The sequence below is a fragment of the Henckelia pumila genome, chromosome 3, assembly GCF_033568475.1.
Source record: "Henckelia pumila isolate YLH828 chromosome 3, ASM3356847v2, whole genome shotgun sequence".
Lineage (NCBI taxonomy): Eukaryota > Viridiplantae > Streptophyta > Magnoliopsida > Lamiales > Gesneriaceae > Henckelia > Henckelia pumila.
The window spans coordinates 177,681,592-177,825,770 of record NC_133122.1 but is presented as its reverse complement, the minus strand read 5'-3'; the positions used below and the strand labels follow the sequence as shown (position 1 = coordinate 177,825,770).

General features: G+C 35.5%; 6 protein-coding genes, 1 long non-coding RNA gene, 1 other non-coding gene and 2 pseudogenes across 8 annotated transcripts in view; 6 read left to right on the top strand and 4 right to left on the bottom strand.

Moving 5' to 3' along the window:
* The first annotated feature begins 10,863 nt into the window (after positions 1-10,863).
* LOC140891455 (monoterpene synthase TPS4, chloroplastic-like) lies at positions 10,864-13,654 on the top strand. Its single transcript, XM_073299948.1, has 7 exons — positions 10,864-11,027; positions 11,141-11,435; positions 11,746-12,127; positions 12,303-12,521; positions 12,625-12,763; positions 12,866-13,117; positions 13,201-13,654. Exons 1-7 carry the CDS (start codon positions 10,929-10,931, stop codon positions 13,489-13,491), a joined length of 1,677 nt encoding a protein of 558 aa, XP_073156049.1. The 5' UTR covers positions 10,864-10,928; the 3' UTR covers positions 13,492-13,654.
* A 12,893-nt stretch (positions 13,655-26,547) lies between these two features.
* LOC140890044 (monoterpene synthase TPS4, chloroplastic-like) lies at positions 26,548-30,754 on the top strand. Its single transcript, XM_073297792.1, has 7 exons — positions 26,548-26,649; positions 26,738-27,038; positions 27,492-27,876; positions 28,052-28,270; positions 28,370-28,508; positions 30,129-30,380; positions 30,464-30,754. Exons 1-7 carry the CDS (start codon positions 26,548-26,550, stop codon positions 30,752-30,754), a joined length of 1,689 nt encoding a protein of 562 aa, XP_073153893.1.
* Positions 30,755-35,506: 4,752 nt separating this feature from the next.
* On the bottom strand, positions 35,507-37,658 carry LOC140890043 (uncharacterized). Its single transcript, XM_073297791.1, has 3 exons — positions 36,981-37,658; positions 36,221-36,767; positions 35,507-35,709 (listed from the first exon to the last, which is right to left on the bottom strand). The coding sequence occupies exons 1-3, from the start codon at positions 37,656-37,658 to the stop codon at positions 35,507-35,509; spliced, it is 1,428 nt and encodes a 475-aa protein (XP_073153892.1).
* A 13,744-nt stretch (positions 37,659-51,402) lies between these two features.
* On the top strand, positions 51,403-51,513 carry LOC140894075 (small nucleolar RNA R71). Its single transcript, XR_012153628.1, has one exon. It is a non-coding gene; the product is annotated as a small nucleolar RNA R71 (small nucleolar RNA).
* A 20,334-nt stretch (positions 51,514-71,847) lies between these two features.
* On the bottom strand, positions 71,848-73,077 carry LOC140890042 (protein ANTAGONIST OF LIKE HETEROCHROMATIN PROTEIN 1-like; annotated as a pseudogene).
* Positions 73,078-73,897: 820 nt separating this feature from the next.
* On the bottom strand, positions 73,898-74,832 carry LOC140890041 (uncharacterized). The gene is made up of 2 exons (XM_073297788.1): positions 74,513-74,832; positions 73,898-74,462 (listed from the first exon to the last, which is right to left on the bottom strand). The coding sequence occupies exons 1-2, from the start codon at positions 74,830-74,832 to the stop codon at positions 73,898-73,900; spliced, it is 885 nt and encodes a 294-aa protein (XP_073153889.1).
* A 12-nt stretch (positions 74,833-74,844) lies between these two features.
* Positions 74,845-116,406, top strand: LOC140890040 (monoterpene synthase TPS4, chloroplastic-like; annotated as a pseudogene).
* LOC140890866 (uncharacterized) lies at positions 82,561-85,826 on the top strand. The gene is made up of 5 exons (XR_012152347.1): positions 82,561-82,779; positions 83,910-84,503; positions 84,865-85,058; positions 85,167-85,261; positions 85,562-85,826. It is a non-coding gene; the product is annotated as an uncharacterized lncRNA (long non-coding RNA).
* A 22,875-nt stretch (positions 116,407-139,281) lies between the features above and the next one.
* Positions 139,282-143,154, top strand: LOC140890701 (monoterpene synthase TPS4, chloroplastic-like). The gene is made up of 7 exons (XM_073298689.1): positions 139,282-139,391; positions 139,752-140,040; positions 140,927-141,311; positions 141,841-142,062; positions 142,222-142,360; positions 142,449-142,703; positions 142,861-143,154. The coding sequence occupies exons 1-7, from the start codon at positions 139,296-139,298 to the stop codon at positions 143,149-143,151; spliced, it is 1,677 nt and encodes a 558-aa protein (XP_073154790.1). The 5' UTR covers positions 139,282-139,295; the 3' UTR covers positions 143,152-143,154.
* A 55-nt stretch (positions 143,155-143,209) lies between these two features.
* Positions 143,210-144,179, bottom strand: part of LOC140890700 (pentatricopeptide repeat-containing protein At3g12770) — a 2,473-nt gene continuing 1,503 nt past the window's right edge. Inside the window, exon 1 of the mRNA XM_073298688.1 lies at positions 143,210-144,179. This exon is cut by the window's right edge and continues 1,503 nt beyond it. Within this exon, the coding sequence (XP_073154789.1) occupies positions 143,495-144,179 (685 nt within the window). The 3' untranslated portion in view covers positions 143,210-143,494.

The window sequence follows — 144,179 nt, the reverse complement described above, 5'->3', positions numbered from 1 at the left end:
CAAAGTCGTATTTATATTTTGGAAAGCATCCACTCATCCAAACATCAATTATTAAGCACTAAAACTCGACAAATTCATCCACAATTTAATAATTCTGAAAAAGTGAAATAATGCTCAAAAAATTTCCGAAAAATCACCAAAATTCCTCAAACTCTTATTTAAATTTTCTAAAGCATCTACACATCCAATCATCAATTGGTAAGCACTATAAAAATCGACAAACCACAATAATAATATTGGAAATTCGAAATAATGCTTAAATAATTTTCGAAAAATAATCAATACCTCTAATCGGCTAGAATATTGTACCTATAATCAACAATATAACATATATCTATTATTGGAATTCAAAAGACCCAAAATCCCCAAATTTTAAACCTTAGAATCGAAATTATAATACATAAACTACGAAATAAAACTCCAAGAAACCGAAATCACCTTTCTCCCACAACAGGCGGCGTTCGGCGACGATGGCGGAAAAAAAATTGTTCGACGGAATCAATCTAAAAAATTCAAAAAATGGGTATCACAAGAAAGCCTACGTCGTGGGGTTTCTGAAAGGAATATTTTATTCTTTAAAATCATCCTTTTTTGAAAAAGATTTTATTTATTATCTTTTGTCTTTCTTGGACATGAAGTTATTTATTTCTTAGATTAACTTGATTTGAAATATGATTAAGTTTATCAAATTATGGTATTATCGTATATCTATTGATTTAATTCCTTATTGTGTAGATTTATCTTGATCAAGATCTAGAGTCCTACGCCTACAAGGAAACATTTTAAAGAAGGATTCTTGGTCTTTTTATTGAAGATATGCGTGCACAAGAAAAAGGGAGATACACAGAAAGAGACCGTGAGATTTACCAAAAGAACTTGAAGTACACGAGATAATTCAGAAGATCTTTGGAAAAGCTTGTATCGGTCGTGTGTTGCCTTAAAGCATTGAAAAACACTTGAAGATCAATAATCGAAAAGTGTGATGAACACGAGTTTTGGCAACAAAGATTTTCTTCTCCTTATTTCGTTTTCTTTATTCTATTCCACATAGAATTTTTAGGAGAACTTTTACTCTTTATTTCTCAATTGTTTTGAGAAATTGAATTTTTACAATAATCACTAGTTTTAGGGTTGTAAAACTCTTTGAAAAATTTTCTAGTGAAGTTTTGCCCTGAGGCGCTGCAAGAGTATTTTATACTCTTGCTTAATTTATTTGAGTCTATTTATTTGGTTGCTTATTTTTTATACACGCTTAAAATTATTTTCCGCTGCAAATTACTTAAGGTGTTATAGTAGGTGTTGTCAACACCTCAAACTATTTATGTGCAACCATTATTTCCTTTCAAGTGGCATCAGAGCCATCTTCTTGATACACTAAGAACTAATCTTGGTTTGCTTATTTTATTAAAAGGAAAAGATGGACTCATCGTCTGTTGCGAACTCGTTCTTGAAACCTCCAGTTCTTGATGGCACGAATTATGCACTATGGAAGAATAAGATACGATATACTATTAAGGCTATGGATGTTCATGCTTGGCAAAGTATTCTGACTGGTTGGACTCCTCCAACGACGCAAGATGAAGATGGAGAATATATCATCAAGAAAGAAGAAACTTCGACTACCGAGGAAACACAAAGTTCAAGCTACAATGCTAAAACACTCAATGCAATTTTTGCAACTGTAGATATGAGGATGTATGGGATCATATCTAACTGCACTATTGCTAAAGATGCATGGGATGCTCTTCAAGAACACTGTGAAGGAACTGATAGCGTGAGAAGAACAAGATTGAGACTGTTAAACATAAGATTTAAAAATATCAGGATGGATGAGAATGAGACTATTGCTGATTATGATAAAAAACTTAGGGAGATAGCTACAGAGGAGCATGCTCTTGGAGGACCTATTGCTAGTGAAACCATGGTGAACAAGGTTCTTCGTTCCTTGCCTAAAAGATTCAATGGGAAGATTTGGGCGCTTGAAGAAGTAAAAGACACTTCAAAGATAAAGATGACTGAACTGATAAGCATTCTTCAAGTTTTTGAGATGAACAATAAAGAGCAAGAGAAGGATAAAGGAAAGTCAATAGCTCTTCAAGCTTCAAAGCCTTCATATGAGGAATATATTCAATTCCATCAAGAAGTTCATCAATCTGATTTAGAAGATGATTCGATCTCTCTCATGACTAGAAAATTCAATGATTATTTGAAGAGGATGAAAGAGTCAAGAAAAACGGATCAAAAACTCAAGGCTTCAATGTTCTCCAACAAGCCCCTAATGATTACTGGACCAGAACAGTCACCAAGGAAGCCTACTAATACTCCTAAGCCTCGAATTATGTCGAAAGGGAAAAAGAAGGTTATTCCAAAGAAGTTGGACACTGTTCAATGTCATGCATGTCAAGGATTTGGACACTATGCAAACGAGTGTGCCAACACGCTTAGGAAATGGATGAACACATCTTTAAGTGATGAAGAGTCAGAAGAAGAAGAACATGAAGATGAAGAGAGTCACACTGCCTTATCTGTCTTATTGGATAAAAAGAAGAAATTTCAAGTAAATCCTTTAGGTGTTGCCACAGGTGTTGCCACACCTGGCCGCAACATCTCCCAAAGGCCAGTTTGTTTGAATTCCTCCATTACTGATAATATGTGTGATAATGATACAGGTGAAGAGACAATGTCCATAGAAGAAGCTCGGATGATGTTTGAAGAATTACATACTGATTGGATCGAAAGGAATAAAGTGAATACTATCTTTTCAAAGGAAAATTCTGATTTAAAGGCTGATGTGTCAAGGCTGGAAGTCATGCTGAGTAAGAAAGACATCGAGTTAAGCCAAATAAAGGAAGAACTCGGAAAGGCAAAAGCTACATTGGCTAAGTTCAACTCAAGCACCTCCAAGCTTGATTCTCTACTCATGATGGGAAGAGATGGTATGGATGGTTTAGGTTTTGAAAACAGCATATTTGAGATTGGAGAAAGTTCGAAAGGGCCTGTGTTTGTCAAGGAAAGTAGCAGTACAGAAATCTCAAGCAAAAAGGCCTTACCAGTTGATCCTACAAAATCAAAGCCACAGCCTACTGACCCTTCAAAGTCTAGAAGGAAACGTAAGTACATTTGTCACTACTGTCATAGACCTGGTCACATTAAACCATACTATTTTAAGCTGCAGGAAGACTATAGGTATAGATCTGTATCTAAGGTGTTGCCAACACCTCCCCACAACATCCCTAGAAACAGATCTTATGTAAGAAAGATTTGGGTACCAAAAGCTGATATTCAATGTCATATGATTTATACTGCTTTGAGAACTAATGTTTCAGGTGCATGGTACTTTGATAGCGGTAGCTCTCGTCACATGACAGGTTCCAAGAAGTTTCTCTCTGATTATGTTGAACAGAAAAGTGGAAAAGTAACCTATGGAGGAGGTTCAAAGGGAAACATTGTCGGAAAAGGGACTCTGAATATTGCTGGTCTATCCAAGCTTCGCAATGTGCTTCATGTTGAAGGATTAACCGCGAATCTAATAAGCATAAGCCAATTTTGTGATGATAATTTGCATGTGCAATTTGATAAGAAATTATGCAAAGTTTTTGATGAATCAAATCTCTGTGTCATGACAGGTACTAGGTCATCCGAAAACTGCTATCAACTCGGAGAAGAGATGTCTTGTAAACACACCAAAGTTAATGAGTTTGATTTATGTCATCAAAAATTGGGTCATGCAAATTTCAAGACATTAAAGAACTTGAGTAAGTTAGATGCTGTGAGAGGTATGCCTAACTTAAAATCTGGTATTCCATTTGTGTGTGAAGCATGTCAGAAAGGGAAGCAGACTAGGGTGTCACACGAGGTGTTGCCTACATCTGTGACAACACGCTGCCTTGAACTTTTACATATGAACTTGATGGGTCCAATGGATGTTGAAAGTTTCGGTGGTAAGAAATACTCTTTTGTTTATGTGGATGATTTTTCACGATATACTTGGGTAAACTTTCTGAGAGAAAAATAGGACACATATGATGCATTCAAGAAGCTGCTCACTAAGATTTTGAACCTATACAATCTGAAGGTAATCAGAATTCGTACTGATCATGGTAAGGAGTTCGAAAACTCTTCTTTTGCTAGCTTGTGTGATAAGAAAGGTATTTCTCATGAATTTTCTGCCCCTAAAACTCCACAACAAAATGGAATTGCCGAAAGAAAAAATAGGACTTTGCAAGAAATGGCAAGAGTGATGCTAAGTTCTAAAAATATTTCAAAACGTTTTTGGGCTGAAGCCTTGAATACTGCATGTCATATTTCAAATAGAGTCTATTTGAGGAATGGTACTACTATGACCTCCTATGAATTTCTCATGGGAAAGAGGCCAAACCTTAAATATTTTCATGTTTTTGGATGTGTATGTCACGTTTTGAATGATAGAGATCATCTTGCTAAATTTGATGCAAAGAGTGATAAGTGCATGTTCTTAGGATATTCATCAAATAGCCGAGCTTATAGGATGTATAACTTGAGAACAAGGACTATTTTTGAGTCAATTAATGTTGTTTTTGATGATTCTGCAGATCTAAAGAAGAAAACAACTGAGGATGATGTTGATGATCTGCTGGAAAATTCTGGAAATATAGATGTTGTCAAAGGAGTGTTGCCAACACCTCTGACAACACCTCCTACAGAAAATCCAGAATCAATAGTTGAAAAGACTACTGATGAGAATATTGATGAAAACAGTGAGGTAAATGAAACTGGAAAGAATGTTTCAAGCAGAATTCAGAAGAATCACCCAACCTCACAGGTTATTGGAGATGTGCATGGAGACTTGCAAACTCGAAGGAAAGAGAAAGTGGATTATCGAAATATGGCAGGTTTGTTATGCATGAGTTCTATGTATTCTCAGGTACGTTTTTCCTATTTCGTGTCAAACATTGAACCCAAAAAGGTTGAATAAGCATTAAAAGATGAATTTTGGGTCAATGCTATGCACGAAGAGTTAGAACAATTTGTGAGGAATGATGTTTGGTACCTGGTACCGTGTCCTGCTCATGGAAATGTCATAGGAACTAAATGGATTTTCAAAAATAAAACTGATGAGTCGGGAAACATCATTAGAAATAAAGCTAGGTTGGTAGCTCAAGGGTATACACAGGTTGAAGGGGTGGATTTTGATGAAACCTTTGCTCCTGTAGCCCACATTGAGTCTGTCCGAATTTTTCTTGCTGTTTCATGTTACATGGGAATGAAACTTTTTCAAATGGATGTAAAAAGTGTCTTTTTAAATGGGATCCTAAATGAAGAAGTCTATGTGAAACAACCTAAGGGTTTTGAGGATCCAAATCATCTTGACTATGTATATAAGTTGAAAAAGGCATTGTATGGATTGAAGCAAGCACCACGTGCATGGTATGGGAGACTTACTGAGTACTTGCTCAATATTGGTTTCAAAAGATGTGAAGTTGATAAGACTTTGTTTGTGCAAAAGTCTCAAGGTAATATCTTAATTTTCCAAATTTATGTGGATGATATAATATTTTGTACTTCAAATGATAAACTAGTTGATGATTTTATGAAGTGCATGTCTTCTACATTTGAGATGAGCATGGTTGGAGAGTTAACTTACTTCTTGGGCTTGCAAGTAAAACAAATACATAATGATATATTTCTGTGTCAAAGCAAGTATGCTAAAAATCTCGTGAAGAAGTTTCTAAATGATAACACTAAGCACATGCGCACACCTATGGGGTCTAATGAAAAGCTGTCTAGGGAGGATGTTGCCGAAGGTGTTGACAACACCCTCTATAGAAGCATGATTGGTAGTCTTTTGTATTTGAGTGTTACTAGACCAGATATCATGTATAGTGTTTGTTTGTGTGCTAGATACCAGTCTAACCCAAAAATCACTCACCTAAAGGCCGTAAAACGTATACTGAAGTATGTGGCTGGAACTTTGAATTTGGGTTTGTGGTACACTAAAGAAACCAATTCGAATTTGGTAGGGTTTAGTGATGCTGATTGGGCTGGGGATTTAGATAAGAGGAAGAGTACTTCAGGAGGATATTTTTATTTGGGGAATAACTTAGTGTCATGGTACAGTAAGAAACAAAACTGTGTTTCACTCTCTACTGCCGAGTCTGAGTATGTTGCTGTTGGTAGTTGTTGCTCTCAACTCCTATGGATGAATCAAATGTTGAATGATTATGAAATTAAGAGTGATATTTCTATTGTGTACTGTGATAATTCTAGTGTCATTGATATATCCAAAAATCCAGTACAACACTCTCGAACCAAACACATTGACATTAGACATCACTTCATTCGAAATTTGGTCAAGAAAAGCATAATCTTAATTGAGTTTGTTGGAACTAATAACCAATTAGCTGATATATTCACAAAAGCTTTGGATTTCGAGAGATTTTCCAGTCTAAGGAAGTCTCTCAGTATGTGTGCATTATAGACAGAACTTAGATGTTGTCAGGAGTATTTCCAACACCCTGTGACAATACCTTTTCATGCATGAGCACTCTTAGGATCTTAGGCATTTTTGCATACATGCATTCATTCTGTTTAGTGATGTGTTGGATACTTTGTAACCATTGACTGGTTTTCACTCAGGATTCTGTGCAAAATATTTTACAGCTTAATATGGATTAATTGAAGAAAAGTTCTGACTAAGTCACATAGTAGTGGAGGGACGTTCATGTATTCCATGATCATGTCCCAAATGAAAAGTGACTTTGCATATCAAAATAACAAAAAAACGAAATGATTAAGCTTGAATTAAATCAATCATCAAATTTTTTTGATAATCAGAAGCAAATGGAAAAAGTTACCTAGAGGGGTCCATTTGAAGATCGTTCCTTTAGTGTGCAGGCTACCACTTCTGTAAAATAATGAAAGAGGAAGTTAAGTTTTTTGAATCCTGAAGTGTTACTGGAAGATGTTGCCAACATCGTGGATAACACCTCGCTTGTCAACATATTATTTGTGCACATAATTGCATTTTAAGTTTATTTCGCATTCTGTTTTAGACATAATTAGGACATGCATATTTTGATTTGTGAATATTTTTGGCCAAAAGGTTATGAATTCCGATCGAACAAAATTTGTGATTTTTGCCCTATTCTCTGAATTTTTGAATTTGAATGTGATTGAATTTTGTTTCAGTGGTGTTAAATTCTGATGAAGAGTTAAATTTGGAAATATTTGGTGAAATATTTGGGCCAAAATTATCGGAGGAAACCAAAGGGATTTATTGCCTAATTAAATCGGATTTGTTACCGTTAGGAACTTTGTTACCGTTGGGGCCTACTCAGATTCCGAGTAAGAATATGAAAGATTTGGTGCCTTTTATATTTATGTTCTTATCTGTTTTTGGAAATAAGTTATCTCCTTGTTTCGTCTTGCACCTCAATATTCTGACTCTCTGATTCTTGTGCCCTAATTGTCATTCTTTGCCTTTCGTTCTCACGTATTCAAATGACAGAAAAAAGTTTTGATTCACACGATATCCGTTCTGAGATGGGCTACACTGAAGATGCTGCGAAAGGTGTCACTACACCTACATCACCACACCCCGTGGTTGAACAAGCAATTGTCCCTGTTACCGAAGAACCAGTGCTTTTGGACTCCATCGCTCCAGGAGATCCAGACAATGAAATCGATGTAGAAAATTTTCCTGATATGTCTGTGCTGAATAAGGTATTTCCTACGAAACCCTTAACCCGTAGATCAAAGAGACAAGCAGGCTACAATCTTGATTACACGACATCGAAGCATTTTCGTGGGAAGGGTCAACCATCAAGACCTTCTTTGGTTGACACCGAATTTTCATCTGGTGATGCGAGCTCCGATGAAGATTTTAAGTTGGTACATCGAAAGAGGGGAAAAGCAAGTGCAATAAAACCCTCTGTTTCAACCATTCCCGTTCCATTTGAATCTGAAGAAAAGTCAAAGGGGAGTTCATCATTTGATAGTGACTCTTCAGAGTCAGAATTCCCTGTTGCTGCTGATGAAAAAGATGCATCCGCATCTGCTGCTAATTTTGAGAAGACATATACTGCTCATCCTGCTCCGTCCGATGATGAAGAAATGTCTATAGCCCAGTTTATGGCTAAAATGAAGAAGTCAAAAGGCAAGAAGCCTATATCCACTGCTACTGCTCCTGTTCCAGAATCCGAGGATGAACCTGATGAAGAGATGCTTCAGGAATATGCTGACAATCGCCCTCAACCTTCTGATAGTTCCAGCTCTGATTCGAGTGAAGATTCAGATGCTGAGAATGAGTTGGAAGAAGAGTCAGATTCTGATGACTCTGAAGAAGAAGAGGAAGGTGCTAAGGAAGGTGTTGCCGACACCCTGGACAACACCTTAGGAGAAGAGTATCGGGTAAATTCGTCATATTCATCTGCTTTTTATTTCAAAGAAATTGCTAATCGCTGGGAGAATTATGCTGATAGAGAGTTTTTGGAAGAGCATAACATTGATATGGAGAGCTATGGAGCTCAAAATATGGTGAAATTTTTTGAGGTAAGGAACCTTCTGTCTATTGTTACTACTGCTAGTTCGTATTGCAGAGAGATTGTGCGTGAGTTTTACTGCAATCTCACTGAAGCTGTGAAGGATCCAAGATACATGAAGTATGGTAAAGTTTATGTGCGAGGGCAGATCTTCTCTTTCAGCCCTGCCATTATAAATGGATTCCTTCAGACTCCTGCCTCTGATGATGCTGCTCTACCAACCATGGATGAAATGATATCTGTCATCACGGGGGGGCATGCCACTGCGTACCCAGCACATCCTAAGAAATTGTCAGCAGCCAAGCTTACGTCCTTTTACTCTGTTCTTCATAAAACTGCCATGAAGACCTGGACTCCATCTGGAAATTCCAGTGTGGTTACCAAGCATCAAGCCCCTGTTTTTTATGCTATTGGTACTGGAATTGCTTTCAATTATGGCCGACTCGTGTTTGACATAGTCATGGCATTTGCAGACGGCGCTCAACCTACTTTGAAGTTGCCTTATCCATCACTCATTTACTCTATGTTGCTGTCTCAAGAGATTGAGAAGGATGATGATGAAGTACTTATTGAGCCTGGGGAGTTTCTAAAGATTGCACCGGTATTGCTCAAAGGAAATAGGAAGATAGACCTTCCTTGGTCTGAGACTGCTGATTATGCAGGTGTCATGGCAGGTGCTGCCAACACCTCCTATGATGCTGCTGTTTTTGTACCCCCTTCTGCTGCTTATGCTGTTGATTCGACGTTCATTCAAGCTCAATTGGTGCATGCTGAGCAGAAGATTGCACAAGCAAAGGCTGATCTTGCCTACTACGAAGGGTTAAAAGCTCACTATGAGTCTCTTTTAAGTGGAGCTGGCCCGTCTGAACAAAAAGGGGGAGAAGAAAGTGAAGAAGTTGACTCAAAGAGCAATCAATTTTAATCGTAGTTTTTGGTTTTACTAGTTTATTTGTTTTTATTTTAGGTTAAAAATTTTGTTGCTTTTGCTCTGATTTGCTCTGGCCCTAATCAAAACTGTTTTGGTGTTTGCTCTGTTGTTTCGTATGATTATTTCTCCTTGCACTTATGTTTTCTGATTTGAGGTGTCATAGCTAGATGTTGCCAACATCTTATGACAACACCTATGCTTATACTTAGGGGAAGAATCTATTCAGGGGGAGTTTTGATTAAGGGGGAATTTCGTTGTGTTTTGTCCAGAAAGGCAAAAATGGGGAGATTGAAAGGAATATTTTATTCCTTAAAATCATCTTATTTTGAAAAAGATTTTATTTATTATCTTTTGTCTTTCTTTGACATGAAGTTATTTATTTATTTGATTAACTTGATTTGAAATATGATTAAGTTTATCAGATTATGGTATTATCGTATATCTATTGATTTAATTCTTTATTGTGTAGATTTATCTTGATCAAGATCTAGAGTCCTACGCCTACAAGGAAACATTCTAAAGAAGGATTCTTGGTCTTTTTATTGAAGATATGCGTGCACAAGGAAAAGGAAGATACACAGAGAGAGACCGTGAGATTTACCAAAAGAACTTGAAGTACACGAGAGAATTCTGAAGATCTTTGGAAAAGCTTGTATCGGTCGTATGTTGCCTTGAAGCATTGAAGAACACTTGAAGATCAATAATCGAAAAGTGTGATGAACACGAGTTTTGGCAACAAAGATTTTCTTCTCCTTATTTCGTTTTCTTTATTCTATTCCACATAGAATTTTTAGGAGAACTTTTACTCTTTATTTCTCAATTGTTTTGAGAAATTGAATTTTTACAATAATCACTAGTTTTAGGGTTGTAAAACTCTTTGAAAAATTTTCTAGTGAAATTTTGCCCTGAGGCGCTGCAAGAGTATTTTATACTCTTGCTTAATTTATTTGAGTCTATTTATTTGGTTGCTTATTTTTTATACACGCTTAAAATTATTTTTTGCTGCAAATTACTCAAGGTGTTATAGTAGGTGTTGTCAACACTTTGTGACAACACCTCAAACTGTTTATGTGCAACCATTATTTCCTTTCAGTTTCCGAATCTATGATTATTTTCGAAATCTAGCCAAAAAACGAAGGAGTAATGGCCAGTTGAATGATCGAAAATGGAGAGAAAGCAATTTGCGACGGGTTTTAAAAAATCGTTGCGACGGTTTTTTAAAAAGCGTTGCAAAATTTAGTTTAATTTTGCAACGGTTGCACTTGCAATGATTTTTAAAAACCGTCGCAATTATTTGAAACAGTTGCATATTGTTGTTACGGTTTTTAATATCTCTGTTTTTTTGGTAATGGAAATCCGTAGTCTTTTGTAAAACTTGAAACAAGATTGGGACCTATTTCACGTATAAAATGCATCCTTTTATGTCAAGGATGCATACTTTTGAAGACATCATCACAAACAATTAATCACACGAAACTAGAATGTCGTCGATACAATGCCATTGCATTTCTTTCAATTTTACTTTGCTTAAAAATCCTCGCCTTCTCAAGTTCAAGTGCCTAGCAATCGCATCAACTCCTGTGAGTACTACTAATTAATTAATCACCGCATCATGCTTTCAAAATCTATGTGTTACTAATTATATATATGCATGATTAACAAGTCATATATGTTTTTTCCTTTTTTCCCGCAGGAAAACGAGAGAGTACTGGGTCTGAAACAGAGTACCGTAGTCATTGAAGAATTGAAAGAAAACACAAGAAAGGAACTAAAAAGATCACTGCAATATTATTTAGAGCCGCCGGTCGAAGCGATGAAGGTGATAGACAACCTTCAATGGCTGGGAATTGGATACCACTTCGAAGATGAAATCAATTTGTGGTTAGAAAAGCTAAGCGAATGGGATAATTCATACGAAGAAGATGACCTTCATGCAACTGCTCTTCGTTTCCGGCTGCTCAGGCAACAACTGAGACCAGTTAGCTGTGGTAATATTCAAGTGCCACCAAATTCTTAAATTTCTGATTTTTCAATGTTACAACCTAGATGTTATTTTTCTTTCCGATCCCTGTTATGTCATATAGTTCGACTTAACTTTTGGACCATCAACACATAACGTAAACTTCAACTAAATACTCATACATCCTTATATTTTCAAATTTTGAGCATTGACCCCCTGTGAATACGAGTTTTCAGGGGTATTTTTGGTTCAAAATTTGAAAAACAGTGAGTTAAAGTAATGTATGCAATTAGCCAAAACATATTGACAAATGTCCGCCATAATAATTTTACACGCAGATGTTTTTGAAAAATTTATGGAAGAGCACAAGGGAAAATGGAAGAAATCCTTGAACCGAGACGAGGGACTCCTGAATTTGTTCGAAGCATCGTATTTAGGAGCGATTGGTGAGGATGTACTGTTGGAGGCCATGAAATTCACAGAAACTCAATTAGCTTCATCAGTTAAAAACACGTGGGCGGCGGACGGCGATCTTTCCCGGCGGATCAGCCGTGCTCTGGAGCTTCCCAGGCACCATAGAATGGTGAGGTTGGAGTCGAGACGATGCATCGAAGATTGCAGCACACAAATCCACGGCAGCCCACATCTTCTTGAACTTGCAAGGTTAGATTACAACGATGTCCAGTTATTGCACAAGACGGAGCTCGCGGAGTTCAGAAGGTATACTTACAATTATTGTTTGTTGTACTACATGAATCTAACCATGATTTTGGAACCGACACACATATGATATGTACAACTCTAAGATAATGTTTGCAACCTCTAAAACCACTGGTTTTATGGATATGAACATGTTTCACGTGTATACATATAGTTTATGTATTTTTTTAATTAGGTGGTGGAAACAATTAGGCCTCGTCGGTAAATTGAGTTTCGCAAGGGATCCGGAGGGAGAATGCTTTTTCTGGGCCGTTGGAATTTTCCCAGATCCCAGATACTCGGGTGTTCGAATGGAGATTGCGAAAACCATAGCCCTTTTAATCACTATCGATGATGTTTTCGACAAATTTGGCACCATAGATGACCTTTCACGCTTCACCCTCGCAATTCAAAAGTAATTATATATTTATTTCTTATTATAATTAATTAAAACTCACATTGCATGCATTTATATGAAATCATGAGGTTATATATATATTTTAATTAATCTGTTGCAGATGGGATGTGGACGCAATAGAGAATCTACCCGATTACATGAAAATATGCTACATGGCATTATACAACACAACTACAGAGATAGCCCAAAACATTCTCAAACAACATGGGATAAACGTTCTCCATTTCCTTGCAAGAGTGGTAATTAATTATATATAAACAAACTTTTTTTTGTTGCTTTTTATATATAAATTCACTGGTCATTTTTGTTAAAGCAACAATTAACTTATGTAACGATGACAGTGGATCGATACCATTGAAGCTTATATGGTTGAGGCCAAGTGGTTCCAAAATGGACAAATACCAAGTGTGGAAGATTACATAGAGAACGCAGTTACAACAGGAGGGTCATACATGGCTTTAGTACACTCATTCTTCTTGATGGGAGAAGGAATCACCAATCACAATATACAATTCATGCGCAAACCATACCCTCGATTATTTTCAACTTCTGGGAGGATTCTTCGACTTTGGGACGATCTTGGCACTTCAAAGGTAAGTCTTTTAGCATGCAGTAATGTTTTGTAATCCAAGAGATCCACAATATCTATTTAATTTATATATTTCCTTGTTCATAGGAAGAACAAGATTTCGGAGATAACGCTTCGCTGATACCGGTGTTGATGAAGGAAAAGAATCTGTCAAGTGAAGATGAAGCAAGAGAATGCATCAAACAATCCATCAGACAGGCATGGATGGAGATGAATACCAATCTGTTGGACTCCAACATATGGCCTTTATCTCTTATCAATGTGTGCCTCAATATGTGCAGAACTTCTGGGGCCATTTATCATCATCAAGAATATAGCTACTTGTCTAGCTTTAAAAGAACCGCCCAAATTAAACTTCTCGAACCTATAACCAATTAAATTACATAGTACTGTTTCATAAACTTATTTAAAATATAATAGATAATAAACTTATGCGTTTTATATAAAGATGTTTTATAAGCTTATAAGTTGTTTGATATTATTTTAAAAATTAGTTGTTAAATGTACGTATCTAAAATATATTTAAATACATAACAGTGTATAATCAAGTCATGCAAACTCAAAATCATACCATATATTTTATTACAAAATAGTACTACATGACAATCTAATATACCCTTGCTTAACTTTCCTTCGAGTGTGGCTGTATCTGTAATTTACAGTAAATAGAAGAAAACCGAGGTTAAGTCATTGAGAATATAGTGGGGTAATAATCTGGGCTTACATTTATATACAAAATCAAATAATATTATATATGCGAAGATATAATTGTCAACATGATGTTATGATGTACTGCTGTGAAACAAGGCAATAAGCAAATATCAAGAATGTGCAGTGATTATTCCATATTCCAGAGTGAATATCAGGGGCTAAAGAGGTGGCTAACCACCAATATTTTGTGTAACACTCTTTTCCACGTACTCAACTGAAACCAGTACATTCGATCATTTACAAGCCAAGCTGGTGAACTCACGATACCAGACCGAAGTCATGTTGTTCAGACGAACCATTTACCCGGATTTGAAATTGTTTATTGGAATCACTTTTCGGACTGAATCCGCGTTGTTCAGTCATAAATCCGATTCAACGACTGGTGTCCAGGCTCCATTCAGTCATTCGTTTACAATCTTGAGTTAACTAATAAGGATCAAATACTTAGAGAGACACCACAAAGAAAGATAGAGATAAGAAATTAATCTTAGTCATAAATTGTGGCAAGTTGTTCAGTTGCGCTAAGCTTCAGTTGTCGATCATTGAATGTGTTCCACAAGATTAATGTCTTGTGCCGTGTGTGTGAGTGATGCGCTTGTGCGTGATGTCTTGGTCTGTGATATGCATGATGCATATTGTATCGTGTGTGCTTTAGAAGTGTATTTCATGGAGTTCTACAATTTTTTCACCGAAAATATTTTGGGATTCTCCGTCTATTTTGCCCAAATTTCATATTTTCACGGTGTTTTTCAAGTGATTTGATCACCAGAAATGCTACTTCCGGTAACTTTTCTGATCATTGGTCAGACCCTAGGTATACTAGACATTAAAGGGAACAATTTTTCTTTTCTACTCAAGTCCAAAAACAATGTGCATGATTGAAAACAGAGGCCTCAATCTCGCTCCTAACCAACTTCAAAATCATGTGTAAGTGGTTTTGGTTTTTCATTAAAAATTCATAAAAATTCGTATACTAGTCCAAAAATTGTGAAATTTTAAATCCAAGTCTAAAATTTGTGTAGAAACCTTCGAAAATGTTCAAAATATGAAAATAACACAACACATGTGTTACACGTACTGCTTCACTAGAACGTGATCGTGCTCCGACCGCCACTCTAGGCCGGAATTCTCCAGCCGATATGTCTCAACGAAAACATTTGTATTCAAAGGTAATTTAAAAACACAGTCGGTTATGCCCAGAATTTTTATTTTCAAAACAGTGGGCATGCCACTAATTTGTCGCGGGAAAAGTATTATTCCGGTGAGTTCTAGGACAATTGGTTTCCATGAATGGACTCTATGTAGCACAAACAACAACTTTCATGTTATAACCGAAGACTAAAACATATAGTAAGAAAGAGTTCTAAGTTTATGAACATGCAACTTGGAATGAGCACTTTTTGATTTTTCTGCTTGAACTCCATTTGATCTTTTGTTGCACCGCCCGAACTAAGCTGTTTTTGGGTGAAATATGATACTATAGTGTAATGACTCTACCCAGATCACCTACTAGGTAGATTAATTACTTAGGCATGCAATTAACTTAAACATATAATCATAATTAGAGAAACTAAATCATAGATACTGCGAAAAACTAAAAACCAACTATTAACTTGACAGAAAACTCAATATACAATCCTATCAAATGAATAAGTACCGAATAAAGTCTTAATATAGAAAACTCTGGTGACTCCTGCTGAAACGACATTTCCTTGATAATTTTTTTTATGTTGCACATATGCCCATACATATATGGAACTATACTTAAAATATATTTTCATAAAATTTAATACATAATAAAAATCGATTGCATGTCAAAAATTTAAATACTCGAACTGATTAAAAATCCATGCAAATGACTAGAAATGGTAAACATGCGTGGAAAATAACTCATTGCATAAAATATCCCAACATAAATTAAATAAACTAAAACATGAGCTGGCGAAGGTCACGGGTGTGCTAGCTTGCCACGGATGCTCAGAGATCCTCGTCGTCAGTCGAGACCACAACCTCCTGACTAACATCATACTCACATGCAAACCATTTAGATCTAATGAGCCTAGAGGCTCAACATGCTCTACCTTTTAATAACAAATACTATATAATAAAATCGCATGCAATCACGTATCATATAAAAATATCCTGAGGTATCTAATGCATGCATGATCGTAAAAACGTTTGCATAATACTGAGTTATAAACATAAACATCATCATAATTTTGATCATAAACATAATACGTAACATAAATACATAACATAATCATGACATGTCATAATCATAAAATCTTTTTCCTTATGAGTCATATCAGTGAAGTGTGACCATAAACATAAGCGATTGATCAATCTATAAACCAACGTACGCGGCGACGAGGTTCACCCAGCCTTAACACGTGGATTCCCTACGCCTCTTATGCCACTTCACCCAACCTTAACACGGGGATCCATATGCTCCTGAACATAAGTGGAGAGGTCATCGGACCCGGTATCCCAACTTCCAATCCCATGAGTGCCACAAATCACATCAACTTTCCAAAAATATTTTCTTTACATGCCCATAATCTTAGCGTAAAATACATGCATGAATCATGAACTTATAAAAATATCATTTTTCTTTAAAATTCTGCCCGTAAATATATATTTAATTCATTTTCTATAAAAAATCATACTTATATCAAAATATACATATACATCTATTAAATATATATTTACGGACTATTTTGTTTGTCACTAGCTAGTTCGAGTTTCTGCCCCTTAACTAAAGCCCATAAACTTAGACTGGCTCATTAACACTTATCCTGACCCAAAAATACTTAGAATAGCCCAATCATACTTAAATTGACACAATTAGACTTAGATTGGCACAATAGTACTTAGCCCAACTTTGAACTTAGTCCAACCAAATAAATTAAACAACTTAGACCCATTAACAAATTTAGCCTAATTAATAAATTAAGCCCCAATAAATATCTTAAACTTAATAAGCTTGGCCCAACAACTTGGCCCAACTAACAAACTTGACCCAATAAATGAACTTGACCCAAATAAATAAACTAAACACTTGGATTTCTAAATAAATTTCCCGGCTCAAAATAAAATAACCCGGATCCAAACCCATAACATATGACCCTATACACTTGACCCGACCCAGACAACGCACTTGCCCCGAGCCTTGCCCGAGCTGCCCGCTAGGTAGACCAACCTTACAACCATCCAGCTCTTCACGTAGCCAACACTAGCTCAAGCCATCTTAATCCAAGACCCAAAAGGGTCTAACCCAGCCACCAAACCAGTGAGCAACAACTAAGACACAACCATGGCAGAAAAATCATCCAAAACTAAGCCACAATGCATAAAAACGTGAATGATGCGTGAAACTTAAAATTTGAGCTACCATATCCACATACAAATTCAACAACACGATTTAATCATAAAAAAAGTGAATATACTGATCTAAATGGGTGAGCAAGGAAGAATATAACATGTCTTTGCGTTTAAAACGCACGAAAAACTTATTCGGTTACTTAGATTGGGACTCGAGAATCTCATAACTTTTCAATTCTGGAAAGCTCAATTCCTAAACTGCTGATTTCTGCCTCTAACTTTCCTCAACTGGCTTTCGATCTACGAAAAATCACATAATGGTCAAAAGTTAACCCTAGTCAACTCTGGTCAAACTTTGACAAAAAATTTCCAAACTTTATTGCGTTCTCACCGCTTCACGGTTTAGAATCTAGACTCGAAACTTGGATATTTGGATCTATCACGTCAAACCGGTAAAAAATGGTTAACATGCCGACAGTCGCCGAAAAATTGGAGAAGACGGCAGCGACGTCCAAACTACTCCAAAATTCTTGAAATTAGGCATGCTTGTAGAGCTCGGCGAGAAGATTCTAATGCACTAAGCCACGATCGGAAAGGACCACCATGGCTGCCGAAATCAAAGAATTACAAGCTGCGGCGGCGTGAGCTTTTGAGCTCATATTTGTCCGATATATGCATGTAAAATGCTACAAAAAGATTGGGAAATGTTCTACACACCTCATAGCATAATCTAATACCTTTAAAAACAAAAAAAAATCAAGCTTAAATCCGTCCATTTTGCACGAGGAAGAAGATGATCAATGATAACCGCGTTTTTGGGTTCGAATCGAACCAATCGGACATCAAAACTCACGATTCTTGGTATGGTTGTGACCGCCTCGAAGAGAGCTACAATATGGCGGGGTCAATCAACGGTGACAGGCGGCACATGACAGCCGACGACGGGAGGGGCGAAAATAGGGGTTAGGGTTTAGTGTGTGCTTTTGGTGTTTTGTGCGTGAGAGAGCAAAACACTTACTATGCATAGAAAATTGGTCCTAAAATGACCCGGTCTGTCCATTTCAATGCTCTTGTGTTATTTTACTACAATATGTAATTTAACACATTTTTAAAATTATCTAGAATAGTGAACTTTGACCAGTCAACTTGACTAGTAAATTCCCCAATAAATAAATTGAGTCAATCTTAGGTTTTGACCAGTCAGCCAGACTGATTATTTCTCCAAACTAAATTATCTGGCATAAATAATTATTTCCCCCGCTTCAATAATTATTTTTAATTATCATTTAATTCGATAACTAATTTTTGGGACGTTACAACTCTCCCCTCCTTAAATGGAATTTCGTCCTCGAAATTGAAGTATATACGTACCGAAAAGCTCCAAATAACGCACCCACATGTTGGCCTCGGCCTCCCAGGTAGCCTCCTCCTTTGAATTGTTCAGCCACCGGACCTTGACCATGGGAAGAACTGACATCCTAAACCTCCGCTCCTCACGTACTAAGATCTGCACTAGTCGTTCCTCGAACGACAAGTCTGACGTCAACTGCAGAGGCTCATAATCCAATACGTGAGATGGATTGGAGACATATTTCAGTAACATCGATACATGGAACACGTTGTGCACAGCCGCGAGACTAGGCGGTAGTGTTATACGGTAGGCCAACGTACCAACCCTCTCCAGAATCTTGAACGGACCACCAAACCTCGGACTGAGCTTTCCTCTCCTACCAAAACGCATCACAAATCAAGAAATAAAGCTGCAAATTTTCCTTGCCAAATACATGAGATCAAGGCTGAATTTCAGCCTCAATTTAAGTGAAAAAATTGCCCACTTCAGCCTACTTCTCACACAATCTCTCAAGTTTCGAACCCCTAAGCTTCAAGTTCGAGCACCAAGGAGCAAGGAACTTTCGAAACAAAGCTGCTGGGATTTCAAAGTGTTCTAGGCGTTACTCTGCTAAAGTGTTTGTGCACGTCTGAGCCAACTCTAGTCAAAAATATTGTTCGCTTTCTCTGCCTAGTTTTCAAAAAGTTATATTAGTAATTTAATTCTCATTATTCTGCTTATTTTTCCCATTATTTCGAAGGTTAAGGGCTAAGAATTTGAGAAGGAAAACACTTAAGGAATCTATTCAAGAAGGCTGTCTGAATTTCAAAAATTCAGTAGGCTGAATTTTTGAGTTTTGCTTCGAAAGTTTTCGGTTCAAGTGTCATCTGTTAGTTGTTGATACTCGCACAAATATACTCAGTAAGTGAGCTTTGTTTTAAAATATTACGTATGCTTTAAAGTTTCAATCTTCATAATATGTTCAAATCTTTGTTATGATTCCTGGTTGTATGTATGAAATCAAAAAGGTTTTAAGACACTGCTAAGACTCGATTTAGGAGTGAAAAGAGAATTTCCGAACTATATTTGTTATGACCCTGATGCGATGTGTAACAATAATCGTTCTATGACCTCACCCCTTAGAGGGATTACATATAGGATACTGATCAGTTAGCCACAAGTAAAGAGAGGATTTGCAGTGTTTTGTTTTGTTTTGTTTTGTTATGTCATGTCATGTCATGTTATACTATGTTATGTCAAGTCATGGCCTGTTGGAACTTTGTATGAATCATGATACGTTCTGCCATGATGAAATGATATGATTTAAGTTTACATTATGCTGTGTTTAAAAATTCAAGCATGGAGTTTTGCTAAAAGATTATATGTATATGTATATGATCGATCGGCTCCCACTTGTTGAGCGATACCCAGATCGCTCACCCCTTACTTTTCCTTCCGTATGTTGAAGAAGATATAGGGTGTGTTTAGTTGGTGAGACATGATAACTGATGGATTGATAATTTGATGGATATCGATTGAATAATTAAAATAAGGTATTTGAAATAGATATGTTTGGTGTGAATGATTGTTAAAATGTGATAATGTATATTTTTTTGTTGTCTTTGATAAAACTAAGGGATATATATGATTTATTATGCATTACCGAAAATTCCATTTTCCAACTTTTATCCGATAATTTACCAACACAGCTTTTTGACACTCATTATTCATCCCAACAAACGAGAGAGATCAAAGATGGCACCGACATCATTCCTTCAAATTTTCAAGTTCTTCGTACATCACAGATCTGCATCACTCGTGACTCGTGAGGTAAATTATGATTTTCCTAGAGCATTTTACATAGTTGTGAGCTCTCGTGAGGTAAATTATGATTTGTTAGCTGTTAATTCATTGTATTTATCGAAGAGGGGATTTCAAATGATGCATGATTCTTGTGATTTCTCATGTAACGACGTCTAGTGCTTTTTATGTTCTCCAATGGCTTTTTCGAATTCCACCATCGTTGCTGCCATTTTAATTGTGTTGTGTGTTTTCTGGTTTCAGCAAAGTGCATAGAACATTCATAAAGAATCATACCCCTTTTTCTGGTTTGAATAACTCGAGAAGGTTGTTGCAGAATTAAGAATATAAATCAACAAGCTATCATTTTGGATTTTTCGCAATTCAATCATGTTATAATTAAATTTTGTTTATGCTTTACTTTTAATTGCTCATCGTAGGAGGTCAATTACCTTCTTGTAGGGATCTTTAACTCGTTCGTAGCACTTGTTGAAGACGAAGTTTCTGAACGTCGACCCACTTATGCATCGACCATTTTGATGAGGGTAGGTGGAAATCTAGATCAACTTCTGAATGGGTGGAAACCGAATGAATATGGAAATATCCAAGGGCAAAAAAGTAACTTGCCTTCATAATCAATTTTACTGTAGGGATGAGGATTCATAAACCCACACGATTTAAAGGACCTGTTTTCCCTGATGCACAGTGCTTTATCCCAGGGTTTCGGGATTTGGGGACAAGTGAAAATTACGAGACAAGCATGGGTTTGAACACTCTATCACGCCTTTATCTAGTACACCAAATGCAGCCTTAGATGATAAGGAGGAGGACATGTTCTGGGGATGGTAAAGAGAAGGTTGGTTTTAGTTCGTTTGTTATTCTGGAATTATCATATTTAGTATTTCTTATTTAATTGATGTAATGAACGCTTCCGCAAGTTTCGCCAGTATTTACGATTTCAAAAGCTCGTAGGGCAAAACTTCGTTGAACAATATAATATAATGACTTTTTTGTTACATTTTTTGGATAATGATATTTAATTTATTACATTAATTTCATGCCCACCCCAATTCTTATTCCTGGATCCGTCTTTGGCTACATCGAGAGGAAAAACTCCTGGTTCTCCTCCCAGTGCATTTTTTATACAAGATGTTTGAGCGAATATCTCATTTGAAAAAAAAAATTTAGTAGTTGTTTGTTTTTCAATTGAGATGTTCGAACTTTCCTATAAATATATCAAGGGTGTTTCTCCCAGTGTAGTATAGAATCAGGCAATCAACCGGGTTTCACACCACAACTCTCTGGAAAAGCAAGGTTTGGACCCCGCTTTATATTATTTTTTAGGTTCCATCAGATGGAATTATTCGATTTGGAGGAAGAGATTTGGTTTGGGTAAAGATTTGAACAAATTAGATTTCAAATGACATCTATATTAGCTTTATTTGAAATTCATCATAATTACTGTTAAAAATATTATTTCGTCGATGACTTATAACTCATCTAACATCAAAGTCTCAAGTTTGAGAAGAGATATAAGTCTCGAAACCCAATTACAACAAACTCTCATCTCCCATCTAAAATAATATTCAATTTTACATGAAGTAGATTTCAACCTAATATTTGTCCATTCAAATAGTTGATCATATCGCATCTGGATGTACATGTTCCAATAGAAAAGAGTTCCACAAATATACAAAACAAAACCTCCACCCCGGCCAGCAGGAACACTAATATAATTTCTAAAAATCCATACCTTTATATATCATGTGCAAAAACCTACTAGAAATAATATATATGTTATATGGGCGAATTTTATTTTTTATTTATGTTATAAGATATGTTCTAAAAATAGAGTAAATAATTAATATTAAATTAAAACATTTTTGGAATGATGAAATTTAAATAATAATACTAATAATAATAATAATAATTGATGATAAAGGATAATATGAAAATAATTTTGTTTTTCAAAAGAAATGATAAACACATGACGAGAGAAATGTTGGTTAAGCCATCAATCCTACGGTAATCCTATACACCAAAGGCAACCTATAAAGATAGGTAGCAGTTGTGGACGAAATGAAAGCAGAATAACGAGAATATTTCACATCTCAAAATAATTCACCTCTCGAACATATAATTCACGTGTGGTGTCGTGGAGTAATGCTTTCCACGAGTAGCTAGTGCCTTCAAATATAAAGTGCAATTTGTAGTACATGTAACCTAAAATGCTATTACTTAGTAATGAAAACTTGAGGGGTACATGCTTGCGTTGGTGTGGAGTAATAAATTAAGTTTGACCAATATTTAGGATTTTGATTTTCATGCCAACATTTTCTTGTGTCAACTTGTGACATATACGTATCGAAAGATAGTTCTATATATCTTTACTATATTATAATACTTCTCTACCTTTTAAAAACTGCTTTGATATGCAAATGATGACATCATTCTAATATTATATTTATACCCTCAAAAATATAATGTCTTTGTATTTTCATTGTGGTTGGGTAAAATAGACAAAAACGATTCAATTCCACTATCTTCATATCCCACCATCTTTTTTTTTTCAAATCAAACGATTCAACCCCACTATCTTCATCTCTCACCATCTTCTCCCACTATCTTTGTTTTTTCAAATCAAATATTTAAAATAAAATAAATATATAAGATTTATATATTATATCACACACGTAAAACGTGTGCTTGGATGCTAGTAATCATAAAAAAATAGATAAACACTTGAGTTAAAACTTTATGATACCATATATTATATATATGTTGGGAGTGCAATAATTGTCCCTACTAGGTAGAGCGATCGAATTATTACGTTTGGACTGTTGTATGATTTAAAAAATTTTAGTTGGTGTATTGGTATGTTAGTTTGTCCCACATCGGTTGGGTAAATAGCCTGGGAGTTTAATATATAGACAAAAGACAAATCTCCCTCCATGAGCTAGCTTTTGAGATTGAATTAGGTCAAAGTCTCATTTCTGAACATTGGTAAGGCGGAAAACGTTCGGTCCAACAATTGGTATCAGAGTCGAGGTAATTTGTTCGATCGAAATCATGCGCTTGAACTGCTGTATGGTTTGAAAAGATATAAAAATTCAATTTGAGCATTTTGATCATGTTCGACAACTTTCTTATATTAAAACTCACTCGAAACTTATTTAATTGTTTAGATCTTGAGAAAGGTTTGGGCTTAGTCCCCTCTCTTTTTTTTTCTTTTTTTTCATTTCTAATAATATCTCTTTTTTTTAAAAAAAAATAATAAAAAATCTATTCTGTTTACGCTTTCAGTTTCTTCTTCGTTGGCCCCCCTCTTGCGTGATCCTGGCTCCGCCCCTGATTTCAATCCTTTATATTTTCCGATTTCAGTTTTAGTCCGCTATTTTTATTTTTTTGGAAATTTTAGTCCTTTTTCCGACTTGGCGTTGACGTGCCACCAATTCAATGCTGATGTGGAGCTGACGTGTACAGTAGCACGTAAGCATTTTCGAATAAAAAGGACCGAAATTGCCAAAAATTGGAACATGCAGGACTAAAACAAAAATATGAAAACATATAAATGACCAAAATCGCAAAGTGACAAACATACATGACCAAATTTGCAGTTTTCCCGTAGAAATATATATGTTGATATATATGCTTCGCCACTGATTATTTCGCGATCACTAATTAATGTGGAAGTAATATATAATTATCAACTTCGGTTATAAAACTGACGAAGTAAAATATCTTTTTAGGTTAAAAAAAAAAAAGAAAACTGGGTTCACTTACATTTTTATTATTTATTAATTATCTATATATTTTTGACAGTTTTTAACGGAAATTTGAGGGCCACACATTAATATTATCCAATTTAATAAATCCTGCTCTAATGCCAACATTTTTGGTACGTAGAATTGAAGTTTTGTCCAAGGAAATTGAGGGACCCTCGATTCCCTATCAGACACCCAATAACTTCATCAAGGACAGGAGAAAAAACTTTTACATGTGTTGAGCAGAACGAATAAGCTTATAATTTCATTGTCGAATATTGATTTTGTTTTTTTCCCCTATCTTTGACGTCTTTATATATGTTACTTAACTGCGTACTAAAACTTGATCTTGTCATAAACTCCATGAATATGTAATTTGACCTAGAATAAATGTCATGCTTGATAACATTTTATTTTCTCAAATTAAAACATAACAAACAACATGTATATATATATATGCATGTACACCATGAAGGAGTATACATCCTTAAATATTATTAGAGAAAATAATTTTTTTTGGGTAGAATATTAACTTGTCCATTTTTTTAGTTTGATCCATTAACTTTTTAAAGTTTGGGTTGATACATTAACTTGTAATTTTCGGTTATTTTGGTCCAAATGGTGACATGGTAGCTTAACAAGTCAACATTCTCCAAAGTTACGTCATTATTTTCCTGTGTCACGTCTTGTACCAAAATAGCTGAAAATTAAAAACTAAGTGTTCCAAAATGAAACTTCAGTATATTTGAAAAGATTTGAGTTACATATTTACCATCAGCTATAAATTTTGATAAAACGACAAACACCCGATCCTACAATATATCAACAGTCTCTTCTAGATAAAAAAAGATGAAACAAAATGTAAAATCTCATTTCTCACTCGTATTAAAAATTTAAAACGTGCATGGTATCGTCAGTGGACCAAATAAAAAACCTTATCCGATGACAATACATACGTTACTATCGTCGTACAATATATATAATGCAACCTAGGAGGCACCGCAGAAAGTCCTCAAATAAGCATCGAATTTCCAAGAATTTAGTAAGCTAATAGCAATACTAATGTTGACACATTGAAATCCATGTGTTATAATTAATGTAATTTCTGGTTTTTGAAAAAAAACGGGTTTTGAAATGTATACTACGGTTTACTAGCTAGATTCGAGGGAGAAGAAGTTTTTTCACTCCAGTTCTTTACATGCACGTTATTAGATTTTACATATATTTTTAAAAATATTTGCATTATAGTTTAGTAGTACGTACGTAGGATGTAATATGCATATAAATTCAGTTTTATTTGTGTAGCATTGACGACCAAGTCACGAGTAGAAATATGTTGATATATTGGCTTCGCCACTGATTATTTCGGACGATCACTAATTAATGCACGTGGAAGTAATATATTTTTTTTATTTTATTTTTTTAAAATATTTTTGAAAAAATTCATGTGTAAGTAATATATAATTATCAACTTCGGTTATAGAACTGAGGAAGTAAACTAGCCTTTTAGGTTCAAAAAAAAAGAGAAAACTGGGTTCACTTACATTTTAATTATTTAATTATATATATTTTTGACAGTTTTTAAAGGAAATTTGAGAACCACATTAATATTATCCAATTTAATAAATTCTGCTCTAATGTCAACATTTTTGGTACGTAGAATTGAAATTTTGTCCAAGCAAATTCGATTCCCTATCAGACACCCAATAACTTCATCAAGGACAGGAGAAAAAACTTTTACATGTGATGAGCAGAGCGAATAGGCTTTTAATTTCTTTGTCGAATATTGATTTTGTTTTTTTTCCCCAAATATTGGTTGATTTGGATTAAATATTAATTACTTCCATACATTTGGATTGAGTTAATCCAACTATATGTATATCTTTGACGTCTTTATGTTACTTAACTACGTACTAAAAATTGATCTCGTCATAAACTCCATGAATATGTATAACTTTGACCAAGAATAAACGTTATGCTTGATAACATTTTATTTTCTCAAATTAAAACATTATATATATATATATATATGCAAGTATACATCCTTAAATATTATTAGGGAAAATAATTTTTTTTGGTCGATTAACTTGTTCATTTTTTTTAGTTTGGGTTCATACATTAATTTGTAATTTTTGGTTATTTTGATCTAAATGATGACATGATAGCTTAACATGAGTCAACATTTTCGAAAGTTACGTCATTATTTTTCGGTGACACGTCAGCACTTGTACCAAAATATGGCTGAAAATTAAAAAACTAATTAGTGTTCAAAAAAATGAAACTTTAGAAGTGGACCAAAAACTTCTTTAATTTCCTAATTATTATTATTATGATATATTAGTATGAAAATCAACTAGAGAATAATAAATATGAAGGAAGATATCGTCTAATTAAATCGATTTTGTAACAAATAATGTTTTAAATGTGCAGTCCATTTTTGCTTATAAAAAGCATGCAAGGATGCATACTTTTGAAGACGTACATCATCACCAACAATCACACAAAATTATGTCGTCGATACAATGCCATTGCATTTCTTTCCAATATTCTATTTTGCTTAAAAATCCTCGCCTTCCCAAGCTCAAGTGCCTAGCCATCGCATCAACTCCGGTGACTACTCATTATCATTACATAATCTATATATGTTTAATTACTATATGAATAAACGTACAAGTTTTTTTTTTCTTTTTTCCTGCAGAAAAACGAGAGAGTACTATTGGCCGGTTTGAAACAGAGTACCGTAGTCATTGAAGAATTGAAAGAAAACACAAGAAAGGAACTAAAAAGATCACTGCAATATTATTTAGAGCCGCCGGTCGAAGCGATGAAGGTGATAGACAACCTTCAATGGCTGGGAATTGGATACCACTTCGAAGATGAAATCAATTTGTGGTTAGAAAAGCTAAGCGAATGGGATAATTCATACGAAGAAGATGACCTTCATGCAACTGCTCTTCGATTCCGGCTGCTCAGGCAACAACTGAGACCAGTTAGCTGCGGTAATTAATTAATTAAATTCATGCACATTCTAACTTTGTTGTTTTTTCTATGCTACAGTACATGTGAGTGACGTTTCTCTTAGGTTAAATTATATATAAGTTTTAGGTTAGCTCTTACAATATATTATCTTAATTGGAGAATAATATTGCAGGAAAATAAGTTTTTTGGTCCATTAAGTTATCCATGTTTTAGTTTTGGTCCATTAAGTTATCAACTTTTGATTGGTTCAAAATGATGACGTGGACCAATCAGAAACTGACATGTATGCATTTGAACCAAAAAACACTGAAAATGCAAAGTTAGTGTACCAAATCCCATATCAGAAAAAATAATGGATCAAAACTAAATGGAATAAAGTTGCTGGAACAAAAACTTATTTTCCCTAATATTGCATTGGTAATTATAAGATATATATTGACATATGTCGTTCGCCATCATAATTTTACGCGCAGATGTTTTTGAAAAATTTATGGAAGAAAACAAGAAGAGAAAATCGAAGAAATCCTTGAACCGAGACGAGGGACTCCTGAATTTGTTCGAAGCATCGTATTTGGGTGCGAGTGGTGAGCATATATTGTCAGAGGCCATGAAATTCACAGAAACTCAATTAGCTTCTTCAGTTAAAAACACGTGGGCGGCGGACGGCGATCTTTCCCGGCGGATCAGCCGTGCTCTGGAGCTTCCCAGGCACCATAGAATGGTGAGGTTGGAGTCGAGACGATGCATCGAAGATGGCAGCACACAAATCCACGGCAGCCCACATCTTCTTGAACTTGCAAGGTTAGATTACAACGATGTCCAGTTATTGCACAAGACGGAGCTCGCGGAGTTCAGAAGGTATACTTACAACTATTGTTTGTTGTACTACATGAATCTAACCATGATTTTGGAACCGACACATATATGATATGTACGACTTTAAGATAATGTTTGCAACCTCTAAAACCAATGGTTTTATGGATATGAACATGTTTCACGTGTATACATGTAGTTTATGTATTTTTTTAATTAGGTGGTGGAAACAATTAGGCCTCGTCGGTAAATTGAGTTTCGCAAGGGATCCGGAGGGAGAATGCTTTTTCTGGGCCGTTGGTATTTTCCCAGATCCCAGATACTCGGGTGTTCGAATGGAGATTGCGAAAACCATAGCCATTTTAATCACGATCGATGATGTTTTCGACAAATTTGGCACCATAGATGACCTTTCACGCTTCACCCTCGCAATTCAAAGGTAATTATATATTTATTTCTGATTATAATTAAAACTCACATTGCATGCATTTATATGAAATCATGAGGTTATATATATTTTTTAATTAATCTGTTGCAGATGGGATTTGGACGCAATAGAGAATCTACCCGATTACATGAAAATATGCTACATGGCATTATACAACACAACTACAGAGATAGCCCAAAACATTCTCAAACAACATGGGATAAACGTTCTCCATTTCCTTGCAAGAGTGGTAATTAATTATAGAGTTATTTGCACAAAACACCCATGTGAAATATTAAAAATGCACACTTCTTCCCTGTGAAATTTTAATAGGCATCTTAAACCCTGACCTTTTAAAAAATTAGCACACTCGCCCCCTCAGATGAGTGATTGTTGCGCACGCGCCTCTCATGCGACTGGGCAAAAATTTTGATATTTTTTTTGCATCAAATACCCCTGTGAAATATTTAAAATGCATATTTGACCCCTGTAAAAATAATTTTTAAATCTATTCAACACATAATACATAATTTTTATTAAAATCTAATTATTTTTTTTGACAGCATTAAAATCTAATTATAAAATATTTAGCAAACACTTTTCGTTTTATTAATTTTATTTTTAATTTTTAATTTATTATGATTATATAATTATTTTCTAAAAAATATTATTATTTTATCTTGTTATCATTATTTTAATAAACTTTCTTCTTGTTTCCAACTTCTCAATTAAAAATGCATTCATAAAAGAGATTTAAATACCTAAAAGTACCAAAATATTAAATCAAAATGATAATTTCATGCATATTACTTTTCAATTTAGGATTATTGATTTTTGAACCAAAATCTAAATTTTTTAAATGCATTGCAGAATTTGCATTAAATAATAATACACAATATTTATTAAGATCTTATTATAAAATATTTTTCAAACATTTTTAATTTTATTTATTTTTAGTTTTTATTTTAAATTTATAATTAATTTATTTTTAAAAACATTATTACTTTATCTCGTTATCATTATTTTATCAAATCATTTCGTGTTTTCAACTTCTCCATTAAACATCATTCATAAATAAGGATTTAAATATGTAAAAATACCAAAAATATTGAATCAAATGATAAGTTAATGAATGGTACTTTTCGAATTAGAATTATATAAACATGTTATTTTTTTATTATTTATTACAAATTGTGCAATGTAGATTCTCGAAAAATTTAAATTTTGGTTCAATAATATATAGTACTAAATCGAAAAAGCAATATGTTTGAACTTATCGGTTTATTCATTATTTTGGTACTTGAAATTATTTAAATACTTGTTTATGAACGCATGTTTAATGGAAAAGTTGGAAACAAGAAGAAAGTTTAATAAAATAAAGATAACAAGATAAAATAATAATATTTTTTAGAAAATAATTATATAATCATAATAAATTTAAAATTAAAAATAAAATTAATAAAACGAAAAATGCTTGCTAAATATTTTATAATTATATTTTAATAAAAAATGTGTATTATGGATTGAATAGATTTAAAAATTATTTTCACAGAGGCCAAATATGCATTTTTAATATTTCACAGGGGTATTTGGTGCAAAAAAAATATCAAAATCTTTGCTCAGTCGAATGAGGGGTGCGTGCGCAACAATCACTCATCTGAAGGGGCGAGTGTGCTAATTTTTTAAAAGTTTAGGGTTTAAGATGCCTGTTAAAATTTTACAGGAAAGAAGTGTGCATTTTCAATATTTCACAGGGATGTTTGGTGCAAATAACTCATTAATTATATATAAACAAACTTTTTTTGTTGCTTTTTATAAATTCACTGGTCATTTTTGTTAAAGCAACAATTAACTTATGTAACGATGACAGTGGATCGATACCATTGAAGCTTATATGGTTGAGGCCAAGTGGTTCCAAAATGGACAAATACCAAGTGTGGAAGATTACATAGAAAACGCAGTTACAACAGGAGGGTCATACATGGCTTTAGTACACTCATTCTTCTTGATGGGAGAAGGAATCACCAATCACAATATACAATTCATGCGCAAACCATACCCTCGATTATTTTCAACTTCTGGGAGGATTCTTCGACTTTGGGACGATCTTGGCACTTCAAAGGTAAGTCTTTTAGCATGCAGTAATGTTTTGTAATCCAAGAGATCCACAATATCTATTTAATTTATATATTTCCTTGTTCATAGGAAGAACAAGATTTCGGAGATAACGCTTCGCTGATACCGGTGTTGATGAAGGAAAAGAATCTGTCAAGTGAAGATGAAGCAAGAGAATGCATCAAACAATCCATCAGACAGGCATGGATGGAGATGAATACCAATCTGTTGGACTCCAACATATGGCCTTTATCTCTTATCAATGTGTGCCTCAATATGTGCAGAACTTCTGAGGCCATTTATCACCATCAAGAATATAGCTACTTGTCTAGCTTTAAAAGAACTGCCCAAATTAAACTTCTCGAACCTATAACCAATTAAATTAATTACATAGTACTGTTTCATAAACTTATTTAAAATAGATAATAAGCTTATGCGTTTTACAAGATATTTTTTAAGCTTATATGTTGTCTGATGTTATTTTAATATAGTCAAGTTCATATGATCGCAAACTTGTCAAACGCCGATACATTTTTTAGTTGGTCTGGTGTTAGCACATGCCACTGTTTTGAAAGGAGGGGAGAAATTTTATTAGTACAAATTTATGGATAATTATTGATGATGCATGTCAAAATTTTACCTCGGGTTCGGTCTGGTAGAATGGATCCTTCAATTCCTTTCTAGAGCAGGTCGGGTCGGGTATCAATGAAATCTGCGCAAGCAACAGCTAGGTCAAGGGGCGCCGAAAGTGTTTTCGGCGTGACCCCTCCGATGCCTAAGTCAGTGTCTTGAAAGCAGAGGATATGATTAATGCGAAAACTGAGAGATATGAGTGAGTGAATGTAAAAGTGAGAGTGAATGTGTGATGAATAATTAATAGTGAGTAATGAATAATCCACCTATAACAGTACCTGTATTTATAGGAGAAAATAGAGTAAGTTACTTAGTTGAATTATAACATATCCTGAACTAGGACTCTTCATCCATTGGACCCTTCATAAATTTATCTCTATCTCGTGAATATGTGAAAATATCCTCGCTTATCATATATATATATATATATATATATATATATATATATATATATATATATATATATATATCAGAATCCCACGTGAATTAGAAGAGGGTTGTACGCAGCCTATTATACTATAAGCCCAGCTCGGCCCATTATGCTTAAAGCCCAGCTCGGCCCATTATAACCAGCCCTGGTCAAATTCTAACATAACTCGAAGTGGGCTGGACCGTGACATGTCGGGCTATATCGGTTAGACCCATTATAACCGGACTTGGGTTGAAATATTTTCACGAGATAACAATAGTACCTCCCGAACTGGTCTAAAAGAAGAATGAGTTTAGACCAATAATGCAGACCAAACTCCGAATTCCTCAGATTTCTTTCGAACCCTCCTGATTTGAATCCACGTGATGTGTTTCTTTTGGACGGTCCAGATGCCTCTGATGGTACAACTCTCGAGGACCTAGCAGGGTGATGTGTCCCGATCCTCACCATAAATTTACATCGAGTTCAACAGCCTAGACCTCTTTACTCCTCCTATAAATAGGCAGTAAAAAATTTCCATTTTCACCTTTCCTTTATACTGTCACGCTGTCAAAATTTTGAGAGCAATCCCGACCTGGCCTGCCGCTCCCGTCCTGCTTATATCATTACCGAGCTGCAGCTCTGCTACCTGTAAGTCTTTCTTTCGCTAGGCTAGTTAATATGTCTTCTCCATATGAGACTTCTGTTCGAGAGAGAGTGAATTTTGTTGAAGCACCTAATTCTCCCCATGATAACCCCGAGCCCTCTGACTCTGGTAATCCAAGCACAGAGCCAGATTTATCTGAAACTCGAACGGAAAAATTAAGGCAACTTCATAAACTTAGATCAGACGAAGCCCGACTAACTGCTAAGGGTAAACAATGGTTTGAGGTGTTGGCCTCCCATCTATGTCCTGACCTAGGTCCCTTTATTAGGGAGAGATTGGGCATGCCTGATACATATGGCCTTATAATCTTGAGCCGTAAAGACCAAGCTCACAAACCACCCCCTAATTTTTTAAGTTTCAGTCTAGATCAGATAAAAATGGGTCTGAGATTTCCGTTCCCGAGCTGTGTATCACAACTCTGTCAGTATTTTTGCGTGTGTCCGAGTCAACTATCCCCAAACTCATTTAGTTCCATTTTATCCCTAGCTGTCCTATTCTGTTTCTTCAGAATTCCATTAGATATAGGAAATTTTTTCCACTTCCTTCAGATTAAGAAAACAATCCTGGGCCGTTTTTACATTTCCATGTGTCCCGAATACCCATTTCTGAGGGGAAAACCCAGCTCACACAAGGGCTGGACCAATAGGTATTTCTTTGTTAAACCTAACCAGCCCTGGGAATGTCGTAGTAATTGGGCAATGAATTTCACAACTCCTGATCCCCCAGCGCTGCCTACTCATGACTTTACAAACTTTATCAACACAATGCCCGCCCAAACCTTCGATATCGAGTCTCTAATTGAGGATGATCTGCTATGTCATTACGGCTTCAGCGGGAAGGGAGTAGAGATCCAAGGGGATGTAGGTAGTACCCCTGTACCCGTACTACCTTTTGTAAACCTTTATAAACTTATTTATTTATTGTATTTCTATGTGCTCAGACGACAGGATCAGATCTGCCACCATGCCTGCCAACTTCAGAGCACCTTTAAAGAATTTGAAGAGGAAGAAAACGGAAGAGGGTGAAACCAATTCTCATCCCAAGCCCTCTTCTGTTGAACCATCTAAGAAGAAAACCTCTAAGGCCAAGGAGCAACGCAGCACTGGTCCTCCCGAGTTTCAGCAACCACCCATTGTTTCCTCGTCCCAGGCTTGCGACAAGGAGCCAGCTGTGGAATTCGAATCCCTACCTGATGCTGTGCCTCAAGGAATGTCGAATCAGTCCGGAATTCCAGATATGTCTTTTTTCTCAAAGCCCGATCCCCAAGGAAGCTTGGGCATAATGCAAAACCTAATCTCCCGTTCAGATTTAAGGATTTTGCTAGCAGTGCCAGATCTGGAGGCAGAGAAAAATTTTGCCTTGGCTTTTATGCAGGTATGTTTGCCTTAGATTACCAAAAAACTTTATGATTTTGTGCCTTAATTTCTTAACTTCTTTCCTCTGTTGTATAGGCTCTTGCTTGGGGAGGAGAGATTACCACCCGGTCTCTGAAAACTCGGGAAGAACATATTGCCAATCAAGAGGCTTTTGTGTCACGCATTTCCGAGCTAACCCGTAAAACTCGTGAGATGAAAGATGAACATGATGAGGAGGTGACCGAGATGAGGGTGGAGATTGAGTCCAGGCGAGATGCTCTTGAGGTTGCTAACAAAAAAAATGCCAAACTGGAGGTGGAAAAGATCGAGCTCGAGAGTCAAGTGCGGGCCCTGACCAAAGAACTTGAGGCTGCCAAGGAGTTCGGGAAAAAGGAGTACTTGAAATCCTCCGAGTTTGCTAATCTGGTAACAGAAAAGGTGGCTGTCTTCTTTGACGAAGGTTTCAAAGGGTGTTTAGCCCAATTCAGGGCTAATGGGTACTCGAAGACCGAGCACCCCGCCCTTTTCCTGGACTGTGCCAAGGCATTAGATGACACGCCTGATGAAGATGAAGAGGCCAATTCGGAGGAGCCAATGAAGGCCACTGACCCCGAGCAGGGCTCCAAACAACTCGATGCCTCCGTCCCCTGACTTTTTGTCATCTTTTATGCTTTTTCACTGAACATATTGTACAGTAAGGACCTTGCGTTGTCATTTTGAATTATGGTTTTGTTGCCCAGATCGGGCTGATACAATTCTTGTTACTATTTTTCATGAATGATTATGCTCGCCCAGTTCGGTTGTTTTCCTAGCTCGGGTTTATGAAAACAGTAATAATAATTTTTCTCATATGTATGAACTTGGGCACTATTTGGACCAAATTTTGAACCAAACACCCGAGCTAATTATTTCCAACACTTTTTATCTATCGCGCCGTAAACCTGTTTATCAAAATTCACCATTTTGTAAAATACGGGTTCTGTGCTTGAATCAAATAATGCTGTCATATTTGGATCATAATGCCCCCATTTGCAAGTCAATTTCTTTTAACCTGCTCAAATTGATTCATGCCAGAGCTGTCTTGTGACACCAGCTCTGTGTTAGACTTGGAAATTAAATGCCATGGGTGTGGACCTATAGTTCTAGCCCTGTCTGAAATGTTAACACCATACGTGAATTTGTGAATACCACTGATGTGGGCCACTGAAGTGGATTTTGGGTGCCAGACCTGCCTGAGCTTTGAGTACCACTGAAGTGGACTTTGGGTGCCAGACCTGCCTGGGCTTTGAGTACCACTGATGTGGGCCACTGAAGTGGACTTTGGGTGCCAGACCTGCCTGGGCTTTGAGTACCACTGATGTGGGCCACTGAAGTGGATTTTGGGTGCCAGACCTGCCTGGGCTTTGAGTACCCTTGATATGGGCCACTGAAGTGGACTTTGGATGCCAGACCTTCCTGGGCTTTGAGTACCACTGATGTGGGCCACTGAAGTGGACTTTGGGTGCCAGACCTGCCTAGGCTTTGAGTACCACTGATGTGGGCCATTGAAGTGGACTTTGGGTGTCAGACTTACCTGGGCTTTGAGTACCACTGAAGTGGACTTTTAAATATGGATATTTACTTGAAAAAGAGTGCTATTCAAAAATTGTAAATCGGATTTCATAAAACAGGACTGATCCTCTTGACAACAGTACTGACTTTAAACAAAACAGGACTGATTCTATTGAAAACAAAACATGACTGACTCTTGCAAAATATTTACTTAAGCGAGTAATAAATAGTGCAAAAAGAATGACTAATTGGTTCAGGACCGGCTTAGTGAGCTATAAATAACATGAAGAGGCCTGAGCTGAAATGCTATGGATAGTATTTTTTTCAAGTGTTGAGCATTCCATGGCCTTTTACCATTCTTGCCTTGGGCGTCTTCCAAGTAATAAGCGGCTATTCCAACCTTTTCTATCACCTTGAATGGGCCTTCATACTTGGCCTCCAGCTTTCCTCTTTCTCCTGGATGTTGTATCTTTCTCATGATCAAGTCGCCTTCATGAAAAACCTTAGGATGGACTCTTTTATTGTAGGCCTTGGGTCATTCTTTTGCGATAAACTGCGAGCCTTATTGCTGCTCGGGACATGTTCTCTTCAAGTAAATCTAGATCCATTGATCGTAATTCTTGATTGTTTTCCCCATACGCCATGATCCTTGCACTTTCTTGCCCTATTTCTGCTGGAAGGACAGCCTCAGTCCCGTACACCACGCTAAAAGGAGTTTCACCTGTACCGAATCGAGTTGTAGTTCGATAGGACTACATTACGGAAGGGAGCTCATCCGCCCACTTAGCCGCGTCCAGTCGTGTCTTAAGGGCTTGAACTATCGTTCTGTTGGTGACTTTGACCTATCCATTCCCTTGCGGGTATGCGACAGATGTGAAAACTTGTTCGATCTTCATTTCTTGACACCACGCTCGGACTTTAGATCCAAAAAACTATCGCCCATTGTCTGATGCCAACCTGCGTGGGATCCCGAAGCGGCACACTATATTTTTCCATAAAAAATTAAGCACTTTGTTCTTTGTAATTTTAGCTAAGGGCTCGGCCTCCACCCATTTGAAAAAATAATCGACCGCGACCAACAAGAATTTCCTCTGCCCTGTGCTAACAGGGAATGACCCTACAATATCCATCCCCCACTGATCAAAAGGACAAGCGGCCACAACTGCCTTCATGTATTCTACAGGTCTCCATTGTAGGTTAGCATGTCTCTGGCAATTGTAACATGAATTAACCAGATCTGATGAGTCTTTCCGCATAGTAGGCCAGAAGAAACCAGCAAGAAGGGCTTTCCGAGCTAGGGCAAGACTGCCTAGCTAGGTGACTGCCACAAGACCCTTCATGAATTTCTTGTAACACGTAATTAGCCTCGTCAGGACCCAAACACTTTAACAAAGGTTGAGATAAAGATCTTTTGAACAGAATTTGATCGATCATGACGAAGCGAAGAGCCCTCCTTTTTACCTCCTTAGCTTTCTTATTATCGCTTGGTAATTCTTTCTTGGTTAGATATTTGTGTATATCATATCGCCAATCTCCTTCTGGTACCTGAGCTATAATATCATCAAGAGTTTCCAACTGAGAAACAAGTTCCCGACCTGGAACAATGGGATCAGGTCGGCCACTGAGGGCACTGGCTAGGCGAGCCAAGTGGTCTGCCTTAATATTTTCAGCTCGAGGGATGAGCTTCAAGTTCAACTCGGTGAACCATTTTTTGGCTTTGTCTAACTCTTTGGCATACCTCAGCATCTTCTCATCTTTGCACTCAAACTTCCCGTTACTCTGTTAAATGGCTAATTGGGAATAGGAATACAGAATAGCTCGGGAGATACCCAAGTTTCGTGCTGCTTTGAGTCCAAGTAATAATGACTCATATTATGCTTCATTGTTAGAGGCTCTGAAGTCCAATCTGATTGAAATATTAGTTTCTTCACCCCAAGGTGAGATGATCATGATTCCAGCTCCGCTATCGGACCGACATGACGACCCATCTACAAAAATCTTCCATAGCTTTTCTTGTTCTAGCTGAACTGTCTCTGCCAAGAAATCAGCTAGGGCTTGAACTTTTATGGCTGTTCGGGGTTCAAATTTAATATCGTACTCACTCAACTCTGTGATCCATCTGACCAATCTTCCCGATACATCTGGGTTAGCTGCAATTTTTCCCAAAGCACTATTAGTGAGAACGGTGATAGGGTGCGAGAGAAAGTAAGGCCTCAATTTTCTCGCTGTGATGACCAGAGCTAAAGCAAGCTTTTCCTGAGTTAGGTAATTGAGCTCGGCTCCCTTCAATGCATGACTCACAAAGTATACGGGCTGATGGTTGATTCCGTCTTTTTTGACCAGGACGGAACTAGCTGCTCGAGGAGTAACAGCCAGATAGAGGAACAACTCTTCCCCTTGAGTGGGCTTATTCAGTACAGGTAATTGCTTTAAGAAGACCTTCAAATCCTGAAAAGCCTTTTCACTTTCATCATTCCACTCAAAATTTTTCGTCTTGCATAGTGCTTTAAAGAAAGGGAGGCTTTTATCTGCCGATCTACTTATAAACCGGGCCAGTGCTGTAATTCTTCCTGTTAATCTTTGTACTTCCTGTATATTCTTGGGGGAGATCATAGAGATGATGGCTTGGACCTTTTCGGGATTGGCTTCAATTCCCCTTCTTGTAACCATTTAACCAAGAAATTTTCTAGCACGGACTCCGAAAGTACACTTGCTAGGGTTTACCTTAAGCTGATAATGCTTCAAAGTCTGAAAAGTTTGATTCAGGTCGGTAATGAACTGCTCAGCAGTTCGGGTCTTGACCAGGATATCATCTACATAGACCTCGATGTTTTTGCCAATTTTTTGCTTGAATACTTTGTCCATCAACCTTTGGTATGTAGCCCCGGCATTTTTGAGCCCAAACGGCATGACCACGTAACAATATGTTCCTGTCGACGTCACAAAACTCACTTTGTCCTTGTCCTCTTTAGCTAGTCGGATTTGATGATATCCTTGATAGGCATCCAAAAAGCTAAGCAGCTCATGACCTGCTGTTGAATCGACAAGTTGATCAATTCTGGGTAAAGGATAACAGTCCTTTGGGCATGCCTTGTTCAGATCCCAAAAATCCACACACATGCGCCATTTACCAGAAGACTTTGACACCAGAACTATATTAGACAACCAGGTCGGGAAGTGTATTTCCTCAATGTGTCCAGCCCTAAGCAATTCGTCTATCTGTTCCTTTATTACTACATCTTTTTCGGGACCGAAGTGCCGTTTCTTTTGAATAATAGGGCGACATCCCTTTATTACATTGAGCTTGTGTTCTGCTACTTCCCGATGTACCCCTACCAGGTCCGAAACTGACCATGCAAAAACATCTTTATTTTTTTCCAAGCATTCCCGTAGCGGTTGCTTCAAATGTGCTTCAAGGGTGCGAGCAATTTTTACCATGCCAGAAGGACGGGAGATCATGATTTCCTCAATTTTTTCTTCAGCAGTGACAGATGTGTCCTCTATCAGGTTGACTTTTTCCATGCCAAAAATTCCAGTTCTATCAACACTTTCAGTCCTGGCTACCTTTTGCTCTATTCTGACCTCCTCCACATAACACTTGCGAGCAATAACTTGATCCCCTTGTACCTCACCGACCTCATTGCCCACTGGAAATTTCATTTTCTGATGCAGAGCTGATGCAATAGCCATGAAAGTGGTCATGGCAGGCCTGCCTAATATGGAATTATAGGCAGATGGAGAATCTACTATAATAAAAATCACGATCCTGGTCTTGCGGGCGTTGCTCTTTCCAAGAGTTAGGGGTAAGTGCACTAACCCAACAGGTCGGATTGCATGACCCGTGAAACCAAAGAGTGATGTTACGATGGGCTCTATCTTGTACTGTCCCAAGTCCATTTGATTTATTGCTTCCTGAAATAGAATGTTGACAGAACTGCCTGAATCCACGAATATCCGGGCTACATCATAATTTGCGACCATGGCCCTTATTACCAGCGCATCATTATGGTTGCTAGAAATCCCTTTCAAATCTTCCGACCCAAAAGAGAGGGTCGAGCCAGTGTGGACAATCTGATTGCCGATCTCCATATTTACTAATTTTTTGCTGCTAGTTTTCCTAGCTCGATTGGAATCTCCATCAGTGGGGCCTCCAAAAATCATGTTAATAATTCCGGGAGCAGGTGGAGCTGGTCTTTGATGAGCTCGGTCATCCCTGGGCTGGTCCTGCTTTGGGCGATTGAAATCTTCCTGGGGAGGAGCAGTCCTGGCTCTTTGTCTTGATCTCCCTCGCTGTCTTTTATTCGGGTGATACCCCTCTTGATTGGTCAATATATTTTTTATTTCAGCATGTTGGTGTATTATCCTTTCAATCTCTTGATCTAATTGACGACAGTCCTCCGTAGTATGCCCATACTCATTGTGAAAATGACAATATTTATCTGATTCCCTATTTCGAGGTCCCTTCTCCGTCCATGGTGGCCTTTGTGTGAGTTTCCGATCGTCACCAATTTGTAGAGCTCGGGCTTTGCTCATGCGTAAAGGAGTGAAAGATGTGAATTATCCCAACAATGCAGGTCGGAATGGTTGTCCCATCCTTGAACTGCTGTTCGGAACCCTACCACCCTTTGGACGTTTGGGCCGATCCCTCTTTACATTTGCTCGCGAGGCCTGTATTTCTTCCATGTTGATATATTTCTCAGCTCGAGCGAGTAATTCCTCATATGTTTCCGGCGGCCTCTTTATTAAAGATTTGAGAAAATCTTTTGTATCCAGTCCTTGCATGAAGGCACTGATTAGCAGGTCTGGTGTAGCCATAGGTACCTCGAGAGACAAGGCACTGAACCTGCGAATATACGCCCTTAAATTCTCATGCTCACGTTGTTTGATTGCAAAGAGGCTGAAAGTAGTGGTAGGCTGCTTTTTGCTACTAGCAAAGTGGTGCAAAAAGGATTTACTAAAATCCTTAAATTCCCTGATTTCCCCAGGACGTAACAGATTGAACCATTGCTGTGTTGGTCCTTTGAGAGTAGTGAGGAAAGCCCGACATTTGATCTGATCTGAATATTTATGCAACAGTGCTGCATTCTCGAAGCGTGCTAGATGTTCTTCTGGATCTCCTTTACCATCGTATTCCCCAACGTGAGGCAGTTTAAAATGGTTCGGGAGATCGGCGTCTAATATCTCCTGGGTGAAAGGGATGTTTCTGGTTGTGGTAGCTAGGTACCCGGCCTGCTTCTTCTTAAGTTGCTCCATCTCTTCTTTTAACTTTTTGATCTCCTTGAGGTGGGCATTCTGATCGGGATGTAAAGGATTGGCCTCACCTCTTTCTGCTATAGCCCTCTGAACAGCTTGAGTTACTAATTCTTGTAAATTTGGGTGATCTCCGTTCTGATTAGCCATCGAAACTCTTTTTTCTTCAAATTCTCACAGACGGCGCCAATTGATGATGTTGAAATTTTACCTCGGGTTCGGTCTGGTAGAATGGATCGTCCAATTCCTTTCTAGAGCAGGTCGGTCGGATATCAATGAAATCTGCGCAAGAAACAGCTAGGTCAAGGGGCGCCGAAAGTGTTTTCGGCATGACCCCTCCGATACCTAAGTCAGTGTCTTGAAAGCAGAGGGTATGATTAATGCGAAAACTGAAAGATATGAGTGAGTGAATATAAAAGTGAGAGTAAATGTGTGATGAATAATGAATAGTGAGTAATGAATAATACAACCACAACAATACCTGTATTTTTAGGATAAAATAGAGTAAGTTACCTAGTCGAATTATAACATGTCTTGGACTAGGACTCTTCATCCATTGGACTCTTCATAAATTTATCTCTATCTCGTGAATATGTGAAAAGATCCTCGCTTATCACATATATATATATATATCAGAATCCCACGTGAATTAAAAGAGGGTTGTACGCAGCCTATTATACTATAAGCCCAGCTCGGCCCATTATGCTTAAAGCCCAGCTCGGCCCATTATAACCAGCCCTAGTCAAATTCCAACATAACTCAAAGTGGGCTGGACCGTGACATGTCGGGCTATATCGGTTAGACCCATTATAACCGAGCTTGGGTTGAAATATTTTCACGGTGTAATAATTATATATATATATATAAAGAATCAAAAAATATTAATTGAAAAATTATACTATCTTGAGTTACTAACATATTTAATTTTTTTTTTCGGTTCCATTATCGATCAATATCGAGTAGATACTTTCGAAAAATTCATGTAGCTAGGACCGATTTGTTTTTTTCCAATTCTTTGGATCATGATCATTAATTAGAGACAAACTAATTCTCTTAATTTAATATTCAATTAAAATTATATATTCTTCATTCAGTTCATTTGTAATGGAACTCGATCGAATCATTTTGTTATTGTATTGTCATTTATAGATGGATCAAGTTCATCAATATCTTAATTATATGAGTTGTTTTGATTTCTTATTCTACATCCATTATATGGAGAAATTGACGACAGAAGTAACAAATTAATAATAATTAAATATATATGAATGAGTTTTGCATCGCGTTAAGAAACTATTAATTGTTTTATAAATACAAACAATAAATAGAAAGAAAATGCATGTGAAAACATATATAATAGTCAATCACGAATTTGTTAAACATCATAATCAATACTCCTTTAATTTTTCTAGGGTAAGAATTTTGGTGAGATCAATGTTTACTAAATAATTGTTTATTAGTTAACTTAACCTACTATTTCGAATCAATATGTTTACTAAATATGTTAGAGTTGGTCCTGCTTCTGTGCTACTTAATCAAGAAGATATCAGTGGAATTAGTTAGAAGACTTAACTAATTCAGTTGTACTGGATATGCTTGTATGAGTGAGTAGGCATAACTGTCTTATAAGCACAAGTATATTACTTCTTGTGGTGATCAGTTATGGATTGTAACTGCTACAACTTAAATTGTAATTCACCCAAGTGTAGGTTGTCTGCAAGTAATATACTCGTGAGTACGAGATCGATCCACGGAGAGGATGTTGTAAGTTTAATTTTAGCAATAATATATTATAGATGAAAATATTATTATAAAACTTCAAATACACAAATTATAAAATTGTCAAGGTTTCAAAGGTTCATTGTTGGTTTATTTAAGATTGCTTAATAAAAATAAATAAAAGAAACTAAAATAAAAATAAACATAAAAGAACAATGAAATATTTAAACAAGTATATCATATAATATAGTTCCCACTATATTAATATCAGATTAACCGATATTTAATACATGATACCCATAATATATATAGATGAATAAATATAAACATAAAAAGAACAATGAAATATTTAAACAAGTATATCATATAATATAGTTCCCACTATATTAATATCAACTGATATTTAATACATGGTACCCATAATATATATATAAATGCATAAATATAAATTGACATAAAAGTAAATGTTAGATCAAATCACAATATTTTATTTAGAACAACCGGCAGAGCCACGCTATCGTCTAAATAAAATATATGACTTTATGTTAGATGCGATAAAGTAAATGTTAGTTGCGGAAAAGTAAAAGTTAGATGCGAGAAAGTAAATGTTAGTTGCAGAAAAGTAAATGTTAGTTGCGATAAAGTAAAAGTTAGATGCGAGAAAGTAAATGTTAGTTCAAATCACAATATATTATTTAGAACAACCGACAGTGTCACGCTATCGTCTAAATAATATATATGACTTTATTATAAATAGATACATATATTTATAGTATATAATTATTGTAGTATTTATTGTATCATATTTGACAACAAATCAAGGTAACCACATTCAAGGTACCAAGCATTTGATGTAAATAGATAACAACAAATCATCCAAAATTATACCTACAAATAAAGATCAATTAGTAAAAATAAAAATAGAAAAGAAAAGAATATACAAAATATAGACAATCTTACTTGACCAACAATGAAACCTTTTCACCTTGACATAAAAAGATTTAGCTTTCCATGAACATGAAACTCAAGAATAAAGATAAAAGAAATTTCATACTTGAACTTGAGAAACTTGCACACTCAAACTTTTATTCTCACATACACAATATTTATTTTACAAATGAAGAATTCTCTACACTCTTGCACACTCAAACTTTATACAACACATCTATTTATAGGCCAAATGAGAGGAAGAGTCCAAGGCTCATTAAATGTGAAATAGTAAAGTTGGTGGGTGCTTGTCTCCTTGAATGTCAATACCATGACCCAACTTTAATTGGCATGTTTGATGCCTTAGACCACCGATTCAGCCTTTCTTTTCAACATAGAACACGTAGGATATTTTGTGTAGATGTGTTTGGACAACTCATTCACCCCTTTTGGATAAAATATGAAATACTTATGATATTTTTACTCCAAGCTGGTCATAGTAAAAGTAAATCTATCTCCATTTTGATGTTTTATTATTTTGATCATCTTAATGAAGTTTTTGGAATTTCTTGTCTTCTACAAAGTTGAAGATGCCTCTTTTGTGATTCTACAGGTTTTGAGATTACTCCATTATGACCACTGTAGCTTGAGTAATTTTATTTTTACCAAACCTGCGCAAACCGTAAAATACAACATTTTAGTAAAACATTTAAATATAAACACATAACACTAAAATAATACAACTTCATAATTTTAATTAAACTTAAATTTTAAAACACACTTTTTAACATATAAATAATTACAAATTTTAAGTTTCATCACACCCCCAAACCGGCTAATTACTAGTCCCTTAGTAATAAAATATCATAAAATATCATAAAATATCATAAAATCACAAGTTAGATTTTTATTCCTTAATATATATATTCAAATTTGCAAACTTTAAAATTTTAAAAATACACTTGTGAGGAGATCATATGTTTATTTATAAATCTCATTATCAACTAATATATTAATATATAATTGGATGGGGTATACATATATATTACACACAATATCAAAATATTAAATATATATAATTTTTTTATATAAATATTTTCTAAAAACTTTGAGAATAATATAATTAAAATGATAATAGAAATCATTTCATAACATGTATAATATCAGGAATCTTAATGTAAAAGTCTCAACTCCATATTCTCTCGGGTTAAAGTATTTCATATATAGCTGTTTTTCACTCGTGGAGTTGGAAGAAAATTATACACTCTTTGAAAATGGCTAGTAAAGCAGACAATCAAATAACCTAATATTGAAAATAAGATAGGATGATTTACAAAGAATAAACCCATTTTTTTTTTGTTTTTTTTGTTTTTTTGTTTTTTTGTTTTTTTTTTTTTGCTTGGCTGCAAAATTGTTTTTACATAATCAAATACCTCCAATAAACTTTGAAAATGTAACATTTTTTTTTCAAAGTTTATTTATTTTTTTATTTTTTATGAGGTAAATCTATTACATTAATAATTATAGTAGAGATATTAATACTCTACATCTTTACAATCAAACTTCAAACAACTTTGCAGCCAATTTTCATTTTTTTTTTCTTTTTTTTTTTTTTCAAAATGGGTTTAATCTAGTAATCAACCATTTCTTAATAATCAATAAAAGCTTATAAGTTGTTTTCTCAATTCTTACCCCTCACTCACAAAATTTATGTGAGTAACTATTGCACTTTTACAAATTAATTCCCTCAATTATACATGTTATTATTTATTCAAGCAATATCACTTTAATTATATACTCATAAAAGTTTTAAAAAATATGTATTTGAAAACACACAATTATATATTATTTATAACTTATATCCCATCAATTATATATTTTCTATTAAATTGATAAAAAGAAGAATAAATAAACATCTATACAAAAAGACTTCATTTTCTTAGTAGTTTGCAATTTAAATATATACGGAATATTAAAATCTAATCTATTGTGATAAGATGATAAATAAAAACTAATGCGTGTCAGGAGTTTTTGACTCCTTACTCTGCCATTGAAAAAGAAAAATAAATATTATTATAGAAATATATTTTTTTAAAAAAATTTTAAATTTTTTTTTTTTTTTTTTTTAGAGATAAACCCTCCCCCAAACCTGAATATGACATTGTTTTTAATTTTTTTTTTTTTAAGAAAAATAAAGAGTACATGATGAAAGAGATATCACCTGGAATTATTGAAGATGAGGAACAAACACAAACCATTTCATGACATGTTGAATCAATGATCCAGTTTTCTTTTCTTACTGGTTGGTTGAGACCAATTGATCTTTGTTATAGCTGAATCAGGTTGATGAACAAAAGCTTGGAGATCATCAATTAATTGGTCTTCATTCGAAGCAGAGATGAGCATCCTTCGTGAATTTTCTGAAATAAAATTTTGTTCCACGGCTACATCGAGAAAAGTCAACAAACCATCATAATAGTTATTGATATTCAACAAGCCAACAGGTTTATTATGGATATTAAGTTGTGCCCAAGAAACAACATGAAAAATTTTTTCTAAAGTACCAAAACCACCAGGTAAGGCAATAAAAGCATCAGAATTTTCTATCATTTTAGTTATTCTCTCGTACATTGATGAAACTTTCAACTCTTCCCCAACCGTAACACCTGTAATATTTCCTTCAGCTAAAGCTGTAGGAATAATACCCAAAACCTGACTACCTCCAAGATGAGCTGCTGTTGAAATAGATCCCATTAACCCAATATTGCCTCCTCCGTAAACCAAGTGAATTTTTCTCTCTGCTAAATTTTTTCCAAGATTAATTGCTGCATCAACAAATATTTCATTCTTTCCAGTATTAGAACCACAAAAGACACAAATATTTTTCAATTTTTGTGAAGAAGATCCTGTCATGTTTTTTTTTCTTTTTTTAAAAAAAAATATAGAGAGAGTTGAGTGATTTTATAAGGAAAACAAGGAATAAGACAGAAATAGGAATACAGATGTGAACAAAATGATGAAAATAGTAAAAAAAATAATATATAATAATAACATGCATGCGTATACACAGTGATGTAATTGTGGCTCACAGTGTTCCTTCAATATTTATGAGTCGAGGGTTGGCTTACCATCCAATTTTCTTATAAATTGGCAAATAGGGTCTTTTTTAGTCAGATTCCCAAGACCATCACCATGACGCTGCGATTGGAATAGTTTCCATAAATGGAGAAGTTGACCTTGTACATCTCCACTAGAATGCGTCTCAAGAGTCAATGAGATATCATCCAATGACTCTTTACTCAGCCCATTCTTAATGAAATCAATTTTATCTTCTCTATTTGTGGAAACATATCCCAAAGATCTGCATTGTCTATTACAAGTCCATCTGGCACAATTATGACAAACATCTAACCTTTTAGCCCTTCTTTTCTTCGCATAGGTACTTTTTCCTAGTCCAGACATATTTCGAACAAGTAAGAATTTTGGAACTTCACCACCTAATCGAACCTTGGCTTCAATTATAAGACGAATATCCTCCGGGATTCCTTTTTGCATAAGCATTCTCAATCTTTCACATCTGCCTTCATAAATCATTCTCAGAACTTTTTTAGAAATAGATGGAAAATATTTACCAAGTTTTTTGATAGCTTCATCCATAATATATATTTATATATATATATATTCAATTATTTTGGGAAATTGAAATAAAACCGACTGAAAGTAGTCACGGAGTACCGTTATCCGCCACTTAACCGGGAAGTGAACTCAATTCTGCAAAAATAAAATAAAAATATAAGTAACAATTAAGTTGGATCATATAAAGGCATAAACTCTTCATTAAGAACTTCATTTTCTATAAACAGTTTAAGTCTTTGCCCATTAACTTTAAATACATTATTATTTTTAGGATTTTCAACATCAACAGCACCATGAGGATAGACAAATTTAACAATAAATGGTCCAGACCATCGCGATCTAAGTTTTCCTGGAAACAAATGCAAGCGAGAATTATAAAGTAAAACTTTTTGTCCGATTTCAAAAGATTTTCTCATAATATTTTTATCATGAAATGCTTTTGTTTTATCTTTATAAATCTTTGCATTTTCATATGCATCATTTCTTAATTCTTCTAGTTCATTTAATTGCAATTTTCTTGATTTAGATGCATCATCTAAATTAGTATTAAACGCTTTAATTGCCCAATAAGCTTTATGTTCAATTTCAACAGGTAAATGACAATGCTTTCCAAAAACTAATCTATATGGTGACATCCCCAATGATGTTTTAAATGCAGTTCTATATGCCCATAATGCATCACTTAATCTTAAAGACCAATCTTTTCGATTTGGATTGACTGTTTTTTCCAAAATTTGTTTTATTTCTTTATTTGCAAGTTCAACCTGACCATTCGTTTGAGGGTGATATGGAGTAGAAACTTTATGTGTAATACCATATTTTCTTAACAACGAAGAAAATGATTTATTTATAAAATGACTTCCCCCATCACTTATTATAGCTCTAGGTATTCCAAATCGACTAAAAATATTTTCTTTCAAAAATTTTATCACAACTTTATGATCATTAGTTCTACATGCAATTGCTTCAATCCATTTTGAAACATAATCGACAGCTACTAAAATATAAGTGAATCCAAAAGATAATGGAAATGGACCCATAAAATCTATTCCCCAACTGTCAAATATTTCAATAATCATGATTGGATTTAAAGGCATCATGTTTCGTTTTGAAATTGAACCCATTTTCTGACAATTTTCACAAGATTTGCAAAATGAATGTGTATCTTTGAATAAAGAAGGCCAATAAAATCCACATTGAAAGATTTTTGCAGCTGTTTTCTTTGACGAAAAATGACCTCCACATGCCTCAGAATGACAAAATTTAATGACACTACTTACCTCATTGTCGGGTATGCATCGTCGAAAAATTTGATCAGGACAATACTTAAACAAATAAGGATCATCCCAATAAAATTTTTTGACCTCTTTCAAGAATTTATTTTTATCTTGTGAACTCCAATGAGAAGGCATTTTATTTGTCACAAGAAAATTTACAATATTAGCAAACCAAGGCATAGTAGTAGCATAAAATAGTTGATCATCCGGAAAATTTTCATTTATTGGTATTTCATTTTGAGATGATTCAAAAATTATTCTTGATAAATGATCGGCTACTACATTTTCTTTTCCTTTTTTATCTCTTATTACAAGATCAAATTCTTGTAACAACAAAATCCATCTTATTAATCTCGGCTTAGCATCTTGTTTATTTGATAAATATTTTATGGCAGAATGATCAGTGTAAACAATAGTAGTAGAACCAATTAAATAGGATCGAAATTTATCTAATGCAAACACTTGAAAGTAATTCTTTTTCAGTTGTTGAATAATTGATTTGAGCACTATTTAAGGTTCTACTTGCATAATAGATCACATAAGGTTTACCTTCTTTTCTTTGTCCTAACACGGCTCCTACAGCATAATCACTTGCATCACACATTAATTCAAATGGTAAAGACCAATCAGGAGGTTGTAAAATAGGTGATGTAGTTAAAAGATTAATTATTTTTTTAAAAGCAGTTTCACATTCTTGAGTCCATTCAAATTGTGCATCTTTTGTTAAAAGATTTGAAATTGGTTTCGATATTATGCTAAAATTTTTTATAAATCTTCTATAAAATCCCGCATGACCCAAAAATGATCGAATTTCTTTGATCGTGTTTGGTAATGGTAAATTAGCAATAACATCAACCTTAGCTTTATCAACTTCAATTCCTTTTTCAGATATGACATGCCCTAACACAATTCCGGATTTAACCATGTAGTGACATTTTTCCCAATTTAAAACAAGATTTTTTTCTTCACATCTTTTTAAAACTTCTTCCAAATTTTTAAGACAGTTTTCAAATGAGTTTCCAAAAACAGTTATATCATCCATAAAAACTTCCACAAATTCTTCAATCATGTCACTAAAAATACTTAGCATGCATCTTTGAAAAGTAGCCGGGGCATTACATAAACCAAATGGCATTCTTTTAAAAGCAAAAGTTCCGAACGGACAAGTGAAAGTAGTTTTTTCTTGATCTTCTAATGATATTGGTATTTGATAATACCCCGAATACCCATCAAGAAAACAATAATAAGGATTACCTGCCACTTTCTCTAAAATTTGATCTAAAAATGGTAACGGAAAGTGATCTTTTCTAGTTGCATCATTTAATTTTCTATAATCAATGCACATACGCCAACTAGATGGAATCCTAGCTTGTAATAATTCTCCTTTTTCATTTTTTATAACAGTGATGCCTGATTTTTTTGGTACTACTTGTGTTGGACTTACCCATTTACTATCCGAGATTGGATAAATAATTCCGGCATCTAATAGTTTTAAAACTTCATTTTTAACAACTTCTTTCATGTGTGGATTTAATCTTTTTTGTGGTTGTTGATATGTTTTAGCATTTTCTTCCAAGTGAATTCTATGTGTGCAGATTAAAGGATTTATACCTTTTATATCTTGCAAAGTCCACCCAATTGCATTTTTGTGTTTTTTAAGTAGTGTTATTACATCTTCTTCTTGTTTTGGTAAGAGGGTAGAAGATATTACAATAGGATATGTTTGATTTTTACCAAGAAAAACATATTTTAGTTCTATTGGCAAGGGTTTTAATTCAAGTTTTGGATGATCATTTTCTTTTACTTCTTCAAGTTCATTAATTTCTTCAAATAACTTTGATTTAAAAACATTTTTTGAATCAAAACTTTCCACTAAACAAACTTCAGATTGTTGATTTAAGTTTTCTTGGTGTATATTTTCTTCCACAATTGTTTCTATTGCATTATCATCTTCATCTTCATTAATACTTGGTTGTTTACATAAATTGAACACATTAAGTTCTAAAGTCATATTTCCAAAAGACAATTTCATTATTCCATTTCGACAATTAATTAAAGCATTTGAAGTTGCTAGAAATGGACGTCCCAATATTACTGGAATTTCGTTATGTACTTCTATTGGTTGTGTATCCAAGACAATAAAATCCACAGGATATATGAATTTATCGACTTGAACTAACACATCTTCTACGATACCTCTAGGTATTTTGATTGACCTATCGGCTAGTAAAAGAGTAACAGATGTAGGTTTTAAATCTCCCAACTTAAGCTTTTCATAAACTGAATAAGGAATTAAATTCACACTTGCTCCCAAATCTAACAAAGCTTTTTTAATTTTATTTTTTCCAATAATACATGAAATTGTTGGACAACCGGGATCTTTATATTTCAAGGTAGAATTATTTTGAATAATAGAGCTTACTTGCTCCGTTAAGAATGCTTTCTTCTTTACATGCAATTGTCTTTTCACAGTACATAAATCTTTTAAAAACTTTGCATAAGAAGGCACTTGTTTAATAGCATCTAATAATGGAATATTTATTTTTACTTGTTTAAAAACTTCATAAATATCATAATCATTTTTTTGTTTTTTATTATTAACTAATGCATGAGGGAAAGGAACATGCTTATTTGACTCACATATTATTTCAGATAATTTATCATCAACTTTCTTAATCTTAGGACTCAAAGTATCATCTTTCTCGAAAGTATCAAGATTTTCATCCTTACTCTTTGAGTTTGACTGATATTTGTTTTCATCACTATATGGATCATTAACTATTTTACCACTTCTAAGAGTAATAACAGATTTTACTTGATCAAATTTTTCTTGATTTTGATTTTTAGGATTAGGTTGTGGTTGAGATGGAAATTTTCCTTTTTCATGAATATTAAGTGCAGATGCAAATTTTGCAAGAGTTTCTTTCAAATCATTCATAGATTGAATGTTTTGAATATTGATAGACTCTTGCTTTTGAATGTATGCATGAATTTCATCTTCAAAATTTTTTCTTGGAGGTGGGATATAAGGAGCATAACCTTGATGATTTTGGTTATTTTGAAAAGGTTGTTGTGAAGGTTGTGCATTATTATCGTTCCTCCAACTAAAATTGGGATGATTTCTCCAACCAGGATTGTATGTTTGTGAAAAAGGATCTAATGTTGGTTTTTTAAAATTGTTAACATAATTGGCTTGTTCATGGAGACATTCTTTAAATGAAGGCAAAGTAGGACAATTTTTTGTAAGATGATCATGTGTGTCACATATATGACAAACAATTTCTTGAACACTTTTTAATTGATCACTCTTTTTCATTTCTAATGAATCGATTTTTCTTGCTAAAGATGCAAGTTTAGCTTGAACATCTACATCATCTTTAAGATGATAAATACCACCCCCATTTGTTGAATTATTGGTTTTACTTGGTGGTTCAATTGAGCCTATATTATCCCAATTTTGAGCATTTTCTGCTAATGACTCCAAATATTCCATAGCTTCATTTGGGTTTTTATCTTCAAAAGTTCCATTACACATGAATTCTATCATTTGCCTATCTTTAGGTATTAAACCTTCATAAAAGTGAGAAACTATTCTCCATATTTCAAAACCATGATGTGGGCATGTATTAAGTAACTCTTTATATCTATCCCAACATTGATAAAATGTTTCCCCTTGTTTTTGAGAAAAAGTTGTAATTTGTCTTTTAAAAGAGTTTGTTCTATGGGAAGGAAAAAACTTTTTTAGAAATTGTTGTTGCATTTCTTCCCATGATCTTATTGAACTTGATCTCAAATTTTGCAACCATGTTTTAGCTTTATCTTTTAAGGAAAAAGGGAAAAGCTTTAATCGAACAGTATCCATGCTACAATTTTGATCATTATAAGTGTTGCAAACCTCCTCAAATTCTCTTAAATGCAAATATGGATTTTCAGAATCTAAGCCATGAAAATTTGGTAAAAGTTGAATGACTTGTGGCTTAAAATTGAAATTAGATGCATCAGGAGGAAAAACTAAACAAGATGGTGTACTAGTTCTTATTGGATTCATATGGTGCCTAAGTGTTCTTGGTTGTTCATAATCTTGATGATGATTATTATTATTATTATCATCTTGATTATTAGAATTATCGTCCATGTTTAAAATATTTTCAGTTACTCGAACAAGTCTACCACTTTGTTTACGACTCCAAACAATCATACAATTAAAAACAACATACTATTTACATAATAACAAAATTAAACTTAATTTATACCTCCCCGGCAACGGCGCCAAAAACTTGCTACAACTTAAATTGTAATTCACCCAAGTGTAGGTTGTCTGCAAGTAATATACTCGTGAGTACGAGATCGATCCACGGAGAGGATGTTGTAAGTTTAATTTTAGCAATAATATATTATAGATGAAAATATTATTATAAAACTTCAAATACACAAATTATAAAATTGTCAAGGTTTCAAAGGTTCATTGTTGGTTTATTTAAGATTGCTTAATAAAAATAAATAAAAGAAACTAAAATAAAAATAAACATAAAAGAACAATGAAATATTTAAACAAGTATATCATATAATATAGTTCCCACTATATTAATATCAGATTAACCGATATTTAATACATGATACCCATAATATATATATAGATGAATAAATATAAACATAAAAAGAACAATGAAATATTTAAACAAGTATATCATATAATATAGTTCCCACTATATTAATATCAACTGATATTTAATACATGGTACCCATAATATATATATAAATGCATAAATATAAATTGACATAAAAGTAAATGTTAGATCAAATCACAATATTTTATTTAGAACAACCGGCAGAGCCACGCTATCGTCTAAATAAAATATATGACTTTATGTTAGATGCGATAAAGTAAATGTTAGTTGCGGAAAAGTAAAAGTTAGATGCGAGAAAGTAAATGTTAGTTGCGGAAAAGTAAATGTTAGTTGCGATAAAGTAAAAGTTAGATGCGAGAAAGTAAATGTTAGTTCAAATCACAATATATTATTTAGAACAACCGACAGTGTCACGCTATCGTCTAAATAATATATATGACTTTATTATAAATAGATACATATATTTATAGTATATAATTATTGTAGTATTTATTGTATCATATTTGACAACAAATCAAGGTAACCACATTCAAGGTACCAAGCATTTGATGTAAATAGATAACAACAAATCATCCAAAATTATACCTACAAATAAAGATCAATTAGTAAAAATAAAAATAGAAAAGAAAAGAATATACAAAATATAGACAATCTTACTTGACCAACAATGAAACCTTTTCACCTTGACATAAAAAGATTTAGCTTTCCATGAACATGAAACTCAAGAATAAAGATAAAAGAAATTTCATACTTGAACTTGAGAAACTTGCACACTCAAACTTTTATTCTCACATACACAATATTTATTTTACAAATGAAGAATTCTCTACACTCTTGCACACTCAAACTTTATACAACACATCTATTTATAGGCCAAATGAGAGGAAGAGTCCAAGGCTCATTAAATGTGAAATAGTAAAGTTGGTGGGTGCTTGTCTCCTTGAATGTCAATACCATGACCCAACTTTAATTGGCATGTTTGATGCCTTAGACCACCGATTCAGCCTTTCTTTTCAACATAGAACACGTAGGATATTTTGTGTAGATGTGTTTGGACAACTCATTCACCCCTTTTGGATAAAATATGAAATACTTATGATATTTTTACTCCAAGCTGGTCATAGTAAAAGTAAATCTATCTCCATTTTGATGTTTTATTATTTTGATCATCTTAATGAAGTTTTTGGAATTTCTTGTCTTCTACAAAGTTGAAGATGCCTCTTTTGTGATTCTACAGGTTTTGAGATTACTCCATTATGACCACTGTAGCTTGAGTAATTTTATTTTTACCAAACCTGCGCAAACCGTAAAATACAACATTTTAGTAAAACATTTAAATATAAACACATAACACTAAAATAATACAACTTCATAATTTTAATTAAACTTAAATTTTAAAACACACTTTTTAACATATAAATAATTACAAATTTTAAGTTTCATCAGTAACTCTGTGAACTCATTTTGAATATCAATAAAACTTTTCTTGGGGTGTTGGCTGCCGTGGAGTAGGTATTGGATACCGAACCACGTAAATCGTCTTGCATTCATCTTCTTCATTCTAATCTTGCATGCTTGCTGAGTTCTTGATATACTTGTGATTGCATTTTATTCGATTCTAACATCAGTGGGTTAAAAATCACAACAAGTGGTATCAAAGCTTTTGGGTGAATCACAAGAATCGAATCCATGGCAAAATTCGAGATCGATAAATTCACAGGGACGAACGATTTCAGCCTCTGGCGAATCAAGATGAAGGCCCTGCTGGTACATCAAGGGATCTCTGATGCGATAAACAAGGAAGCCATAGATGCCAGTACAGATTCAAAGAAAATGGCAGGCATTGATTCTAAGGCGCAAAGTGCGATCCTGTTGTGTTTGGGTGATGAAGTTTTACGTGAGGTTGGTGAAGAAGGATCGGCCATGGAAGTCTTGAACAAACTTGAAGGTTTGTATCTCAAGAAATCATTGGCTAACCGTTTATATCTCAAGAAGTCATTGTATTCGATCCACATGGAGGATGGAAAGGACTTGAGAAAACACGTTGATGACTTTAATAAGATCATTCTGGGTCTTAAGAATATTGAGATCAAAATTGAAGAAGAAGATCAAGTCATTCTGCTACTGAGCTCTCTACCAAAACCATATGAACATTTTGTTGATACCATGCTATATGGGAAACAAACTCTGACAATGGAGGAAGTGAAATCTTCACTTATGTCCAAGGAGTTACAGAGGAAGCAAGTGTTCAAGGAAGAAAGTAGTGGAGAAGGGTTGATGGTTAGAGGCAGAAGTTCGAGAAGAGAGTTCAGGGGTGATTCAAGAGGAGAATCAAGAAACTATAGGAGTAAATCTCGTTCAAAGTACAAAGGCAAGTTGAGATGTTTTATATGTCATAAAGAAAGACATTTCAAACAAAATTGCCTTGATTGGAACAATAAAGAATGAGAAAAGAAAAAGAAAACTGGAGATGCATCAGTGGCAAATGATGGTTATGAATCATCAGATATTCTTCTAGCTGCTGTCACTGAATCACATGGTAATTGGATCATGGATTCCAGTTGCTCTTTTCATATGAGTCCACACAGAAACTGGTTTCATGAATTCAAAGAGGTTGAAGGTGGTTCAGTATTACTTGGAAATAACAAGGCCTGCAAAATTATGGGAATCGGAAACATCAAACTAAAACTTGATGATGGTTGTGAAAGGCTTCTCACTTCTGTCAGGTATATCCCTGATTTGAAAAGGAATCTCATATCAATTGGAATGCTAGACTTAAATGGTCTATATATTAAAATTGAGAGTAGAGTTATGAAGGTATTACAGGGGTCCATGGTTATAATGAAGGGAACCAAACAACATGGACTTTATATACTACAAGGCAAAATAGTAGTTGGTTCATTAAATTCCACAGCACATGTGAATGATAAGGTACAGCTGTGGCATCAAAGGCTGGCACATGTGAGTGAAAGAGGCCTTCAGGAATTGCATAAACAAGGACTGTTATGCAATGATAGCATTGGAAAACTCGGTTTCTGTGAAGAATGTGTGCTTGGAAAGACTACCAGAGTGAATTTTAACCTTCAAATCAGAAAAGTAAAGCTATCTTGGACTATATCCACTCAGACTTGTGGGGACCCTCTCGAGTTCAATCAAGAGGAGGATCAAGGTATTTTATATCCATGATTGATGATTACTCTAGAAAAGTTTGGATCACAATTCTTAGAACAAAAGATCAAGCTTTTCAAACCTTCAAAGAATGGAAGTCATTGGTTGAAACTCAGACAGGACAAAAAGTTAAGAAGTTGAGGACTGATAATGGCCTTGAGTTTTGCTCAGAGAAATTTAATCAGTTCTGTAAAGAAGAAGGCATTTCTAGACATTTGACAGTAGCTGGTACTTCTCAACAAAATGGACTAGCCGAAAGAATGAACAGGACCATTCTTGAAAGAGTAAGGTGCATGCTGTCAAATGCATCTCTTCCACCAATTTTTTGGGCAGAAGCAACTAAGACAGCAACCTATCTTATTAACAGGTTCCCTTCAACAGCTATAAGTTTTAAAACTCCTCAAGAGAAGTGGACTGGGAATGCTCCAGCTTATTCACATCTAAGGATTTTTGGTTGCACAGCTTATGCTCATGTAAGACAAGACAAAATTCAACCAAGAGCTAAGAAGTGCATCTTCTTAGGTTATCCTGATGGTGTTAAAGGTTACAGACTGTGGTGTATAGAATCAGGAAGTGAAAAATGTATCATAAGCAGAGATGTTGTCTTTAATGAAGATGAATTACCTTACAAGAAAGATGATACATCAAGAAACAAAGCTAGAACTTCAGACAGTAAGCTTCAGTTGGAAATGAATTCAGATTGCTGTTCTGAAAATCAAAGTCAAGAGAAACAAAAAGAGACACCAGAATCTTCAGCAAGAAAACAAGATGATGTCCATAAAGATCATAGTGACTACCAGCTTACAAGAGATAGACCAATGAGGACTATAAAAGCTCCTGTGAGATTAGGCTATGAAGATTTGCTAGCCTATGCCTTTATGACAGCTAGTGATTTTGATGAGGTGGAGCCATTAGACTTTGATCAAGCTATGCAGAGCAAAGAAAGTGCAAAATGGCTTCAAGCAATGAAAGAAGAAATGAATTCATTACAAGAAAACAGAACTTGGATTCTTACTGATAAACCTAAAAATCAAAAGATAGTGGGCTGTAAATGGATTTTTAAGAAGAAGGAAGGAGTTCCTGGTTTTGAAGGAATGAGATATAAAGCAAGATTGGTAGCTAAGGGCTTCACACAGAGAGAAGGGGTGGATTTTAATGAAATCTTCTCTCCTGTTGTAAAGCAAACATCAATTCGATTGATCCTTTCATTGGTTGCAAAATAAGATATGGAACTTGATCAAATAGATGTTAAAATAGCCTTCTTGCATGGTGACTTGGAAGAGACTATCTACATGAAACAGCCTGATGGTTTTGTACAAGGAAACTCAAATCAGGTGTGTTTATTAAAAAAGTCAATCTATGGATTGAAACAGGCCCCTCGGCATTGGTATTTGAGGTTTGACAGCTTCATGGAGAAAATTGGATATGAGAGATCTAAGCATGATACATGTGTGTATTTCAAAAGAAAACTCTCAGAAAGTCCAACATATCTTTGTTGGAAATCGGTGTTCAGATCAATTAGAATTGATACGCGGTGCAGCGGAAGTTTAAAAATTTTATTTTATTAATATGGAACGATTCCATATCTGGGTATCAAAACTTTTACGATTAAATTTGTGTAAGTAAAATAAATAATCACAATTAAATATTTTACCTTAAAATCTCGAAGCGAGATTATGGACACCAACAGAATTTAATCTGCTCTTGTTGTATATCCCCGGAACTGATGAACGAACGTTTCTTCAATCAGGTCTACGAATAGAAAACAAAACCCTCTGATTGACTGCACTAGAAATCAATCAGAAGTTTGCGTAGAGAATAAACAGATATGATCTGTTAATTCAGATTGTAATTTTTCATAAAAATCACAAGCCGAATTTTCTCCGAAAGGGACAGAGGACTTCGAAAATCCTCTTGAATAATCTAGACTGATTTTTCGAAAATTCAAGACTGAATGCTATATGATTTTCGAACACTGCAGTCCTATTTATAGATAATTTCTAGACTGGATTAAGTTATAATTATATTTGGACTCTAACTCCTTAGGGCCCATAATCCATAACTTAAGCCCAACAAGCCAAGCCCGTTGTTCTAAAAATTAACATAAAATTCATCGTGACTCCGATTGATAAACTGATTTTACCAATGTGCACAGAAACCATTTCTGCATCTTTTAAAGTCAAGATAATTTTTTCCGAATCCGAATTCAGTGATTTCCAAAAATGCCCATCCCTATGTCATTTTAGGAAATCCCACTCCCTTTAGTTAAGAAGTGCAACTTCTCTTTCATTAAATTTAACTCTTTAAATTTAACTATCTCTACGGGGTTTTAGTAATCCATTACTTGTGTAACCCTCAATGGTTCAGGAATACAGCTAGCCGTGGGCTCACAACTCCTTGTGACTCGGAACAACAATTTCCGACTTACCCATCGAATCATGGTAAGAGCACCTAGCAACATCGCCCCATGATTCCCTAGGTATTACTGATAGTGCCTGCAAGAACCAGTAGATTTTGGTTAGCGTACAGTACGGTCCCTTCAACCAAATATCCCGATCGAATCAACAACCATTGGTGCATCGAGAGTCGTTCGAGATTCGATAACTATGCATAACATCTTGGAGATCTATTAGTGACATCGCATGTGTTACTAGGAATACCAAGTAACCTAAAACACATCATGTACTCTGGCCAGAGATTCGTCACACTAATATCTCCTCAAATCGCATAGGATATCCACACTCGCAAGTATGTGGTAAATCCTTGACAACAAAGCATCGACTCCTATATGTGTCGTAACTGTACCCAATCCCGAAACCTGATGACCCCAATAGAGTCGGTAAATGAGTCAAAGTACAGTACTAGCATATAGAGTCTCAATGATGTTTCAAGTAATAAGGACTAATAGTGTACAACCAAAACCGCGGACTTTATCCACTCGATAAGTGATAACCACTTGGAAAGTCCGAATAGGGTAGTTCGATCATTCATCATATGAATATCCATTTGCATGCTTTGAACATCTCTATGTTCCATACCAATGAAACGTGGTACTCGGCATCGCAAATTCTAGTCTCAATCTCGAGCGATCCTTATCCTTATTTGCGGACGACTCAATTGACTAGGAACAGTTTAGAATATACAGTGACTATAAGATGTGTTTCATGATAGCCATCCCCATGTGCTACCACATCTTACATACACTATAGTATATTCAAGGTATTTATCAAAACAACAATAGTATATCATAATATAACATTATGAAGAAAGATAAAGTCAATGCCATTATAAAAGTGTAAATTATATTAAACAAAAGATTGTTTTACATAGAGTCATAAAAGCCCTTAGCCACAAGTTGGCTAACCGGGCACCCACTCTTTCAATCTCCCACTTGCCCTAAAGCCAACTAGTCATGCTACGTAATCCCATTGCTTCGCGATGTTTGTCAAACAATAGTCCTGGCAAGGGCTTAGTAAGCGGATCAGCGATATTGTCTGTAGAGGCCACTCTCTCGACACTGATGTCTCCTCTTTCCACAATCTCCCGGATGATATGGTATTTCCTCAGTACGTGTTTGGACTTCTGATGAGACCTTGGCTCCTTTGCCTGAGCAACGGCACCCGTGTTGTCACAGTACACCGGGACTGGACCAACAGCTTCAGGAATTACACCCAACTCTTGGATGAATTTCCTTATCCAAACCGCCTCTTTAGCAGCAGCTGATGCTGCAATGTATTCTGCCTCAGTGGTGGAATCCGTTGTGGTGTCCTGCTTGGAACTCTTCCAAGAGACATCACCGCCATTGAGCACGAATACAAATCCAGAGGTTGATTTTGAGTCATCCACGTCACATTGGAAGCTAGAGTCGGTATAGCCTTCCAACTTCAATTCTCTCCCTCCATAAACCATGAATAAATTCTTAGTCCTTCGCAAGTACTTAAGAATATCCTTCATGGCTTTCCAATGCATTTGACCGGGATTGGCTTGGTATCTGCTCGTGACGCTCAGAGCATAGGCCACATCCGGTCTGGTAGATATCATCACATACATGATACTACCTATGGCTGACGCATATGGCACGTGTGTCATCTTCTCTATCTCTTTGTCAGTCTTGGGACACATAGACTTGGATAGAGAAACTCCATGGCACATAGGTAGATGTCCTCTCTTGGACTCATCCATAGAAAACCTTTTCAATATGGTGTCGATGTAGGTTGATTGAGTGAGTCCTATCATTCTTTTAGATCTATCTCTATAGATCTGAATTTCTAGAATATAGGATGCCTTACCTAAATCCTTCATCGAGAATCTACCTGATAACCATATCTTTGTTGACTGCAACATCTCTACATCATTTCCCATGATTAGGATGTCATCAACATAAAGTACTAAGAATGTTACCGCATTCTTAACTACTTTCTTGTACACGCATGGTTCCTCCGGGTTCTTGATGAAACCAAAATCCTTTATTGTTTCATCAAATTTCTGGTTCCAACTTCTTGATGCTTGTTTGAGACCATAGATTGATCTCTGAAGCTTGCATACCTTATGCTCGCTTCCCATGGATGTGTATCCCTCAGGCTGCATCATATAGATCTCTTCCTTAATGTTTCCATTAAGAAATTCAGTCTTTACATCCATTTGCCATATCTCATAGTCATACCATGCTGCTATGGCAATAAGGATTCTTATGGACTTGAACATTGCGACTGGTGAAAAGGTTTCATCATAGTCAACTCCTTGTCTTTGAGTATAACCTTTTGCCACCAATCGTGCCTTGTAGGTCAATACCTTTCCATCAGGCCCAAGCTTTCTCTTGTAGATCCATTTGCACCCAATTGGAACAATTTCATCGGGAGGATCTACTAAAGACCAAACTTGGTTAGAATGCATCGAGTCTATTTCCGATTGCATAGCTTCAAGCCATAAATTCGAATCCGCATCAAAAATTGCTTCCTTGAAGTTTCTTGGATCACATCCAATGTCGGATTCACTTTGATCCCCTTCAAGAAGAAGACCATATCTAATAGGAGGCCTGGAAGTCCTCTCGGATCTCCTAGTAATAGGCGTGTCTTGTGATGATTCTTGAAGTGTAGGATCGCTATTTTGTATCTCGGGTTCTTCTCGAATTTCTTCGAGTTCCATCATCTTGCCTTTCTTATCCAATAAGAACTTCTTCTCCAAGAAGGTGGCATTCCTTGAAACAAACACTTTTGTTTCAGTAGGATGATAGAAATAATATCCGATTGAATTCTTCGGATACCCTACAAAATAACATAAGGTGGATCGACTATCCAACTTATCTCCCACTGTCTGCTTCACGTAAGCAGGACATCCCCAAATCCTCAAGTACGAATACTTAGGAGCTTTGTCATTCCATAACTCGTATGGTGTTTTATTTACTGCTTTAGTGTGGACGTTGTTTAACAAAAATACCGCCGTTTCAAGCGCGTAGCCCCAAAACGAAGGTGGGAGCTCAGTGAAGCTCATCATGGATCGAACCATGTCCAACAAAGTTCGATTGCGACGCTCCGAAACATCATTAAGCTGAGGTGTCATAGGAGGAGTCCACTGAGAGAGAATCTCATTCTCTTTTAGATAGTCCAAAAACTCGGTACTTAAGTATTCTCCACCTCGATCCGATCGAAGTGCCTTAATACTTTTACCTAGTTTGTTTTCTACTTCAGCCTTGAATTCTTTGAACTTTTCAAATGCTTCAGACTTATATTTCATTAAATATAAATACCCATACCTAGAATGATCATCAGTAAAGGTAATGAAGTAGGTGTTGCCACATTTAGTACCAATCCTAAATGGACCGCAAACATCTGTATGGATCAAATCCAACAGATTTTGACTACGCTCAGGTTTTCCTTTGAAAGGAGATTTAGTCATTTTTCCCTTTAGGCAGGACTCACAAGTAGGTAGAGAGTTAATATCAGACATATCAAACATGCCCTCTCCCACTAGCTTGTTCATCCTCTTTGAGGAAATATGACCTAGCCTAGCATGCCAAAGGTTTGCCGGGTTTTGACTATCGTCCTTTCTTTTAATTGTTGTTACCGGTTTATCTACATAATTAATTGGAACGTCTTTTAATTTTAAGCTATATAGATCGTTTTCAAGTTGTCCATTTCCAATCAAACATTCATTCTTGTAAATATTGCAAATCCCATTCACAAAATTGCAAGAAAAATCATCTCTATCAAGCATAGAAATAGATATAATGTTTTTGACCAAATCCGGAACATATAAAACATCTCTAAAAAATAACTTAAAATTGTTCTGCAAAACTAAATAAATGTCTCCTATAGCTTTGGCTTCGACTCTAGAACCATTCCCGAGCCTTAGCTGGGTCTCACTCATCCTTAGCTTACGACTTCTTGTCATCACCTACAAATCATTGCAAATATGAGATTCACATCCGGTATCCAATACCCAAGAAGAAGTATTAAGCGAAACATTTATTTCAATGTAAAACATACCCTTTGCAGTTCGCAACTGTTCGAGGTATTCCTTGCAGTTACGTTTCCAATGACCGGGTTTCTTGCAGTAATGGCAAACATTTTCATCTTTTATCCCAATTGAAGCCTTGGCCTTTCCCTTCTTATTTGGTACAATCTTCTTGGGCGGGGCAGAACGTTTCTTACCCTTTCCACTTGGTCCTTTCTTAGAGTTAGAAGAGGAGCCAACCAAGAGTACCGGTTTATCCTTCTTTAGTGTGGCTTCATATGTGACAAGAATATTTACCATCTCTTCAAGGGTGGCCTCTATCTTGTTCATATTGAAGTTCATCACAAAACCGTCAAACGATGAAGGAAGTGATAGAAGCAACAAGTCCGCGCTAAGTTCATGCTCCAAAGTCAAGTCGAGTGTTACCAACTTTTCAATGAGCCCAATCATGCGCACCCCATGCTCATGGACCGAAGTCCCATCTCGCATGCGGCTCGTCATGAGCTCTCTGACGGTGGCATACCTCTCCGACCTTGACTGAGCTCCAAAGAGTTCCTTGAGGTTCTTGTGAATGTCAGCAGCATTCACGGTATCCTCGAATCTCCTTTGAAGCTCATCAGACATCGAAGCCTGCATGTAGCATTTGGCCTTGATATCATGATCCCACCATAAATCAAGTTTGGCCAACTCTTTCGGACTTGTATTAGCCTGGGCTTCCTTCGGAGGCAGCTTCTCTAACACGTAGAAAGATTTTTCCGAAGTAAGAATAATTTTCAACTTACGGAACCATTCCGTATAGTTTGCGCCAGTCAATTTGTTTTGTTCGAGAATTGAAAACAGTGGATTGCGAGAAGTCATTTTAATAGTATACTGAAAAGGAAACAGACAATAATCAATGATTGTTTAATTAATTTACTAAGACATAAAATATGGAGAATTTTATTTTATGAATTACACTCCCACTATTTTAACGATTTCACTACCCTCTAGTGAAAACGGGAAACTATTTTCCTTAGTGAGAACATGGAGTCCAATTGACAAATCATGATCCCGAATAATATCAGCCAACCATAATTTTCAAAAGGTAGAGCCCAATTACTTCCAAAGTAACCCCCATGTTTTTACCTCATGTCCAATAAGGGCCCAATAATATGACGCCGTTTATTGTGACATGTCAAGATAACCCATCAATATTAAGTTGTGATGGACGGTCGCCATGTGGATCCCCCAATAATATGAGCCAATCCCATGGGAGTTCCACCCAACTTACAACATGTGTCGATCCAATGTACAGCTTTCCGACGAACGGGCCCCCCAATAATATGAGCCGGACCGTATCCGCGGGTAGCATCTCATACATTGATCGTTGATGGAAGGTAGGAATATTTAAACAATATTTAAATTCCCTTTTTATTAATCTTGATATCAATTTTAAATCATATTTAAAATGAGAGATTTTTAATTTTGAAAATTTGTCTCATCATGCAATTTATGTATGCTTGCGGGATTCATACAATTTAGTCTAAACATGCATACATCAATAATATCATATATTATTTAAGAATGATCGATCCCATTAATATTAATCGACCCGTGGTTGCCAATCACGAGTCTAAGTCCAATCCTAGGTGATATGCAAGTATGCAATGCAATCCTATTACATTGTGCTTCCAATTTACATTTCTTCGATCTTCATTGTCTGCTGGGCCCACCATTTTTTCAAATCTTTGTCTCCCACTAAGTCTAATAAATTTATAATAAATTTCGATGACAAATATGGGATACATTTTTAGGGGTGAGAACGGGCCATAAACCAGGCCCACTTTTATTACATATGACAATCATATTGGGCTATAAACCAAGCCCATTAATAAACACCAACAACAATAAGACAAATGTAAATCACCTAACATACACCTAAAACATTGGTCATGACAATCGATCATCATTTATCCATTAATTAATTCAATAATTAAATAATTGGATAAACATGCAAAGGCATCATAATTAAAAGATAAAATCATATTTTATCTTATCCATCCATAAGATCATATCTTATCATCAATTGTACCAAAATAATTAATTTTATAAAATCTAATTTAACGGATAAAATTTATAAATTTTCCAAAAATTCAAATTTATCCAAAAATCAATTTTAAAAATTTCAGACTCGAACAATTCGATCCGATTTCTCGTGATCTAATCAAAAACAATTTTCGATCGGATCAAACACTAGAATTTCAAAAATTCAAAATTTTTTAAAAAATAAAATTTTAATTTTCCGGGCTGCCCGGGACAATCCTGGGCAGCCCGTGCCCCTACCGGGGCTCGGGCTGGGCAGCGACAATCGCTGCCCGTGTTTTGCCCGTCAAAATTTTGATTTTAAAAAATTTGTTTTGTTTCAAAAACCGAGGCTTAAAAATTTTGTACAATCGATTAATTTAATCGTTTGATCTGAGCAACCTGTCTTTGATACCACTGTTGGAAATCGGTGTTCAGATCAATTAGAATTGATACCCGGTGCAGCGGAAGTTTAAAAATTTTATTTTATTAATATGGAACGATTCCATATCTGGGTATCAAAACTTTTACGATTAAATTTGTGTAAGTAAAATAAATAATCACAATTAAATATTTTACCTTAAAATCTCGAAGCGAGATTATGGACACCAACAGAATTTAATCTGCTCTTGTTGTATATCCCCGGAACTGATGAACGAACGTTTCTTCAATCAGGTCTACGAATAGAAAACAAAACCCTCTGATTGACTGCACTAGAAATCAATCAGAAGTTTGCGTAGAGAATAAAAAGATATGATCTGTTAATTCAGATTGTAATTTTTCATAAAAATCACAAGCCGAATTTTCTCCGAAAGGGACAGAGGACTTCGAAAATCCTCTTGAATAATCTAGACTGATTTTTCAAAAATTCAAGACTGAATGCTATATGATTTTCGAACACTGCAGTCCTATTTATAGATAATTTCTAGACTGGATTAAGTTATAATTATATTGGACTCTAACTCCTTAGGGCCCATAATCCATAACTTAAGCCCAACAAGCCAAGCCCGTTGTTCTAAAAATTAACATAAAATTCATCGTGACTCCGATTGATAAACTGATTTTACCAATGTGCACAAAAACCATTTTTGCATCTTTTAAAGTCAAGATAATTTTTCCGAATCCGAATTCAGTGATTTCCAAAAATGCCCATCCCTATGTCATTTTAGGAAATCTCACTCCCTTTAGTTAAGAAGTCCAACTTCTCTTTCATTAAATTTAACTCTTTAAATTTAACTATCTCTATGGGGTTTTAGTAATCCATTACTTGTGTAACCCTCAATGGTTCAGGAATACAGCTAGCCGTGGGCTCACAACTCCTTGTGACTCGGAACAACAATTTCCGACTTACCCATCGAATCATGGTAAGAGCGCCTAGCAACATCGCCCCATGATTCCCTAGGTATTACTGATAGTGCCTGCAAGAACCAGTAGATTTTGGTTAGCGTACAGTACGGTCCCTTCAACCAAATATCCCGATCGAATCAACAACCATTGGTGCATCGAGAGTCGTTCGAGATTTGATAACTATGCATAACATCTTGGAGATCTATTAGTGACATCGCATGTGTTACTAGGAACACCAAGTAACCTAAAACACATCATGTACTCTGACCAGAGATTCGTCACACTAATATCTCCTCAGACCGCATAGGATATCCACACTCGCAAGTATGTGGTGAATCCTTGACAACAAAGCATCGACTCCTATATGTGTCGTAACTATACCCAATCCCGACACCTGATGACCCCAATAGAGTCGGTAAACGAGTCAAAGTACAGTACTAGCATATAGAGTCTCAATGATGTTTCAAGTAATAAGGACTAATGGTGTACAACCAAAACCGCGGACTTTATCCACTCGATAAGTGATAACCACTTGGAAAGTCCGAATAGGGTAGTTCGATCATTCATCATATGAATATCCATTTGCATGCTTTGAACATCTCTATGTTCCATACCAATGAAATGTGGTACTCGGCATCGCAAATGCTAGTCTCAATCTCGTGCGATCCTTATCCTTATTTGCGGACGGCTCAATTGACTAGGAACAGTTTATAATATACAATGACTATAAGATGTGTTTCATGATAGCCATCCCCATGTGCTACCACATCTTACATACACTATAGTATATTCAAGGTCTTTATCAAAACAACAATAGTATATCATAATATAACATTATGAAGAAAGATAAAGTCAATTCCATTATAAAAGTGTAAATTATATTAAACAAAAGATTGTTTTACATAGAGTCATAAAAGCCCTTAGCCACAAGTTGGCTAACCGGGCACCCACTCTTTCAATCTTTTGCTATATGTCGATGATATGCTTATAGCAAGCAAAGATAGAAAAGAGATTAATTCTCTAAAGTCAAACTTGAAGGCAGAATTTGACATGAAAGATATGGGAAGGGCTAGTAAAATTCTGGGTATCAACATTACTAGACAAAGACACTGCAGAAGACTGTTCTTATCACAAGAAGGATATGTTGTTAAGCTACTTCAAAAGTTTGCTATGACTACTTCAAAATCAGTGAGCACTCCTATTGGACAGCATTTCAAACTTTCTAACTCTCAATCTCCTAAGGATGCTGCTGAGATAGAGTATATGGAAAGGGTACCATATGCAAATGATGTCGGGTGTCTGATGTACTGCATGGTGTGTACAAGACCTGACCTAGCTTATGCTATAAGCATTGTCAGCCGATTCATGGCAAGTCCAGGAAAGGAACATTGGCAAGCTCTCAAGTGGATCTTGAGATACTTAAAAGGTTCAAAGGAGATAGGACTCTGCTATGGAGGTGAAGTCAGAAATGAGAATGTTATTAAGGGATTTGTTGACTCAGATTATGCCGGTTGCGTTGATTCAAGGAAGTCTATCTCAGGATATGTATTTACTGCTTGTGGTGGAGCCATAAGCTGGAGGGCCAGTTTACAGAAGGTTGTTGCCTTGTCCACCACAGAGGCAGAATATATGGCTGCTACTGAAGGAATAAAAGAAGGAGTTTGGTTACATGGTTTCATAAATGAAATTGGAATTAATCAAGATGAAGTGACTATACATTGTGACAGTCAAAGTGCCTTACATCTAATCAAAAATCCAATGTTCCATGAGAGGTCCAAACACATTGACATCAAGCTTCATTTTATTTGAGAGATTGTGGCAAAAGGATCAATCAAAGTTGCAAAGATAGCTACTGAGGATAATCCTGCAGATATGATGACTAAGAGCTTACCATTGTCCAAGTTTCAGAGATGCTTAGATTTGGTAAATGTAACATCACCTTAAAGCTTGAGGGTCTGCAGCCAACATTAAGTCAAGACAAGAGAAGGATCTGAAGACAGAACCAAGGTGGAGATTGTTAGAGTTGGTCCTGCTTCTGTGCTACTTAATCAAGAAGATATCAGTGGAATTAGTTAGGAGACTTAACTAATCCAGTTGTACTGAATATGCTTGTATGAGTGAGTAGGCATAACTGTCTTATAAGCACAAGTATATTACTTCTTGTGGTGATCAGTTATGGATTGTAACTGTAATATCCGGAAAATCCATAAATCTATTCATGATTTATTTCAAGAATTTTAACTGAATTTTAAGTTATTGTATTTTATTATTTAAGATTTAAAGTTTATTCTTAATTAAATATTATGTGTTGTGTAAATGATTTAAAAGTTTATGGTTCAGGTATTAAAATATATGTTTATTTGTTGTATTAAATGATTTTATTAGAATTGATTCTGGACTGAGGATACAAGTCTAGCCTATGCACTAGATCGTGGGAAATGATTTTACGAGTATTTTGAGTATAATATTGTTATGATTTTATTTTAATCATCGAGAGGAGAAAATCTTATTAGTCGAGTTTGAGGTGCGTTGAACAGACTACGTTTGATTTAGTATTTCCAACCACCGCCCCTTATCATTATCTCCCATACCCCATCCCAATTAATACCTTGTCCCTTGTCTCCTCCCCCACCTATTATCTCATTCTATTCCCTTCCATACGTATCATCTTCTGTTTCATTCTCCATTTCTGAAACTTAAGTGCAAGAGCTTCCCGTAATCTTTCCTCCAAGCTTCAAGAATCCCAACAATTTCCTTCATCTTCTTCCTTCATCTTCCAAACTCCAAATTTCATTCAAGTTCGCCTACCTCTGCACAGCGGCTGTATTTTTATCATATCTCATTCATACAGTGTCCAAACTTCATTCCGTTTGAAGGGTTATCTTTCTTACATCCGTACCTTCGATTTGAGCTATGAATCTTTATTTTTGGTGGATGTTTCAGCCTAGATCGAAGCCATCTTGTAAGACATTTCTGCACAGATTTTATATTCCCTTTCTTCTTATATTTTGTTTTTTTATTCTTGGTGTATTCTCACCATATAAAAGTGTTATTTTGATCTTAGGAACAGCTTAACAACCTCTTGGATTTCATCTTCCTTTGGTTACTTCTTTAGCATGTCTCGATAACATTTGAGTATGGTTAGATCTCTACCAAGGTCCAAGTTAATCCTGTTCTTCAAAGATCAAAGGCAAGTACAAATTTTTAAGGTTTTGAAACCACCATTCAAAATATATTTATTTTGATATGAAAAGATGTATGTTGAGATATGTATGTATGATTTTCAAGAATTTCAAGAGCATGATGTTTTTATATTTTAATGGTTTGAAGAGCATGTTATGTGATGGTACGAAATTGTGAAGCATAAGTCGTTCTTGTCAAGTTATTGAGTTTGATTCAAGAGATACATGTTTATTTTAAAGTTTTGATGAGTTCCAGAGCTTCAAAGATATGTTTTAATTAAATTATATAGCTATAGTAATAGAAAATATCATATTTTGAAGTATTGAGTTAGTTTTAGTTAAAGCATTGAAATGTTGCATGTGCTCGATTGTCTCGGATTAGCGACACTCATTACAATTTTAAAGATAAATATTAGTGTACTTATTCAAATGATATGAGGCTAATTATATTTGAAAAATAACTTATTTATCTACAACTTTCGTGTTTTGAGTTTTGTCAAAATCATTTTTGAAGATTGGTCAAAAATGCCCCGAAGTGTGTCGAATGTTTTGAAATTCTGGCAGTGACACAGCACGGGAGAATGAGTATAACGTTTTACTGAGAACTCCAATTGAAGTGAGGTTTTCTGAATTAGAAAGCCAAGAGTAAGAGCTACAACTTTCATGTTTATCACTTTTCCAAATTCCGGGCTCAAGAACTCGAAATATCAGTGTGCATGCATAGCAACTGCAGTGCAGCAGAACTGTCAATGCGCAAGTATAGCGCCCCAGCGCTTTTCTTTAAGCGCTGGAGCGCTGTAGCCTCGAATTAATTTTATTAAGTTTTGATTTTAGGTTCCTAAATTCATGGTTATGATCTTTAAAGGCTTCTAAAGTATATTTAAGAGTTTCTATGCAAAAAGTTTCAAGTTTTAAGTCAAGAACGAAAAGAACGACTTACGTGGATCGATTACGTTATGTGATGCATGTACATGCCTATGTTTCATTCATGAAACCTATGTTCAATATGAAAGTATGATTTTTATCATTTATGACATGCATGAAGTTATCGAGTAAAGTTTTATGTTCATGAATGAAAGTTATGAAGGAAGTTACAATGAAATAATGATGCTTCATAATGAATGAAATGATATGATGAAAGATGAAAGTTATGATGAAATGAAAGATGATAAAGCATGAATGAATAATGTTATAATGAAGCATGAATATATGATATGTTGATGCATGAAAATATTTTGATGTTTTATGTGTCTTTGTGGTGGCAATACGGGACTGATACTCCGGTTTGGGCTCCGGAGGGACCTTTCTAAATATGGCTCAATGTACGGGTTAGGTCCTCCAGGATGAGCTCCGGAGGAGCCTCCGAAAATGAAAGAATGAATGCTATGAGGCTTAGTGCCATATGCGTTGATCAACAAGAAAAGATGAATGTGCCCATTATGATGGTTTCCACAATTTCACATAATTCATCACCCCAAAACGATAAGTTTTTATGTTATGTTCATGGTTTATGTTCACGGTTTGATGTTGTCCAAGTTGCATGATTTTATTTATTAGATGTTAAGTGCAAATGTTTATTTAAGAAGAAAATGGTAAAGTATTTAGAATATGCATGAAGTCTATTTTCAAGATTTAAAGTTAAGTAAGTAGATGTTTATGTTTAAGTTCCTTGCATCTTTTTAGAGTTTTGAAGTTCATGTTCAAGATTTTAATTTTAAAGTTCTATGATGTTTACGTTAAAATTCTTCAAGTTCAAGGTATCATGTTATTTATGCTCAAGTCATTTTAAGTTTAAATTATTTTGAAGCTATAATGACATCGATATGCATATTTTAATCTTGCTGAGTCCTTTATACTCACTATACTTGAATGGTGCAGATGGTTTAGCAGTTTTGATTTAAAAAGCTTTGGTAGCATGGCTGAAGAGTCCAAGAGGCGAAGACATTGCATGACACAATAGTTCAAAAGCTCTGATGTATTTAAAAAGAAAATATTTACCTATGTTTATTTATGTTATATTGTTACAATATTTTATTTACGATGTTCAAAAGTAATGGTTTAATTATTTTCATTTTCAGTCTTTTAAAGATGAGTTGGGATTTCAAATATTTCGTCTTTTAAATGTTTATTTTAGTTTGATATTTGTTATGAAAGTTCCTCGATTATTTTTAATGTATTTGATGTAGTAGTATGTTTATAGTAACTCACATTCCCTTATCCCATTTAAATATTTGAAGTAGGTTTTGACGTGTCATATTTTAGAAGATATTTGTGGTAGGGTTGCATCCGTGTTTCAAATATTTTGTGTGTGGTGGAGTCACGAAATTATATTGTTACTAGTTATACTTTAAAATTCATTTTGAGTTAGCGTGATGCACTCCCTACATCATTTAAAAGTTATGAAAAATTTTATCACTCTTTTTCCGCAACTCTTTTATTAAATGTTTTAAAATACGGGACGTCACAGTTGGTATCAGAGCAACTGGCTCTGGGAGATAGTTTGTGCATGAAATTTCGCCAAGGACTCGAATGCTCCTGCTTCCATGACTGTAAGCTCAATTTTTGAAATTTTTAATTGTGTTTTCTCTTACAGTTATGATCGGGTGTGATTTTCAGAAGAAAATTTTTCATGTGTTGAATGGATTTTGGATTTGTGATCGTGACGAACTTTACTTGATTGAGAGAATCTTGAGGAAATAATGATCATTGTTCAAAGTCATGAATTTAGATTAATGTTACTTTCTAAATTGGGTTATTAGAGCATCCACAACCCTATCCATTAATAACACCAATAACACCCTCCACATCATCAAAAGTCATGGGTCCCACTGTTAATAACACATCCTTCTTTCCATCCACAATCCTATTAACATTAACACTCATTATTTATGGGTCCCACATTCCACTCAACATTATAAAATTATTTTATACTAAATAAATTCATTTTCTTTACATTTTATAATATATTTATAATTATAATATTATATTTTAAGTTTTAATTTAATTAATTTTAAAAATAAATAAAATCATTTTAATATATTTATTCAATACACGAAATTATTAAATTCAAATGCAACAATAACTTTAAAAAAATAACAATTCAAATAAATTAAAAATAACAAATACAATATTAATTCACGGATTCATGTTGTTGCAATTCCCCCAGATATGCTCCACTAAGTCCGCGCGAATTTGGTGATGAACTTGAGTGTCACGTAGTTCTCCGAAGATAATCCTGAAAGCCTCGGTTGGATCCTAGGATAGGTTGTGCAAGTTCATCCGCTTCATCGTTGTACCAATCTATCACGTGACCTCCTTCGTCCTCAATAATCATGTTATGCAAAATAATGCATGCTAACATTATTTGTTTTAATTTTTTCCTATACCAATAGCGAGCTGGGCCTCTGACAATCGCCCATCGAGATTGGAGCACACCAAATGCCCACTCGACATTTTTTCTTGCAGATTCCTGTCTTTCCTTAAACAACTTTCTCTTGGGATCCTCTGGGAAAGGAAAAGCCTTAACGAAAGTAGCCCACTCGGGATATATTCCATCTGTTAAATAATAACCTTTCGTATATGTAGTGCCGTTCACCGTGAAATTAACCTCCGGCGCATTTCCTTGCAAGACATTGTTGAAGATTGGAGATTCATATAACACGTTGATATCGTTGCGTGAACCGGCGACCCCAAAGAAGGCATGCCAAATCCACAAGTCATGAGACGCGACCGCCTCTAGCACAATTGTTGGTGACCCATGTCCCCTTGTAAATTGACCTTTCCAAGCAACCGGACAATTTTTCCATTTCTAATGCATACAATCAAGGCTACCCAACATGCCAGGAAAGCCGTGTCTGTCATCATGCATTTGAAGAAGACGTTGAACATCATCAGCATTTGGTCTTCTTAAGTACCTATCACCAAATATTTCAACCAAGTATTCACAAAACTTGAAAAGACACCTGATGGCCGTGGATTCACCCATACGTAGGTACTCATCAAGATGATCTGCAGGGACTCCGTAAGCTAGTTGACGAATCGCAGCGGTGCATTTTTGTAGTGGTGACAACCCTTTTCTTCGCACAGCATCTTCCCTTTGTTGAAAAAACGTCGAATGATTCTCTAAGGCAGTCACTATGCGAAGGAATAACTCTCTTCGCATTCGAAACCGTCTTCGAAATATTCCATCATGATACACCGGGTTTGTAGAGAAATAATCATTGACGAGCCTCTCATGACCGGCTTCACGATTTCTTTGGATGAACCTCCTTCTGTGTGTTTCTCTCCTCTGATATGCTTCCATAACTTGTTGGTGTTGTTGAAGTACCATTAACATCAGATCTTCTACCGGATCATCATCTTGCTCATCGATTTGAACATGTACTTCTTCTTCGCTTGTCGAACTGGAACTTGACCTAGAGCTGTCTGTGGAATGAGACATTTTCGGAGGAAATATATTGTTGTATATGTGTTTGTGAAAGTTATCTTAGTGAAATGAAAATATCTTAGCACAATGTGTCTATATATAAAGGATATCTTGCAACGACTAGTTTCCAACGGCTATTTTGCAACGATTAGATTCTAACGGCTAGTTTGCAACGGATAGTTTCTAACGACTATTTTGCAAAAATAGTTTAATACATTCATCAACTTTTTCAAATTGTATACTTTAATATATATTCTTTATTTTTATATTATTTTAATAAAAAAAGTCTCAAAAATTGATTATAGTAGATACCTAACGTGGCTTGCATTCTTAGAGAATCCACATAACTTGAGCAATCCAACAACTTTAATAATTATACCAATTCCACCATATTTTCTTTCCTTTTTTGTTCTATATTTCTTTTATCAAACTCATTTTGCTTCAAAGATTAGATTATTTTCTTAGCACCATATATTTATATATCTTTGAAATCTATTAATTAACTCAATATGTTTTGAAAATATAATTTTGTTTATTTCGAAAAAAGTTGTAAGTTGATTTTATTTGTAATCTAATAAGTCAAGTTGTTGGATAATTAGACATTTGATATTACTACTTTGTAATGACTAGTTTTCAAAGTTGATAAAAATTTTAAATCACGATAATTGGAACCACACTAATTAAAAATTACAATCACTCGAAACCACAATAATTAAAAATTACAATCACTCGAAAATACTATATTACAATCACTCAAAAATATAATAACTAAACAATACAAATACTTCGAAATGCAATAATTAAACAATACAATCAATCGAAATGCGCAAATAGTTTATATATTCCAACTGGACCTGATATCCTTGCACAAACATTTATGTATGATAAGTTGCTCAGTAGTCATTTCCGAGGTGTCTTTGTTCAAGATCTCGTACTCCTTCAACCTCAATCGACGATTCTTTGCTTCTGCATTGGACAAGGAAGCTTTTGCCTTAATCTCCTCAACTTCAAGTTGTTTTTTTTTCAGATCGACTTCAGACTTCTTTACGTTTGTGTACTCATTGAACTTTGAAAAAATACTGTTATAGTTTACTGTCAGATCCTCCATGATCGATTTGACTTTGTCTTTTCCCTTTCTTTTTGCTGCCTTCCTACCCATTGGACGATTATCTTCGTCATCTATGTCTACGCTCACATTTTGGTTGGAAGATGTGTTGCTTGCTCCTGACTCAGAGGTCCTCGTCTTCTTTGTGGCCACAAAGTGATCATCGGATTGTTGAGTAAACATTGGACGATCTTTAACAATTCTCCACACATGCTCGAGGTTGAACGCAACACCATTGTGTTCTTCGCGATATTTTTCATACGCAAACCTCAATATGTCTTCATCACTGTGACCACTGCGATATAAACTGTAAATACTATTGTAATTTGCGTTGAATAGATTTACCTTCTTCTGGATTGTGTTGTGCCAATGTGACCGTATAACATTAGCTTTTCTGCTGTTTGAACCTGTAGGACAATTGTCATTGTAGTAGCTTGCGACACGTCCCCATCTGCCTTCTGGTCATTGCCGATTATTGGATCATCACTGATTGTGACAAAACTTCTGGCCAAGACCTCATCTTCAACCTTTGTCCAAGTCGAACGCATTCTCGTACCCTCAGCATTCGGAATCATTTTTTCTAAATTCACCACCTCGATTGGGGATTCACGATCGGACAGTTGAGTCTCTGGGACAAAAGTCGGAGATGCAGGTTCAATCGGCATCGAAGATGAAAAATGCGTACCAGTTGTGTATGGGGTACCAAAGCCTTGAAGAACTGGCGGCGTGAATGGTGGATGACTCGTGTTTTGCCAATATTCGGCTGGAAGCGGTTGTGGTGGACCTCTGGAGGTATAATTCGGATGGCTCATAAAATTTCCAAATCCTGGGAAATTTTGAACGTTTTGTGGAGGAAACTGCATATTTGGAAATGGATGTGGATATTGATGAGTTGGTGGAATTTGTAGATTTTGGGAAGATGCATTTTCTTGCGAGTTTTGTGTAGAATTTAACAAATATGTAAGATATGCCCTCGTATTTTCATCCATTTCGGATAGAAAATAATATTTCAGAAAAGAGTAAGAAAGATATAGGAGAGAATGAAAGTAGAATTGAAGAGTGTTGGAAGTGGAATGAATTTTGGTGTTAGCATTGAAGGGTATTTATAGATAAAAATTCTAACTAGCCGTTAACTAGCCGTTATAATTTATTTATTTATTTATTTTTTTTATATTAAAAATAAAATAAATTAAATAACAAAAAAAAAAGTTTCCGTTAAAAAATGCACTAGTTTGACACAATCTGACAAATAATTGAATATATTACCGTTATTTATTATTATTTAAATTAAAAAAATTAAAAAAAATTAAAAAAAATAAAGTAATGCAGGTGCAGACGTGTAGGGCCCGCGTCTGCACCTGCACACTCTCTTTCTGGCGCGTGCTTGAAAGTGATGGGGCGTGCAAGCACGCCCCATTACATACAAAAAAAAAAAATAAAGGAAGATGGGCGTTCACAACTGTGAACGCCCATCTTCTCTCTCTTGTGGGTGGGTGTTAATAACACCCATCCACAATGCTATGAACACCCACATGGGTGTTCATTGGGTGTTAATAACACCCAATGAACACCCATTGTGGGTGCTCTTAGTAATATCTTGTTTGGATAAATTAAGTGATCATTTTTAGATTTGAATGTGCTATACTTTGTATACTATTGTTGGAATAAAAGATTTCGTGAGGGCACATGATTTATTGATGAAAAATTCCTTCTTTGGGCATTACAGATAAGATTATTTTTCGTTGGATGTTATACTTGCACCATGAGGAATGTAGGATGATAATTAGATTTTTGATTGGGAACCCTTGTTGTATAGGATATACTAGTTGACGAGGAATGTTCTCGATTTTTATTGCTTTGGATTTTAAGAAGAATGATTTTGGATTAAGCTTTGAGACGAAAATTTGTTGACATGTGAAATTTACAAGGTTAAGTTTATTGGAACAAGCTTATTTTCGAAATTAATACTTTGAATGCTAAGTTTTAGCAGATGAATTTGAGAATTTGATTGGGTTTAATTAAGCTCTATTATTACGAAAATACAATATAATGAAAGAACAAGGAGTACAAGCATTTGTAAGAACAAATAAAAAAGTTGGGGTGGATATTCACCGGTAAATACAAGGTACATGAGAAGGATAATCATGATGGTTTCAATGAATAACATTAAAAATGCCATCTTCTTCTTCTTTGAGATCTTGGAGAAATACCTTGTGTGCGAAAGAGTAAGTTGAGTGTGATTAAAATTTGTTTTGTGATCATATTTATAGGGCAAAAGAAGAAGAAAACAAGTCGTTTTGTTACCGTTTTCTTTAACCTTTAGCTAGAGTTTGAGTAAAAATCACGTGTCTGAAGATATTGTGGATTTTGGTGATCAGAACTAAGTCGTAAAGAAGATTTGTAGCCGATTTGAATAGATATGTTTTGATCCGATAAGACTAAGGATTGCAAATAAGAATGATGTAATATTTTGTTTATCAGAGTGCGCAGCGGATGTATGATTTATGAGACAATGAATTTGGGAAATTGAAATGTAAATGTGGGATTGTATGGATTAACTTGAGAAAAACAAATGTTTTTAGAGATTGATAAGTCGAATTTCGAGGACGAAATTCTTTTTAAGGATGGTAGATTGTAATATCCGGAAAATCCATAAATCTATTCATGATTTATTTCAAGAATTTTGACTGAATTTTAAGTTATTGTATTTTATTATTTAAGATTTAAAGTTTATTCTCAATTAAATATTATATGTTGTGTAAATGATTTAAAAGTTTATGTTTCAGGTATTAAAATATATGTTTATTTGTTGTATTAAATGATTTTATTAGAATTGATTCTGGACTGAGGATACAAGTCTACCCTATGCACGAGATCGTGGAAAATGATTTTACGAGTATTTTGATTATAATATTGTTATGATTTTATTTTAATCATCGAGAGGAGAAAATCTTATTAGTCGAGTTTGAGGTGCGTTGAACAGACTACGTTTGATGTAGTATTTCCAACCACCGCCCCTTATCATTATCTCCCATACCCCATCCCAATTAATACCTTGTCCCTTGTCTCCTCCCCCACCTATTATCTCATTCTATTCCCTTCCATACGTATCATCTTTTTTTCCATTCTCCATTTCTGAAACTTAAGTGCAAGAGCTTCCCGTAATCTTTCCTCCAAGCTTCAAGAATCCCAACAATTTCCTTCATCTTCTTCCTTCATCTTCCAAACTCCAAATTTCATTCAAGCTCGCCTACCTCTGCACAGCGGCTGTATTTTTATCATATCTCATTCATACAGTGTCCAAACTTCATTCCGTTTGAAGGGTTATCTTTCTTACATCCGTACCTTCGATTTGAGCTATGAATCTTTATTTTTGGTGGATGTTTCAGCCTAGATCGAAGCCATCTTGTAAGACATTTTTGCACAGATTTTCTATTCCCTTTCTTCTTATATTTTGTTTTTTATATTCTTGGTGTATTCTCACCATATAAAAGTGTTATTTTGATCTTAGGAACAGCTTAACAACCTCTTGGATTTCATCTTCCTTTGGTTACTTCTTTAGCATGTCTCGATAACATATGAGTATGGTTAGATCTCTACCAAGGTCCAAGTTAATCCTGTTCTTCAAAGATCAAAGGCAAGTACAAATTTTTAAGGTTTTGAAACCACCATTCAAAATATATTTATTTCGATATGAAAAGATGTATGTTGAGATATGTATGTATGATTTTCAAGAATTTCAAGAGCATGATGTTTTTATATTTTAATGGTTTGAAGAGCATGTTATGTGATGGTACGAAATCGTGAAGCATAAGTCGTTCTTGTCAAGTTATTGAGTTTGATTCAAGAGATACATGTTTATTTTAAAGTTTTGATGAATTCCAGAACTTCAAAGATATGTTTTAATTAAATTATATAGCTATGGTAATAAAAAATATCATATTTTGAAGTATTGAGTTAGATTTAGTTAAAGCATTGAAATGTTGCATGTGCTCGATTGTCTCGGATTAGCGACACTTATTACAATTTTAAAGATAAATATTAGTGTACTTATTCAAATGATATGAGACTAATTATATTTAAAAAATAACTTATTTATCTACAACTTTCGTGTTTTGAGTTTTGTCAAAATCATTTTTGAAGATTGGTCAAAAATGCCCCGAAATGTGTCGAATGTTTTGAAATTCTGGCAGTGACACAGCTCGGGAGAATGAGTATAACGTTTTACTGAAAACTCCAATTGAAGTGAGGTTTTCTGCATTAGAAAGCCAAGAGTAAGAGCTACAACTTTCATGTTTATCACTTTTCCAAATTCCGGGCTCAAGAACTCGAAATATCAGTGTGCATGCATAGCAACTGCAGTGCAGTAGAACTGTCAATGCGCAAGTATAGCGCCCCAGCGCTTTTTTTTAAGCGCTGGAGCGCTGTAGCCATGAATTAATTTTATTAAGTTTTGCTTTTAGGGTCCTAAATTCATGGTTATGATCTTTAAAGGCTTCTAAAGTATATTTAAGAGTTTCTATGCAAAAAGTTTCAAGTTTTAAGTCAAAACGAAAAGAACGACTTACGTGGATCGATTACGTTATTTGATGCATGTACATGTCTATGTTTCATTCATGAAACCTATGTTCAATATGAAAGTATGATTTTTATCATTTATGACATGCATGAAGTTATCGAGTAAAGTTTTATGTTCATGAATGAAAGTTATGAAGGAAGTTACGATGAAATAATGATGCTTCATAATGAATGAAATGATATGATGAAAGATGAAAGTTATGATGAAATGAAAGATGATAAAGCATGAATGAATAATGTTATGATGAAGCATGAATATATGATATGTTGATGCATGAAAATATTTTGATGTTTTATGTATCTTTGTGGTGGCAATACGGGACTGGTACTCCGGTTTGGGCTCCGGAGGGACCTTTCCAAATATGGCTCAATGTACGGGTTAGGTCCTCCGGGATGAGCTCCGGAGGAACCTCCGAAAATGAAAGAATGAATGCTATGAGGCTTAGTGCCATATGCGTTGATCAACAAGAAAAGATGAATGTGCCCATTATGATGGTTGCCACAATTTCACATAATTCATCACCCCAAAACGATAAGTTTTTATGTTATGTTCATGGTTTATGTTCACGGTTTGATGTTGTCCAAGTTGCATGATTTTATTTATTAGATGTTAAGTGCAAATATTTATTTAAGAAGAAAATGGTAAAGTTTTGAGAATATGCATGAAGTCTATTTTCAAGATTTAAAGTTAAGTAAGTTGATGTCCATGTTTAAGTTCCTTGCATCTTTTAAGAGTTTTGAAGTTCATGTTCAAGATTTTAATTTTAAAGTTCTATGATGTTTACGTTAAAATTCTTCAAGTTCAAGGTATCATGTTATTTATGGTCAAGTCATTTTAAGTTTAAATTATTTTGAAGCTATAATGACATCGATATGTATATTTTAATCTTGCTGAGTCCTTTAAACTCGCTATACTTGAATGGTGCAGATGGTTTAGCAGTTTTGATTTAAAAAGCTTTGGTAGCACGGCTGAAGAGTTCAAGAGGCGAAGACATTGCATGGCACAATAGTTCAAAAGCTCTGATGTATTTAAAAAGAAAATATTTACCTATGTTTATTTATGTTATATTGTTACAATATTTTATTTACGATGTTCAAAAGTAATGGTTTAATTATTTTCATTTTCAGTCTTTTAAAGATGAGTTGAGATTTCTAATATTTCGTCTTTTAAATGTTTATTTTAGTTTGATATTTGTTATGAAAGTTTCTCGATTATTTTAAATGTATTTGATGTAGTAGTATGTTTATAGTAACTCACATTCCCTTATCCCATTTAAATATTTGAAGTAGGTTTTGACGTGTCGTATTTTAGAAGGTATTTGTGGTAGGGTTGCATCCGTGTTTCAAATATTTTGTGTGTGGTGGAGTCACGAAATTATATTGTTACTAGTTATACTTTAAAATTCATTTTGAGTTAGCGTGATGCACTCCCTACATCATTTAAAAGTTATGAAAAATTTTATCACTCTTTTTTCGCAACTTTTTTATTAAATGTTTTAAAATACGGGACGTCACAGTAACTCTGTGAACTCATTTTGAATATCTATAAAACTTCTCTTGGGGTGTTGGCTGCCATGGAGTAGGTATTGGATACCGAACCACGTAAATCATCTTGCATTCATCTTCTTCATTCTAATCTTGCATGCTTGCTGAGTTCTTGATATACTTGTGATTGCATTTTATTCGATTCTAACATCAGTGGGTTAAAAATCACAACAAAATAAATATGGACATCAACTATATATCTTGAGTTACTGACATATTATCTAATATTTTTTTGTTTTGTCAATTTGTTTCATTATGCAGATGTTTTTGAAAAATTCACGAAGGACGAAAATATCAGAAAATCCTTGGTGAAGGACAAAGACGGACTCTTGAACTTATATGAAGCGTCATTTTTAGGAACAAATGATGAGGATATGTTATTCAAGTCCATGAAAATCGCAGAAGCTCATGAGTTAAAATTATATATCAATCGAAACAATGAGGCCGGATTGTGATATTTCACGACGGATCAGCCGAGCTCTAGAGCTGCCGAGGCATCAAAGAATGGTGTGTTAGGGAAAATTCCCTATAAACTTAAATCCAAAATCTTCATGTTAAATCATCAAGATTAAAACTGTAAACTGAAGCGGAAGCGTATCTTAATTCATAAAAATTGATACCGATGTAGATCTGCATGGTTTGGCCTTCCACATCAACACGATTTACCTTGAGAGTTCCTTCAATTCTCTCACGCTCTCTAACTATCGATGGAAATAGAATAGAACAGACTGTGTTGACATAAATGTCGTCAACATCGTGTGATCTGGGGACCATAACCCTTATTTATATTTTGGGATTCTATTTAAGCCCATCAATCAAATAGAAAAGTTCACTAGTATCTACACATTAAAGGCCACACCCTATTAGATACATTAAAGCCCAAATAAATCGAAACCTTATTTAGATCACTTTTATGGGCTAATTTTATTTGACAGTCCACAACACATATTTATTTACATATAAGCTCAATGTTGGATTTATGATCCAACAATCTTCCACTGGGCTATATGTGAAACTTTATAATTATTTTTTGCAAAAAATAACCAAATGAGCTCAACTTTGCTGTCATTACCGAAATATATCTACTGCTATCGGTCCATCAATCATACTAACATAGGATCAAAGAGGTCTTCGTCACATTTATCGTAACTCGACCCATCAATGGTCACATATGTCAGATAACTAAACGACATGGATTATGATGTGGATATGTAGCATGGAAATTTCTTGTAACGTGATCTTAACATGCCTATTTCCAACTGGTTCACCCTTAACTTTTGTGAGATCAACCAAAACAGAGTCAGAGTGTGAATAAACCAAAACCTTTATTTCTGCAGAAATAACCTTTCCTAATGTATCCATAAACCAAAAACCGAATAACCGAACATGTCTATAAAAGCATTTAAAATTACAAACTCCCACTAAAATTGAATATCCTTAAATGACAAAACACTCATACAAATAATGTGCACACAAAACCTTTTGGGTGATAGTCCCGTAGCAAGTGGATCCACAATCATGGAGTTTGTACTGATGTGCTTTATAGACATTATTCACTCTGAACTCTTACTTCAATAATCAAAAACTTGAATGGATGCCTTATAACACATTATAAAATCTACTGTCATGACAAAAGAGACTATAACAAGTGACTTTTTAGTACTCTTTTGTGAGATGACACCTGTTGCCAGTAGATTTAAATAGTCCAATATAGTTTTCACACTATCTAGGCATCCCATAAATCAGAGTCAGTATACCAAATGATCTCAAAACCGATCTGAACTCTGATATGTGAGCATATAATTCCTTTTATTTTCTGTAAATTCCATAATACGTAATGAACTATTTTTCAAAGTCTACTCCTGAATTATTTAAATATTTGTCCAACATCCCAGTCACGTATATAAAAGCTTTACGTGTATATACCTTAGCAATACATTAAATTCTCTACTGCTAAGCATAAAGAATCTTTTGTATTTTTTTTCTTTAAATCATTATTATTAGGGCACTCACTACAACAAATATGACTATTCGCAGCGCGACATCAACGACGCACAATAAAACCGCGCCGTTGATGTTATTATCAATAGCGCGCGAATTTTTATTTTCTGTTAATATATTGATATATTATAAAAATAACAGCATGCAATAAATGTATGTTGTAAGTAATAATTTCCACGGCGTGCAAAGGAAAGGACGCTGTGAAATATTCTATCAACAGCTTGCAGATTGTACGTTGTAAAAAATATGAAACAAAAAGAGTCTTTTCAACCGCGTGTCAAGAGAATTCCCCAATTCTCAATCCAGAATTCCATCGCCGGTGCCCTTTCTATCTCACCTCACTTCGATCTTTCTGAAATTGGCGAGCTTCGGAAATTGATTTGTTGGCGCAGATTCGTTCTCCTCACCTCACAGTGTGCAATCTGTAGCGCCTCTAATCTCACTCCGCTTCTTCTTTGTTTTTTTAGAACAACAAATAGGGCATCTCGGTAAGAATTCTATGATTAGCTTCATTGTATTATTCCATTAGTGAGATCTTTAAGATTTTACTTATTTTTATTGTTCACCGGCCTCTAAAATTTTGTTGAAATTTGGTGTTTGGGGGTGAGAAGGTGAGTGTATTTTGTAGGTATGGTTTTTTCTTATCGGCTTGTAAATTCTATGGCATTTGCTCATCGGCCTAGCTCCTTCTTACCTCACAGCGTGCAATCTGTAACGCTTGTTCTTGTAGGAACGATTTATCAAAAATTGCTGGAAGTGTATACACTCGCAATAGCCCAGTTATATATTTTTTTCAAGTAATTTCTTGCTGTATTTTTCACAACTAGAGGTATGTTTGTGGTTTGATTGAGAATTATTGTTCGTTGGATTTTGGAGGTGGAAATACTCATCTTCCTCTGAATTTTCTGTGTGTTTCTAGCACTGGTATTGAAAATTTAGAAAGAAACCGATTAGGCTTCCTTTTAATCTGGAATTTTTCTCTTTTAAATCGTATATTTATGGTTATGATATGAAAGTAAGAGAAAATCATTACAATGATTAATAAACATTCCTTCTCTGCCACTATTTTGTAGGTATCATTTTCTTATTTTTCTAATTTTGATTATGGATTTAACAATAGCTTCTTGATTGATTTTGATTTCTTTGGTTTTTCAATATTTCTGTTATAAAAGAGTTGAGGATTTGATTTGATTTATCATTTATAGGTATATACAGCTTTGACGAATGATTCCTCCATAATATGGATTTTCGATTAATGTGTGCATGGTTAAATGCTTTGCATCAAACAGTTGATTTTATAATTCTGAATTATCGTATATTGACATTGAATGTTGTTGTACTGAATCATCACGCTTATTTTTGTGCTTTTGCCTCTTTCTGTTTTGCTCTCAAGTAGTCTCTGTGGGGTAGGTGAAAGTATGAAGAAGATATGGTTATGAATTTATTTAAGTGTACTTATCATCTTTTTCAGCCAACCTTAATACAACCATTAGATAACCAGTTGAGTTTAAGCGACTTTGAGGCTGTTCGAGTTAGTTGTTTTTGAATCCTCGAGTCAGTTTCATACGTAAAAGAAATTGACTTCATTCAGTAATTCTTGTTCCTTTTGCGATGGCAGAACCATGATGTGAGACTCAGAAGCTAAAACCTTAGCAATTTTGATGTAGTTGTTCACTGACAAGGCTGCTCAGTGGTCGGAAGTCATACATGCCATAAATAACATCGATGCAATGAGATCTTTTGCAGTTGTAGCAATTAATTATGCTGGAGTGATGTGTAGACCTGTTCTTTTGCCTCAGTCTAAATTTCCTAATCCTGCCTTCGAGGCGATGCTACTCTTCTTGAAACGAAAGGGCTGTGGCATCCTTATGCCCTTAATGAAAATGGAGGGTTACCCGTGCCAAACGATATCCATCTCGGAGTAAATAGAAAAGTTCATTGTACTATGCTATTGATTGGGCTGAATATGGGAGGGAAATTGACCCTTTTACGTGTAACTTGTCTTACTGTTTTACTGGCACAGGACCTTTCTGCTTGCTGGAAGTTCCTACATTTTTGTTATTATTTTCTTCATTTCTATATTCCTAGTTATAATATTTATTTATGTGCTGCAGCTAGGCTGTTTTGTGCCATGTTAAATTGTTCACTCTGTCTGTTGTAGATATAATATTCACACGGCTTGGTGCAACAGATCGAATTATGACTGGCAAGAGTAAGTACTTTCACCATATAAACTTCACTTTTGGTAGAAATATAACCTGATAGCTAAAACATAAATTAAGAAGACTTAATAAAGCTGACTGGAATAAAGAGGATTTATCAATGATAAATAGTTGATTATGGTAATGATATCAGAATTATGCACTTTGGGGGCAATCTTAAAGAATGTGTGCATGCCTAGCTATCAACTTTCTCGTTGGCGTCTTCTTTCTTATGAAATGATGCACTGGATAGGTTCATGTGAGACTGCTTTCTGACTTGATTCCTACAATGAGCATGCATTTGCATTTAACTCTGTTAAGCGTCTGATTTGCATCATAATGATTAGCCTACGAAACTTCTAAATTCTGTAGGTACCTTTCTCATTGAGTGCACAGAGACTGCATCTGTCCTGCAACATGCCGCGCATGATTCACTTGTTGAGTTGTTGTTCTTGATGAATTGGTTCGAGGAACAATTACTTTTGACAGATACTCTATCTGTCCTGCAACTTGCCTCGCAAGAATTATGTTTTTGTGTTCTCACTTCTCATGCATAAAATTTCGAGGTTGATATTCACTGACAAATATTTGTATTTTAGTCCAAATATTTGTGAGTTTTAATCAGCAGTCCCCTTTTTTCTTGTATCCATGATTGTTTAATATTATGTTAACAGGAAAAGAGTGCCAAATTTAGAGCAATGAGAGTAAAGCAAGACCACATTCACACAATGAGCAAAAGAGGGGTTATGCTCGTTTGGCTCACATTATGGTAAATATTATTTTTTTAATTTTATTATTTAAGTAATGATACATCTTTTGAATTTTGTGTATGATGATTTTTTTTATATATATTTCTCTATTTAAGGAAAAAGAAAGTCCAATAGATACAAAAATTACAAGATCTCGAGTTTAGATTGAAGGTCACAAGAAAAAAAATGAAGAACCTTGTAGTCAAGCTGTTGGAGAGGAAATCGTAATAAAATTACCTCTTTTTTTCGCATAATGTCAAAATAAAATATGGGCAACCTAAATTTTTTATTTTCTCATAAATTATCTTTGTTATTTGCAGAAAAAAGTAGAAGAATACCCACTTGAATATCAAAACACGTCAAACATTGCTAAAGATGCAATTAGAATTGTTGTGTTCGGTAAGGAAGCTTGAGGTCGGGTGCAGGGAATACCCACTTGAATATCAAAACAAGTCTACACATTTTCATGTGTAGTTAGTTTATGAGAGATTTCATATCTTGTTTTTTGTGTCAAGACTTCTATGTTGGTAGATGAACAAATAAGTTAGTTTTATTAACTTTATATATATATATATATATATATATATATATATATATATATATATAATATATATATATATATATATATATATATTGGAGCTAAGCTTGCGCGCAATTTTTGTAAAGATCTTATTTTTTTTGTTTTAATGAATGAAATATGAATGTTTTGTTTAGTTTTTCATTTTTTTTGGTTGAATTTTTTGTTACATTTGAATCATATAACGGTATTAATGATCTATTTGTTGGATGCCAAAAATATTTTTGCAGTGTCGAAAGTTTGCTGTTAAAACTCCTTCCACGACGTGTATTGTAGGCAGTGAAAAATATTCTCGGGGTGTGCAAACTCTTTCCGCAGCGTGCATTGTAGGCTGTCAATAATATATTCGTAGCGTGTATTGCGAGTTGCGGATGTAAGTTTCTGTGGCGTGCGTTCTAGGCTGCAGATGTAAGTTTCCACAACGTGCAACTGCGCGCTGCTGATGTAAGTTTTCGCAGCGCGCAATGAGAGCTGCGGATACCCCATGTGTTTCAACAGCTTACTCTTATGAAGCGTACGATGCGCGCTGCGAATAGATAATTTGCACGCTGCGAAAACTCACTTTTGTTGTAGTGATCGGTTGAGACTAAATTGTCTCCTTCAACTTAGGGTATCAACTGGTTTACAATCTTGCATCCCATATCGTTTTAAAATTTTCTCGATATAGCTTTTCTGTGATAATCCAAGAATACATCGAGAGCGATCCCAATGTATCTGGATACCTAGTACAAAAGATGCATCACCAAGATATTTCATCTCAAAATTATTAGCTAGAAATCTCTTGGTGTCATGTAACATATCTATATTGTTGTTAGCGAGTAGGCTATCATTACATAGAAAACCAGAAAAAATATTTACTCCCACAGACCTTATGATATATACAATCATCGACCAAATTCATCTCAAACCGAACGAGATGATCACATGATGAAATGTAAAAATATCATTTATTAATTAAAATTCAGTACTATGTCAATATATTCCTGAAGATTTCTTCAAAGAAACCAAAGAGAAAGACCCTTTACAATTATATCTTCTTACTGTGTAAAACCTCATTAATGACAAGACGAGCCTTATATCTTTCCACACTACCTTTTGAGTACTCATGGTTTTATATATCCATTTAGAACCAATGAACTTCACACTTTAGGCAATGTGACAAGATATCAAATGTCATTGTCTTTCATAGATTTTATCTCTTTATATTGACATCAATCCATTTCGAGAGTTAAAATTTTTCATGACTTGATAAAAATTGATAAAATCATTTACTATCATGTCAATGTTGACCTTATTCTCTTGAAGAAATACAATCAAATTACTTAAGACTGTATTTCTTCTCTCTAGAGTAGAACTCCATAATGACGAGGTTATTGAGATGTAAGAGTTTGTTCTTTCAGAATATTTCTTGAATGAGAGATTTACCTAAATTATCTTACCGTATTATGTTTTGAACAAAGTCAAAAATATAATTTTGATCAATGTCAATAACACTAATGAAAATATTAAAATATTCTTCCTTAAATACAATTTTCAAAATTTTATCTCCCCCCACAAACTCGACATCCTCAAAAAACTAAGCATTTTCCTAACTGAGAATCAAATTAATTGTGGGACCATAAAACTTTTTGCCCTTAGATCTTGAAGAATCACTTTAATCAAACTTTGTTAAGGATATATGCTGCAGTCATTAGTGTTTTTTTTTCATAATTGAGATATAAGAAGTCATATCTAAAATAATCATCTATGAACAATATAAATTATTGTTGATCATTCCAAAAAATCATATGGAAGACCCACTAATATCCAATATATTTATAAGTTCATGGACATCCAAATTCTTCTTGACTTCAAATCTCCTTTAATTTGTTTGTATTTCCTTTATACATTTAACACAAATATCAAAATATGTTAAATTTAAAGGATTAAGAATTTCGTCATACATAAGTTTCTTTATTCTCCATCCAGAGATATTACATAATATCTCATGTCACGACGTAACTGAATTCTCATTTACTGGAATTTTATCTTTGAGACTTTTAAATTTAATTGCAGGGACCCATTAAATGAAAAAATTGTATCAACCGAAGAAAGATTATTGTAACGAGATGAAAAACCAGAGCCAACCAATTTTGAATCATGAAACAATTTAAATTTTTATTTCCAAATGAGCAAGAGAAACCAAATTTGCCCAAAATAGAAATAAAAATTATTCCGCCTGAAAATTGGTACAATAAATATTTCATTCAGATTCAAATAAAACTCAGGCCTTAACAATAATCTAAAATTTTCAATTTTTTCACTTTTAACTGTTTTGCCATTGTACACCGATGAATCTTTCATCATCATTTGAACTTTAGCAATAATAATAATAATAACCCCGCATAGACACACTGATGATAGCACCAAAATATATCCACCACATGTGTCTAGACATCAAAGATAAATTAACCTTAAAACAAACCAAATTTAGAAACTTTATTTTCATGAGCCTTTTAGCTCCACAGAAGAAACAACTATTATTTTCCGATTAACTCGGTTTATTTTGTTGTTTCTTTTGAAGTGTTATATCTGCAGCTTACTTTATCCTTAATCATTTATCTTTATATCTCATTGAAAGTGAAGTTGTCAAGAACATACAAAATTCACCCTTTCATTTTTTACAAACCTCATTTTCAATATTCTTAAGGTGATTCTTAACTGTAGTTATATCTTTTCGACATATTGCCCTAAGGATTCCTGAATGACTTATCTTAATGATCATCAGACGTGCAATTTAATATCTTCTACCTTTCCATCTCCCTCTTTTCAAAAGAGGTACTCTAGTCTATAAAGGTGTACTTGAATCAATTTTTGTTGCAATATCTTTGATCATTATTCCAAGAACTATCAAGATGTTAACTTTTTCGTAACTTGAAGTAACGAGCATCTTTGAAAGTAAGAATAAGGTTGATGTGGACAGTAAAACTAGCAGAAATATTCAAATAAAAACCGAACAGAAAATTATCAATAAATTAAATATGCTAACAGAAATGCCCCAAATAAGAAATATTAAATTCAAATAAAGGCAATCCCCATCTCAAGATACCGGACACTCCATTAATATTCCATCTTTGGACAAAATATTAACTTGTAAATGATATCTTGGTGTAGTAATCAAATACTGATCATAATAACATATCAAATAATAAATCTTCCTTTGAGCCGATTTATTATTCATATGTAAAACCAAATAATAATAACATATTTATTACCATAACTGCACATGTAATTCTGTTAAATAATAACCTTCCTTTGGGCCGATTAATTATTCACATAAGTTACATGTACAAAACTTTTTATATTCCAAAACAAATTAATTTTCACAATAGATGTCACTTTGGCGACATGTCGCTTCAACCAATTTATTCCAAAATATATATACCTTAACTATTCGTTTATTCAAATTTAATATCAAAGAAAATTGACCCTTTTCTTAAAAAATAAATTTTAAGTATTTTGGTCAAATTCAATTATTTAACCATTGATCGTGCGATCAATGTCGAATGGCGAGAAAATCAAAAAATTTACTGGTCATGGGTGATCTTTTTGGGTTGGATTCCCGTATATTCAAAAAATTAACTAACCCATGTATATTGACCTGATAAACTTAATCCATAGAAAATAATCAATTAATTCAAATAATTCAAACCTCATAAGGGATACCGAAAATTAATAGTAAATAACATGTCAAATAATAATCTTTCTTTGGGCCGATTATTATTCACATGAAAAGCAAATAACTATCACAATTTTACCCTTATAGAAACACATATGTAATCATATTAAATATTAATCTTTCTTTGTGCCGATTAATACTCATAAAAATTACATATACAAAACTTTTTATATTTCAAAATAAATTGATTTTAATCAACTCATTTTAAAATATATAAAAATAACCTTATCATTATTTGAATAATTGAAAATTTAATCTTTTAAGCCAAATTATCCTTAAAAACCAAAACAAAATGGGTTTATAGCCGAAATAATCTTTATCCAAAATTATGTGATGGGTCATAAAATTTTCCTAAATCTAAAAATACTGTAATTTTTTAAAAAAATAATTTTTTTTAAATTTTTGAATTTTCGAAAATATACCCGAAAATAAGGAAAACCCTAACCCATTGCATCTTCCTTCCTCCATGCCGCCGCCGCCGTCCTTTCCTCCGCCTGAATTCCGACCATCCACTGGTAGCCCACAAAGAGACGACCACCATGATACCAATACCCATCCCGATAGTCCAGAGAAAGGCCGAAAAAGTGGTCCCGATTGCTCTGTTTCGCGCACAAATTCCAGGCGCAGCTTCGGCATCCAAATTCGACCACTTCACGGCGTTTTTCGGCCAATAAACTGTACTATGTGAGGCGCTTGAACACGGTCAATTTTTCGCCTCATCAATCGCCGCCGGAAACTGGATGTAGGTTGGCCAATTTAACCAAAATCCGGCGGCCCTGAAACCCTAGATCGAAAAATCGATTTTCTAGTTCTTTTTATAAATCCAAAATAAATAATAAATAAATAAATAAATGGACTGGAAATTCGACATCGATTCAAAACCATAATTTTCTGTTTTTGATTAGACCAAATCGAATATAAAACTGTATCTCAATGATTTAAACATGAGTGACTCTGATACCACTTGTTAGGAAAAATTCCCTATAAACTTAAATCCAGAATCTTCATGTTAAATCATCAAGATTAAAACTGTAAACTGAAGCGGAAGCATATCTTAATTCATAACAATTGATACCTATGTAGATCTGCATGGTTTGGCCTTTCAGATCAACACGATTTTCCTTGAGAGTTCCTTCAATTCTCTCACGCTCTCTAAATATCGATGGGAATAGAATAGAACAGACTGTGTCGACATAAATGTCGTCAATATTGCTGGGGACCATAACCCTTATTTATATTTTGGGATTCTAATTAAGCTCATCAATCAAATAGAAAAGCCCACTAGTATCTACACATTAAAGGCAACACCCTATTAGATACATTAAATCCCAAATAAACCGAAACCTTATTTAGATCCCTTTTATGGGCTAACTTTATTTGACAGTTCATAACACATAATTATTTACATATAAGTTCAATGTTGGATTTATGATCCAACATGGTGAGGCTGGAGTTGAGAATATTGGGAATCGAAGAATACAACATTCAAAGAAACCATACTTCTCCTCTTCTTCAACTTGTGAAATTAGATTATAACAATGTTCAATGGTTGCACCAAATGGAGCTTGCTCAATTAACCAGGTAAACATAGGTATTTCACAATATTTAATTTTTCCTCCTTAATTTCAAAATATATCTACGTATTTTCCATTATGAAACTTTAATTCGTGCATGAAATTAAATTATGTTTTTCTTTAAGCTTTGAATGGGTGTAAATAATCTACGTACGTAATATTATTATTAGGGAAAACTGCAATTTTGGTATTTTATTTTTGTCACTTTGCGATTTCAATCCTCTATGTTTTTATATTTTAGTTTTAGTCCTATATGTTTTGATTTTTGGCAATTTCAGTTCTTTTTAATCGAAAATTCTTACATGACTGTACACGTCAGCTCTACATTAGTACTGCATTGGAGCCACATCAGCGTCACATCAGAAAATGGACTAAAATTTCCAAAAAAATAAAGATAGCAGACTAAAACTGAAATCTGAAAATATAAAGGATCAAAATCGCAAAATGACAAACATACATGACTAAAAAAGCTATTATTATTATTATTAGGTGGTGGAAGCAACTGGGAGTCGTACGGGACAAGTTGGGTCACTTTGCGAGGAATTCAATGGGAGAATGATTTCTGTGGACTGTTTGGAATTTTCCCAAACCCAAAATACAGCGAAGTTCGCGTAAAAATGGCAAAAGTAATCGCCATTTGTTAGTCATCGATGATGTTTTCGACAAATATAGCAATTTTCATGATCTCTCACTCTTCACCCTTGCAATTCAGAGGTATATATTCATTTTTGGTAAACTATACAAACTTATGTATATATGCATGCATGCATCTTCATAACAAATCATGCATACATATTCTAAATTTTTTTATAGTGATATATCTTTTCGCTATATGATATTTTAATTTTTTTTTAATTTTTTATCTGATAAATATCGCAGATGGGATGCTGATACGATTGAAACACTTCCCGAGTACATGAAAGTATGTTACATGGCATTGTACAACACAACTAAAGAGATAGCCCACAAGGTTCTCAAACAACACGGAAAAGACATTCACCATTTCCTTAAGGAATCGGTAATACGTACAAATATACTAACATAAAAAGACTTTTATCTTAAATCCATAAACATAACCAAAATCATCATGTCAAATCATTAAGAATAATCTGAAAACTTAACGCGGAAGCATACCTAAAGTCATGATCTTAAATCAGTAGAAATCTGTAGAGAACGATTGGTTGATCTTTCAGATCTACGCGTTCTTCCTAAGAGCCCTTTTCTTTTCTCTCTGGTTCTATTCTAATAATGGGGATTAGAGATAATGGAACGTCATACGCATGATCTGAGGACCATAACCATGATATATAGATAATTCTGATAATTATCTCTGATATTTCGGTTTCAGCCCATCACGAAAACATAAATTACACTTTAGTCTCTACACATCAAAGGTCCACGTCCTATTAGATACATTAAAGCTCAATAACTGAAAAATTTAATATATCACTTTAATTTAGACTTAACTTAATTGACAGCCCACAATACATAATTATTCACATATAAGCCCATATAATTTAATTGATCTAACAATCTCCCACTTGGGCTATATGTGTAACCTTATAATTATGTTTTGTGAAAATAATCTTATGAGCTCAAAACCGCTGTCATTCCTAAATGTGTCTATGCTAAATCCGGTCCATCAATCGTGTCAACATAGGATCAAACCAGTCGTCGTTACATTTATGATAACTCGACTCATCAATGGTCACATATGCCAAAACAACTGAATGACATGGATTATGACATGGATGTGCAGCATGGAAATTTCATGCAATGTGATCATAACATGTCTATTCCCAACTGGTCCTCCCTAAACCTTATTGAGATCAAACTTTATCCATAAACAGAGTGTGAATAAACTGAAACTTTATTTCTGCAAAAAATAACCAAAAACTGAAAATGTCTATAATAGAAAATCATTCAAAAATTACAAACTCCCACTAAAAACTGAATATCCTCAAATGACACAACACCCATACGAGTTGTATGCTCATGAAACAGTTTGGGTGGTAGTCCCTTTGTAAGCGGATCCGCAACCATGGAGTTTGTGCCGATATGCTCAATAGACAACTGTCCACTCTGAATTCTTTCTTTTAACAACCTGGAACTTGATGTCAATATTCTTCGACTTCGTCGAGCTCCTATTTTTATTGGAATATAAAACTGCTGACTTATTGTCTCAATGTAACTTCAGTGGTCTTTCAATACCATCAACAATGCGTAATCCCGTGACAAAATTTCGCAGCCATATTCCATGATTGGATGCCTCGTAACATGCTACAAACTCTGCTGCCATGGTGGAAGAGGCTATAAGAGACTGTTTAGCACTCTTCCAAGAAATGGCACCTCCAGCAAGGAGATAGATGTAGCCAGAAGTAGATTTCAAACTATCTTGGCATCCAAAAAAATTGGAGTCAATATACCCAATGATCTCAAGATGATCCAACCTTCGATACATGATCATGTAATCTTTTGTTCTCTGTAAGTACCTTAAAACTCTTTTGACTACTTTCCAATGATCCACTCCTGGATTACTTATATATATATATATATATATATATATATATATATCTACCCAACATCCCTATCACGTATGCAATATCTGTACGTGTACAAACCTGAGCATACATTAGACTCCCCACTGCAGATACATAGGGAATCTTCTGCATTTCCTTTTCCTCAAAATCATTCTTGGGACACTAATTGAGACTGAATTTGTCTCCTTTAGCCATAGGAGTATCACCTGGTTTACAATATTGCGTCCCATATCGCTTGAGAACCTTCTCGATATAGCCTTTCTGTGATAATCCAAGAATACCTTGAGAATGATCCCGATGTATCTGGATACCCAGTACAAATGATGCATCACCAAGATCTTTCATCTCAAAATTCTTAGCTAGAAATCTCGTGGTTTCATGCAACATATCTATATCTTTGCTAGCGAGTAGGATATCATCAACATATACAACCAAAAAATTATGCTTGCTTCCACTGAACTTATGGTATACACAATCACCAACAAAATTCATCTCAAAATCGACGAGATGATCACTTGATGAAACTTAAAATACCATTGTCGAGATGCCTGTTTGAGTCCATAGATGGATTTCTTGAGTTTGCAAACCATATTATTTGTGTCTTCAGACACAAAATTTTTTGGTTGCACCATATAAATCGTTTCATCAATGTCACCATTCAGAAACGTTGTCTTAACATCCATCTGATGTAACTCAAGGTCGAAATGTGCCACTAATGCAATTATAATCCTGAAAAAGTCTTTTGAAGAAACCGGAGAGAAAGTCTCTTTATAATCAATGTCTTCTTTCATTGTAAAGCGTTTTGCGACAAGACGCGCCTTATATCTTTCCACATCGCCTTTCAAATCTCTCTTGGTTTTAAATATCCATTTGCAACCAATGGGCCTCGCATCTTTAGGCAATGTGACAAGATCCCAAACGTCATTGTCCTTCATAGAATTTATCTCCTCATCCATGGAATTAATACACTTTTGAGAGTTAGAAATTTCCATGGCTTGACGGAAGTTGATAGGATCATCCTCCATCATTCCAGTGTCTACCTCATGTTCTTGAAAAAATACAATGTAATCATCTAGAACCGCATTTCTTCTCTCTCTAGTGGATCTCCTTAATGGTATAGGTTATGGAGGTGCTTGAGTTTATTCATCCTGAATATTGTCTTGAATGGGAGGATCTCCAATATTGTCTTTCTCTATTGTGTCTTGGGAAAGGTCAGGAATGATATCCTGATCAATTCCCAAAACACCTGTGGGAATATTCACATATTCCTCTTCAAATACAATATCTCTAACTTTATCTCCCCCGACAAACTCGACATCCTCAAAGAATCGGACATTTCTTGACTCAAAAATCGACTTAGTTGTGGGATCATAAAACTTGTACTCCCTGGATCTTTCAGAGTATCCAATAAAATAACAACTAACCGTACTTAAGTCCAGTTTTTTTTCATTAGGCTTGTAAGGCCTTGTAAGGTCCAAAGAGTCCACTAGCCTAATCACGATTAATTGATTTAATTATATGATTTAATGCATGTTAATTAGATAAATTAATTGTTATGTGAATTATGTGATATGTGTTATTTTTAAAGTTTCAGGTTGGTTTTAATTTTGGGTCGTAGGGACGAGCCTAGCCTTGGCAGAAGTAAAGAAAATTTGTTTTTTTTTATATAAATTAAATTTAATGGGATGAAGTGTATTTTTATTAAATGGGAGAGTAAAATTTTAAAGGATTTTAAGTGTAACTAATGGGCCGTGTTGGAGCCCATTAATCACAAAAGAAAAGCGTTCAGAATTTATTCCTGAACTCTCATTTGAACGCTCACTTTTATTTTCTCAAAATCTCTCTCAAACACTGCGATCTTCAAGCTAGGATTCTTTGACTTCTCAAGGCTAGATCGTTCCACAGTCCAGGTTAATCCCAATCAGACGATTCAGGCAAGTTTTTACTGTTTTTTTTTAAACCCATTCAAAAATATAGATATTTTCAAGATAAAACCCTAGGTGTTTGATTGATGATCTATGAATGTTTATTAAAAATTTTATGAGTATGTTGCTTGATTGTGATACGTGAAGCATTCCTGATGTGTTCGGTTCATGTTTATTAAGTTTTGAAAGATTTGAATGCAATAGATCAGATTTTTGGGTAAAAGTAGTTATGAAGGTTTTTGATTCAAAATCTTTGAAATGTTTGATGTATTGGTACAAGTTATTTTGAAATTTTGATGTTGTTGAATGGTATTTTTGATGGAAAAAAACGTCCCAAAGCATTGTGGGTTTTGAAAAAGGGCATAAACGATCAGTTTTCGGAAAAAGAAGTCGCGACGACGCGCCCGCGCCTGAGTCGCGCATGTTTGTGCACAGGAGGCGCGCCCGCACTGCTGAAGCAGTGCACCCGCACCGAGCGCCCGCACTTTTGCGAGCGGGCGGCACGCCCGCGCTGGTTGTGCGCGCGCCCGCGCCTCAGGCTCGATTTTCCCACCCCATTTTATGAGTTTTTGAGTCCTAAAAATCATGATTTTGATATTTTAGGGTATTTTAATTATTTTTAAGAATGTTCATGAAGAATGATAAAGTTTTCAAGGTCCGAAACGGACGGAATGCCTCACGTGGGTCGGTCAAGTTATGTACTGCATGATTATGTGATTTTCTCATGAAAGCTATTCCCTCATGAATTGTTTTGAAGGATCTTAAGCATGTAGCGTCACGAGAAACTTTATGAATATGTTACGAGATTTATGAAATGACATGATAAGATGAATGATGTGATACATGGAAAATATTTTGATGATTTATGCGTCTTGTGGTGATTATATGGGGTATGAACTTCGGGATGAGCTCCGGAGCGGCTATCCAAACATGGCTCACGGGATGGTTATACGGGGTATGCACTTTGGGATGAGCTCCGAAGCGGCTATCCAAAAGAATGAAAGTTACTGGCGTAATGCCATATGCTTGTTGATCAACATGAAACTATGGATGACTCACTGTGACGGTTGCCACAGTACTCATACTTCATCACCCAAACATTTTTTTTATGATATGGCTATATTAAGGTTATATTTATTGCATGAAAGTTTAAGTTAATGTTTTTTTTTATTTTCAAGTTAGGAAATCCTTTTTCTGCATGTTCTTACTGAGTATTTCGACTCACTATACTTGAATGGTACGGGTAAAGATGATGTGGATGCTTTTATTGATGATTATATGGGCGGACATGAAGAAGAGGCAGAGGTCGATCCAACGGGCAATGCATGAGTGTGAATGCTTTAGAATGAAAGATGTTTTAAACATTTTTATTTGATGAGAGGCAAACAAGTTTTAATTTTTAAGTTGATGGTCATGTTTCGCAAATATGTTTAGATGCTATTCTATTTTGTGCACTTATTATACGCTCTTTTAATAAAGAAGTTGATGCTTCCGCAAAGTTTTTTTATTTTTCCCAAAATTTTAAGTATGCATGTTTGAGTAGCATTTCGATTGAGAAATTGGGACGTTACAGCTTGGTATCAGAGCAGTTCGCTCTGGGATTGTTTGCACGCATGCATTCTCGCCACGACCCTATGCTTCGTCTTCATGTCTGTAAGTTTTATGTTATGGATTGTTTAAGATGCATGATAGTTTTTGCGATTAATAATTATGCATGTTAATTAAGATGTTATGTTTAAATAACGTAATTAAGCATGTCGACTGTATGTACATCAGGATCATGGCTAACCGTAGAAATCCAAACAATGAGGACAATTAGAATAACCAGTTTTTGGCTAGGTTGGCGACTCTGTTGCAAGAGCAGAGTAGAGCCCAAGGGGAACAGATTCAACAGTTAATCCAAGCACAAGCGGGAGGACGGAACAACAATCAGTCGCTATTAACTAATCCGATCTTTAAGCAGTTTAAGGATCTAGGGCCACAGGAGTTCAAAGGAGGGGCTGATCCCCTTGTAGCCGAGGAATGGGTGCAGTCAGTGGAGACCATTTTTTACTACATGCAGCTCACTGATGCAGACTGTGTGAGGTGTGCCATATTTATGTTTCGTGAGGATGCACGGGTTTGGTGGCAGGGAGCCCGTTCTGCTGTGGATATGACTACGTTGACTTGGAATGGATTCAAAGATGTGTTCTATGGAAAATATTTCACTATCAGCACCAGGACTAGACTTGCTAGAGAATTCCTGGAGCTCCGCCAAGGGAGCATGTCCATTGCTGAGTATGTGAAGAAGTTTGAGAGGGTAGGTACTTTGTGCCCATGATTTCGGGTAATGCTACAGAGGAGTTGAAGCATTTCACAGAGGGACTGAATACCACTATTCGACGTGATGTCAGATTGGGTGGGGCACAAACGTACCGAGCAGCAGTCGATGAGGCTATGTTGTCAGAAAAAGATGGGAATGATATTATCAAGGAATCGCAAGCAAAAAGAGTCAGTTACCAGGGGAGAGAGCAGCAAGGGCCTAGTCAAAAGAGGCCGTACCAAGCTCCAGCTCAGAGGAGACCACAGCAGCAGCAGCGCCAAAACCCCAATCAGGCGCGACCTTAAGAACAGAATCAGTCGAACGCCAATGCTCCAAGGCCGGCGAATGCACCTATCTGTCAGAAGTGTGGGAAGTCAAACTCAGGTCAATGTATGCTTGGGACCAATACTTGCTTTCTTTTCAAGAAGCCAGGGCATTGAAAGAGTGGGTGCCCGGTGAGCCAACTTGTAGCTAAGGGCTTTGATGACTCTTTGTGTAAACAATCTTTTGTTTAATATTATTTACACTTTTATTAATGGCAATGACTTTATCTTTCTTCATATTGTTATATTGTGATATACTATTGTTATTTTGATAAAGACCTTGAATATACTATAGTGTATGTAAGATGTGGTAGAACATGGAGATGTCTATCATGAAACACATCTTATAGTCACTGTATATTCTAAACTGTTCCTAGTCGATTGAGTCGTCCGATAATAAGGATAAGGATCGCTCGAGTTTGAGACTAGCATTTGCGATGCAGAGTACCACGTTTCATTGGTAGGGAACATAGAGATGTTCGAAGCATGCAAATGGATATTCATATGATGAATGATCGAACTACCCTATCCGAACTTTTCAAGTGGTTATCACTTATCGAGTGGATAAAGTCCGCGGTTTTGGTTGTACACCATTAGTCCTTACTACTTAAAACATCATTGAGACTCTATATGCTAGTACTGTGCTTTGACTCGTTTACCGACTCTATTGGGGTCATTAGGTGTCGGGATTGGGTACAGTTACAACACATATAGGAGTCGATGCTTTGTTGTCAAGGATTCACCACATACTTGCGAGTGTGGATATCCTATGCGATCTGAGGAGATATTAGTGTGACGAATCTCTGGCCAGAGTACATGATGTGTTTTAAGAAATGGTTTCTTAGTAGCACACGCGATGTCACTATTTGATTTTCAAGATGTATTGCATAGTTATCGAATCTCGAACGACTCTCGATTTACCAATGGTTGTTGATTCGATCGGGATAATTGGATGAAGGGACCGTACTGTACGCTAACCAAAATCTATTGGTTCTTGCAGGCACTATCAGTGATACCTAGGAAATCATGGGGCGATGTTGCTAGGCGCTCTTACCATGATTCGATGGGCAAGTCGGAAATTGTTGTTCCGAGTCACAAGGAGTTGTGAGCCCACGGCTAGCTGTATCCCTGAACCATTGAGGGTCACACAGAGTAATGGATTTTTAATCCCCGTTGAGATAGTTAAATTTAAAGAGTTAAATTTAATGAACAAAGAAGTTGGACTTCTTAATTAAGAGTAGAGGAGTAAGATTTCCTAAAATGACATAGGGATGGGCATTTTTGGAAATCACTGAATTCAGATTCAGAAAAATTTATCTTGACTTTAAAAGGTGCAGAAATGGTTTCTGTGCACATTGGTGAAATCGGTTTATCAATCGGAGTTATGATGAATTTTATATTAATTTCTGAACATGCGGGCTTTGCTTGTCGGGCTTGAACTTATGACTAATGGGCCCTAAGCTGTTAGTGGCCTACATTATAAATAAGTTATTGCAGTACAGAAATTACACACAACAGGTCACAATTTTCGAAAACTTAGTTATTTTCTCTCAAAAGTGGCCGCCCCCCTCCCTCTTTACTCGTGAAAATCCAGTCTGTGAATTTTGAATTACAGTGTGGTTTAACGGATCAAATTCGTTAATTCTCTTCGTAGAAACTTCTGATAGATTTTCTAGTGCAATCTATCAGAGGGATTAAATCTCTGTTCGTAGACCTGATTGAAGAACAGTTCGTCCATCAGTTCCAGGGATATACAACAAGAGCAGAGCAATCTGTTGGTGTCCATAATCTCGATTCGAGATTGGAGGTAAAAATTTATAATTGTTATTTAATTTTTACACACACAATTTAATCGTAAAATTTTGATACCCATTATGGAATCGTTCCATATAAAATTTTTAAACTTCCGCTGCATCGGGTATCAATTCTGATTGATCTGATCGCCGTTCTCCAACAGTGGTATCAGAGCCAGGTTGCTCAGATCAAGCGATTAAATTAATCGATTGTACAAAAAATTTTAAGCCTCGGTTTTTGAAACAAAATAAATATTTTAAAAATAAAATTTTTTTTTTCGGGCAAAAACCCGGGCAGCGATCGTCGCTGCCCTAGGGGCAGCCGGGCTGCCTGGCCCAAGCCCTTTGGGGCGCGGGCAGCCCGGGAACGTCCCGGGCGGCCCGCGAAAAATTATTTTTAATTTTTAAATTAAAATTTTAATATGTTAAAATTCTATTTTTGGTCCGATCGAAAATTGTTTTTGATTGGTCCACGAGGCGTCGGATCGAATTGTTCGAGTCCGAAAATTTTAAAATTGATTTTTGGATAAATTTGAATTTTTTGAAAATTTAAATATTTTATCCGTTAAATTGAATTTTGAAATTAATTATTTTTGGTACAATTGATGATAAGATATGATCTTATGGATATATTGAGTAAAATATGATTTTATGTATAAAATTGGATTTTATAGATAAAATATGATTTTATTTGATAAAAAGATAAAATATGATTTTGTATGTAAAATAAGATTTTATATATGAAATATGATTTTATCCTTTTAAATTTAAATTGCCATTGCATGTTATCCAATAAATTAATTTTGAATTAAATGTTATTGGATAAGGATGATCGATTGCCATGACCAATTTTATAGGTGTATGTTAGGAATTTAAATTTTTTTTTATTGTTGTTGGATTTATTAATGGGCCTGGTTTATGGCCCAATATGAATTGTCATATATAATAAAAGTGGGCTTGGTTTATGGCCCGTTCCCACCCCTTAAAAATGTATCCCCTACTTGTCATTGTTATTTATTGTAAATACATTAGACTTAGTGGGAGATGAAGATTTGAAGATGGAGGTGGGCCCAGCAGACAATAAAGACAGAAGAAATGTAAATTGGAAGCACAATGTAATAGGATTGCATTGCATACTGCATATTACCTAGGATTGGACTAAGACTCGTGATTGGCAACCACGGTTCGATTAGAAATGGAATCGATCATCCTATATAATATGTGATATTATTGTTATATGCATGTTTTAGACAAAATTGTGTGAATCCAGCAAGCATACAAAATTTTAAAAATGATGAAACAAATTTTCAAAATTAAAATCCCTCATTTTAAATATGATTTAAAATTGATATCAAGATAAATAATGGAAATTTAAATTTGTTTAAATGTTCCTACCTTCCATCAACGATCAATGTATGAGATGCTACCCGCGGATACGGTCCGACTCATATTATTGGGGGGGTCCGTTCGTCGGAAAGCTGTACATTGGATCGACACATGTTGTAAGTTGGGTGGAACTCCCATGGGATCGGCTCATATTATTGGGGAATCCACATGGCGACCGTCCATCACAACTTAATATTGATGGGTCATCTTGACATGTCACAATAAACGGCGTCATATTATTGGGCCCTTATTGGACATGAGGTAAAAACGTGGAGGTTGCTTTGGAAGCAATTGGGCTCTACCTTTTGAAAATTATGGTTGGCTGATATTATTCGGGACCATAGTTTGTCAATTGGACTCCATGTTCTCACTAAGGAAAACAGTTTCCCGTTTTCACTAGAGGGTAGTGAAATCGTTAAAATAGTGGGAGTGAGATTCATAAAATAAATTTCGCCTATTTTATGTCTTAGTAAATTAATTAAACAATCATCGATAATTGTCTGTTTCATCTCAGTATATCATTATGATGAATCTTCGTAATCCACATGTTTCAATTCTCGAACAAAACAAACTTACTGGCGCAAACAATACGGAATGGTTCCATAAGTTGAGATTGTCCTGAGTTCGGAAAAGATTTTCTAAGTGTTAGAAAAGGCTTCTCCGAAAACAGCCCCGGCTGATGTAACTGCCGAAAGGTTGGCTGAACTAGAGAAATGGTTGGACCATGATCTCAAGGCCAAATGTTACATGCAAAATTGGACAAGTCTGAACAAGTTTGCCATTACTACAAGAAACTCGGTTATTGGAAACGTAATTGCAAAGAATACCTCAAGCAGTTGCGAACTGCAAAGGGTATGTTTAACATTGAAATAAATATTTTTCTTAATACTATTTCTTGGGTATTGGATACTGGATGTAGATCTCACATTTGCAATGAGTTGCAAATGATGACAAGAAGTAATAGGCTAAGGATGGGTGAGACACAGTCAAGGCTCGGGAATGGTTCCAGAGTTGAATCCATAGCTATGGGAAATATTTGTTTAATTTTGCAAAACAATTTTAAGCTATATTATGAGAGAGATGTTTTTATTTGTGCCAAAGATTTCATTAAAACATTATTTCTGTTTCTATGCTTGATAGAGATGGGTTTACTTGTAATTTTGTGAATGAGATTTGCAATATTTACAAGAATGAATGTTTGATTGGAAATGGACAACTTGAAAACGATCTATATAACTTAAAATTAAAAGACGTTCCAATAAATTATGTTGATAAACCGGCAACAACAAACAAAAGAAAAATCGATAGCCAAAACCCGGCAAACCTTTAGCATGCTAGGTTAGGTCATATTTCCTCAAGGAGGATGAACAAGCTAGTGGGAGAGGGCATGTTTGATATGTCTGATATTAACTCTCTACCTACTTCTGAATCCTGCCTGAAAGGAAAAATGACTAAATCTCCTTTTAAGGGGAAACCTGAGCGTAGTCAAAATCTGTTGGATTTGATTCATACAGATGTTTGTGGTCCATTTAGAGTTGGTACTCAATATGGCCACACCTACTTCATTACCTTTACTGATGATTATTCTAGGTATGGGTATTTATATTTAATGAAATATAAGTCTGAAGCATTTGAAAAGTTCAAAGAATTCAAGGCTGAAGTAGAAAACAAGCTAGGTAAAAGTATTAAAGCACTTCGATCGGATCGAGGTGGAGAATACTTGAGTACCGAGTTTTTGGACTATCTGAAAGAGAATGGGATTCTCTCTCAGTGGACTCCTCCTATGACACCACAGCTGAATGGTGTATCGGAGCGTCGTAATCGAACTTTGTTGGACATGGTTCGATCCATGATGAGCTTCACTGAGCTTCCACCTTTGTTTTGGGGCTATGCGCTTGAAACGGCGGTGTTGTTGTTGAACAACGTCCACACCAAAGCAGTGGACAAAACACCATACGAGTTATGGAATGGCAAAGCTCCTAAGTATTCGTACTTGAGGATTTGGGGATGTCCTGCTTACGTGAAGCAGACAGTGGGAGATAAGTTGGATAGTCGATCCACCTTATGTTATTTTGTAGGGTATCCGAAGAATTCAATCGGATATTATTTCTATCATCCTGCTGAAACAAAGGTGTTTGTTTCAAGGAATGCCACCTTCTTGGAGAAGGAGAAGGAGTTCTTATTGGATAAGAAAGGCGAGATGATGGAACTCGAAGAAATTCGAGAAGAACCCGAAATACAAAATAACGATCCTACACCTCAGGAACCATTGATAGACACGCCTATACTTAGAAGATCCGAGAGGACTTCTAGACCTCCTTTTCGATATGGTCTTCTTCTTGAAGGGGATCAAGATGAACCCGATGTTGGATATGATCCAAGAAACTTCAAGGAAGCAATTTCTGATGCGGATTCAAATTTATGGCTTGAAGCTATGCAGTCGGAAATAGATTCGATGCATACAAACCAAGTTTGGTCTTTAGTAGATCCTCCCGATGGAATTGTTCCAATAGGGTGTAAATGGATCTACAAGAGAAAGCTTGGGCCTGATGGTAAGGTATTGACCTACAAGGCGCGATTGGTGGAGAAAGGTTATACTCAAAGACAAGGAGTTGACTATGATGAAACCTTTTCACCAGTTTCAATGTTCAAGTCCATAAGAATCCTTATTGTCATAGCTGCTTGGTATGACTATGAGATATGGCAAATGGATGTGAAGACTGCTTTTCTTAATGGAGACATTAAGGAAGAAATCTATATGAAGCAGCTTGAGGGGTACACATCCATGGGAAGCGAGCATAAGGTATGCAAGCTTGAGAGATCAATTTATGGTCTAAAACAAGCATCAAGAAGTTGGAACCAGAAATTTGATAAAACAATAAAGGATTTTGGTTTCATCAAAAACCCGGAGGAACCATGTGTGTACAAGAAAGTAGTTAAGGATGCTGTGACATTCTTAGTACTTTATGTTGATGACATCCTACTCATTGGGAATGATGTAGGGATGTTGCAGTCAACAAAGATATGGTTATCAGGTAGATTTTCGATGAAGGATTTGGGTGAGGCATCCTATATTCTAGGGATACAGATCTATAGAGATAGATCTAAGAGAATGATAGGACTCACTCAATCAACCTACATCGACACCATATTGAAACGGTTTTCAATGGATGGGTCCAAGAGAGGACATCTATCCATGTGTCATGGAGTTTCTCTATCCAAGTCTATGTGTCCCAAGACTGATGAAGAGATAGAGAAAATGACACATGTACCATATGCCTCAGCCATAGGTAGTATCATGTATGGGATGATATCTACCAGACCGGATGTAGCATTTGCTCTGAGTGTCACGAGCAGATATCAAGCTAATCTTGGTCAAATGCATTGGAAAGCCGTGAAGGACATTCTTAAGTACTTAAGAAGGACTAAGAATATGTTCATGGTATATGGAGGAAGAGAACTAAAATTGGAAGGCTATACCGACTCTAGCTTCCAAAGTGACGTGGATGACTCGAAGTCAACCTCTGGATTTGTGTTCATGCTCAATGGCGGTGCTGTCTCTTGGAAGAGTTCCAAGCAGGACACCACAGCGGATTCCACCACTGAGGCAGAATACATGGCAGCATCAGCTGCTGCTAAAGAGGCCGTTTGGATGAGGAATTTCGTCCAAGAGTTGGGCGTCATTCCTGAATTTGTTGGTCCAGTCCCGGTGTACTGTGACAACACGGGTGCCGTTGCTCAGGCAAAGGAACCAAGGTCTCATCAAAGATCCAAACACGTACTGAGGAAATACCACATCATCCGGGAGATTGTGGAAAGAGGAGACATCACTGTCGAAAGAGTGGCCTCTGCAGACAATATCGATGATCCACTTACTAAGCCCTTGCCAGGACCATTATTTGACAAACATCGCGAAGCAATGGGTCTACGTAGTATGACTAGTTGGCTATAGGGCAAGTGGGAGATTGAAAGAGTGGGTGCCCGGTGAGCCAACTTGTGGCTAAGGGCTTTGATGACTCTTTGTATAAACAATCTTTTGTTTAATATTATTTACACTTTTATTAATGGCAATGACTTTATCTTTCTTCATATTGTTATATTGTGATATACTATTGTTGTTTTGATAAAGACCTTGAATATACTATAGTGTATGTAAGATGTGGTAGAACATGGAGATGTCTATCATGAAACACATCTTATAGTCACTGTATATTCTAAACTGTTCCTAGTCGATTGAGCCGTCCGATAATAAGGATAAGGATCGCTCAAGTTTGAGACTAGCATTTGCGATGCAGAGTACCACGTTTCATTGGTAGGGAACATAGAGATGTTCGAAGCATGCAAATGGATATTCATATGATGAATGATCGAACTACCCTATCCGGACTTTCCAAGTGGTTATCACTTATCGAGTGGATAAAGTCCGCGGTTTTGGTTGTACACCATTAGTCCTTACTACTTGAAACATCATTGAGACTCTATATGCTAGTACTGTTCTTTGACTCGTTTACCGACTCTATTGGGGTCATCAGGTGTCGGGATTGGGTACAGTTACAACACATATAGGAGTCGATGCTTTGTTGTCAAGGATTCACCACATACTTGCGAGTGTGGATATCCTATGCGATCTGAGGAGATATTAGTGTGACGAATCTCTGGCCAGAGTACATGATGTGTTTTAAGAAATGGTTTCTTAGTAGCACATGCGATGTCACTATTTGATCTTCAAGATGTATTGCATAGTTATCGAATCTCGAACGACTCTCGATTTACCAATGGTTGTTGATTCGATCGGGATATTTGGATGAAGGGACCGTACTGTACGCTAACCAAAATCTATTGGTTCTTGCAGGCACTATCAGTGATACCTAGGGAATCATGGGGCGATGTTGCTAGGCGCTCTTACCATGATTCGATGGGCAAGTCGGAAATTGTTGTTCCGAGTCACAAGGAGTTGTGAGCCCACGGCTAGCTGTATCCCTGAACCATTGAGGGTCACACAGAGTAATGGATTTTTAATCCCCGTTGAGATAGTTAAATTTAAAGAGTTAAATTTAATGAACAAAGAAGTTGGACTTCTTAATTAAGAGTAGAGGAGTAAGATTTCCTAAAATGACATAGGGATGGGCATTTTTGGAAATCACTGAATTCGGATTCAGAAAAATTTATCTTGACTTTAAAAGGTGCAGAAATGGTTTCTGTGCACATTGGTGAAATCGGTTTATCAATCGGAGTCATGATGAATTTTATATTAATTTCTGAACATGCGGGCTTTGCTTGTCGGGCTTGAACTTATGACTAATGGGCCCTAAGCTGTTAGTGGCCTACATTATAAATAAGTTATTGCAGTACAGAAATTACACACAACAGGTCACAATTTTCGAAAACTTAGTTATTTTCTCTCAAAAGTGGCCGCCCCCCTCCCTCTCTACTCGTGAAAATCCAGTCTGTGAATTTTGAATTACAGTCTGGTTTAACGGATCAAATTCGTTAATTCTCTTCGTAGAAACTTCTGATAGATTTTCTAGTGCAATCTATCAGAGGGATTAAATCTCTGTTCGTGGACCTGATTGAAGAACAGTTCATCCATCAGTTCCAGGGATATACAACAAGAGCAGAGCAATCTGTTGGTGTCCATAATCTTGATTCGAGATTGGAGGTAAAAATTTATAATTGTTATTTAATTTTTACACACACAATTTAATCGTAAAGTTTTGATACCCATTATGGAATAGTTCCATATAAAATTTTTAAACTTCCGCTGCATCGGGTATCAATTCTGATTGATCTGATCGCCGTTCTCCAACAGGCATTTCGCCAAGGATTGCCCGCAATCAAAGGATCCAATCAAGGGAAGAGTGTTTGCTATGTCTCACGATCAGGTTGACCCAGATTCTGCAATTGTCACAGGTATGATCCGTACTGTTGATTTACCTGCTTTCGTGTTGATAGATACAGGAGCTACGCACTCTTTTATGTCTGTTAGTTTTATGATGAAATTGAGGGTCTTGCCGAAAGAATCTATTTTGGAATTTTGTGTGTCGTTACCCTCAGGAGAAGAACTGAAAAGTAGTAGTGTGGTAAGAAATTGCAAGGTTCAGATGCAGAGTCTAGTGTTGTGTGCAGATTTTATTGTTTTGAAGATGGTGGATTTCGATGATTTTTGGGATGGACTGGTTGGCTCAGCATGAGGCTATTATTAACTGCAAACGGAGAACTGTCTCTTTGAAAGATCAGAACGGAAAACCATTTGTGTATCGCACTACATCTAAGAGGAGCTCACCAGGTATGATCTCTGCAGGAACAGCTTGGCAGTTATTGAGTAATGGGTGTACAGGATTTCTTGCAATTCTAACTGGCGAGTCGGAAGTGCAGCGACCGAAACTCGTGGAAGTGGAGGTAATGAAGGACTTTCCATAAGTTTTTCCCGATGATGTTGCGGGATTGCCTTTAGTCAGAGAAGTCGAATTTGGGATAAAATTGATGCCTGGAACTAAGCCAGCTTCTAAGGCATCGTACAGATTAGCACCGACTGAGATGAAAGAACTGAAAGATCAATTGCAAGAGTTGATGGATAAGGGGTTAATCAGACCAAGTGTATCGCCATGGGGTGCACCGGTGTTGTTTGTTAAGAAGAAATATGGGTCAATGAGGCTGTGCATTGATTATAGAGAGCTGAATCGAGTTACGGTGAAGAACAAATATCCCTTGCCCAGAATAGACGATTTGTTCGACCAATTTCAAGGGGCTGAGGTGTTCTAAAAAATCTATCTACGATCAGGCTACCATCAGTTGAAGATCAAGGATGTAGATGTGCAAAAGACAGCATTCAGGACTCGCTATGGCCACTACGAGTTCTTGGTAATGCCGTTTGGGTTGACCAATGCACTAGCTGTGTTCATGGATTTGATGAATAGGGTGTTTCAACCTTTCTTGGATCAGTTTGTCATAGTCTTTATAGATGACATATTGATCTATTCTCGCGGTTTGGAGGAACATCGTCAGCACTTGACTACAATGTTGCAGATTTAGAAAGAAAAGCAATTTTATGCTAAGTTCAGTAAGTGTGAATTTTGGCTAGAGCAGATTTCATTTTTGGGTCATATAGTTTCAGCTAAGGGAATTGAGGTGGATCCGTCGAAGGTGGAAGCGGTTCGTAATTGGGCTGCCCCAAAAAATACTACAGAAATACGGAGCTTCTTGGGTTTAGCAGGATACTACAGAAGATTTATTCAAGACTTCTCCAAGATAGCTCTACCACTGACTTTCTTAACTTGAAAAGGTGTGAAGTTTGTGTGGTAAGAACAATGTGAGAAGAGCTTTGCAGAGTTGAAAGAAAGACAGATTTCAGCGCCAGTGCTAGCAATTCCCGAAGGCACGGGTCGTTTTGTGGTTTATACCGATGCTTCTAAGAGTGGATTAGGAGCTGTTTTGATGCATGATGATAAAATAATAGCATATGCATCTTGACAGCTAAAGGTCCATGAGAGGAACTACCCGACTCATGATCTTGAGTTGGCGGCATTTGTTTTTGCTTTGAAGCTATGGAGACACTATTTGTACGGCGAAAGGTGTCAGATTTTCACTGACCACAAAAGCCTAAAATACTTCTTCACCCAGAAGGAGTTGAACATGAGGCAAAGTAGATGGCTGGAATTGGTGAAGGATTACGACTGTGATATTAGCTACCATCCAGGTAAGGCTAATGTAGTAGCAGATGCATTGAGTCGCAAGTCCGCGTCATTGAACCAATTGACAGTCCAGCAGGAGCTGATTGCTGACTTTTAACGGATGAGCTTGGAGGTACTCGAACCAAGGGATGTGTGCACACTATCAGCAATAACGGTAGTACCGAATTTGCTCGATAGAATCCGAACAGGCCAAGCTTCTGATGAACAGTTGACGTTGTGGAGGGACAAAGATGGAATTGTTCATCACCGAGGTAGAATGTGGGTGCCAGCAGTAGACTCACTGAGAGTTGAAGTGATGACTGAAGCCTATACTGTTCCGTATTCCATTCATCCAGGAAGTACGAAAATGTATAAGGATCTGCAATCCTTATATTGGTGGCCAGGTATGAAGAAGGATATCCTAAGGTTTGTGAGTGAATGCTTGACTTGTCAACAGGTAAAAATTTAAAGGCCAGCGGGACTCCTGAAACCATTGCCAATACCCACATGGAAGTGGGAAGATGTCACTATGAATTTCATGGTAGGATTGCCAATTTCACCGCGAAGGATGAACTCGATTTGGGTGATAGACTGATAGTTGACAGGTTAACTAAGTCAGCTCATTTTATTCCAGCCAGAAATAACTTATCGATGAATCAGTATGCAGAGCTGTACATTCGAGAAATTGTCAGATTGCATGGAGTACCAGCGAGGATAGTATCTGACAGAGATCCTAAGTTCACTTCAAACTTTTGGGGAAGTTTACATAGAGGATTGGGAACGAAGCTAGCTTTCAGTACAGCTTTCCACCCTCAGACAGATGGTCAGTCAGAACAAGTGATCCAAATACTCGAAGACATGTTGAGAGCTTGTATGATCGACTTTGGGGGTAGTTGGGAATCGAAATTGCCGTTAGTGGAGTTTACTTACAACAATAGTTATCAAGCAACTATTGGCATGGCTCCTTATGAGGCATTGTATGGGAGAAGGTGTAGAACTCCCTTACACTAGGATGAAGTTGGAGAGAGAGCTATTTTGGGACCGGATGTAGTGACTCAAACGGTGGATGTAATAGCTAGGATCAGAGACAGAATGTTGACAGCTCAAAGTCGACAGAAAAGTTACGCCGACCAGCGACGTAGAGATTTGGAGTTTGAAGTAGGTGACCATGTATTTTTAAAGGTGTCACCATGGAAAGGTGTTATGAGATTTGGAAAGAAATGTAAATTGAGTCCAAGATATATAAGACCTTTCGAGATCCTAAAAAAAGTTGGGACTCGAGCATACCGGGTAGCACTACTGCCAAACTTGGAGGGTGTTCACAATGTCTTCCATATCTCTATGCTAAGAAAGTAAGTGGCAAATCCTTCTCATGTTATCCGCTATGAGCCAGTGAAATGGACGTCAGACTTATCCTACGAGGAGATTCCTGTTCAAATCTTGGACAGACAAGTTCGTAGGTTGAGAAACAGAGAGATTCCAATGGTGAAAGTCTTATGGCGCAACCAGTAGGTCGAGGAAGCTACTTGGGAAACCGAACAGGATATGCGAGCACGCTATCCTGAACTGTTTGGTGAGTCGAATTTCGAGGACAAAATTATTTTAAGAAGGGTAGAGTTGTAAGGTCCAAAAAGTTCACTAGCCTAATCACGATTAATTGATTTAATGCATGTTAATTAGATAAATTAATTGTTATGTGAATTATGTGATATGTGTTATTTTTAAAGTTTCAGGTTGGTTTTAATTTTGGATCGTAGGGACGAGCCTAGCCTTGGCAGGAGTAAAGAAAATTTGTTTTTTTATATAAATTAAATTTAATGGGATGTAGTGTATTTTTATTAAATAGGAGAGTAAAATTTTAAAGGATTTTAAGTGTAACTAATGGGCCGTGTTGGAGCCCATTAATCACAAAAGAAAAGCGTTCAGAATTTATTCCTGAACTCTCATTTGAATGCTCACTTTTATTTTCTCAAAATCTCTCTCAAACACTGCGATCTTCAAGCTAGGGTTCTTCGACTTCTCAAGGCTAGATCGTTCCGCAGTCCAGGTTAATCCCAATCAGACGATTCAGGCAAGTTTTTACTGTTTTTTTTAAACCCATTCAAGAATATAGATATTTTCAAGATAAAACCCTAGGTGTTTGATTGATGATCTATGAATGTTTCTTGAAAATGTTATGAGTATGTTGCTTGATTGTGATACGTGAAACATTCCTGATGTGTTCGGTTCATGTTTATTGAGTTTTGAAAGATTTGAATGCAATAGATCAGATTTTTGGGTAAAAGTAGTTATGAAGGTTTTTGATTCAAAATCTTTGAAATGTTTGATGTATTGGTACAAGTTATTTTGAAATTTTGATGTTGTTGAATGGTATTTTTGTGGAAAAAAACGTCCCAAAGCATTATGGGTTTTGAAAAAGGGCAGAAAAGATCAATTTTCGGAAAAAAAAGTCGCGACGGCGCGCCCGCGCTGCCAAGCAGCGCGCCCGCGCCTGAGTCGTGCATGTTTGCGCACAGGAGGTGCGCCCGCGCTGCTGAAGCAGTGCACCCGTGCCGAGCGCCCGCACTTTTGCGAGCGGGCGGCGCGCGCGGCCGCGCCGGTGGCAGCGCCAAGAGGGCGCGCCCGCGCTGTTGAGACAGCGCGCCCGCGCTGTTGAGACAGCGCGCCCGCGCCTCAGGCTCGATTTTCCCACCCCATTTTATGAGTTTTTGAGTCCTAAAAATCATGATTTTGATATTTTAGGGTATTTTAATTATTTTTAAGAATGTTCATGAAGAATGTTAAAGTTTTCAAGGTCCGAAATGGACGGAATGCCTCACGTGGGTCAGTCAAGTTATGTACTGCATGATTATGTGATTTTCTCATGAAAGCTATTCCCTCATGAATTGTTTTGAAGGATCTTAAGCATGTAGCGTCACGAGAAACTTTATGAATATGTTACGATATTTATGAAATGACATGATAAGATGAATGATGTGATACTTGGAAAATATTTTGATGATTTATGCGTCTTGTGGTGATTATATGGGGTATGCACTTCGAGATGAGCTCCGGAGCGGCTATTCAAAAGAATGAAAGTTACTGGCGTAATGCCATATGCTTGTTGATTAACAGAAAACTATGAATGGCTCACTATGACGGTTGTCACACTACTCATACTTCATCACCCCAAACATTTTTTTTTATGATATGGCTATATTAAGGTTATATTTATTGCATTGAAGTTTAAGTTAATGTTTTTTTTATTTTCAAGTTAGTAAATCCTTTTTCTGCATGTTTTTGCTGAGTCTTTCGACTCACTATACTTGAATGGTGCAGGTAACGATGATGTGGATGCTTTTATTGATGATTATGTGGGCGGACATGAAGAAGAGGCAGGGGTCGGTCCAACGGGCAATGCATGAGTGTGAATGCTTTAGAATGGAAGATGTTTTAAACATTTTTATTTGATGAGAGGCAAACAAGTTTTAATTTTTAAGTTGATGGTCATGTTTGGCAAATATTTTTAGATGCTATTCTATTTTGTGCACTTATTATACGCTCTTTTAATAAAGAAGTTGATGCTTCCGCAAAGTTTTTTTATTTTTCTCAAAATTTTAAGTATGTATGTTTGAGTAGCGTTTCGATTGAGAAATTGGGACGTTACAGGCCTTGCCTCAGCTGGACATCCCCAAATGTGCAAATGCTTAAAACTAGGCTTTTTGTCTGTACAAAGTTCATAAGGGGTTTTGGCAATTGCTTTTGTCGGAACCATGTTAAGGATATATGCTGCAGTATTTAGCGTGCTTCTCCCTAGAGTGATTCTGGTAAGGTAGAATGACTAATCATACTCCTCGCCATGTCCTTAAGCGTTCTGTTTTGTCTTTCAGCAACACCATTCATAGTGGGCTAACTCGGCATAGTATGTTGTGGGACGATACCGCATTCCTTTAAGAATTTAGCAAAAGATCCTGGACGTTGTTCACCCGAACCACCATATCTACCATGTATTCACCACCACAGTCAGATCTAACGGTTTTAATCTTTAATCCAAGTTGATTTTCAACTTAGGTTTATAACTTTTGAACACATCCAATGACTGTGCCTTTTCATGAATGAGATAAATGAAGTCATATCTTGAAAAATCGTCAGTGAACGTTATAAAATACTGTTGACCATTCCAAGAAGCCAAAGGAAATGGTGCGCAAATATCAGTATGTATAAGTTCTAAGACGCCTGAAGTCCAGTTGGCTTCAAATCTCCTTTTATTGGTTTGTTTTCCTTTTATACAATTAACACAAATATTAAAATCTGTGAAATCTAAAGGTTCGAGAATTTCGTCTGACACAAGTTTCTGTATTCTCCTTTTGGAGATATGTTCTAATCTCTTGTGACATAATGCAGCTGAATTCTCACTAGTTAATTTTCTTTTAGTGCCTTTACTGTTTTGCAAGGATTCATTAAATGAAGCAATAGTATCCAAAGAATAAAGATTATCATAGCCTGATAAAGAACCAGAACCAACCAAATTTGAATCACGAAACAAACTGAATATTCCATTTTCAAATGAACAAGAAAAACCAGATTTTTCAAATGCAGAAATAGAAACCAAATTCCGCCTAAAAGACTGTACAATAAATGTTTCAAAAAGATCCAAATAAATTCCAGTTTTTAACAATAATCTAAATTTCCCAATTGCTTCAACTTGAACTTTGTTTCCATCACCAACATAGATGAATCTTTCAGCATCATTTGGTTTTCGGCAATCCAGGCAACCCTGCAAAGACACACTGATGTGAGTTATTGCACCAGAATCTATTCGCGACATGTGTCTAGGCACTGAACTCAAATTAACCTCAGAACAAACCATATTAAGAAGCATGCCTTTATTAGCAAGCCAAGCATGATAATTACTGCCATGCCTCTTCATATGCCCTTCACCACCACAAAAGAAACATGTCGTACTTTGAGAACCACTAGGATCCTTCTATTCTTTCTTTGGAGGTTGTGTAACTGCAGCTTCCTTACCCTTCCTTTTATTTCTTTTGTCCTTGACTTTTGAGTTAGAGGCTAACTGAGCACTTTCTGTCTTATCTTGCTTCAACATTTCCTCTTCCTGGACACAGTGTGATATGAGCTCATTCAGAGACCAAGTCTCTTTCTGACAGTTGTAGCTCATTTTAAACTGGTTAAACTGTGGAGGAAGATATATCAAAACCAGATGTACTTGCAAGTCCTCAGAGAGTTCAAGATTAAGTGCTTTCAATTTAGAATCAAGATGAGACATTTTCATAATGTACTCCCGGATATTGCCTTTACCCTTATACCTAATTGAAATTAGATTTGCATAGAGTGTACCAATTTCAGCCTTTTCATTCTTGGCAAACCTCTTTTCAATATCTGTAAGGAAATCTTTTGTTGTAATGATGTCTCTAGACATCGTTCCCCTGGATGTTTTCGGAATGGCTTTCTTCATATTCATCAGACACATTTGATTCGACCTCTCCCACTTTTCAAACTCCTTCTTATCATCAAAGGTACTCTCATCAGTAAGAGCAGGAGGATGGTCAACCCTTATCGCAAGATCTAGATCCATGACACCCACAGGGGCATAGGCGAGTTAGTAAGGCCTGAGGTGACGTGGGAAAAAATTTTCCAGCGTTGCGGGTTCGATCCTCGTGTGGAGCATATTCCCTGTTGAAATATTTTGGGAGGGTATGCTCTGGGGGTTGGCCATGTTGTTCCCTCCCTCAGGTCTCTGTCGCTCGTGCACATCTCTTGATTTAACCCCCGCATGAGCCAATGGGCCTCTGGCTTATGTGGGATGGGGTCCTCTTCGGGGTCAACCCTTTTAAAAGATCTAGATCCATGACTCTGAGAACTATAAGCAAATTCTCTTGCCATGATTTGAAGTTTGAGCCATTTAACACGGGAATTGAATTGATGTTGGAAATGATATTTGCAGGAATTAAATCTGAACAGAGAACAAAAACAAAATAATACATGCTCAACAAATATCTATATAAAATAATCAATAAATTCAAATAATGTAAACTCCATTGCAGAATACCGAGCACTCCATTAATATTTTATCATTGGACAAAACATTAACTTGTAAGTGATATCTTGGCATAGTAGTCAAACACTGACAGTAAATATCATGTCAAATAAAAAATCTTTCTTTGGGCCGATTTATTATTTACATAAAAGAGCGAATAACTATCACATGTTTACCACCACACATGCATATGTAACAATATTAAATATTAACCTTCTTTTGGGCCGATTAACATTTATAAAAATTACATACACAAAACCTTTTATATTTGAAAATAAATAAACATCCACAAGAGAGGTCACTTTGGCAACATGATGTTTCAATTAATTCATTGTAAAATATATAAAAGATAATCTTATCATTATTTAAATAAATTGAATATTTAAATCTTAAACCCAAAAAATAAAAAAGTATTGAGTTTATAACCAAATTAAACTTTATCCAAAAATATGTGATGGGTCAGAAAATTTTCTTAAATCTGAAAATGATGTACCTTAATTTTTTAAAAAATAAATCCGAAAATAAATAAAAATAAATGGGACTGAAAAATTCGAATTTGATTCAAAACAATCATAGTATGTTTTCGATTAAACCAAATCGAATATAATTTGCATCTTAATGATTTAAACACGAGTGGCTCAGATACCACTTGTTGAAAATATTAAAACCATAAACTAGCCAGAATCATCATGTCAAATCATTAAGAATAATCTGAAACTTAACGCGGAAGCATACCTGAAGCCATGATCTTAAATTAGTAGAAATCTGTAGAGAACGGTTGGTTGACCTTCCAGATCTACGCGTTCTTCCTGAAAGCCCTTTTGTTTTCTCTTTGGTTCTATTCTAATAATGGGGATTAGAGATAGTGAAATATCATACGCGTGATCTGGGGACCATAACCACGATATATAGATAGTTCTGTTAATTATCTCTGATATTTCTGTTTCAGCCCATCATGAAAACAGAAATTACAGTTTAATCTCTACACATCAAAGTCCCACGTCCTATTATATACATTAAAGCCTAATAACTGAAAACTTTAATTGATCACTTTAATTTGGAACTTAACAATACATAATTATTCACATATAAGCCCATATAATTTAATTGATCTAACAACATTCACCATTTCCTTTAAGGAATCGGTAATACGTACGTACAAATATACTGACATACAAAGACTTTTATCTTACAAAAATCAAACTCATTATATGTTATTTTTTTGCGATTTAGTGGATCCATACTGTGGAAGCTTTTATGATTGAATTTGAAAGGAATGTTATTCCTTGTATATTTCGGCCCCAATTAATTGAAAATTAGAAGATTTTTCTTTCTAGACAAGATAGATTATTTGGTAAATATTCCATGTATATCTCGTATATGTTAAAGATAAATTTGCCAAAGTTTAAATCATATCGTGATAATGTGATTATTTGATAAAATATAATTTGATATTATCATGATTTGATTTCCATGTATTGATAGAGTTTATTTCCTACTAAAAGATTGTTACCTATTCTTGTAGGACTCTATCTAAGGAAATCTTCAAAGCTTGGATGATTATCTATAAAAGAATATTTCCACGCACAAAAGAAAGTGATGGCTTCAGACGAAAACTACTCTGCGCATACTCTAAAGAATTCGAGTGAAGATCTTGAAGAATTCTGAAGCAAGGTTTGCAACCATCGTTGTTGCATGTCCCCGTGTTGTCGTTCATGTTGAAGACATCAGAGACAACACTGTGGGAATAGTGTTGTTCGAAGATCTTTACTGTCTATTCAATTTAGGCCACGGGAGTTGCATCCAATAGTTTTTATACCTTGTCGTATTTTAGGATGCAAGTTTGATTTCTCAACGTGTTGAGAAATTTAGTATTTAATGACTTTTCGTAAAATCACTAGGATTGTTTTGTAAGACTGCTCTTACGTTTACTAGTGATATTTAGCCCTAAGGCACCCGCACGAGTTTTATACTCGTGCAAAATTTATTATTTGTGTTTTTATTTACGCTTTAAATTTCCGCTGCACTGTGTTGTCTTTGGTGTTACGAAACGAAGTACAACATTGTCTTATTTTACATAACAACCACGTACACCGTTTATTTCACATGGCATCAGAGCCACCACTTGAATTTACTAAGTGTGTTCCTGGTTTGTGTTACAGGTTAGTTTTGGACACTCCGTACACAAGTGAAATTCGTCCACCTATTTTGGATGGAACAAATTACGGCCCTTGGAAATTGAAGATGAGCATGTATATTCAATCCATTGAGTCCAGGGCTTGGCAACGTGTTCTTGATGGCTGGACACCGCCGATGAGAGATGATGATGTACCAGGACCAAAGCCAAGATCACAATGGACAGCCGAAGAGAATACTGCGGCTATTTATAATGCTAAAGCTCTTAATGCTATGTTTGTTTCTGTTGATATGAACATGTTTAATCTAATTGGTACTTGTACTTGTGCTAGGGATGCTTGGGAGAAACTTCAAACTCATTGTGAAGGCTCGGCAAGTGTTAAGAAGACAAGGATGCGTCTCATAACTTCAAAATTTGAAAAAATGAGAATGGAGGAATCAGATACCATCATGAAATATAATGGAAGATTGAAGAGCCTTGCAAATGAAGAATCTGTTCTTGGTGATCCTATTTCAAACGAGAGACTTGTATCTAAAGTGCTTCGTTCGGTTCCCAAAAGATTTCACACCAAGGTTTGTGCTATAGATGAATCAAAAGATACATCTATAATGGGTTTGGATGAGTTAATTAGTTCTCTTCGCACCTATGAGATGGAGTTGGAAGCCGAAGATGACTCGAAAGGTAAATCTATTGCTTTTCAAGTATCTAATAATATTTACAAGGATTTTGCTGAAGTTCAACAGGAAGTAAAGGATTCTGATCTTGAGGAAAATTCTATTGCCTTGATCTCGAAGAAATTTACTGATTATCTCAAGGTAATGAAAGAAAAGAAGGATGTGAAAAGTGCACAATCCTCAAATTTTCCTAGATTGACTACTTCAGAGAAGCCTCAAAAACCTGCTGCTACTCGAGGACCTCGTCAAAGGTATGATAGTAAGGTTCAGTCCTCAAGCAAAAATTTTGATAATGTTCAATGCAGGGAATGTAAGGGATATGGCCACTATGCTTATGAATGCGCAAATCGCCTTTGGAAAGGTATGAATGCTTCTCTGAGTGATGATGATTCTGAAGAAGAACAAGAAAAGATTGAACAGGCAGATCTCATATCTTTTACTGCTTTACTGGAGAGTAAGAAAAATTTTCAGATTAATCCTCTTGGTGTTGGCTCCGGTGTCGCAACACCTGGACGCAACACTGTTCAAAAATCTGTTTGTTTTGTTGCTTCTAACCCTGATAATTACAGTAATCATAAAGAACAGGTAGTTGATCCTTATACTCTGGAAGGTATTCGAAAACTCTATGAAGAGTTGTACATGTGATTTGAACACAACTCTTACAAAAGAGAATACTGAATTGAAAGCTGCTATGGCTAGATTGGAAATTCTCTTGAGTAAGAAAGATCTCGAATTAAGGTTGCTGAATTCTGAACTTGAAAGAGCAAAAACAACACTTGAAAAATTTAATTCCAGTTCGAGCAAACTTGATTCCATTTTGACTATGGGTAAGAATGATAAGTTTGGACTTGGTTTTAAAGAAAGTGTTTTTGAAACTGGTGAATCTTCCAAAACACCAGTGTTTGTGAAGGAAGGTAATGATTTCTTGAACCATCCTTTAACTTCCTTGAAAGGTAAGAAACCCATTGTTGAGAAAAATATTTCTGTCCCAAAGCCGAAACAATGGAAATGTCCTTTTGTGTGTCATTATTGTCTCAAACCTGGCCATATCAGGCCTTTTTGTCTAAAGTTGAAGAATGACTATGTTTTGTGGGAATCTAAGCAAGTGTTGTCCCCCGTGTTGCACAACACTAAGAGCAACACTGGCAAAAAGAGGCCCACTATGAAGAAAGTTTGGGTTCAAAAGCCTGATGTCAGATGTTTTGTTATTTATACTTCTTTGAAAGCTAATACTGCAGGTAATTGGTATTTTGATAGTGGAAGTTCACGACACATGACAGGTTTGAAAGATCACCTCACTGACTACATTGAACAGAATGGTGGTAGAGTGACCTATGGAGGAGGTGCAAAAAGAAGGATTGTTGGCAAAGGAACACTCAATGTGGAAGGGTTTTCAAAGCTTCACAACGTCTTACATGTTGAAGGACTTATTGCAAATTTAATTTTAATTAGTCAACTGTGTGATGATGATTTGCATGTGAAGTTTGATAAAAATACTTGTGAAGTTTGTGATAATGCTAATCGTTGTGTTATCACAGGTACACGATCAGTGGATAACTGCTACCAACTAGGTGAAGAATTGGCATGTAGACACTCAAAGATTGATGAGTTTAGTCTATGGCACCAAAAACTTGGACATGTGAATTTCAAGACCCTAAAGAATCTGAGAAAGTTTGAAGCTGTCAGAGGTCTTTCAAATCTAAAGACTGGTGTTCCATATGTTTGTGGTGCATGCCAAAAAGGTAAGCAAACCCGTGTTGCGCATCCTGTGTTACAACACTGTGGGACAACACGGTGTCTTGAACTTTTGCACATGGATTTGATGGGTCCTATGGAAGTCGAAAGTTATGGAGGTAAAAAGTATTATTTGGTATGTGTTGATGATTTTTCACGTTTTACATGGGTAAGGTTTCTTAGAGAAAAATCAGATACTTTTGATGTGTTTAAGAAGTTGTTTACCAAGATTACTAACCTACATACTTTGACTGTAGCAAGAATCAGAACTGATCATGGAAAGGAATTTGAGAACTCATCTTTTTCTTCTTTGTGTGATAAGAAGGGCATCTCACATGAGTTCTCAGCCCCAAAAACTCCTCAACAGAATAGAATTGCTGAAAGAAAGAATAGGACGTTGTAGAAAATGGCTAGAGTGATGATGAGCTCAAAAAATATCTCCAAAGGATTTTGGGCAGAAGCATTGAACACAGCGTGCCATATTTCCAATCGGGTTTATTTGAGAAGTGGTTCTTCAATGACTTCCTATAAGATTCTCATGGGAAAGAGACCAAATCTTAACTATTTTCATATATTTGGCTGTGTGTGTTATGTTTTGAATGATAGAAATCACCTAGCAAAATTTGATTCCAAGAGTGATAAGTGTTTGTTCCTTGGTTATTCTACTAATAGTCGTGCATATAGGATGTATAACCTTAGGACCAGAACAATGATGGAATCCATTAATGTCGTTTTTTATGATGGTGCAGATCTCAAAGGAAAAACTGCTGAAGATGATGTTGAAGGCTTGCTGGAAATTCCTCCCGAAGAACACAGTGTTGTCCCAGATGTTACAACACCAAACACAACACTGGTTCCTTCAGAAATTCATGAGGAAAATTCCCAAAATAATGATGAAGCTGAAATGATTACTGAAAAGAACCTTCTAAGCAAGATATAAAAGAATCATCCTTCATCACAGATTATTGGAGATGTGCATGGAACAAGGCAAACTCGAGGTAAGGACAAGGTTGACTACTGCAAGATGGTTGGTTTAGTATGCATGAGTTCTGTGTACTCTCAGGTAATGCATTCCTGTTTTGTCTCCAATATTGAACCCAAGAATGTCAATGATGCTTTGAATGATAAATTTTGGGTAAATGCCATGCATGAAGAACTTGAGCAATTTGTCTGAAATGATGTTTGGTTTTTGGTTCCACCACCTGATCATGGTAATGTTATTGGTACAAAATGGATTTTCAAAAATAAAACCGATGAATCAGGAAACATCATTAAGAACAAAGCAAGGTTGGTTGCTCAAGGGTATACGCAGGTTGAGGGGGTTGATTTTGATGAGACCTTCGCTCCTGTTGCCCGCATTGAGTCAGTCCGAATATTGCTAGCTATTGCATGTCATATGGGTATAAAACTTTATCAAATGGATGTGAAGAGTGCGTTTTTGAATGGTATTTTGAATGAGAAAGTGTATGTGAAGCAACCCAAAGGCTTTGAGGATCCACATCACCTGGATCATGTTTACAAGTTGAAGAAAGCACTCTATGGTTTGAAGCAAGCTCCACGAGCATGGTATGGTAGGTTGACCGAGTATTTACTCGAAATTGGCTTCAAACGAGGTGAAGTTGACAAAACCCTTTTTATTCAAAAGGCCAAAGGTGAAATTCTTATTTGTCAAGTATATGTGGATGACATTATCTTTGGTGCGTCTTCTCAAAAGCATGTTGATAATTTTGTTGAATGCATGTCTTCTACTTTCGAGATGAGCATGGTAGGAGAGTTAACCTTTTTCCTTGGATTGCAAGTTAAGCAAACAAATGAAGGAATTTTTCTTTGTCAAAGTAAGTATGCAAAGAACTTGGTGAAAAAGTTTTGCAAAGAGAATGTTAAGAACATGAAAACTCCTATGGGCTCGAGTGAAAAATTAGGAAAAGACAGTGTTGCGGCTGGTGTTGACAACACCATGTATCGCAGCATGATAGGGAGTCTTTTGTATTTGACTGCTAGTCGTCCTGATATCATGTTCAGTGTGTGTTTATGTGCTAGATACCAATCTGATCCAAAGGTAACCCATTTAAAAGCTGTCATGAGAATTTTGAAATATGTTTCGGGTACATTGGACTTGGGATTGTGGTATACAAGGGAAACCAACACTAACCTTGTAGGTTTTAGTGATGCCGATTGGGCTGGTGATGTGAATGATAGAAAGAGCACTACGGGTGGGTGTTTTTACCTTGGCAATAATTTGGTCTCATGGTATAGTCGTAAGCAAAATTGTGTGTCACTTTCGACTGCTGAATCTGAATATGTGGCAGCCGGAAGTTGTTGTTCACAACTTCTTTGGATGAACCCAATGATTGAAGACTATGGTTTTAAGAGTGAACCCCCCATTGTTTATTGTGATAATTCGAGTGCTATTGATATATCAAAAAATCCAGTTCAACACTCACGCACAAAACACATTGACATTCGTCATCACTTTATTCGAGATTTGGTAGAAAAATGTATGATTCAAATGGAGTTTGTTGGAACCAATAACCAATTGGCAGACATCTTTACTAAAGCATTAGATCATGAGAGATTTTCAACTCTTCGAAGGTCTCTCAGCATGTGTGCATTATAATCCCTTGCATGTGTTGTCTTCGGTATTACAACACTACCGACAACACTGTTGTTTTTCTTGTCATGCATTTTTAAGGTTTTTAGACATTCTGCACTCATTCTGTTTTGTGTGGTGTTTAAATCTCTGTTTTGTTGATTCAATCGATGCCAAGTTTTTCTGCAAACTGTTATTGAAACACACTGGCCCTTGCAAAATAGACTCTGACTAAACCACTACGTAGTTGAGGGATGTACGTGTATTCCATGTTCTTGTTCCATGTGAAAGGTGGTTTCGCAAATTCAGTGTCATAATCTTTTATGAAGTTTGTTGACCAATGTCATAAATACGAACTTTATCAAAATTGGAAGAAAATGGAAAAAGCTTCCTAATTGAGTCCAATGAAGACTGTTCGATTAGTGTGAAAGCTACCACTTCTGAAATTTTCTTTATCAAGGGTAATCAAGTATGTATGTCTCAAATGCTTTTTGAAAAACTATGGTGTTGGAGTTGATGTTGGCAACACGAGAGGCAACACTACACTCGTCAACATATTGTTTTGCTTGTGATTGCATTTTTATTTTATGTTACACTCTGTTTAGGCATAAAATAGGCTATGCATATGCATTTTTGCTAATAGGGTTCTGTTTTTGGATAAGGTTCTAAATAGACGAATTTTGATGATTTACCCTATTTACTAAAAAATTGAATTTTTGTGATTGATTTTTGGTTCAGTGGAGTTAGGCTGATGTGGAGGCAATTCTGGAATATTTGGATTGAAATATTTATCTCAGATTATTTCCTTAATTATGGGATTTTATCTCTTTAATCTCGGTTTTTAATTTTCGTCCGTTAGGAAAGTTACCGTTGTAACTGAAGAGAGATCAGGGATCAGGGTAATTATGGGTTTGTTAGGATTTTGTTACCGTTTGAGATAAGGATTCTATAAATATTTTTTGATAATAATCGGGCTTTATCATCTTCTCGAACTCCTTTGTTCTCGATTGAGTTGTTTTTGAAAACCCTAACCTTCTCTCACCCTTAAATTGCTTTTCAATGGCAGGCTTTGATCTACAAGACATCCGAAGTGAGATGGGTCATAAAGAACCCGATGTTGCTGCTGGTGTTACAACACCGGAAATCCCATCCACGGTGTCCTCTCTGCCGATTGTTCCAGTTTCCATGGAACCTATCCCTCTCGCTGTTCTCATGCCTGGAGAACCAGGGAACGCAATTGATATAGAGAATCTTCCTGATTTCTCTGTTTTGAATAAGGTTAATCCTCCTCCACTGATGGCACGCCGATCTGAAAGGCAGGCAGGTTACAACCCAGACTTTACTCAGTCCAAGCGTTTTTACAAGGGTCCCCGCATATCCATGGCTGAAGAAGATCGCAGCTCGGGCGAAGATTCTGATGATGCCAATTTTGAATTTGTGGCTAGGAAAAAACCCTCTAGTTCTGCTGCTGCCTCTGCCTCTGCCTCCGCTCCAACTGTTGAATCCGCTTCTGAGAGTGATGATTCAAAATTTTCTGATGATGTTCCTCCGAAGGACACTCTAGCAGCTACTGTGCCTCAAGCAAGTGCTGATTCTGATGAGGATGTCACTTTGGCTCAAATCCTGGAGAGCCTCAAGCAAGGGAAGACGTCATCTTCTGTTCCTCCCTCTGCTCATCTCTCCGATGATGAGCCTGATGCAGAGATGATGGAGGAGTTTGCACAAGGCAAAGCACACCATGGTTCCTCCTCTTCCTCCTCTACCGATTCTGCTGCTGACTCTTCTGATAAGAGTGCGGATATTGGAGAAGAAGAAGACTCTGAGGATGTTTCCAGCATGGACGCTGATGAAGACCCTCTGGATCAAGAGGATGTTTCTGATGCTGCTGCCAGTGTTGTTGTTGGTGTCGTCAACACCACGGACAACACTGTTGATGAGGAATATGACATGGATGCTGCCCATTCCCTCACATTTTACTCTGGTGATGCTGCTGCTACTTGGCCTCTTCTCGCTCACAGAGGACTTCTGGATGAAAGGAACATAGATGTCCGATCATATAATAGGTACAATTTGATCGATTTTTTAAAGCTTAGACATCTTTATTCTACTGTGGTTGCTGTGATACCCTACTGTAAGAGGGTGATTCTGGAGTTTTACGTCAACTTAACATCGAGCATTGAAGATCCAGAGTCTGCAAAGTATGGCTTGGTGTATCTACGGGGTCGGCTGTTCGAGTTCACTCCAGCCGTGATCAACTCTCACTATTCAACCCCAGATGTTGATGAAGGAAATCCTCCAGAGATCAACGAAGTGATTACTGTTCTCACTAGAGGTATGGTCAAAAAGTTCTCTGACCATTTTTCTGCAGCCAAGCTCACTTCATTTTATTTTGTGCTGCACAAGATAGCTGTGAGGAATTGGACGCCCTCCTCCAACTCCACCGTTATCACAAGACCACATGCGGTCATTCTATATGCCATTGGGACAGGGAGTCCTTTTAATTTTGGGAAGATGGTATTCAAGACAGTACTTCAGTTTGCTGATGGAGGTCTCAAGTCTACCAAGCTGCCATTCCCATCTCTGATTTATGGCATTTTGGAATCTCAGGCGTTCATTCGCAATATTACAGAAGATCTCACTGATCAGCCTGAGATTTTGAAGTTAGCAGCTGGTCTTCTAAAGGGGAATCGCGTAATGGATTTACCCTGGACTGCCACTCCTACTCCTGCTGCTGACATGGCTGGTGTTGCCCCCGATGTTGCCAACACGGGAGACAACAATGAAGAAACAGTGCCTACTCCTTCCTCCCTGGAATTCACTACTGCCACCATTCAGCTGCTGATGACTCGTGCCGAGGAAAAGATTGCTCAAGCTCAGGAAGACATTGCCTTCTATAGCACGGTCTTGGCTGATTGTCGGCGACAACTTGGCATTTCTGGCCAAACAGGGGGAGATAGTGCACAAGATGAAGATGAAGCTGGTCCATCTGGGACTAAGGATGATGAGAATGAAGCCTCTGATCAAGATAGCTCTGATAGTGATCAAATTTAGATTTTGTTTCTTCTCTCATCCTTTCTTTATTTTATTTGCTTCATTCTGATTTTAATATAACTGTTTTTATTCGTTCTAGTTACGTGCCTTAATTGCTCATATATGTGTTAACTAGACTAACATCTTCTACCCCACTTATGCTCTGGTATACGAATTAAAGAATCCCATGGGTATTTGCTCATGTTATCCACCGTGTTACGACATGAGGGACAACACTTCAGTGGGAGACTTTAAAATTTAGGGGGAGAAGAGTTTTTAATTCAGATGGAGTTTATAAGTATCTCATACTTGTGCAATGTGTTGTCCAGAAAGCAAAAAGGGGGAGATTGAAAGGAATGTTATTCCTTGTATATTTCGGCCCCAATTAATTGGAAATTAGAAGATTTTGCTTTCTAGACAAGATAGATTATTTGGTAAATATTCCATATATATCTCGTATATGTTAAAGATATATTTGCCAAAGTTTAAATCATATCGTGATAATGTGATTATTTGATAAAATATAATTTGATATTATCATGATTTGATTTCCATGTATTGATAGAGTTTATTTCCTACTAAAAGATTGTTACCTATTCTTGTAGGACTCTATCTAAGGAAATCTTCAAAGCTTGGATGATTATCTATAAAAAAAGATTTCCACGCACAAAAGAAAGTGATGGCTTCAGACGAAAACTACTCTGCGCATACTCTGAAGAATTCGAGTGAAGATCTTGAAGAATTCTGAAGCAAGGTTTGCAACCATCGTTGTTGCATGTCCCCGTGTTGCCGTTCATGTTGAAGACATCAGAGACAACACTGTGGGAATAGTGTTGTTCGAAGATCTTTACTGTCTATTCAATTTAGGCCACGGGAGTTGCATCCAATAGTTTTTATACCTTATCGTATTTTAGGATGCAAGTTTGATTTCTCAACGTGTTGAGAAATTTAGTATTTAATGAGTACTTTTCGTAAAATCACTAGGATTGTTTTGTAAGACTGCTCTTACGTTTACTAGTGATATTTAGCCCTAAGGCACCCGCACGAGTTTTATACTCGTGCAAAATTTATTACTTGTGTTTTTATTTACGCTTTAAATTTCCGATGCACTGTGTTGTCTTTGGTGTTACGACACGAAGTACAACACTGTTTTATTTTACATAACAACCACGTACACCGTTTATTTCAGAATTCAAGTGGTTCAGCCATGGAGAACAGCCGATAATTAGTACCGAAGATTATGTGGAAAATGGGAGACCTCACAGGTGATCATATATAACATAAAACTGATGTCTAAGCCATATCCTAAATTATTTTCCGCTTCGGGGAGGATTCTACGACTTTGGGACGACCTTGGCACTTCAAAGGTATATCTATATATATATATATATATATATATATATGTGTGTGTGTGTGTGTGTGTGTGTGTGTGTGTGCGTGTGTGTATATATGTATGATTCATTTAATAATTGATAACTAATATTCGTGTTGAAATTAACATTAATGCAGGAAGAAAAAGATCGAGGAGATAATGCATGTGTCGATTATAAGGGTGTTAATGAAAGAGAAGAATCTATCGACTGAAGACGAAGCCCTACAACACATCGAATCAATGTTTTCATAAACGGAGCGGTGATTGAACCAGTTTATTTAAAAAAAATGGTCCAACCGATCGGACCGTTTTAACCGGATGGTCGAACCGAAAAACCGTTTATATAATTTAATATAATAAATAATATATTTTGGAATTTTAAAAACTCAAAATTATATAATAGACATAAAATATATATTTAACATAGTTTAAAAGCTAAATAAATATGTAAATATATTTAAAATATCAATTATAGTTATAAATTATTTAAATAATAAATTATTTATTTTTTAAAAAACCAATAATTATTAAAAAAAAATTTAAATGAAGTAAAAATTTCAAATAATAATGTATTTATATGTAAAATATTAAATCTAAGGTTTAAAAATAAAAAAATTTAAATTTTCAAAATAAAAAAAATAAAAAAATTCGAACCACCGGTTCAACCGGTTCTTGATCGGTTTTGATCGGTTCTGACCGGTTGGACCAGTTTTCCGGTTTTTGGGTCGGATCGGACCGGTTCCCGGTCGAACCGGCCGGTCCAGTCCGGTTCGGAAAACACTGCATCAAACAACTCATTCTGAAGTTATGGAAAGATTTGAATGGGAATCTGGTGGAATATTCAAATCCATGGCCTTTGTCTATAATCAATGTCTGCTTTAATATGAGCAGAACAACACAAGTGTTTTACCAGCACCAACAATACAGCTATGCCTCCAATGTCAAAAACATTGCTGATTCTATATTTTGGGAGCCCATTGAGCTTTAGCTACATCGATCTATTCTTTTCAAACTTGTATAAATATATACATGTTATGAAATTTTTATATTTACAGAGAGTTCTAATTTATAAATAAATTATTATTATTATTTACTAAAAAAGAAGGACAAAATGAAAAATACTAAAAATATACAATATAAATATATATATAAGAATCATATTTAGGTTGTACCTGTTGGGATTCGTGATTCTAGCATCCTAATTTTTATTAGATATTTGTCATACAAATATCTATTGGATGTCGTATGGATCTAATAATCAAATCATTCATAGGATCTTTAGAACTAAATTAAATTTAGCGATAAATGCTTGGCACCAACTATTTCAGAATATTTAAAGCGGATATAGCTCTTCTTGTAAATCCCTACGAACGATCAATTGGATACGTCAAACTTTTAATCAATCAAGTTCATGATTGATTATCGTGTTCCTCATCTTGATCGCACTAGAAACCAAAAGGATATTTTTCCTAGAGATTGAAAATCGAACGGCACGAAAATTCCAACCCTTGGAATATGTGGTGGCCGAAATTCTTGGTTCAAAGTGGAGTAAAACTTTCAAGTCATACATACTTGTATTTATAAATTTATTTATAAATTTAAGAGCATCTAGACCCATAAATAAAAGTCATCATAATCCGATTGACGATCAGCTATATATCACCGATGTGACGAGTTTAACTTACTCGTTATTATGACACTTTTGTATATTAAGCGGTGACAAATAACAATTACTCGATGATAATTTATATTGTTTATATGAGTGGAAAACATGAATTTTATGTATATTTAAAACGTTCAATTAAAAACAATTTGGCAATTAGAAACGTACGGTTACTTGAGTACTTGACAAGAGATAAATTATTAAACGAGAATATAATTATATATAATATAGGGATAAAAATGAATCGGTGCAGAGTGACGATGTCTTCCCCATGCATCCTCATTTTTTCTAATCGTGGATCCCCATCTCCCCATGTCCCACGAGGACTAAGTGATCCCAATCCACTCCACCATCCTTGGTTCTATCTTGATGGTGAACCTCATCCCCGACCCAGATTATTCTATGCTACACCTGGAGTACATTACCTCTCATAATGTGGTTAAATATCAACTATTGGATCATCAAGACATATGTCAATTTTCATAAAAATATATGGGTCACACGTGATCTAATGATATTGAAATAGGGGGAGAAACACTCCCGGTGTAGCATAAACTAACCCGACCCGACCCTACGGATTTAATTATTTAAATATCTATCTCGCTTCAAATAGTCTAAACTAACAAAAAAATCTACAAAAAATAACTGGGTTTGGTAGAAATTCTTTCTAAGGTTGATATAACTCACTACAAAAAAACGTGCAGTGGCTGGACTTGTTGAAATATTTTCAATGAAAATGACTGAAAAATCACAAGAAGAACAGCGAGCAATCTGGGTTAATTTGCACGAGAGGAACCGAACTCATACTCGAAAATGTATCCTGAACCCATCTTGTTTCGAATTTTTCATGCGAGACCTCAGACCTCGAACTCATGGGAAAAGTTCTCAAAATTGCATTTTGGTCCTGTAGTTTTTTTACTTTGCGATTTTGGTCCGCTATGTTTTCATGTTTCAGTTTTAGTCCGTCATCTTTATTTTTTTGGCAAGTTTAGTTTTTTTCCTATGTGGCGCTGATGTGGCACCATTGCAGTGTTGATGTGGAGCTGATGTGTATAGTGTCACATAAGCACTTTCGAAGAAAAAATGACTGAAATTACCAAAAAGCAGAACATGCAGGACTAAAACTAAAATATAAAAACATAGAGGACAAAAATAGCAAAGTGACAAACATAAAGGACCAAAATTGCAGTTTTTCCGATTAACTAAATTAATAAATTAATTTGACAGTCTCCACACACATACACGCGCGCACACACATAAAAGAAAAGTTTTCGAGTTCAGAAATTATTCCAAAGATGAGAGAGATCCACTCTCACGCTTTATTAATTGAGCAAATTGGTGATAAATCCCCAAACCCAAACATGACTTTGCCCTAACTTCCTACCCATAAGATTCTTTGCAATAGCTCCCTAGGACCACAAAACTTGAATATTTAATTGTTTAATTCTTGTACTGGATTTATGCTTTTTTATGCTTAAAATCTAAAGACTTTATTCTAAAATTTGAAGATTTTGTGCTTATTCATGGTACAAAAAATTATCCGTAAAAATGGTATCAAAGCCTTAGGTTAATTATTCAGACATAATATTATTAGTTAATTCATGTTTTTCTTTGTTGATGAGAATATTTTTTTTAAAAGATGACTTCAAACGAAGGTTTGAATCAAGAGGATTTTATTCATATGAAATCCTATAAACAAGTTAATCTATTCACAATAGATTTCTTACAACAGGTTGTGATTAATGCTCTTAATTTTGAAGAGATAAAGAAAAATGATTTCTAACTCTCAATTTTTAAAGATTACCCCAGATTCCTCTAAACTCTCCGGAGATCTTAGAGAAATTCAAAAGACGGTACAATATTACAGCAATCAGCTGTATGAAATACCTCGGTAAATTGAAGAAATCCTTAAGAAACAAGAAGAAATTCTTGGAAATCTAAAGGATCTTCAAAATAAAATCATAAATCTAGAACACACTTCGGGTTCTAGAAAAGGAAATACAGGAAGAAGGTTACCACTCTCATTTGGTACTGAACCTTTGTTACATCAGAAAGGTAAAACCAAAATGGTCCAAAAACCTTTAACCAATGATGAAATGATGATTAATCTTATAAAAGCAGTATCAGAGAAAAACACTATCTGATGACTACTCTAGAAAGATTAAAGCTCGAGGATCTACAAGATCTTGCGGATTCTTTTGCGAATCTCAAAGTAGTAGATCTAAAAATTAATTCCCCTGAGGGTGAACAACCCATAGGGAATCCCCCAAGATATGTGGTTAAAACAGAAGAACCACATAGTGAGTTCCAGGTTGGAGAAAATTCACATCCAGCAGGAACCAGATCGAGAAGGAGTAAAATCCCACTCCATCAAACTCCTTATGGAAAAACTGTTTTAGATCCAATACATCCTTACGGGGTTATGTTAAACCTTGATGTTTTGGACTTTAAAAACATTAAAATCTTATAGATGTTTGGACGTCAGCTATGAGAATAGCAGCAGGGACATTAGATCTCAATAAAGAAGGATTCATTAAACTTCTAGAAATGAGTCTAATGGGATCTGTTAAGATCGCATGGGAGATGACTATGCAAGAAACTAAGGAATCAATCTTAGAAGGAGAATCCCTCAACGAGATTGGAGAAAGAATGGTCACCCTATTTAAAGCACAATTCATAGGGGTAGACTATTTCAATAATCAAGATACAGAGAAAAAGAGAAGATATACTCAAGCTCTTTATAGCCTCGAGTTACATGATATCTGCTTAGTTGATGAATACATTATGTTATTCACTAAATACAGATGGAATTCGGGATTCGAGGAAAAATATAGCTATTCAGCTATTTTTTGCAAAAATGCCAAGTTCATGGAGAGAAATGCTGATTAAAGAATATGTTACAGGCAATCTTGATACATTGGCAAGACGTGCCTCCTTTTTTAAAGGAAAATTAGCAGAATGGTGCCATATGGCAACATTACAGAAGAACTACAAGAAAATAAGAGGTATAGATAAGCGTACACCTTTGTGTTGTAGAGAAAATGATCTTCCAACGATCATTGGAAACAGATCACAGGGATTTAAAAGGAAGAAATTCAGAAATAATCTCTATAATAAAAGAATGAAAATTTCTTGGAAACCAAGAACATTTTGGTCCAAACAAAAGGCCAGATCCTATAGATCAGGTAGAAGAAGTGGACCTACAAGAACATCCCCAGCAATAGGCTCATCACAAAGCAGGGGAAGAACACCATCAAGAAGAACTTTCAGAAGAACTCATACAAGAGCAAGTGAAAGTTTCAAGGATTGCAACTGCTGGACATGTGGAGCAAGAGGACATATATCTACAAATTGTCCAGAAAACAAGAAAAAAGGAGTTAAACTCTTTGAAGCAACACCAGATATGGATGATGCGGTCTTCTTTCAAGATCTAGTCCAAGTATATCAATTTAAGGATATCCCCTCAGATGAAAGCATATACGAAGAAGAGATATTGTTTAGTCGAGAAGTTTCTGAAGATGAATCAGAATCAGAATCAGAGTAAAGAGGAAGTGTTTCACCATGAAACACATGAAATTTTGGCTGGGTTCTTTAGTCAAACAACGATATCTCATAATATGGTCCAAAGGATTATGAGAGAAAATCCAACATTACAGAAGTACCAAGGATTTTCGGCAGGACAAGTTGAAAGAGTCTTAGGAAACCTAGGGCTAAGACAAAGAAGACATAATTTGATTTATAAGGTATCCAGAAGGGAAATGGCGATCCCTATGGAATTAACCAGTAATCAAATTGAAATGCAGTTAATTCCCTTTGAAGAAATTCGAGAAGAATTACAGAAATTAAAAGCAGAAGTAGCAAAGACAATGTCTTGGATTCATATTGGAGAAATCCAGATTATGATCAAGGCTACTTTTAAAGAGGGAATAGATTCACCCATAGATATCGTAGTATGCGATAAAAGAATGAGGAATATACAAGATGCGGCTCTAGGAACTATCTCGGGAAATTTATGGGAGGTGCAGGTCAAACACCTTGGTACAAGGTAAAAACACCACCAATCTATTTCCATGATACAAGAGCTGATATCCTGTTAGGAAATAACTTCTTACAAATGTTTAAGAAGTACACACAAGACAATGAGTCAAGAAGACTTATGTTCACTACAATTTGTGATCATAAAATTATCGTTCAAAGACTCAAGTTTGCTTTTTATCGACAATTGCTGATAATATTTCGCAGCCAGCGTGGTGATAAAGGACAACATTTTCACCCAAAAATGAAAGATCCAAGAAGGTTTGGAGAAACCATGTTGAAAATAACAATAGAACAAGAACTTCAAACAGAGGATATGGAGCTTCTCAAGGTAACTCTAAATCACAAAGATATAGAGTTAGATAATAAAGTATCCCTTGAAGATGTCAAAAAGAGGCTCAAAGAAAGTTACAACGAGCATCCTTTGGCATGGTGGGATATAAATCAACTCAAAGCCAGTCTTACTCTAAAGGAAGGCAAAGAGTATGAATTCATCAGATATAAGCCTATCTCGATGAACATAACAGATCAAAGGGATATGAGAATGATTATCAAGGAACATTTGGACCTTGGTTTAATCAAAGAAGGAGTTTCACCATATAGCAGCCCAGGTTTTCTGATTAGAAATCATGGTGAAATAAAAAGAGGGAAACCCAGGCTAGTTATTAACTACCAAGGTATTAATAAAATCCTAGAGTTTGATGGATACTTCATACCGAGTAGAGAACATCTAATTAGCTGTGTACGAAATGCTAGAGTGTTCTCAAAATTTGATTGTAAGTCTGGATTTTACCAGATTCGAATAGAAGAAGGAAGTAAGAAATTCACAGCCTTCTCTACTCCACAAGGACACTATATTTGGGAAGTTATGCCTATGGGATTAGCTAATGCACCCCAGATATTTCAAAGAAAGATGGATAACCTTTTTAAAGATTATTTCAACTTTATGTTTGTTTATATTGATGATATTCTTATAGCATCAAAAAATATAGACAAACACGTTAAACACTTAGAGATTTTATCTAAAATTTGTAAACAAGAAGGACTGGTTTTATCTGAAAATAAAGCAGTCATAGCAACGAGGAAAATTGAATTCCTCGGTATTGAGATTGATGAAACTGAAATAATTCTACAACCCCATATTGTGGAAAAGGTAAATAATTTTTCAGATAAACTCAAAGATGTAAAAAAACTCCAGAGTTTTCTTGGAGTAGTTAATTTTGCAGGGATGTTCATTAACAATCTAGCAATATACAGAAAGGTGTTCAGTCCTTTGTTAAAAAAAGGATGCTAGGTTTATATGGACCGATGACCATACTAAAGGGGTAAACCAATTAAAAAAGATATGTAAGAATCTCCCAAAAATGGCTATACCCGTAGATGAAGATGATCTGGTATTATTTACGGATGCCAGTGACGATTGGTGGGCAGCAGTCCTTACCAAGATCACTCCAGATGGGGAAATACCATGCAGATACTGTAGCGGTCTTTTTTCAGAATCTGAGGCCATTAGATGACGAGAAGGAATTTTTATGCAGTTAAAAGGGCTTTTGAAAAATGGCCATTATTTTTACTTGCTAAAAAATTCACTCTGAAGGTTGATAACACCCAGGTAAAAGCTTTTCTAAAAAATAAGATTGAATCTAAACCTGAGAAAGCTAGGTTATTAAGATGGCAAGAATTATGTCAAAATTATATTTTTGATATTGTTATTATTAAATCTCATGAAAATATTCTTGCAGAATTCTTAACAAGAGATGGAAGGCAGTGACGTGGATTCCATCATGAAAATGCAGAGGCATCTCAGGGAACACCTTGGGTTGCTTCAAAACGAGTTCAACCAGTTAGCCATTAATGCTGAAATGGCCGGCAGGTTACAAAAAGCTGATCGGATCAAAGTATCTAATTGAATTACAGGATGTATGCAAGCTCAAACACAACTATGGGCTGCTATTCAAGGGCCAATTATGAAGGCTATAGAGAAATCATTGGTTTCTCATAAACAAGATATGCTAAAACCATTGGTTTTACAAGAACAAGAAATACAACCACCGGTTGTGAAACAAGATTTTGAGGAATCTAAAACTCAAGAAACAAGTGCTAATCTATCATCAGCCTTTGATGATCTGGATGAAGCAACAATTGATGAGGATAACTCATCAAGTCAACCCTCCGCCTCTGGGGTAAAAGAGGAAGAGATCAATCTTAAGCCCAACACTGTCAAGGGCAAATCTAAGATTGATACTAATCCATCTATTATTTCTCCATTTCAGGTTTATCAACAAAGGTGGGAGAAATTGAATACAAGGAGTGAAATCAACCCGAACACTTGCAGGGTTGATGTTGCAGGAATATATCCAAGGGTTTGGCTAAAAAATAATGTCAATCCAAAAGATGTAAAACTCTGGTATGAATTTGGGGCTTTGGCCTCAGTTTATACAACATCACCAAGCTTCCCGGAGATATCACAGTTACCAAAATGGATCCAGGAAGCAGTCCAAGAAACATGGGCAAATAATGATCATTTGGCCAGAGGAGATGTGCTTGAGTTATACTTTTTCAGTGCAGCTCCAGAACCAACAGTGAAAGGATCACACGAACCCTTTCATTTTATCAAGCTGAGGAGACCTGATATAAACAGTCATAAATTTATCAAAGATCCTAAAACTGAAGAAATACCCTTGGTGTCCACTTTCGGGGAAAACGAGATCTCAACCAGAAGGGCATGGAGTATTTGGGTCTGTCTTACTGAGATGGAGAAAGTCAAGTTTCCATTCAAATTTTATCAGAATTCTGTGAATGGATCGTTCCTGTTAAACACAATGACAGGAAAAACTACAGCATTTGCGGAAGAACTCTTCGAAAAGAAGAGAAATCTTTTGTGGAACAACAAGCTGCCGGGGAGTAAAGAAACTCAACGAAAATTCTGTAACATGACTCATATTGGACGATGGTCAGAAAATATCTGCCCAAAATTCCCAAATCAGAAGGAGCCAGAATTTGGAAAAACCTTTAGACCCCGAACGGATCGAAAGGATTTTTCCGAGACAAGCAAAGGTGGACAAGGACCACCGAAGATGCGTTTTCACAGGGGCCTACTTCAAAAGCAAAAGATGCCCCAACAACAATAAAGCAGGCATGTGAGGAGAATAAAGCCAAAAAAAAGTGGCAAGCATGTGATTCCTCCACTAGTAAAAGATGTCATCAATAATGGCATAAAAAATTCAAGGCAGCTGCCTCCTCCACTAGTAAAAGATGTCATCAATAATGACATAAAGAAATACAAGACAGCTGTGAGATTTCCTGAAGTTTCTCGGTGAAACGAGTGGAACTACAACTATAAATACAGGCATTTGAGGAAGCTGAAGATATCGATCATTCCCTTCAGTTTTCTTACAAATAAATTGTTGTAATATTTTTCTCTCTTTGTATTAAGTTTTCTTTTATGTATTTCAAGAACAAGGCTACTATGAGTAGCTAAACAAGTTGTCTTCTCCTCTTCACAGGAGTTGATTTATGTAATAATATTATGTCTGAATAAATTTCCTAAATCTCTCGTTCTTTCATGTTCATATTTTATAATTAAATTTATATATCATACGCCTTAAGGTAGAAAACGAATTAAGGCTGTGCTGGGTGTCGTTGAAGGAGCTTGTGCAGAAACCATCTGTTGCGACTGCGTGGTTGGAGTATGAGGAGCACTTCGTAAAACTCGGCAGGTATGACCCGACGACATTATGGTCAAAAAGATATTTAAATTTAATTCATCTTACGGAAGCATGTTGGACCCTAATCTGACGTATATCGGCTGGAAAACTTGCGTAACTAATAGTCTTGCATGGACGGGACTGGTTCGATAGGTATAACAAAGCCACGTACAAAACATTAGTTTTAATTATATTTTAATTCAAATATGGGAATCACTAGGGAGTAAAAATAAAGAAAGGGGTGGGTAGGGAGTTAAGTTAAAGAGAAATTTGGTAGTGAGGAGTTTAAAATAATTTGCCCTTATTAATTCATCTAGAAAGGTCGTCCTAATTAACTCCTACATTATCCTCAGAGGTTTGATATTTTTATGAAAAATTAAAGTTTTAGTCGTATTTGTTTGGTTTGATGTATTATTAATCTATGTATAACTTATCCCAATCAATTTCACCTTATTTTCGTCATATTATTTATCTATTTATTAATTAATAATTTTACAACAATTAAATCAAATAAATTATAATCTATACATCAAATCAAATAATGTATTAACTATTTTTTCTTATTTATTTTTAATTTACATTATATTAGTTATCTATGGATTACTTATTCTATCACTCAAACCAAACGGTGCCTAATTTGATTTTTTATTTTGGCCTTTCTTCCACTCATTCTTTGGCATGGATTATATTGTGCTATATATATTGTCGACCATTTATGATAAAAGCTCGGGCTAAATTTTTGTGTATCTACGCTATATAAAGTAAGAGCACTTAGTTTTAATGGTCTATTGGTATGCTCATTTTTTTTAAAACAAAGAAACAAAAACTCCACAAATTTATCAAATTGCACAAAAAAAAAAATTTAATCAAATACTTGAAAAAGTAAATTTATATGATATTCACACAGAACATAATATTTATATATTACGTTACACACACAAAACATAATATTTATATATTACATTACACACGCAATGCATATGCGACATGACTAGTAAAATATGATGCGATTATGATGCATATGTTTGAAAACTTCATTATGTTTTTTAACATTTCTTAGAATTATATATGTTTGTCAACTTTTGCCACTTGCCAGTACTATCTCCGCCGACGCATGTTATCCTGTTCCATGCACGTGGATGTATTAATAAGTGTGAAATGGTCAAATTGGTGGAAAAGTATATGCTGACATATCGGTATTATTCGATTTGCCAGATCCAACGATTCCGGACCCTTTTGCACATCAAATTATTTGATGTGTAAGAGCCCGGGATCGTTGGATTGCCCTTCGAGCACTGCCTCCAAACAGTGGCGGAGCCACGTTCAAGGGCACCCGGGCTTTAGCCCGGGTGGCCCGAATTTTTTTTTTTTGAATTTTGTATATAAATTTTTTAAATAATTTTGGTTTAAATTGGTGTTAACCCGGATAGCTCAATTCAAAATATTAAAGTATAAAAAAGCTTAAAATTTTAGCTCGAATAAACTAAAATTTTTGGCTCCGTCATTGCCCCGGCCCGAAGGCCGCCAGCATAGTCAAAAGCCAAATGGGGATAGCATGCGTCGGCGGAGAAGGGCTAATTCACATGCATAGGGCTGCTAATTCTCATTTTTTATTTTTTATTTTTTTGCACCGAGAATTGTTACAATGGATTTTAAATTTGATATCTGGTTTCAAATTTAAAACTTTGATATCAAATTAATTGTATATAATTAAGCAATCGACAAGAGTTTTGTCAAGTATTAATTTATCTATAATGTTCTATTATCTCAAAACTATTATGTATATGTATATATACTGTATACATGGGCGGACCCATATAGGGTCTAGGGGCCACCCCCTCAATTTTTTATACAAATTTTTATCATATACTTGCATTATTTGTTTGATAAAATAAAATGTGGTATATGTCAATTCTAACTCATATTGGTGTTATATATTGAAAAACAAAATATTTAGCGACTTATCAAATAATTATATAATAAATTATTATGAATTGATGATAATGTTTTAACTTTTTTGCTCGTTTTTTAGTGATATAAATTACGTATTCGTGATTTTTTTTATGAATTTTATCCAATAACGGAGCCAGATTTTTATTTTTATCCAAATTAAAATTTTCTAATCTCTCAATTTTTTAATGTGTTTGTATCTTTTTATTTTAAAATTGTTCACAAAAAAATTTACAAAGTGGACTAACTTTAATTTTAATGTATAAAAAATAGAGAAAAAAACTGGTCACCCAAGCTTCCACAGGACAGAGCAACATATGGCTCCGCTTTTCATTGCGCCCCTGAACAAAATTTCTGAATCCACCCCTGTATATATATACTCCCTCTATCTCATATATATTGTCCTCTTTTCTTTTTCACACAGATTAAGTTATTGGAAAAGTAAATTTTATATAGACTTCCTATTTTATCCCTATTTAATGTATTAAAAAATAATTACACAATTTTTAAGGTGTAGTTAATAGGGGTATATTAGTAAAAAAGTGTAAAAAAATATTACTAAATATGATATATGACTATATATTTGGGACAAAAAAAAAACGTGGACAAAATAATTGAGACGGAAGGAATAATATATATGCTCACTAAAATGTCGTTGATCAACTCTGTACATGATTTCAAAACAATCACGCCAATAGTGAAATCTTTAGAAACTTGTATTCTGAATAACATAATTTAATTTAGGTGTAGTAAAACCAAACAAATCAATTTGAATACAACCATATAATTAATTTGCATATAATTTAAGGAAGACTGATCAATAGAATTCAGAAAAGCAATATTAATCACCGAAATTTACAATAATTTTGTTTGACTGCATAGCTAATAATTTATATTGAATATTAAATTAAACAAACAGATTTTATTTTTAAAAAATTGAATACAATCAGAACATAGCTAATAATTTATATGCGTCAAATAAGTTAGGGAAATTTCATAAATTGCGAAACCATACGAGTTTTGTAAACACCGTCCAAAATTTTTTTTTATTAGGAATTAAATAAGTATTTAAAATACGGCAACGAAAATTCCCATTTTCTAAAGCAATTATTTTCTCGTACGAATTATGTATATTTGAGTTTTTTTTTAATTTATTAGTTTTTAAATTGGATAGATTATTATATGTCCATTTAATGCAATTTATTTGGTCTTCGGATCAAACCGCACGGTCTAACTTTTTTACCTATAAAATAGCGAGGATGCGTACATTCGAAGGTATTATCGTTTCAAATGGCATCAAATATGCAATGCAACATCATGTCTTGCAATTCTGATTGGCTTAAAAAACCTCTTATGAATTCAAGATTTCCCAAGTTCTTGCGCCCAGCGATATTAATGCGTGCATCAAATCTGGTAAGACACGAAGACACCGCTTGGTTCGTAGGATTATAAGTCATATATATACTTGTTCTATGATTTCATCCAATGTAATTTGGTTCGAGATAGTTGTACAAAAGATTAGTGTCATGCACTATTATATTATCTTTTATTCAAATATATTGATTTATTATTTTTGTATTATGCATATTTTATCATTCTATCCACTAGTCAAGTGATACGTACCTAAAAATAGATGAAATATTACGCAGTTCACATAAAATTGATCCCTTTGATCGACATCCTATGTGAACACGGCTGAAGATGTAGATCACATGCACTCGATCTGCTCTCGTTTAGCTAGCAACTGCATAATTAACAACATTTTTTCTACAGATAAATGAGAAACCAATTAGTACTAGAGGCATTGAAGAACTGAAGGAAAAGAAAAGGAAGGAATTGAAAAGATTGTTCTATTTAGAGGATTCAGGCTCAGTACTACAAGGAATGAAACTGATAGACAATCTTCAATGGTTGGGAGTTGCACACCACTTCGAAGATGAAATCGATTTCTCGTTAGAAAAGCTAAGCCAGTGGCATTCATGTGGAGAAGATCATGACGACCTTCATTCCACTGCTCTTCGTTTCCGGCTTCTCCGGCAACATATGAAGCCAATTAGCTGTGGTACAGTACTACACTTTCCAATAGATTATATTTACCTCCTCTAATAAATGATAATTCTACGTACGTACATACATGCTAATCAGTGAAGTCTATCTGATTAGCGTGGTTTGCAGCACTAGTCCGAAATTTAAGTGTTGTCTTCACGTCATAAAAAAATAAAAATAAAACTAATTAACTCACGACCCCGTTAATTCCTATCGTCTCTTTCCCATTTCCGTCTGCTTGCAGCTGGAAAAATGTCCAACAGAAAACTATGGTAATGATCTATGTTGGTTGAAAAAATAGATAACGATTTAATAATTCATAATTTATATTTTTTTTTATAAGAATATTGGAAGAACACAACTCGATCCAATGTTGTGTGACTTGTGTCAACCTCAAGTAATTTAAAATCCTGCTTCCGCCTCTTGTACGTTTGAATGGTACTTCATTTTTTGAATGGTACTTCATTTTATGATCAAGTCATGTGATCTTAAATTCAATCGTACCCAATATGGATGTGATATATCCTCAATATATATAATTGTTCATATTTAGCACGTACAAATTTATGGATACATTAATTATATATATTTAAGATGAGTACGTACCGTACCGTACGCTTCCCAGTGTTCATCATATTTACGACGAATATTATCCATACATTATCTCACGTATTTATTTAAGTATCTAGTTAATTTACATTACAAGAAGCTAGGCAAAAAATGTTACTAATATTTCGAATCAATGTTTACTAATTAAATAAATATGGACATCAACTATATATATATATATATATATATATATATATATATATTGAGTTATACTGACATATATATCTAATATTTTTTTTGTTTTGTTTTGTTTTGTTGATTTGATTTATTTCATTATGATCAATATCGAACAGATGTTTTTGAAAAATTCGTGAAGGACGAAAATATCAGAAAATCCTTGATCAAAGACAAAGAGGGACTCTTGAACTTATATGAAGCCTCATATTTAGGATCAAATGATGAGGATATTATTTTATTCGAGGCCATGAAATTTTCAGAAATTCAGTTAAAAACATCGGTTGAAACAATGAGGCCGGATTGTCATGTTATTTCACGGCGGATCAGCCGAGCTCTAGAGCTGCCGAGGCATCGGAGAATGGTGAGGTTGGAGTCTAGATTGGGCATAGAAGAATATTACGACATGCAAACAAACCATAGTTGTCCTCTTCTTCAACTTGCGAAATTAGATTATAACAATGTTCAATTGTTGCACCAAATGGAGCTTACTCAATTAACCAGGTAAAGATATATATGTACGTATTTCACAATATTTAATTTTTCGGCCTCCTCCTTAATTTCAAATATAAAATCTATGTATTTTCTATGATCAAGCTTTTAGTCATGCAAGAAAATTATGTTTTTGGTCTTTAAGCTTTGAACGGGTATAAACAAATGATCAAGCTCATAGAAGTTAATTTCGGGCTCAAGATTTTTCAAGTTTAATCGTTTGCTTATATATTTTTGTTTATTTTGTGGCGTGGGAACCCGCAGCCGCTACTTTCGGTGCGCACTGGATAAACCCTAGAACTAACGCAATAGCCTGCAAACTACGTTAGCCAAATATACCACTCTAGGCAAGCTCTGTGTGAAAGGCTAGTCCAAAAAGGTGTTGGTAGGGGGAATCGAACTACTGACATCTGACCAAGAATTCACCTACTCCACCAACTTGGACACCATAAGGGCAATCGTTTGCTTATATTATATTATGCTAACATGGATCTATATATATATTTGATATTATTTAGCTGATACATAAGGTGCTTTTCAGGTGGTGGAAGCAACTGGGCGTAGGGGACAAGTTGGGTCACTTTGCGAGGAATTCAATGGGAGAATGCTTTCTGTGGACTGTTGGAATTTTCCCAAACCCAAAATATAGCGAAGTTCGCGTAGAAATGGCAAAAGTCATCGCCATTTTGTTAGTCATCGATGATGTTTTTGACAAATATGGCACTTTTCATGATCTCTCACTCTTCACCCGTGCAATTCAAAGGTATATATTCATTTTTGGTAAACTATACAAACTTTATGTATGCACGCATCTGCATCACAAGCATGCAAATCACACATATTATAAATTTTTTTATAGTGATATATCTTTTCGCTATATAATATTTTATTTTTGAATGGTCTTATCTGATAAATTTCGCAGATGGGATGCTAATGCGATTGAAACACTCCCCGAGTACATGAAAGTATGTTACATGGCATTGTACAACACAACTAAAGAGATAGCCCACAAGGTTCTCAAACAACTGGGAAAAGACATTCACCATCTCCTTAAGGGATCGGTAATATTACATATGTATATACTAACATACACTAAACTTTTTATCTTACAAAAATCAATCTCATTACATGTTATTTTTTGTGATATAGTGGATCCATACTGTGGAAGCTTATATGATCGAATTCAAGTGGTTCAGCCGTGGAGAACAAGCGGTTAGTGCCGAAGAATATGTGGAAAATGGAGTAGCCACCGCGGGGGCGTACATGGCCTTGGTGCATGCATTCTTCTTGATGGGAGAAGGCCTCACAGATCATAACATAAAACTGATGTCTAAACCATATCCTAAATTATTTTCTGCTTCAGGGAGGATTCTACGACTTTGGGACGACCTTGGCACTTCAAAGGTATATCCATTTTTTGCGGAATATTTTTTCCTTCGAAATTATCCTATATATGTATCAACACAGTTAACTTTGAACAAGATAGTGAGACATGAACTGAGAGAAGTCAAATAAAATTTTAACGATCGATGAATAAAATTCGTGTTGATTAACATTCCAGGAAGAAGAAGATCGAGGAGATAATGCGTCGATCATAGGGGTGTTAATGAAAGAGAAGAATCTGTCGACTGAAAACGAAGCCCAACAACACATCAAACAACTCATTCTGAAATTATGGAAAGATTTGAATGGGAATCTGGTGGATTCAAATCCATGGCCCTTGTCTATAATCAATGTCTGCTTTAATATGAGCAGAACCGCACAAGTGTTTTATCAGCACCAACAATACAGCTATGCCTCCAATGTCAAAAACATTGCTGATTCTATATTTTGGGAGCCCATTGAGCTTTAGCTACATCGATCTATTTCTTTCCAACGTCTTATAACCGAATTCTATATATATATATATATTGACTTATAATTTTGAAATGTATTCCTAAAATAAATAAATAAATAAATAGACAGCATCCATCTTGAGTCATATCGAAAAAGTAATTTACTTTCTATTACACCACTCACAAAGAGCATAGCAGAGGCTGTCTTTGTAGAGCCATGTATACAGATGCATAACCCTTGAGCCTTTTTGAGACAATATAGCTGCAAAGTCATGCTTAGATGATTTATCATTGAGCCTTTTTGAGACATGTTTATGAACTCTATAGATTACCAAAATCATAAGAGTAAGTACTACGATTTTACCAATAATCACCACAAGAACAACTTCCTTTCTTGAAATGATGAAACCGGTTTGTATCTCTAACAACAATCTCCCTGTTAACCAACTTTGATATTAATTTGGTTGCTAAATGGCAGTTAACACAAGCCCGCAAATTCTTCGTTATCCTAAGTATGGTTCCAGGAGCCGTACTGATGAGTCCATATGCAATTGCTAGCCTTTCGCTGTGGTTACATAAAATTGCCTCTTTTTCCTCGTCGTCCAGATCGTGCAAAGCCGATTCTCTGTCAGGGGCAAATCCACACTCCAATAACCTTGTTTCCAACCACTCAAGCTTATTATATATCTCGTCTGATCTTGAATGAGACTTGTCACCCATACGGAAAGCCTGAAGGTTTCCATTTATCTCAATGGTGCTATATCCCAAATCTTTGTTCAATCCTTTCTTCTTCATCAGTACTCGAATCTTCGCCACACCGTCCCACTTACGGGAAGCGGCATAAAGATTAGAGAGCTGCACATAGTGTCCTATGTTTAGTGGATCTAAAGCGAAAAGCCTCTCTGCAGCATATTCACCAAGTTCTACTCGACGATAGGTCTTACATGCACTCAAGAGAGCCCCCCACACCGAAACACCTGGTTGTACTGGCATGGTTGTGATGAAATTATAGGCCTTCTCCAAGCACCCAGCTCGGCCTAGCAAG

Bases quoted from the DNA above. Each gene is read 5' to 3' on its own strand.
- LOC140890044 (XM_073297792.1), top strand. From the start codon at position 26,548: ATGTCGTCGATACAATGCCATTGCATTTCTTTCCAATATTCTATTTTG. The intron at 27,877-28,051 runs GTATACTTACAA...TTTTTTAATTAG, and splicing joins GAGCTCGCGGAGTTCAGAAG to GTGGTGGAAACAATTAGGCC. The intron at 28,271-28,369 runs GTAATTATATAT...AATCTGTTGCAG, and splicing joins TTCACCCTCGCAATTCAAAG to ATGGGATTTGGACGCAATAG.
- LOC140890701 (XM_073298689.1), top strand. From the start codon at position 139,296: ATGTCTTGCAATTCTGATTGGCTTAAAAAACCTCTTATGAATTCAAGA. The intron at 142,063-142,221 runs GTATATATTCAT...TAAATTTCGCAG, and splicing joins TTCACCCGTGCAATTCAAAG to ATGGGATGCTAATGCGATTG. The intron at 142,361-142,448 runs GTAATATTACAT...TTTGTGATATAG, and splicing joins ACCATCTCCTTAAGGGATCG to TGGATCCATACTGTGGAAGC.
- LOC140890041 (XM_073297788.1), bottom strand. From the start codon at position 74,832: ATGCCGATTGAACCTGCATCTCCGACTTTTGTCCCAGAGACTCAACTG. The intron at 74,463-74,512 runs GTAAATCTATTC...TTTATATCGCAG, and splicing joins ACAACACAATCCAGAAGAAG to TGGTCACAGTGATGAAGACA.
- LOC140891455 (XM_073299948.1), top strand. From the start codon at position 10,929: ATGTCGTCGATACAATGCCATTGCATTTCTTTCAATTTTACTTTGCTT. The intron at 12,128-12,302 runs GTATACTTACAA...TTTTTTAATTAG, and splicing joins GAGCTCGCGGAGTTCAGAAG to GTGGTGGAAACAATTAGGCC. The intron at 12,764-12,865 runs GTAATTAATTAT...TAACGATGACAG, and splicing joins TCCATTTCCTTGCAAGAGTG to TGGATCGATACCATTGAAGC.
- LOC140890043 (XM_073297791.1), bottom strand. From the start codon at position 37,658: ATGGTTACAAGAAGGGGAATTGAAGCCAATCCCGAAAAGGTCCAAGCC. The intron at 36,768-36,980 runs GTAGATGGGTCG...GCCATTTAACAG, and splicing joins AAAAGCTATGGAAGATTTTT to AGTAACGGGAAGTTTGAGTG. The intron at 35,710-36,220 runs GTTAATTCATGT...GATTCGGTACAG, and splicing joins GGAAAGACTCATCAGATCTG to GTGAAACTCCTTTTAGCGTG.